This window comes from Balaenoptera physalus (genome assembly GCF_965194825.1).
Source record: "Balaenoptera physalus genome assembly, chromosome: 20".
Lineage (NCBI taxonomy): Eukaryota > Metazoa > Chordata > Mammalia > Artiodactyla > Balaenopteridae > Balaenoptera > Balaenoptera physalus.
In genome coordinates, this window is record NC_138901.1 from 19,376,289 (window position 1) to 19,498,184 (window position 121,896).

Here is a 121,896-nt window from a genome sequence, read left to right on the forward strand (position 1 = left end):
GATGATATGGGGGTATTCAAAGGGGCCATGTTTCATGTTCACCTGCCACACATTGTCCACCGTATAGTACAAGGTTTGACTGCTGGTGGGCAGAAGAATGGACACGAGTGAGGTCATGTTACTCTACTCCTGCAACTCCTACCAAGGGTGATTTTATCTGGACAAGAATGGAGACATACGAACTGTTCCTGCAATGAATAGGTAGTAACTCCACTTTGAAATAGGAAGTGAATTTCAATACACATACTCATTCTCTAGGATACCTCCAGGACACCACCCAAAGCTGAAATCCTTTCTCGGTGCTCCAAGTAATCCCCTTAGACCCATCATTACACAGTGGGTACCTGCTGCCCCCACCAAACTAGGAGCTCCTTGAAGACAAGGGTGCTTAGGGAGGGTGGGAGGGAGACGCAAGAGAGAGGAGATATGGGGATATATGTATACATATAGCTGATTCACTTTGTTATATGGCAGAAACTAACACAACGTTGTAAAGCAATTATACTCCAATAAAGATGCTAAAAAAAAAAAAAGACAAGGGTGCTTTTACTCAGTGACCACCATCAACTTGTTAATGTTTGTAGAATGAATAAGTAAAACACACCCTTAGATCAATATTTCTCAAAGTAGCTTCCAAAGCTGCAATGTCCAATAGGGAAGCCACTAGCCACGTATGGCTGTTTAAATTAAAGTTAAATAACATTAAAAATTCAGTTCCTTAGTCATAGTAACCACATTTCAGGTGCTCAACAGCCACACGGGGCTCGTGGCTGCTGTATTGGACAGCGCAGATATAAAACATTTTTATCACTGTAGAAAGTTCTATTGGGTGATGCTGTTCCAAAGGGTCCTCAAGATGTTAAAAACTTTTACACATGCACACACATGCACAGAGCTTCTGTGTGATATGAATTTGAGAAACCCTGAAATAAACATATACAAAGAGCTTTCTTTAAAGGGTTCTTTTAGTAAAGAGCTTTCTTTACTGTAGGACTGCTCTTACCCATAATAATATACTTGTATACAATGAGACTCTCTAAGATCACTGGAGACGAAGCAAGCAATATTTTTCCAATTTATTTGACCAAGGTATCTCATTTAACTAGTATCTGCACAACACATTTTGCAAAATGCCATCTGAACAGCAAGATCCCTGAGAACAGAAATAGTGTTAAATTTATATGTTTCCCTAGAACCTAGTCTGGGACCTACCACATAGTAGGACTGCTTTGGTTTGATGAATTCTAGTAACTAGCATTCTGAAAAAATTTTACCTTAACACAAATTTCTATTAGTAAAACCTATTATCACCATTATAAGATTGGAGATGTAGTTCAAAAGAAATAATCTGTCCTGAATGAAATCAAACCTTACAGAGAGCTTTTAAGTTGTCATATTTTTAAAAAATAATTATAGCATGCTGATCAAATATGAATAATACTATAGAAAATAGTTACAACTCCATACTCAAAATCAGTGGCGAAATATACCAAAATAAAAAGCAGAATACAATGCCAGAAACTGTCAGGATAATCACCTGCCTCACAGGTTGTCTTCATTAGAGGAAAAGAAATTTCCAAAGATTTAAGAAGAAAGCTAGGGCTTCCCTGGTGGCGCAGTGGTTAAGAATCAGCCTGCCAAGGCAGGGGACACGGGTTCGAGCCCTGGTCCAGGAAGATCTCACATGCCGCGGAGCAACTAAGCCCGTGCATCACAACTACTGAGCCTACGCTCTAGAGCCCGCGAGCCAGAACTACCGAAGCCCGCGAGCCGCAACTACTGAAGCCTGTGCACCTAGAGCCCATGCTCCGCAGCAAGAGAAGCCACTGCAATGAGAAGCCCGTGCACCACAAGGAAGAGTAGCCCCCGCTCGCCGCAACTAGAGAAAGCCCGCGTGCAGCAAAGAAGACCCAACGTAGCCAAAAATAACAAATAAATTTAAAAAAAAAAAAGAAGAAAGCTAAGTCACCCTCAATGACTCAGTATGGCAAATTTTACATGCTTGGCAATGCCTTCCATGTATAATTTCTCCCTCACATGAACAGGCTGCTCTCTGTTCAGACATTTTTTAACCAGTATTCTTGGATAAAGAGGAGTAAAACACACAGAGGATTTAAATACACAATTAGTGTTTAGTGCCACTCTCAGCAGGTCATGCTGTGAAGCACTAGCTGGTGTCTGACAGGGACCAGAAAGTTGGGAGCCTGCCTGGCAGGATGACCATAACGTTCCAGGCGAGTGTTTGTTTATTTATAACTGATGTCCCCATAGCAAGAGCTTGGCAGTGAACTGAACCTTGCTGGATACCAACCTGAAGGGGGAGCTGGATGTTTCCACTAGAAGCTGACCCCAAACTACCACAAGAGAAAGCCCCAATTCTGTACGTTCTCAGGGATGTTGTTAGTTACTATGAATTTATCGTCTCCAAATTCAGAATTGTGTTCAGTGAATTTCTGCTAACAGTATCAATAAAGCCCTCTACTCTAAAGACCTAAAAATACTTTCCACATGGTGAACTGTTTTTCACAGCAGGACTTATAACTTATCTCAGTCCTACTATATCTATCAACGGAGAAGCTCTAAACTACCACCAGCCCCCGAGGCTGGAGCCCATTGACACGGCCCAGTGCACACCTGGCCAGCCCAGAGAGACCCTGCAGCTGCTCTCTAATCCCCCTTCTCTTCTTCATATTCGACGCCTTCAACTACTCCTAAGTGCCCTCTACACGCACAGCACTGGACCAAAGAGCCTCTTGACTCCGAGGGAAGAATAAATTACTAATTTTGCATAGCACTTTACAAGTCAGGGAGGTCTTGCATATATATTTATTTCTCACTCACTGGTACTTCAGGCTCTTCCTATCTCTTGCCTTTGCCACCAGTTTACACATCTCAAGATTCTTCTCTTTTTAAAAGAAACTCCCGCAGACCCTATACTTCCAATTAACCACCACGCTCTCTTCACAGTCATAGGAGTTCTCTACACTCTACCTCCCCACCTTCCATTCACAATGCAACCCACTCCAATCACTTCTGTCCTTCCCACCACATGAAATCTCTCATTAAGCTCATCAACAAACTTGTTAAACCCCATGGATACTTCTCAGTTATGATCTCACTGACCTCTCAGCAGCATCTCACACCAGGAAACACCTCCTCATCCTTTGGTCCTCTCCTCCCTGGGCTTTTCTTTTTTGGCCACGCCTTGAGGCATGCTGAAACTTAGTTCCCCAACCAGGGATCGAACCCCCGCCCCCTGCATTGGAAGCACGGAGTCTTAACCACTGGACTGCCAGGGAAGTCCCCCCTGGGCTTTTCTTGATACCACACTCCCTTGTTTCCCTTCTCTCCTCACTGGTCCCTTCTTTTCAGTCTCCTATGAGGAATTCTTTTCCTATGTGTGTTCCTTAAATGTGACTGGTTCCTTAGAAATATGGCTTGGGTCACTTCTTTGCTCCCTCTGCACGCTCTCTCTGGGTAAATCTCATCCATGCCCGTAGCTTCAATTACCACCTGCGGCTGACAACTCCTAAACCGTAGCTCCAGCCCTGACCTCTCCCCCTGAGTCCCAGACATCGATGTTCTACTGCCTACTGAGTGTCTTCTCTTTGACAGCCCACACAGGCGCTTTCTACGAAAGGAGGCCAGAATCAAACAAGGCATCTCCACCCCTCATCTGCAACGCGAACAACAGTCCTGCTCTTCTCCCACCGTCTCCTTACGATCCCATCAGCCATCCAGATGTCCAAACCAGAAACCTAGACACTGGCCTTGACTTCTTCCTCTCCCTCACACCTTTCATCCAGTTAATCACCAAGTCCTCACAATGCCACTTCCTAATTTGTTCTTGAATTCATCTTTTTTTTTCTGCTGCCACTTCTCAAGTTTATGCTAGTATCATCTCTTACCTGAATCACTGCAACAGCCGAAATCAGGGGCTGGAAAACAACAGCTCGCAAGCTAAATCTGGCTCATCACCTTTTTTGTAAATAAAGCTGCATCAGGACACAGCCATGTCCACTTACTTCTATATCGCCTACACGTTACAGGCCTGCTAACAGAGACCATACAGCCTGCTAAGCTGAAAGTATTTACTATCTGGTCCTTTACAGAAAAATTGTCTCCCTGCTTGCTGTCTTACCTCCCTCCAACTCATTCTTCAAATTGCAATCAGAGTGACGTTTCTAAAACTGATCCACAAATCCCCCAAATCCACAAAGTCAAGGAAACCCCAATCAAAATGCAAAAGGCCTTTTTAAGGAACTTAAGTTGAGTCTAAAATCTGTCTGGAAAAGAAAATGCCTGAAAACAGCCAAGAAATTTTTGAAAAATCAAACAACTAAGGGAACACTTCCCTAACAAGATATCAAACATACTATAAAGGTATAGTAATTAAAACAGTGAAGTACTGGTACAAGAATACAAATATGTCAATGAAATATACTAGAATGTCAAGAAATAGACCCTAGTCTGTAAGAGAATTTAAGATATGACAAAGAATGGCCTGTTCAATAAAGGCAATTGAGCCAATTGTCCATCTATTTGGAAAAATAAATAAATTTGGATCTCTTCCTCACACCAGAATAAGTTTTAAATGGATAAAACAAAGTGAAGTGTTGGCAGAAATTAAGGACTATATTTTGATCCTTGGAGCAGGGAAGCCCTTATGCAAGACAAAAGCCATATAGAGGAAAAAGTGGTTAAATCTGACAACAAATACATATTTAAAATTCTGGGGAGGGACCTCCCTGGTGGTCCAATGGTCAAGAATCCACCTTCCGATGCAGGGGACGCGGGTTCGATCCCTGGTCGGGGAACTAAGATCCCACATACCATGGGGCAACTAAGGCTGTGCGTTCTAGAGCCCGTGAGCCAGAACTAGAGAGAAGTCCGCGCCCACAACGAAGATCCTGTGTGCCGCAACTAAGACCCGATGCAGCCAAATAAATAAATATTTTTAAAATTAATAATAAAATAAAATTCTGGGGAATTCCCTGGTAGTCCAGTGGTTAGGACTCCATGCTTTCACTGCCGAGGGCCTGGGTTCAATGCCTGCTTGGGTAACTAAGATCCTGCAAGGCACACGGTGCAGCCAAAATAAATAAATAAATAAATAAAATTCTGCATGCTAAAAAAAATAAAATGATAAAGTAAAAAAGTGATAGAAAATTTAAAACATAAAAAACAGACAATGATTACAAGATAGAATATACTAAAAGACTTAAACATCAGTAAGAATTATTGGAGTGATGAAAATGTTCTAAATTGACTGTGGTGATGTTTGCACAATTCTAAATATACTAAAAACCAGTGAATTGTACACCTTAAATGGGTAAACTGTATGGTATGTGATTTATATCTCAAATAAAGCTGTTACTAAAAAATTTAAGAAAACAAACTAATGACAGAAAAATGGGCAAATGATATTCACAAGTAATTCACAGAATATACACAGAGAGCCAATAAACATATGAAAAAATATGCTCAATATCACAATCATGGAAATACGTCTTATAACATGTTGTAATTTTTTGCTCTCTAGAAAATAATCTTAAAAGATTCAACCTTGGCAAAGGTGTGGGGAAATACTATCAAGCACTATGGGGCAGGTGTAAACTGATACAATCCTTTTTTTGAGGGCAATCTGCAGGATCTACTATAATTTAATATGTGTGCACTCTTCAAATCAGCAATTCCATTTCTAGGTATCTATCCTAGGGAAACAGTCCCAGATATGCAGAGAGGCAAGTACAAGAATGTTCAGTGAAACATTGACTATAACGGTAAAAAATTTAAAACAACTTAAATTACACTACATATGGAACATTAGGCAGCAGTTAAAAAGAAAAAAGTAGGGACTTCCCTGGTGGCGCAGGGGTTAATAATCTGCCTGCCAATGCAGGGGACACTGGTTTGATCCCTGGTCCAGGAAGATTCCACATGCCACAGAGCAACTAAGCCCATGTGCCACAACTACTGAGCCTGTGCTCTAGAGCCCACGCACCACAACTACTGAAGCCCGTGCACCTAGAGCCCGTGCTCCACAACGAGAAGCCACCACAGTTGAGAAGCCCGTGCACCGCAACAAAGAGTAGCCTCCACTCGCCACAACTAGAGAAAGCCTGCACACAGCAATGAAGACCCAACGCAGCCAAAAATAAATAAATAAAAAATAAATAAATTTATTAAAAAAGAGAACAAGGTAGATGAATATGTGCCAACACAGAAAGCAGACTTGATGCCAAGAGGAAAAAGGAAGCATAAGAACCATGAGCCAGCTGAGGAATACTACTCAGCAATTTTTTTTTTTAAGATTTATTATTTATTTACTTTTATTTATTTTTGGCTGCGTCGGGTCTTAGTTGCGGCACATGGGATCTCTGTTGAGGCATGCAGGATCTTTTGTTGCGGGTGCACGGGCTTCTCTCTAGTTGCGGCGTGTGGGTTTTCTCTTTGGTTGTGGCGCACAGGCTCCAGGGCTCGTGGGCTCCGTAGTTGTGGCATGCGGGTTCCAGAGCGCGTGGACTCTGTAGTTTGCAGCACACAGGCTCTCTAGTTGAGGCGTGCGAGCTCAGTAGTTGTGGCATGCGGGCTTAGTTGCCCCGCAGCTTGTGGGATCTTAGTTCCCTGACCAGGGATCAAACCCATGTCCCCTGCATTGTAAGGTGGATTCTTTACCACCGGACCACCAAGGAAGTCCCTACTCAGCAATTTAAAAAAAGAATGAAGGGCTTCCCTGGTGGCGCAGTGGTTAAGAATCCGCCTGCCAATGCAAGATCCCACATGCCACGGAGCAACTAAGCCCATGCGCCACAACTACTGAGCCTGTGCTCTAGAGCCCGCAAGCCGCAACTACTGAGCCCACGTGCCACAACTACTGAAGCCCGTGCACCTAGAGCCCACGTTCTGCAACAAGAGAAGCCACCGCACCACAACCAAGAGTAGCTCCCACTCGCCCCAACTAAAGCCCACGCGCAGCAACGAAGACCCAATGCAGCCAAAAATAAATAAATAAATAAATGTATTTAAAAAAAGAATGAACTACTGACATACACAACAACATAAAGCTCAACAACATTTATGTTAAATAAAAAAAGACAGCATTAAGAGTTTATACTATATGAGTCCATTTCTATGAAATCCAAATATAGGCAACAGTAATCTACGGTGATAGAAAACATTTAGTGGACTAGAAAAGGAAGATGGACTAGAAAAGGGTACAAGGAAACTTTCTGGGAGAATGGAAACATTCTGTATCTTATTTCGGAAGTTAGGGACATGGGTATACACAATAACTAAAACTCAATGAATTAATCTTAAGAGTTATACGTTTTATTGCACGTTAAATATATACCTATCACACTATTCCTCCACTTAAAACCCTTTAAATGATTATTCATCACCCTAAGATAAAGTCCAAACCCCTTAGTATCATCCACAGGTCACTTATGACCTAACCTCTGTCTTTCTCTCTAAACCATTCTCCTCCTTGAAGTGCTAACCCAGCAGTTATCAAAATATGGTCCAGGAGCCCCTGGGGATCTGTGAGGTCAAAACTGTTTTTAAAATACTAAGATGTCATTTGCCTTTTTTACTTTTTTTTTTTTTTTTAAAGCAATGGGATGCTTTGTGTGTGCGTTTTTATATAAATTTATTTATTTATTTATTTTTGGCTGTGTTGGGTCTTTGTAGTTGTGCTCAGGCTTTCTCTAGTTGCAGCGAGTGGGGGTTACTCTTCATTGTGGTGCGCAGGCTTCTCATTGCGGTGGCTTCTCTTGTGGCGGAGCACGGGCTCTAGGCGCGCGAGCTTCAGTAGTTGTGGCACATGGGCTCAGCAGTTGTGGCTCATGGGCTCTAGAGCGCAGGCTCAGTAGTTGTGGTTCACGGGCTTAGCTGCTCCACGGCATGTGGGATCTTCCTGGACCAGGGGTTGAACCCGTGTCCTCTGCACTGGCAGGCGGATTCTTAACCACTGTACCACCAGGGAAGCCCCCCTTTTTTACTCTTATTCTCTCACAATTGTACAGTGGAATGTCCCAGAGGCTCCATGACATGTGATGACATTATGTAATTAAATGTGTCAACAATTAGAATATCTATATAACTTAGTAATGGATATTTACCAAATGACCAATTCACAATTTATAAAATCAGGCATGGGTAAAAGATCTATTCAAAGTGCAAGAGAGAGACCAATGGATTTTAATGTAACAGAGTATTAAAAGTTCATTGATGTGATTTCACATCACCTATTGAACTTTAGCGTAATGTCAAAGAATATCCACATTTATCTGAAAGGCTTATTAAAATGTTCTTCCGTTTTCAAACTAAATACCCGATGTGTGAGGCCAGATTTCCTTCATATACTTCAGCTGAAACAGCCTACTGCAACGACTGAATGCAGAAGCAGCTATGAGAATTCAGCTGTATTCTATTAAGCCAAAATTACAGAGATTTGCAAAAATGTAAAACAATGCCACTTTCCTCACTAATTTTTTTTGTTTGTTTTGGAAAATATGGTTATTTTTCATTAAAATCTTACTTATATTAACATATAATGGGTTTACTTTTTATTACTTTTAAATACATAGTTTTTACATTTCTCAGCTTTCATTTTTAAAGTGGTAAATATGAATAGATATAATACATCTAAACAAAAGCTCTGTAGGAGACTCAATTTTTAAGAATACAAAATGTCCTGAAACCAAAACTGCTACTCTAGCCATACCACATTATTTTCAGTTCCTAAACATCATGTGATGTTTGTCTCCCAGCCGCTGCCTATGCTTTTCTCTCTGCTTTGTACACGCTCATCAATCTGTCTGGCTAACTCCCACTCAACACTCACGTCTTGGTTTAAACATCACTCCCTACCTGGTTGCTCAGACTGGATTAGGTATCCCTCCTATGTACTCCCATAGTACTCTGTCTGAGCCTATATCATAATCCCATCCTGTGATTGACTGCTTATTTACATGCCCGTATTACCCACTATATTCCTTGTGTGCTTGGATTAGACCTTGTTCACAGCTAAATCCCCAGAGCCTATGGCACCGTCTGGCACATACAAGCATCTGTGAATATTTATTGAGAGAATAAGTTAATGTAACAGTCATCATAACCAATGAAGTATTATTATTTTCACAAGAAAACTGAGGCTCAGAGAAATGATGTGTTCAAACAAATTCACCTAGAAAGTGTGAGCTGACAACTGTATTCCAAGTCTTTTACCTTCAAACCCTCATTCTCTGGCATAGGTGGAAGAGTTTACCTGGGAACTAATGGCATACTTCAGGTAGGACAGGATGAGAGGATTGGGGGAAGGTCCAATCATGGCCTGCTCCAGTAGTGCTTCTGCAAGGGGAATAACAAAGGAAGACTGAGTGGTTACAACATTTCTGGGTTTAACCCTCCCACCCTTCCTTCCTACTTCACTTGAGACCTGCTAGGTTGAGAATGTCCCAGGTGGCTCCTTTGGGAAAGAATTTCTTCATGTTGATTGCCCACTGGTAGTCACTCCACCGCTCCTTCCAAGCTTGCAAAATGGCTTGCTTCAGGTTCACCACCTTCATGATTTTACTCTGAGGAGGCGGGGCCGGTGGCGGTCAGCCTTGAGGTGGGAGAAGTCGAGCTAGAGAAGGGGCGAGGGGATTCTGAGGAAAAGAACGGGGGACGGGGGGGGTGCAGCACAGAGTTAAATGGAATGGAGAAGATACAGGAAGATTTAAGGGAGGCAAAACTAGAATGGGAAAAAGGAGAAAGGGGCAAAGTAGGGATCCTGTCAGGTTTTTCCCTCCTGAATCAACTTTCTCTAAACTGGAGCACTAAGAAGAGGGTGTCAAAGGGGCTTAATACGAAGAATAAATGCGTAGCAAGGGGTTAAGCCAGTTCCGGTTGCCTAAATACTCCCTTAGCTCTGGCTGCGTCCCTCAGCCACTACCACCCCAAATCCCGATTACCTCCCCCCCCCACGCACCCATTCCCTCCACCTTCCCCAACCCTGAAACTATAATTCCCCCTTTCCTTTTCATCCACCACCTCACCAAATTTAAGCCTACCGGACAATCTAGTTCTAGATCCTAGGTACCGCCATTTTGGCACTTATCAAAGAGCTAATTTTCTATTGGCTGGGAGTAACAAATATGAACCAATAGGAATGCAGCAAGAGATCGCTCATGCCACGATGTCTTCTGGGAATTGTAGTTCCTTGGACTCCGCTAGCGAGGACGCTAAGCGAGGAACCCAAGAGACGAAGCTGGTCAGCTCGCATTGTTTCTCTCCTTTAGGGAAAGACTACTAGGAGCTGAGGCATCGCAAAGACTCGGGGGGCTTAGGGAGAAAGGCTCTCGAAAGGTCTCCCGCTATCAGGCATCGTCCAGTGACGTCACTATCGACCGAGCATTTAAATCACTTTCCGACACCCTTTCATTACCCGTAGTTAGTAGGCACACCAAAGGTGTGGCGTTCAGCAATAGGTTTTCTCTTTCCTGGCCTCTTTTTGTTCTCCTAAACCCCTGGGTCTACCTGAGTTCTTCTCATTTCCACACCTGTATTCCAGAAGTGACATTGAGTCTCTGTCGGTTGTACACACCTCACCCACTACTTCACCCCCAAATCTGGAAGTCCTCTCAGAATCTCTTGGCCCAGAATACTGCTTGACTACAGGGAGACGTAAGGAGGAAATTGAGGTTTAGGATATAGAAAATAAGGAAAGTTTGAGAAACTGTTACAGTCAAGAGGGCCTAAGGAGACACGATGACTAAATGTAACTTGGTATCCTGGATGTGATCCTGAAACATAAGAACATTAGGTGAAAACTAAGCAATCTGAATAAAGCATGGACTTTCGTTAATAAAAATGTATCAATATTGGTTCATTAATTGTAACATGTACCATACTAATGTAAGAGGTTAAAGGCAGGGGGTTGGGTGTGGGGTACATAAGGACCCTCTACTATCTTCAAATGTTTTCCTATAAATCTAAAACTATTCTTTAAAGAAACGTTTATTAAAAACAATATGATGTCTCGCTTTATCCTGTGGAACCATATTGTAGATAATTATGTCCAGTGTTTGGGGTATTAGCCCTTCTTCCTCTGTTCCCCAGAGTGAGAAGCCAAAAGCAAATGCTACCCACCTCTGACTCCAACATCTGGGCCTCATCTGAGCTTCCCTATACACAGCCCTCATCCCTGTCCTGTCCCGTGGACAGGTCATCGCTAACATTTACAATCAGAACATGGAAGCCTCCAGCCAGTGTCCTGCCACCCCTATTTTCAGCCCCCCATCCCATACCGTGAGGAGCCTCATATCCCCGTCCATGAGTCCAAGCTCCATCCATATTTTCCAATAACCACTCTTTGGTCATACTTTCAGTGGCAAAATCAGTTCTCAGAGGGATGACTCTGGAAGAGCAGTCCACTAAGGCCCTGGAAGCAAACATGAGGCCCTCAGGGAAGAGAATAACAGGATCCTGGGTATCTGGAGCATAGTCTAAACAGGGAGACAAGAACTCCTATTCTGAAGAGGAGAGTGCACCTGGAGGAGAGCCAGATCACATCCCTCTAAGGTCATGACTGCCTATGGCCTTCCTCCATCCCCATAACCCACCCACAACCCCTTCCATTCTGCTCCCTTTAGTGCCTGCCCAAGTGACACCACGGGGAAATAATGTTTATACAAAACAGCTGCCAAATATGTGTAGCCAAAGCTTCCAAAGCAGGAAGGAGGGAGAACCCAGACTCCTCACACTTAACCTCCAAAATCCCCCCAGCCACACACACACACACACACACACACACACACAAACATACTGGAGACAGCCACAGACCCTTTTTCTCAGCAGTCCCTCACATATCTGGCTTCCCTTCTTCTCCCAGGCCCCTCACTCTACCTTTGCCTGCTTCCCTCCTCTCATCTCTTTGCTGTTACTGCAGCTTAGGGCTCCCCACCTTGACCCATCCCTGGATCCTGCAGCTCCTTTCCCATCCCTCAGAGCCCAAACTGCCCTCTTGGAGAAAAACTGTCAACTTTGTTACTCCTCCTGACTTAGTAGGTATTTGGTCCAATACACATGGGAGTGGAGAATGTTTGGGCCCTGAGGATAGTGAGAGTCTGAACTCAAATCATCCCCTTCTGTCAGGAAGCTGGCAGATCTCCAGGGGGGCACCTCCTCCCCACTTTACAGTGGCAGGGAGGTGGCTTCTGTAGTGAGACCGTCTGCCTTCCCTATCCCCCACCTGTCACCAGCAGCCCTTTCTCTAGGCTTGGCAGGGTTTCCCCAAGGACTGGACTCCTAAGGGTGTAAAAGGACTCCATTATTATTATTATTATTATTATTATTATTATTATTATTATTATTATTATTATTATTATTATTATTTTGGCCATGCCGCATGGTTTGTGGGATCTTAGTTCCCCAACCAGGGATTGAACCTGGGCCCTTGGCAGTGAAAGCGTGGAGTCCTAACCACTGGACCACCAGGGAATTCCCTAAAAGGGCTTCCTTAGTTCTGGGCAAGGGCTATTTCCAATTTCTCTACTTTGTCCTGACTCTCCAGTCTGTCAATTTCAGAGACAGCCTTTCTGTACACCACCACTTCCCTTCAGACCAGAATAGCTTCCTAGGACCCACAAGCTCTTGGCTTGCCCTCCACAAGGACAGGACTCCATGATAATACTCCTGTGGGTGGGAGAAGAGATGCCAACATCCCCTTTGGGTGTAGAAGGAAACCTGCCCCACACACAGCCCCTCTCACATATCCCTCTTACTTATTCCACTTTCCTTGGCTGTCCTTTTCTTCTCCCCCAGCACTGATACAGACTGGGCTCCCACTTCTGCTCTCTTAGCCCTGAGCCCCAAGCTCTTCATCTTGTTGGCTGGTCTGGCTGGGGAAGGGGTCTGGCTGGAGAAGAGGGGCAGATAGAAGCCAGCCAGGCAGAGTGATATGGCGACACTGGAGCAGTAACAGAAAAGGAACTAGGTCAGAGTGAGGACTTGGGGTGGGGTAAGAGGCTGTGAGGAATTGGGGTTTTGGTAACCGAGGACATGGAATCATTCCTCACCTAGGCTGGAAAGAAGTATAAGGAAAAGTGGCAAGTCTAGACCCAGAAACACTGAAATACTTGGTAAGCATACAACGCACAAAGGGTTTCATCTTCCCTTCTCTCTCTAGGGTAACTGACTCGTTTCCCTCCTCTAACTGGAACATTTTCCTTTAGATGCTTGCCTGGGTCCCCCCACTACGGGGAGTTAATTGGCAGCAGGTGGGTGGGAAAGAAAGAGAGTTGTTCCCACACACTCATACACAGCTGGCTCCAAACCAGTTACCTCCCCCCACCAGTCCCCACCTCAGAATCCCTGCTCTCTGTCTATTTGGGGAAGAGGAGGATGGGGGAGAAGCCTACAAGGTGGTTCCAGGGACACCTCCTGGATGCCCACAGTTCCATCTCTGTCTTCCCACTGCCCCCAGGAAAGGTCCAGAAAGAGACCAGCCAGGACAGTGAAAGGCAGAATTTGAACCAATCCTTGGAGTTGTTTCCTCTCTAACACCCTGAAGGATGCCTTCCCTCCCCGCACCCTCCAGCGCGGAGGAAAGAGTGCTGTGATCCTGAATCCTGGACAGGCCAGCTGCTCCTTCCTCCGGGCCCTGAAAGCCACTCTGTCCTCTTGGCCTCCACATCAACCTGTCCCATCTTTCCTTTAACTGAAGGGGGAGGGCTGCAGTGTGGTAGGTAAAGGAGACTGCCCCCTCCCCCTCCCCTCCTCTCTCCTCCTGGCAAAGCAGGACTAAGGGGTTCCACACGGCAGAGAAACCAGAAGCTGGGCAAGTTCAGGGGATCCAATACCTGGCATGTATTAAATGTTCAAAACAAAGTGTCAAATGAATGAATAAAAGTAGGAGAAACTCTGAAAGACAACCTGGAGAAGGTGTCAGCTTCTTTTTCCACTTCTATCCTCAGATACCAAAAGCAAGGCTCAGCCAGGCCCGAGTCCCTTCGCTGATTCTTTTTTTGTGACCCATAACCAGGGCACGTGATGGGACAAATGTGGTCGATAGGGGGACATTAAGTGGCCACTTTACTCTCAGCAGGACAATTGTTTGCTAATTTCCCAGTCTCTCATCTCTGCCAGACACTTGATCCCCAATTCCCATAAACTGACCCCCCTTTCTTTCCTCCATTTCCACCATCTTTTCTTGATTAAAAAATTGGTAAGAGGGAGAAATACCTGGGTTTTAAGTTCTCTTAGTTGGTGATACCTCAGTTTCCTCTGCTTTCCAGAGTCTTTCCAGAACTCCCCAATAAGTGGGGCTGTGTCTGCAGAGTCAAGGGGTATCTGCTGGACACCTCATCACTTGCTGACATCACCCAGAGCCCAGGAGGTCAAGATGAGATGGGGAGAGGAATTACTGAGGCCCAGGCCACTGAGCTAGTTCCAGGGCAGGCTGGCAGAGGGCTTGTCCCCTGTTCCCCCAAACTGTTTGGGGCTTCTTGGCAGGGGTGGAGAATGCTGTGTGGGGTCTTGGCTTCCAGGCTTTTGGGGAAGCTATTCAGAAAGCAATCTGGATCCCCTGGTTTCTAGGGGTGGGACCCTTGAGAAATCTTGGGGTGCTTCCTAGCAACAGTCTGGGAGGGAGAGAAGGAAAGGGAAGGAAGAGAGGGAGGGGCCTGGGCATAGCTGTTCCAATGGGAGCCCAGAGAACAGGCTGTTCTTGCTGCCTCCTTGGCAACCAAAATCTAAGAGGGAGGGGGCCGTCAGATGTATCCCCTTGCGGGGTCTCTATCCATCCTCAGTCATGCCCCACCATTCTGTTCTCCCCTTGGACTCAGCACTGAAGCAGGGGTGGCGGGGATGGGAGGAGCAGCCCGGTAGAGGTTTCATGGCAAGGAGGGAACATGAATTGGGGATGAAATGACTATGAGGCGAGCTATAAGCTTCAAGAAATGGGGGTAGGCAGGGTGAGTGCGGTGGGAAGGGGAGTGATGCAACACAGGGCCAGGGGCTATAAGCACAGACTTGGGCTGGATCCTGGAATCTGGCAAGATGCCTGCTTTGGAGGCAGTATGCCCTTCACTTTGCCCTTGCCCAGGTCTGTTACCAGCCCACATCTGGAGGCAAGGAAAGGGAGAGAGGTAAGGAGAAGATAAGAATGGTGAACTTTCATCTTTGAGTTCAAGGTGCTCGCTCTGGCCCTGGGGGAAAAAGATGGACCAGGAGGCACTTCATTTTCTATGGCTCTGGGTCTAGGATTTCAAAAAGTCTCCCTCATCCAATAACTTTAGGGCCTGTCATCAAAGAGATGTGGTGGGGAAGCCAGAATGGAGGGGAGACAAAAACCATAGCACTTTCACCTTCTTGCTCTGGACTCCACCACCCTGCCCTACCTAATCCAGATTGCTGCTAGACCTCTCCACTGCCTCCTGGTTCTGGCTGATGGATGCAGAGGATACATGCACCTCATCTCATAAATGTATCTTATGCACTGAGATTCTCTCCTAACTCCTTGGGCAGCCCAATCCCAAGGGACAATTTCCAAACATGGTACAGCCTGCACCCTAAGCACTTCACACCGCAGCCCTGCCCCGCGCCCCGCCCCCCCAATCAGCCAAACCCGATCACTGAGGAGGTGGCATTGATTGGCAGACAGCCACCATCACTGCACCTCCCCCTGCATGCTGCCCTGACCCTGTGTGATCAGCTTCCTGCCCCACACTGCAGCTATTGCATGTCCACCGTGAGCCCAGGCTGGACCCACAGGTTCATTTACTGCATGCTGACACTGCACGCTGCAGCCCCAATTCCCCACTGCAGGCTCCCTTCCCCCACTGCAAACCCCTCATCACCACCACTCCACTCTGCATCCCATGCATTTCATCCCAACTGCCTTTGTCATCCCCTTGATTCCAGGGGGTCCCAAGAGAGTCACCCTCCCCTCCCCCATGCATTGCAAACCCCAATACCCCCTAAAAGAAGTGGCTCCAACAGAGCTGAGGATGCAGGTGGCTGAGACTAACAAGAGCAAGGGCAGCCCAGTTCAGATAGGCTGTTGGTCAGAACCCCACATTTGACAAGTGATTCAGTACAAACTGGGCGACTGGTAGAACAGCTCCCCTTAACACACACACACACACACACACACACACACACACACACACACACACACACACCTCTCCAAGAGCAGACCATGGAGACAGGGCCCCGCCCTGGGAGCCGTGGGAAGGCTATGGCCCCCGCTGGTAAAAACTGAGCTAATGACAGCAGGTGAACCGGCGGGGTCAGGGGGGGTGCTGGGGTAATGAGGGCTCTGCCTGGCGCTGGGACATCCTGAAATGAAAGGATCTGGCATCACTGGGTTGGTTTTATGTCCATGAATGCACGTGTGTGTGTGTGTGTGTGTGTGTGTGTGCATGAGGGGTGGGGCTGGCATGATGGAGACCTCTCCTTTGGGGAAGGGGATCCGTTTTTACACAGCCCACCCTCCTCCCTAGACTGGCGCTGTACATTTGGATTGGGTTGGGGGGGGCAAACATGGGAGGAAAACCCACCTCTGTGAAGCTGAGAGTTGACGGGGTAGGGCAAGCCTTACCCCCTCCCCAGCTCAGCAAGAGGACCAGATTGTTGAGGAAATGACTGGTGACAGTGAATAGAAAAAGCCTATACTGGAGGAGGGTGACATTTGAAAGAGGAGGCAGTGGATCAGGTAATGATGTTAGAAATGAGCCTGCAAGGGAGGTAATGGGGAAGCATACCTCCAAAAGGGTTAAAAACATAGGATGATTGAAGTTAAAAGGACCTCAGGGGTAACCGTGCACAATCCTCGAATTTTAAGGTTGAGGAAGCTCTGCCACCTAGAGCGGTGGTGATTTGTTCAAGGTCACACAGTGAGTTACTGGCAGAGAAGGGACCCGAACTCAAAACAAACTCTAAACCTCCTGGGGTTTGGTATTTAGACTTTCCCCCCGACTTCTAAGGTGCAGGCGGCTCGCTGATAAGCCCTTCTCCATCCCCGTGGTGCATCTCCCCCAACCCTGCAATTCTTCCAGCAAGGGAAGGCTATTTTCTAAATGACATCTCTTCCAAAATATGTCACCAAGTACCACTCCCGCCGGAGACGCCTGGAGTGGGGCGGGCAAGTGCGGGCGGGGCGGGGGCAGAGGCGGCCGAGGGGCTGCCGGGCGGCTGGCCGGGGTCCCGGGGCGCGGCGGGCGGCGGGGGGCGGGGGGCGGGGGCCGGCGGCGGCGGCGGCTAGGCGGCCTGCAGGGAGCAGCCGAGAGCCGGCCGGGCGCGCAGAGCCCGAGCCCCAGCCAGAGCGGGGCGGGGGAGGGAGGAGCCAAGAGCGGCCGCCGCCTCTGCCGGAGGAGCCGCGGGGCCGCCACACTCGCCCCCCGCCCCCCCGCGCTCACTCGCACTCACACCCGGGCGCAGGAGGCGGGCGGCCCGGGCCCCACCGGCCCCCCATGGACGCCCCCGGCACGGGGCGCTGAGACCCCCGCGTCGCTGCCCAGCCCGGTCCAGCGCGCCACGCCGAGGTAAGGGGGAGGGAGCGAGGGGGCATTAATATGCAAATGTCTCGCGATTGATTATGCAAAGCCGCGGGGCTCTCTGGCCAGCTCCCAGGCGGGCTGGGGCGCCCGAGGGGTACCCGCTGCCAGCCTCAGCTTTCCCGGACGCCCCGGTGACCCTGTCACTGGCCGGGAGCTTGCAACTTACGCCCTGGGGAAGAGAGGCGTTGCTGGGAGGTCGGTGGGCCCCGGGGTTCGCCGGCGGAGATGGCGTCCGGGCCTCCCCCTCGAGGGCCCGCCCGGCCTCTGTCCGGCCCGTCCGCTGCGCATTCCCGGGCCCGGCCCCGCTGCCGGCCGCCGGAGCTCCCCCGCCCGCCGCGCCGCGGTTTGTTTACGGTGCGCCGGAGGCCTGCCCCCCCAGCTCCCACCCCTAGCCTCCCAGGCCGAGGCCGAGTGGCCTTTGCAAAGCTGCCTCCAGCTGCGGAGGGCGGTAGGAGTGGGGTGGGGGGTGGGCTTGCACTGGCCCCGGGAGGAGGAAGTCCCCCCCCTTCACCCGCCTCCCCAATTGAACATGGCTCTCTGGTTGCAACACTCTTAATTGCAAAAACGCGGCTGGTGGGGGGGTGTGTGTGCGGGGCGGGGGGTGTATCTGAGGGTTCCTAGGTGATTAGGGGAGTTGCAAGCTTGGGTGGTTAGGGAAGAGAGGGAGGAATGGACCCGTGTTGTGTGTGCCACCCGTTTCCCTCCCCTTGCAACGTGTCTCTGGTGCCCCTTCTCTGCCTGGGGCCCTCCCTAGTCCAGTGTGAAGGAAAAGCCTGCGGGGTGGGGGATGATAGGGGCAGTGGAGAGAACCACGCGTTTCCAGGGGTGGAGGTCGCAGAAGGAAAGTCAGTGAGATGGGAGCCCACCTCTCAGTGCTGGCTCTGGCCCCAGGAGGGGGAAGGGATGAAGGGGGCTGTTGTCCAAGATGAGGGGGGAAGCAAACGTGACATGCAGACACACAGATATGCTCACATAGACAGCCACATGCACACCCAGGGACACCCAGGCGGATTCAAGGACAGGAGCTGCTGGACACACCCACATGGGGACAAGGGAAGAGGCTGGCTGCCGCTGCACAGGGGAGCTCAGAGGGGTGGGACACACCCACGGGAGACCAAGAGTAGGGAGACCAACCCATGCACATACCCATGCACAGGGTCACACGGAGATGCTGTCACACACAACAAGGAGGAGTCGCTGTCACCCACACAGAAAAAGTCACTATCGCACGCTTGCATGAACACAGAGCAATTGCACACAGCCGCACATTACAAAAGACCCTGTCACTCACAGGCACACACGTGCTCGCATGAGCCCAGTCACACAGGCATCATCTCCTTGCCGTAACAGTCGCTGTCACTCAGTCAAACGCAAATGCTGTTACACATCAACACACGGATACACTGCTTAGCAACAAGTATTTTCCTGGACTCTTACTGTGGCTCTCTGAGGTTCTGTATACCACAAAACCCCTGCTCCCATAATGGTGTAAGGCATGCATTCACGATAACATTTTCCGTCTCTTTCGCTTGTCGTCCCCCCCCCCTCCCCCAGATGGTGAGCTCCTTGAGACCTGGGAGAATCTCTGGAATTGCTCTGGATCCCACCCAGAGCCTAGCATAGGAAGTGCTCTGTAAATATTTGTTAATTGATTGACTGTGGGAACTCCGGACACAGGTACACTCATTTGCACACAGTCCCAGGGACTCAGGTGCAGAAGGCATTTACAAGGCTCAGGACCACACAGTCACAGGTCTACAACTCTGGATGCACACAGTGTAGTTGTGCAGTCAGGCACACCCCTAGATGCACATACAGTCATAGACTTTTCCCCTCAAGCTTCCTCCTGTCTTCTTTTTTGAGGTTCTTTTTTTTTGAGGGACAGAGAAATTAGAGCAAAGAGAGTAGTGGGTAGGGGAGTTCTAGAGGGCCGTGTCATGGACCTGAAGCAGTGTTCAGTGACTTCAGGAGCTGGGATGATCCTGGCTGCTGGGGGGACGGGGGTCTTGGGGAGACCTGGCTCCTAGGAAGCAGCCTCTATCCCTACCCCAAAAGCAAATAAGGAACCTAGCTGCCCCTGCTGGGGTTGTTTGTCTGAGCCATTCCTGGGGATGCTCACGGGCCCCCAGCTGAGTTCCTGCCTCCCACCGTGAGTCTGGCCCCTTTTCCCACCTCTGCCCTCCTGTCTAAACTTGGAAGTCTCCCGTAGGAGGCAGTATGCTGGTGAGTGTCTGGGTGAGTGATGTGTATTTTTGACTTGGAATTTCGCTCCAATGCTCTGTCTCCGCTGTGTCTCCTCCCTCCTCGTTTCTCTGCTAGTCTGTAACTCTCACCTGTCCCTGCCCCCGTCGACCCCTGTTCTGGTCTCCGTTTCTGCCACAGCCTCCTTTCTCAGAGCTGGGAACTGGTGGTGATGTTCTTCATTCTTCTCCAGTTGTTAATACTCAAACCCCGCCCCTCGGCCCGCCTGCCCTGCCTCTGGGGTCAGCGGGAGGTTGGGGTGGGGGGCAGGGGGCTCAGCTGGCTGCTCAGGACATCCTGCGCTTCCTCAGTACTGCAGCTGCGGCCAGCGAGTTTGGGGGGCTGGGAGTGGGGGGGGAGAAGGAAAGGGGGTCAGCCACTGCCCATGCTGACCTCTCAGGCTGGCAGGCTCAGCCAGGGCACACCAGCTGGGTGGAAGGCCTGGGTGTGCAGGCCATGGCTAGCTAGCTCCCAAACAAGCCGGTGAGGGGGCTCCCTCCACACTGACCCGCTGGAAAATAATCGCCCCCCAGGGGCAGTGGCAGGAGCTGGCAGGACCCGGCTGAGCTGGGTCTTTGGCAGGACTCACAATGGCCTTTCTCCACACCCCTGGCAGCTGAGACCCACCTCAGAGATGCCCAACAGCTGTGTCTGCTTTGTCCAGCCTCAGAGCCTGGTTCTGAGGGTACAGCTGCCCAGACTTTGTGTGGGGCTGTGTGAGGCCCTCTCCCATGGGCTGGCCCTCCAGCCCAGAGTGGCAGAATGGGCAAGTCTTCCAGAGAGGGAGTTTGAGCAGGGGACATCTACCATTTCTGGCCATGCTCCCCTCTAGCTATGGCCTAGACCTTGGATGAGGAGGCACTGGTAGGGATTCTACCGTAGAGAATCCATGGCTGCTACTGAAAGGGAAACTGAGGCTGGGTCACAGGGAACACATAGCTGGATGAAAGAACAAGATGTTGTTCCTCTAGCAGGTGATATGCTGTAATGGTTAAAAGCAGGGACATGTATATATATATATATATATATATTTTTTTTTTTTTTTTTGTAGCTAGATTGCCTGGATTTGAATCCCAGCTCTGCCACTTGTGGATTGTATAATCCTGGGCAAGCGATTTAACCTCTCCCTTGCCTTGTCTGTGAATTGAGGATGATAATACCTACCTCATTCAGCTTTTTGAGGATTAGAGGAGTCAGAATATATAAAATGCTTTAAAAAGTGCCTGGTGCATAATAAGCACTGTATGTGTTAGCTGTTACAACGAGGAAGTCTGTAGGTCACTTCTTGGAGAAGCTTGGTGGAGAATTGGATCTCCTAGACATCACAGGGATGGGATGGGGATGGGGGGGTGGTAGGGATAATGGGTCCCTAATCTCCAGCCTCCTCATCCTCCATGTCCCCTCTCTCTCCCCCGTGAGTTTATGCAGCCTGGAGCCCCTCTGCCTTGCCCTCCTCTGATCCTCACCTTTTAGCTGCTTCTTAAAAGGAGCTCTTGACATCTCAGCCTGGGACACGCCTGCCCACTTAGGGGCAAATGCATGAATATTTGGGCATCACTGCATCTCTGGTTAGGACAAGTCTGAGAGCACTGGGAATGGGGGAGAGAAAAAACAAGGAAAGCAGGCTCTCTCCACAACCCCGCTCCTTTCTTATGAGTAGAGTACGGCACCCTTCCTCTCTCCTGGGGACCCAGCATCTCAGCTACCTACCATTGATCAATCAACCAGGACCCAGCCCTGGCTGACAGATTCCCCACCCCTGCATGGAGGGGGCATTAGTGTGGAGGATGGTGGCAGTGAATAAGGAGGGTGTTAGGCGTGGCACCTCGAGATCCAGGGTCTGTCCTGGGTTGCCACCTTTCCTCTGTGCATCTGGTGATAAGACTCCTCTCTCCCCCAAATCCCTTTTATGCAGCTCCCCCAGGACGGTGGTGGGGATATGCCTTGTGGTGGGCCAGTGGGGAGCCTCTGGGGTAGGGGGCTAATCTCAACCCTGGTTCTCATGGCTGTAAAGGTGCTTGGGGGACTTTTGTGCCTCTTGGGGAGGGAGGCAAGCGTGACCATGGTGGGAAGAGCACTGGCTGGGAGTTGGAGGCTGGGTTTTCACCATTTGCCAGTTGCTGACTCTGGGCCTAGGTTTTCATAATCTGGAGGCAATGGTGCCCACCTCACTCAGAGTGAGGGTAAATAACATAATGTGGGATGACACCTGTGGTCAGTCGGTATTGCATCCTGGCACGGCAAACAACGCCTGTGGATTCTCCTCTCTTCCCAAGGCCTGGAACGCTCCAGGGTGCGGATACACGCGCTGCTTGGAACCAGAGACAGTTCTCAGTCTCTCACAGAGGCATCTGGGGCTGGTGGAGGGAGGGGAGCATGTGGTTTTCAGGCATATGGTGTTGCCTGCCTTCCTCCCTGGCAGGCCAAGGCTGGGGCACCAAAGGGGACCTCCCGCTTGCATGCCATTGTGTGAGGTGGTCCAGAGGGAGGGGTCAGAAGTTCTCTGGGTAGACAAGGGGAGCAAGATGGAACTTACTGGTGCCCAGAAAATGCTATCCTTGGTCCCCTGCTTTGGAGGTGGGCACCCAGCACTGGGGACTGGGGTTAAAGGTTAGGGCCAAAGGCACAGCCACACCTCCAGCAGTGGCAAAGAGCAGTGTGATTGGACCCAGCCCCCAGCCCTCTTCTTCCTCCTCTCTTCCTCTTGTAAGGAAGAGATGAGCTCTTGGCTCCTAGAGCCTTAGCTGCCTGTTTCATTTTCTCTTTTACCCAGGCGCGTGGGGCGTGGGCGAGGGAAGGGGACCGGGACCTGAGGCTTTGGTGGCTATCAGCGCCTTTGTACACATCAGTGAGTGGGTGTGTTGTGCGCGCAATCCATGTATGCGTGTTTTGTGCATGTGTGGGCTGGGGAGGGCTCTGAATATCTGCTGGAATGGGGTACCCGGAGCCCGAGGCTCTGCGCATGCGGGGTGAGTGTATGTGTCTGCACGTGTCCGTGTGTGTGCGGGAGACTCAGCTGCATTTACTTGCTCGCTCTCGCCTGCTCTCTCTCCCTTGCTCACTCGTATGCGCTCCTCTCTCTCCCTCCCTCTCTCCCTCTCTCTCTCTCTCTCACACTCTCTCACTCTCTCACTCTCTCTCTCTCTCTCTCTCTCTCTCTCTCTCACTCACACACACACACACACACACACACACACACACACACAATTTTCAATCTCTCGCTCTCTCCCCCCCTCCTCCTCCCTCTCTCTCTCCCCATTCCCTCCCTCCCTCTCCCGGCTTCTCTCTCCCCCCTTCTCTCTTCGTCCCTCTCCCCCGCCTCCCCGCCTCGGCCAGTTCTGCTTGGGTGGGGGCTATCTCCCGCCTCTCTGGGGTGCCTGGGAGAACATCCCTGCTTTTCTTTTCCCCTCCACCATTCCCTTCCCTCCTGGGCGTGCTCCCCAGGGCTTGCAGACTCCTCTCTGCAGCCTCCTCCTGGGAAGAGGGGAGTGGGGAAGGGAGGACCCCAAGCCCTGTGCCCCTGATGCCATCTGCGGCGATCGCCTTGGCCCTGGGACATTCATGCCTCCAGCCTTCAGCTGCCCCACCTCCCAGCTCCGGTTACCCGCTGGCTGCGGGGGGAGGGCGGGGAGAGTACGTCCAGCTTGGGGGTGCTCCTAACTCTGCCTTCGTGGCTATTTGGATCTCCCCCTCCATTTCTGGGGGGAAACGGGGGCAGGGGGCACGAAGTTCTGTCGGTTGACAGGGAAGGGGCTGAGCTCTTGAGCATGGATGTGGGCACAACCATCGTCAGTAGGCGTGGGGGGGATGGAGGTGAGCCCTAGACTTGGGTGCCCACCTTAATGCCTGACTGGAGCTGGCCTGGGGTGGGAGGAGGGACAGGAGAGCAGCAGGTGGGTGAGGTTATGGTGGGGTTGGGCGGGAAGCGCAGTCTTTGATGTTAATACTGGGCATCTGGCCCAAGTCAAGGCTACTGTTTATGTCTTTCTGTCTGTGACCTGCAGGGGGGAATTTCCTGTTATATTCTTTTGGAGGAGAGGATCCTTTTGTTTAAGTAACCTATCTCCCCCTTATATTATATCCCCCAACCCCATCTCCCATTCTCTAGCCTCCAAGGCCCCGCAGTGGCTAGGAGATCAGACTTAAGGGTCACTGCCCTTAAGCTCCAGAATCCCATCTCATGCGGGCCCCGCGAGAGCCCACCAAAGAGTGCTGCCTCGCCCCCTGCCCACCCACGCCCCGCCCCCCCCCACCCCACCCCGCCGCGCTTGCCAAGCTGGTGCCTGTGTCTGTGTACTCCTCTGCCATGTCACACCTGCCAAATAGTACCTCCCTTCCCGCCTTCACTCCTCCTCTCTCTCCTGGCACTAGGATAACAGGGAGTTGGGTGGGGCAGTCCCCTTCAGTCCATACCTGAGAATAGAACGGGGGGGGGGGGGGATCTGGGAGAGGAGGAAGAGGCCCCAGCCCTGAGAGGCATCTGCCCCTCAACCTGGGTGCCTGTGTTCATGCCGCAGCCTCCACCATCTCCAGACTCCCGGGGCTGTTGGTGTTTGTGGCTGTCCATGGGAGCCCATGCTGGCACGGCAGCAGCGTCTGCACACAGATGCCTGTGTTTGCCTGTGCATGCCCGCGCGCGTGTGTGTGTGTGTGTGTGTGTGTGTGTGTGTGTTTGGGCTACAGTGGCCACCTGGCCACCCTTCTTGGCCCCCATGGTGTGGAGTCAGGGCATCAGTGCCAGATAATTGGGAGTGGGGGAGAAATACCTCCCCCCACCCTAGCAGCAGGCAAAGGGGAAGGGGAGAGGGAGGTGTGAATCTCCCCACAGCACTATTAATAGCCCACATGCCAGGCCACCAAGAACCAGCTGTCACCGTGGAAACCATTTCTCTTCTCCCCTCCCCCCAGCCTCCATGAGGTGGGACTTAGGCGGGGCATGAAGCACCCCCCCACCCATCTTTCTTTGTTACCTTTCTGCCTTTGTCTCTCCTTCCCTCCTCTGTCCTCCTCTCTCCCTCACCCTTCTCTCTCCACTCCCATCTCCTTGCTGCCTTTCTTCCTCTCCCTTGACTTCGTTGTCATCCCTGCCTCTACCCCCACCCCTGCCCATCTCTTTGTTCTTGCCCCTCCTCATCCTTCTTCCCCTCTTCCCCCATCGTCCCTTTCACCCCTCTGCTTCTTCTCTTTCTCCCATTTTCTCAGCCCCCCTCTCTATATGTGAGTCTTTCCCTCTGTGGTTGGCAAGGAGGAGGGCTGGGCTTTCCTTAGAGCATTAAGGACAAAGTTCACGGGCCCTGACAGGTGGGGCCAAAGCCAAGAGCAGACACTCAGGAGAGTGGTGGGCACAGAATTTGGGGCTGGATTCTGGGGCAGAGGGTCCCCTCTGGCAGCCCTAGGAGTCCTTCCGGGGAGTCCCTTGGGTCCACAGGACTGCGGAGTGGGACAGTCCAGCAGCGGGAACATGGCATGGTGCCCATGGATGCCGCATTGGCCTCTCGTCTCAGTCCCCCCATTGCAGAAGCACTTAAGCTTAATGAAATGCTTCCCCCTCCGCGGGCACCTTGCCCACACTGCCACCAGGCATCTCTTATCTGACAAAGAGGGAGTGGGTGGCCAGGCCAGCCAACAGGTGGGCCTTGCCTGCCGGCTGTCCAGCCTGGTCTCAGAGCCCCATAGCTCCAGCCCTCTGCCTCCTGGGGGGATACTGAGCCTCTTCCTCTGCAGGGGATGTGCCAGGCAGGCACTGGGGGAATTGAGCAGGACTCCAGGAGGAGGGGAGAGAGGCTGCCCTTCAGCATGGGTATCTCTGCCCCGCCCCCCTGCCCTACTGACTTTTTTCTGCCCACAGCTAACACAGGCTCATGTGCTATGTGCCTCCCCGCATGCTGGGCCCTCTGCCTGCTCTGTCGCCTCAGAGGCCCAGGTATGTCCCCAGAGAGATGACAAGGACTCCCCAGGGGTTCCAACCTCTTGCTAGGTGCCAGGCAAGGGTGCCCTAAGCAGTGAGGGCAGGACCTTGCTCCTCTGCCCACTACCAGGGGCTCAGTGGGCCCTGGGCGGCATCAGGCACCGTTCGGCTCAGCATAGAGGTGGGGCAGAGTGGGGGCCTCCTCCCTCCACCCCCCGCAGCAGGCACGTGCAAGCCCTTGGCAGTGCCCAGCCACATTTGGAGTTAAGGCCAGTCTGGGTCGGGGGAAGGGAAAATAAACATGGTGGCTTAGGTTGGCACTGCCCCAGGTGTGCCCTGTAGCAACTGGCAGTGGCAGAAGTCGGGGGGAGGGGTCCTCCAGAGCTATGGCCTGGGGCAGGAGCTGCGCATGCCATGCGCTGCCACCGGTGCTCCCTGCCTTGTCTGGCCCATAGCCGCTGATACCCATTCCCACACACCCCGGTTCCCTTCACCTGCCTCCAGGGCCTGCTCGCAGGGCTGCCCCTCTCTCAGCATTCCCACTCCTGTGCCTGCCTCCTCCCCTCCCCGGGGGCACTCGGGCCTCAGGCTGGCGAGTGGATTTTTCCAGCTTCTGTAAACAAGTGGTGGCAGTATGCCAGGTGGGCAGGAGACGGGCGGGGGCAGCACCGCAGCCAGGGTGTGCCAAGCACCGAGGCAGAGTCTTGGGGGGAGGGGGAGACAGGGAGACACCCAGACCCAGAGAGAGAGAGAGAGACATTCAGATGCAGACAGACAGACAGACCAAAGGAAGCTTCACTGGGCACAGATAGAAGTGGAAACAGAGGCGACAGAAAGTAGCCCTCTATTGTCCAGCCCAAGGCCCACGCCTGCCTCGGCCCCCAGCGCCTCACTGCTCTGGCTGAGCGCAGCAGGCCCCTATGCCCAGGCCCTGGGCATCCCCACCCACTCCTTCTCCCCCCATCTCCACCCCTTAGGGCTGGCTACGCCATTATAAATTTATAACAGGAATTTCTCCGCAAGCCAAGAAAAACTTGACCTACTTTCTTGACGGCTCCCTGGGCTAAGGCTCCCTGCTCGCACCCCTCCACCCCATGTCTCCTGTCCAGCCCCCAGTGCCCAGTTCTGGTCTGCAGGGGCATCGAAAGCAGAGTAGGCCACCCTTCTGTACTACTGCCCTGCTCCCCAGGATTGGGACTTGCCTGAGTGCAGAGGCCGTGTCCCATGGTCCAGCCCTGTCCTACCCTGCCCAATGGCCTGACTTATCTATCTCTCCTTTCCCCTCCCACCCTGGCTCCTTATCAGTTCCTGGGGGTGGGGCCGGGGGGCCCAGGGGCAAGGACTCTGGTGCAGCAGCCCCTCGATGGAGGTTGTGTGCGGAGAGCTGCACCTTTTGTCCCCTCTCACGTGCCCACACCTGCCTTGTGTGTGCAGACACGGAGCCTCGGGTCTGCAGTCTGGGGTCAGCGGAGCAGCGTGGGGGGAATGGTTGGCCCAGGTTGGCACTGCCCTGGACCCCAGGTCGCAGGACAAGGCGAGCATTGGAGGCAGGCTGCTTACTAGCTGTGCCAACTCAAGTGAATGGTCAAGCTTTCTGAGGCTTTGTTTCCTCACCTGTGAAGTTCTGATACCAGAGGGCCTATATTCTCTATTCCATTAACACGGGTTAGTTTCCTTTCCCCTCCTCTTGCCATCCTGGTGGGTGGCAGCTCAGCTAAACCAACTGGGAAGTCTGGTCCTCAGACTGGGAAGTGTGATTTGGGACCTTGTATGGGAAGCTCCTTGGGGGGCCGGGACTGGGGAGTCATAAATGCGCCAGCAGCTGGGGAGGTGGGTTCCCTACTATTTTCAATGTCCCTCTCCATGAAGGCACCCATGTCCCTGCATGCTGCCCCCACAAACCACACTTCCTTCACCAGTACCCCCCATGCCTGGGCTGAAGCTGCTCATCTCTGGTGGCCTCTTGCCCTGTAATACTGATGAGTTTTAGGGAAACTGGGGGGTGGTAACAACAGCTGATGTTTAATAGATGCATATTAAGGGCCAGGCACTTGATTGAATGTGAGGACTGAGACGAGGTACATGGATGACCTCATTCTTTCCCTCCATCCCTTTCCATGTCTGGGGATCAGGATGTGGATCTCCAGTCTTGGCTGCTGTCTGTTGATCTGAAGGGTTGTCCTTGTCCTCTCCCTGTGCCTGCCCTCCATGACTACCACCACCTCGTTATGAGCCCCAAAATGTTGGCACCAAAGGAATCCTATTCACCTAGCCCCACCATGGCGCCGCCTTATCCCTGCCTCTTTCCTCTCTCTGCAGGGACCTCCGGACAGGACAAGATTCCGAAGCTACTCCCCCAGCCCAGGACCCCCCCACAGACCCGGCTTCCCCCCCAACCCCACTACCTGCCACTCCCTGGCCCCTCTCACCGCCCGCCCCCCTTGGGGCGCAGGGCATGGTGTGAAAGGCCAAGTGCTGAGACAGGCACCATGGGTGCTGGGCCCTAGGGCCTGGGTGGCGGGGGGTGGGCGGCCTGTGGGCGTGCCGGGGGGGCCATTGTGCCCACCCCAGTCTCTTGGCGTGCTGGAGGGCATCCTGGATGGAATTAAAGTGAATGGAACAGAAGCCAAGCAAGGTGGAGTGTGGGTCAGACCCAGAGGAGAACAGGTAATGGGTCTGGCAACTAGGTCGTGCCAACGCCTAGGCAACAGGAAGGGTCACCTGGCTGGGCCCGAGAGAGTGGAGCTTGGGCCTTTTAAGCACCTCTGGGGGGATGGGCATGAGGCCAGCAAGCCTGCTGCCTACCTTTGCCCAGGAGATGAGGTCATGTTCCCATACGGCAGGGAATTAGGCACCTCAATGGAAAGATGCCCATTTTGAAGGCGGGAGGTGATGCAGAGCAGAGTAATTACAGGCAGCAGACACGTGGCCCCTCCCTTGACAGTGCTGGGAGTCTCAAATGCCCCCCAGTGTCCCCTCAGCCACCCTCACCTGAGCATGTGGAATCCAAGCCTTGCCATTTCCCTCCTCTCCCTACCAGCTTGTTCACTTCTGACCACCAGCGTGTGGTCCAGAAGCCGTGGTGCATGTGACATGACATTTCAGGGCACATGCACCAGTAGCTGTTGGTCACAGCTCACGCTTATATTTGGAACCTATTGGGAGCCTCACAAGCTCTTCCTTGTTCATGGGCAAGGGCGGGCATTGCCATGGGGCTCCTCCCAGGAAGTGAGAGTGAATGCCAGCTACGAAGGTTTTGCTCCACGTGGAGGAGGCATCAGCCCTGCACACACAACGAGGGATGGGTTACCTATGATCTGCATTGTGCTTCAGGAGCCCAGAGGGTCTCTGCCTCTCCCATCGGCTCCAAGTGGCACAGAGCTCAGTCTCAGTTGGCGTGGTGCCCTGGGAGCTGGGTACAGCCTGTGCCTACGGCCAGGGAGAGGGTGGGGGAGGGGTGCTCTGGGGAGTAGTGTGGCCGTTGCCTAGGAGACCAGATCCTGAGCCAGGAGGCCGGAGGCCTGGCCCAGCAAAGCCCTGGGGCCCAAGACTGGGTCCCTGGAGGGGTAGAGGAAGTGGATGGGGCTGGCAGCTGGGTAGGGCAATGGGGGTATCCACCCCCCCCGCCGCAATCCCCACCCCAGGGGGCTCTGAAAAAGATTTAGCCTGTCATTGCGTAGCTCTCACTTACAGCCTCTGTACTTCCCTGCCCAGACTTCTGTGGGTCTGGGAAAGTCTGCTGCTAACTCTGAGAAAGGCGGGAATGCCAGTTCCTGGTCCCCCAGGACTGCAGCCCCTCCCCTGTCTGCCTCCCCTCCCCCATGTCCCTGCGCCACCTCGTGGCTGTCCCTGGGACTGCACCCAGAGGCTGTGAGTCTAGTTAATTGCTGAAGACTGCCAGCTCGACTGGGGCCTAGGTGGCCGGGGAGTTCCCCCCACACCCACCCCTCCAGAGGCAGGAGGGAGATCCGACCCTCGAACTGTTGTAGACATCAGACAGGGGTAATCCCCAGGGCGTGTGGAACACAGAGTTGTCTGTGGCTGTGACCCTGGCCAAGGTCACTGTGTCAGTGTGTTGGGAGCCGCATCAGGCCCCAGGCGGGTGGGGGTGGGGGGGGAGGACCCTGCAACATGCCACGCCCGGGGTGGGTGTGGGAGGTTATACAATCCGTGCACGCATGTAGAAAGCTTATGTACCCTGTGTGTGCCGAGGTTATGTAACATGTATGTGGAGAGGTTGGCAACATATGTGTGCAGTGGCTGAGGGTTGCTAATACCTTACTTGGAGGGGCCCAGGGTCCTTGTCCTGGCTCTGACTCCAGCCACAGTGTCACCAGGCACAAGTGGGGCCTAGGTTTGCTGCTCTGCTAAAGGGAGGTCATGGACTGGGCAGCTCTGGGAGTCCCATCCTTTTCTCATATTCTTGGGTCTAGGTTCTAGTGGTCCACTGTGGTTACTTATTTTTATTTTTATTTTTCAATTTTTGGCTGGTGTTGGGTCTTCTTTGCTGCGCGTGGGCTTTCTCTAGTTGTGGCGAGCGGGGGCTACTCTTCGTCGCGGTGCGTGGACTTCTCATTGCGGTGGCTTCTCTTGTTGCAGAGCACGGGCTCTAGGCGCGCGGGCTTCAGTAGTTGTAGCACGCGGGCTCAGTATTTGCAGTGTGCGGGCTTCATTAGTTGCGGCATGTGGGCTCAGTAGCTGTGGCGGGCACGCGGGCTTCCGTAGTTGTGGCTCGCGGGCTCTAGAGCGCAGGCTCAGTAGTTGTGGTGCACGGGCTTAGTTGCTCAACGGCATGTGGGATCTTCCCGGACCAGGGCTCGAACCCATGTCCCCTGCGTTGGCAGGCAGACTCCTAACCACTGCGCCACCAGGAAAGTCCCACTGTGGTTATTTAGCATGTGTGCATGACCTGGAAATCAAGTCACATGTTCACTTGGGGGAGGGGCATGGTATTATTAGGTGCCCGTCTAGAGGGTTGTATAACATGTGGGCATATCCTAGAGGTCATATAACACATTTGAGAAAGCCTTGCAAGTTGCATAGATATAGATAGTAGAGCCTGCTGCTTATTTACCGTGCTTGGGTTTATACTGAAGGCAGCATAGTTGTTCGTGTGTGCTGGTCTTATGTTGCACATATTTGTGTGTATTCTAAAGGTTATATAGCTTTAAGCATGTCCTGAAGATTCTTTCTGCATACGTGTCATGTACTGAAGGCTTAAATATGTGGCTATCTTATAGATTATGAGCGTGCTTGAGTGTGTGTGTGTGTGTGTGTGTGTGTGTGTGTGTATGTTGGGGCCCTAGAATATGCTTGTGCCCCAGCCAAGCCCTTTATCTCTCGCCCCAAAGCTTCCAGATAGCTAGACCCTTCTCAGTTTTGTCAGTTGACCTGGGGGTGGGAGGTAGGATGAGGACACAAGACGGAGGGCGTCAGGCCTGGGGGATGACTTCAGCCTATTGGATGAGAAGGGGGGCTGCCCAAGGACGGCTCTCTGATTCGGCCCACTTTGCCCCCATCCAGTGCCAGGTCACCAGATGGAAAGCGAAAAAGAAAGAACGGCCAATGTTCCCTGAAAACCAGCATGTCAGGTGAGCCTGGCTGCGTGTGCCCTTCCTTCCCACCCTCAACCCGACAGAACCAGGCCAGGGCACTTCCAGGGCCTGGGCCTATACCAGCAGTTCCTGTGTCGCATGGGGAGAGCCTCCTGGAGAGTGTGGGATGGACTTGTCTGGGGTGAGAGGGGTGATGTGGGGTACGCTCCAGCCTTTGAGGATGGATTAGGTCAGGAAGGGCCTCTTCCCTTCCCCCATAGCCCCCTTGCCCGAGGTCCCCAAGATGAGCCGCTCTGACATTTGCTTCTCCTTCTCCCGTATCCCCTGCCCCTGGCATGCAGCAAGAGAAAAGCCCTGAATGGGGCAGTCAGAAGAACTGGATTCTCCATATTCTTAGGGAAGGGGATGGACAAGGTGACCTCTGATGTGTCTCCAGGATTATACCTGGAGACAGAGAACCCTTCAGGGAGGCTGGGCTAGGGGATGGGCCAGGAAGGAAAAGCTGGGGGATGGAGAAAGTGTAGGAGCCTCTCTGCTGGGGACCCAAGCCATGCCTGCCTGCCTGCCTCCCTTCCTCCCTCCCAGGGTATATCCCTAGTTACCTGGACAAAGACGAGCAGTGTGTCGTGTGTGGGGACAAGGCAACCGGGTATCACTACCGCTGCATCACTTGTGAGGGCTGCAAGGTATGGACCAGCCAGCTCCTGCCCCTCCCCCACCACCTGAACGCCACCCCCCCCATCACATTCCCTTTAAGTCCCTCAGCACCTGGCACAACAGACAGCTCTATAAACATGTAACCTAAAGCCCACCTGTTACATCATCATTTCTCTTCTCTTATTCATTCATTCATTCATTCATTTGTTCATGCATAATCCCTGCTCTGCCACTCATAGGTAAGATGCCTAATCTCTCTGAGCCTCAGTTTCTTCATCTATAAAATGGGGATAAACATACTACCTACTTCATAGAGTTGCTAGAAGAATAAAATGAGATAATGCACATAGAGTACTTAAAACAGTGCCAAGTACAAAAGAAGCACTCAATAAATGTCTGCTTTCATCCATCCATTCAATGTATTAAGTGTGACATGTGCAGTATATGCCCTTCCCTCAAGTTGCTCACAGCCTACCAGAGAAAGACTGACATCAGTTAAAAGCAACATCAGTGTTTCTCAAAATGTAGTTCCTGGACCACCTGCAGTACTTGTTAAGTGCAGATCCCAAGGCCTCATCCCAACCCTACTGAATCAGAATCTTTTGTGGTGGAATCTGCCTTGGATTGCTTCCACTGCACCTGAAAGGGTGAGAACCAGTGCTGGGGGGCATGGCGGAGCCCAGAGAAGAGGATGGCAGAGTCTCCCTGGGCAGAGGGGGTCTATGACTTGGGGAGGCTTAATTAGATCTCACTTTGGACATTTCAGCCTACATGGTTTTTCCAGGATCATCACTTCCTGACAATGTAAGACATTTTAAGAAACAAAGCTTTAAGAATATGTCAAGGCTTCAAGTTCCTCTCTTTCCTGGTGTCAATCAGACCAAGACCACCAGGGATATAGAGTCCCCTAGCATTGTTCCTGCAAGCAATGCCAGCAGTGTAATATAGAACAAGGAACCTCACCCTCAAGGACATCTGAGTCCCAGCGGGGCATCCCGAAAGGACAGAGATGCCTTCCCACTCCTAGAGAGCCTGATGTTGTAGGTCTAGCGTGAGGCCCAAGAGTCTGTATTTTTGATGGCTACCCAAGGTGATTTTAATTGCACCCCAGAATCTGAGAGCTCAGACCTTGTGTCGTATACCTCAGGTCCAGTTCTGAGTCTCTGCTGCCCATTTAGCCATATGACTTTGAGCAAAGTGCTTAATCTCGCCAAGCTGCAGTTTCTTAGTCAGCAAAATGGAGATAATAACAGTTCCTACCTCGTGGGGTTGACATGAGCGTTAAATGTGATGATACAGGAAAGAAAAGGCTTATAAGTGCCCGACACATAGTAAGTATGCAACAGACATTAGCTCTTCATATTATTACTGCCATCTTGAGTCTTGAGGTTTTTCCTTTAAAGCAAAGACTAAACTCTCTGTATAAAATTGAAAATATTATCTTCATGCTAGTAGAGTTCATACCCAATGCCTTTTCTTGACTTTTTGACCCCCCGCCCCCATTTCATGAATTCTACCTGCATGGGCAACAGGCAGCATGTATGAGAATGGTTTTGGGGCCAGTGTTGTTTTTAGAGTCGTTTAACAAGATGGAAAATCAGGTATTCATTGGTGTCCAAAGCGGCTATTCCTTCAGGCCTCTTAGCACCTCACACCATCCCAGGCTCAAATCTCCTAACTGCGGTCACCATCCTTAACTCTGCCACCACCACTACCCATGTACCCCGGCCCATAGGCAGCTGGGGAAGCTGAGGATGTGTATTTCTAAGTCCTGGCAGAGCCCAGTGATGCGGGGCTTGCTGTGTCGAGAGGATGCCAGGTTCCCTCACTAGTTCCCCAGCCCGCCCCCCCCCACCCCAGAGAACTGCACGGTTGATTCAGGAAGGGAAGATTGTGATCACAACATGCTCCGTCTCCCTGCCCTCCCCCAACTCCAGGGCTTCTTTCGCCGCACAATCCAGAAGAACCTCCACCCCACCTACTCGTGCAAATATGACAGCTGTTGTGTCATTGACAAGATCACCCGCAATCAGTGCCAGCTGTGCCGCTTCAAGAAGTGCATCGCTGTGGGCATGGCCATGGACTGTAAGGGGATGGGTGGGGGAAGCGGGCCAGGCAGCTGTGAGGGGGGGGGGTGCATTCAGACATGGCAGCTCCCTTCCAGGTACCCACAGGGCAGAGAGACAGTCTGGGTCAGGCTGGTGGCAGAATGAATGTTCAGAATCTTGGTCCCTGCTGACCTCATCCCTGAAGAAAAGGAAACAGGATCCCTCTCTGGGCTCTGGGCATGGGCCTCAGTGCCTACCTGCCTTTCACCACTCCAGGGCCTTAGAGTTGTTGGGTCGAAATAAGTCCTGAGTACCACCCCCGCCATAGTACAGTGTCTCTGACTACTAGAGAAGGCACCCCACTTCTGGGTGAGAGAGGGCATTTTTCATTAGCTAGGGATTGGATGGCAGTCTTCTAGTAACTACTGTCACCATAAGCCTTTAGATCAGAACATGGTATTCCTCTGGGTCAGCCCAAATTGGAGTTGATGTGGTCCCAGTGATCATTCATGATCCAGGTTGTGCCACCCGACTGCTAGGTGATTTGGGAAGTCACTTAGCCTCTCTTGGCCTACTGGGAAGAGTAGTTTCTGAGTGGGTTACGGAGTGTGCCATGCAAAGGGCATCGTGTCTGTCTGTTGTTGACAGTGGTTCTAGATGACTCGAAGCGGGTGGCCAAACGCAAGCTGATTGAGCAGAACCGGGAGCGGCGGCGGAAGGAGGAGATGATCCGATCACTGCAGCAGCGACCAGAGCCCACTCCCGAAGAGTGGGACCTGATCCACGTTGCCACGGAGGCCCATCGCAGCACAAATGCCCAGGGCAGCCACTGGAAACAGAGGCGGAAATTCCTGGTAAGGAGAGAGGGAGCCCGGGGGAGCGGGAGCCAGGTAGCCAGGAGAGGAGAGTGAACTCAGAGTCCTGCCTCCTCTAGAAAGCCTTCTTAGTTTAGTCTGACCCAAGGCTGATAGTCTCTGCAACTCGACAGTGCTGATTCATACACCTGTGTAAATGTCGCTGCTATCAGGGTCCTGCCTTTTCCATCTGACTGGGAGCTCCATGAGGGCAGGGCCTTGCCCTCCTCATCGAATTTCCAGTGAACGGAGGTGAGCTCTCCTCTTTTTCCTGCCCACAGTGACTGGGAGGAAGGGTGAGGACGCAGTCATGTAACAGTATTTTGGGGGACCTCTTGGGTGCTGGGCATTGTTTTAGGCCCCGGCAAAACGGAGCGCCAAGTAAATGGTCAGCTTGGGAGGAGATGGATAGTTGGTTGTGTATGGTGGGGAAGGCAGAAAACTCCTGGTGGAGTGTGTCAGCGGGTGGAACAGTATGCTCTTAGGAGCACTGGCTCTGATACCAAGCACGTGTGTGTGTAACTGTCGGGGATCAGACTGCCCGGGTTCCAATCCTGCTTCTACCACTTACTAGTCACATGACCTTGGGCTTATTACTTAGCTGCAGTCTGTCTCAGTTTCCTCATCTGTGAAATGATGATACGTATAACATCAACTAATGGTGATAAGTCGTGGTGAGGATTAAATGAGATAGTATGTGTAAAACACATGGCTTAATGCCTAGTTACATGTTAAATATTCAATAGATCTAGCTTCTATTGTTATGACATTACCTCTACTGCTATTATGATCCTTGTGATTATTAGCCAACTTGGAGCTCTGGCGCTGGTGTATTCTCTGCCCCAAGATGGGAGAAGCCTTAGCCCTGGGTTGGGACACAGCTGCCCCCAGGTGCTAGTGGCCCCGCTTCCCCAAGCTGCCTTGGAGCTCCCCCTGGTGGGCAGGGAGCCTCGGTGAGAGGTTGAAAGGGGTCTGCAGCCCCAGCTGACCCCCATCTCTCCCTCTAGCCGGATGACATTGGCCAGTCACCCATCGTCTCCATGCCGGACGGAGACAAGGTGGACCTTGAGGCCTTCAGCGAGTTTACCAAGATCATCACCCCGGCCATCACCCGTGTGGTGGACTTTGCCAAAAAACTGCCCATGTTCTCTGAGGTGAGTGGCAGATGGGAGGAGAGACACGGTGCCACGCTGGAGGGAAACCTCGGGCTGCTCCCCATGTCACCCTGTCCCAGCTCGTGCTCATCTGAAGCTGTCTGGATGGGGAGCAATTCCTGTAGGTCAACACACCCAACACACACACACGCACGCACGCACGCACACGCACAGGGTGAGCTGATCCCTAAAGAACCAACAGGCTTCACGGGCCTAGCCTCCCCAGCCCGTCCCTTCCTGTCTCCCCCGAAGTCTACGCAGCCATCCTGACTCTGGAAGTTCTCCTTGGCCATGTGGCCTAACTCCGTATACCTCCCTTCGCTCATCTGCGGTGGGCATGGAGGCACTGACGGGACCTAACTCAGAGGCATAGTTGGGAGGCTTAATGAAACAGGGCAGATCCATCGCTTATTGCAAGGGAGCTGTTCAGAGCACACGTTCCTGGCTGGTGGTGGCCTTGCGGCTCCCAGGGGGCACCCGCGGGGGATGTTCATGCGGAGGGGCCTGCTGAGTGTCCCTGTGGTTCTGCAGCTGCCTTGCGAAGACCAGATCATCCTCCTGAAGGGGTGCTGCATGGAGATCATGTCCCTGCGGGCGGCTGTCCGCTATGACCCTGAGAGCGACACCCTGACACTGAGCGGGGAGATGGCTGTCAAGCGGGAGCAGCTCAAGAATGGAGGCCTGGGTGTCGTCTCCGATGCCATCTTTGAACTGGGCAAGTCACTCTCTGCCTTTAACTTGGATGACACGGAAGTGGCTCTGCTGCAGGCTGTGCTGCTAATGTCAACAGGTACCGAGGCCTGGCTGGGAGGGCTCGGGAGCTTCCAGGGGCCCAGAGTTTGGCTGGGCCCTGGGCCTGTCATGCTCCTTCTTTAACCCCATGGTCTCTCTGCTCCACAAAGCTGCCTCTCTGTCCCCAGGCCCATCCTCTGTCCCCGGTCCCCTGCTCTGTCACCCATCCCCCCTCTGTTCTGATATCCAGGCCCATCTCTTACCTCCGAGTCCCTCCTCTACTCCTATCCTGGCTTCATTTGTTCTGTCTGCCCCCACCTGCTCTCTGTCTCCCCCAGACCCCTTTGTTCCCCATCCCCCACTCTGTTCCCATCCACCTTCTCTCCCCAATCCCCCCTCTGTTCTCAGTACCCCTTTCTTGCCCCTAATGCCCTCTGTATTGCTCTTCCCCCCTCCATCTCTCTGCCCATTAGTTCTGCCCTGTCTCCAGGTCTCCTCTCTTTCCAGGCCTACCTCTTGCCCTCTGTCCTCTTTACCTGCCCCTCCACCCCCTGGTCCCCTCCCTCTGCCCTGCGGTTGCCCCTACACTTGCCCAGAACGTGTTTTTCTTCCCTCTCCCCCAGCCTCTCCGCCTCTGCCCCCCTCCGCCCACTCACCCGCCTGCCCCTCCTTCCCCCAGACCGCTCGGGCCTGCTGTGTGTGGACAAGATCGAGAAGAGTCAGGAGGCGTACCTGCTGGCGTTCGAGCACTACGTCAACCACCGCAAACACAACATTCCGCACTTCTGGCCCAAGCTGCTGATGAAGGTGACTGACCTCCGCATGATCGGGGCCTGCCACGCCAGCCGCTTCCTCCACATGAAAGTCGAGTGCCCCACCGAACTCTTCCCCCCACTCTTCCTCGAGGTCTTTGAGGATCAGGAAGTCTAAAGCCTCAGGCGGCCAGAGGGTGTGCGGAGCTGGTGGGGAGGAGCCTGGAGAGAAGGGGCAGAGCTGGGGGCTGAGGGAGACCCCCACACCTCTTCTCTCCTCCCTCTCGTCCTCGGATAGATTCAGCTCCCCACACACCCCCCCGCATTGCCCCGTCCCTCCTCAGAACCTCCAGCCCTGGGGCAGGGCAAACAAATGAACTTGCTATGAAAAGGACAGTGTGGGAGGCGGGGGGGTCGGGGGGCGGGGGGGACCGTGTCCTGCAGTTCCCAGGACCCCGTCCTCCGAGAAGGTAGGAGAAGGGAGGGAGAGCTAAGAGGGGACAAGCCATCTTGACCGTAGGGGATGGAGGAATGTGGGATGGGGGAAGATGCCCTCAACTCACCCCCCCTACACACACGCAAGAGAGAGCCCCCCGCCCAGTCTCTTGGCCTAGGTTCCCCCTCCAGGCTAAGGGCCTCTCTGCTTCCCCAGATGCCTGGGTGCAAAGAAAGGCTTGGCTTGGCTCCTCCCCTGGAGGTTAAAAATTACAGTCATTCTAACTGCACTTTGGAAACCAGGCACGGAGAGAAGATAAATGAAGAAGTACTAGACAGAGGAAAAAAAGAGAAAAAAGAGAGAGCGAGCGATTGCTAGAGAGATGATATTAAGTTATTAACTGAGGCTGGCCAGAGGGGAGGACCCCCCCCACCCCCAAGCACTTTGAGAGCTGCCCCTCCTCCCCCCAAATCAGAGAGAACTGCCCCCCACACCAGGTCCCCAGGGGTAGGGCTGCCGATCAGAGCTGTGAGTTAATACAACAGGGTCCTGGCCACCCCCCCTTGCCTTGCCCCTCCCTCTGTGCCCCTTTGGCACCCCCCGCGCCAGTACTCCCTCTGCTCTCTGCCACTCGTGCCCGCTGAGTTCCATCTACCTCTCACGCTGGATGCCAACTGGCCCCTCACCAGCCTGCCCTGCTGCCCGCACAGCTCCCCTTTCAAGTGCCCAGCCCCAGGGGCCTCTCCCTGTGCCCCCCCCCCACCAACTCCTTCCGCATCGTGGCACCCACACAGGAAAAACTGTGGCTCAAGGTCCCGCCCTCCTCACATCCTGCAGTATTAGCTACGATCCAGATGCTGCTGCCCTGGGGGCGTGGGGGGGGGGTGTGCGTGAGCTTCTCCCAGAGCCTCCACCCCCTTAGGCCCCTGTTTCCATCTGTCTGCTGGGCTCTCTCTAACCCCTGCCCTCCTCCTTTCCACTCCCACTCGATGCACTATCCCAGACTCTGGGCAGGCAGGCACCGGAATGGGGGTGCTTAGATAAATGGCACTTAGTCGAAGCCCTGGGGGAGGGGGCGGCTGGTGCGCCTCCTTTTTTCTTTGAAGCTCTTTAGGCCAGCCGCCCCTGCGCCCCTGGAGCCCCTTTCCCCTCTTCTCTTCTCTAATTCAGGGACTTTGGCTTGAGCCACCTCCCACCCTCCTGGTGAGGAGTGCTCTGTTGGTCTGCACTTGGGTGAGCTGCCCTCCTCCTCCTCCCTTTGGCTATCGCCCACTCCGCAGGGGAGAGAGGGAGGGAGGAGGTAGCCCTCTGAGGGTGGGGGGAGGGGAGGGTGGGAGAGGGACGGAGCAGACCAGAGGGCCCTGGGCTCAGGGCTGCATGTCGGCAGGGATGGATGGGTGGACACAGATGCCCCCGGAAGCCATGGGGAATGGGGCAGGGGGCGGGGGGAGGGGTGCCAGGGCTTCCTGCGCTTTGCACTATTGGGGCAAAAATGTCTTAAGCAGTGGGGAACCTGCCACCCCACCCTGACCCTCAGCCTGCCACAGCCCCCTTCACACACACACACACACAGACACACACACACACACACACACACACACACACACACACACACGGGAAGGCAGTGCTATGCTGCCCATCAGGGCATGTCCTTCCCCCACTGTTCAGGTGTTCCGACAGGGCTGGAGGGCCTAGAAGAGCATCTGCTATCACCTGTGCATGTGCCTGCCCCGCCCCCCTTGGGCTCGTGGGCTGCCCGTGCTGTCCTTGTCCGTCTCTACCCTCTCTCTCTCCTGGGGTACTGATTCCTGTATTACTCCAGTCCCATGGATAAGCCCTCTTGTACCCTCCTCCCACCCCCTGGGGGCCCAGTGGAATTCCTGACCTGTCTGCCGTCTCCCCACCCCTCCATCCCCACCTCCACCCCTCCGTTCCCATTCTCAGCCATGCCCATGGTGGAGAAAAGGCCTTCAAGAGGCTTGGCCTCTTACCGGCACTTGGGAAATCCCCCCGCCCCCTCCCCAATCATATGAGCTGTGATCCCCCACTCTTCCCCGTAACCCCCGACCCCTCCCCCCACTCTCAGTGACGTGGGGTGTATGTGTGCGTTTCTCTGCGTGAATGTGTGAGCAAGTACACGTGGTGGGGGAGGAGCCGGGGGGACTCAGGAGCGCCACGCACCTGCTCTAGAGAGGCAGCTGTCCCAGTCCCTGCTTTGGAAGTGAGGGACAGGGCCCTCTCCTGGGGGCCATTGGTGCTAATGAGGGGGATGGCCTTGATGTGGGTGCTTAGCGTGCCTCCCCTAGTATTGGCCCGGGGCACTAGGGCAGGCAGAGTGGGGCAGCAGGTGCAGTGTTGGTGGGAGGAGGGGCTGCTGGGACTAGGAGGAGGGTGCCAGGCCAGGACAAGGGGGTGCCAGAGCCATGACCACTACCCCGCCCCCACCACCCGCCTCTCCATCTCAGTATTCCCCCTCCCATCACTCATAACACACATACCTCATCCAGCCTCCTCCCTGCTCAGACTTGGGGAGGGTGGGGGAGGAGGAGCCCCTACCCCTTCCCCTGGTGGCGGGTCTACAGGGCTGGGAGAGGGCAGGGCGTGTGACACAGACACCGTCCATAAGGGGGACAGTAATTCCTGCCCTGGGAACTCCTGGGTGGGAGGAGGGGGACATTTCCTTGCAGGCGCTACTGAATGTATGAGAAGCTGGTGCTGGGGTGGGGGGAGGGGGGCTGTGGCCAGAAACAGGGAAGGAGGTAGGTCCCTTCCCCAGGGAGGGGTGGGGCCAGTAGGGGTGACTTGGGGGGCTCCTACTCCTGCCCCACGTTGACAATCAGTATGTCTGTTATGTGCGATTTTTCACCCCGTTGTGTTTTGGGTCAGGATTTTAAAGAAAGATATTTTTATGGTAATTGTTGCTCGTCTATTTTACTATATATTTATGTAATAAATATATGATGAAAATAACCCCCTTGGGCACCCCCCCCCTTAGACTTGTGTGCTGTTTCCCTGTACCCTCCCATCTGCTGGCCAGAGGACCCACCCCACAAACTGACCAGATGGAGAGGTGTGCCCCCAGCCTTGGCCGCGTTTCCGCCCCACCCCCCAGAACGAGCACACGCCACAGAAGCCAGCTCAGCTGTGAACTATCGGATTTGAGACAGGAATAGAACAAATCGGGGGGCTAGAGAGTAAGAGGGGGGAGAGAGTGGTTTAAATAGGGGAGGCCGGGGGGGTTCAGTGATGGGGGAGGGAGGCAGGTATTTACAAGAAGGCTCGGGGGGCCAGAGGCTCCTCTTGGAATATTTTATAACAATATAAATAAGATTCTGGTTTGCTTTTCCTTTTCGTCTCGTAAAGGAGAGAGAAGTGCAGAGTTCGATTCTGTACAAGGGGGCAGCGGCAGAAGGCCGGCCGGGCGGGTCACTGGGCGTCCACCCGGAAGGACAGCAGCTTCTCGGAATGCATGTTGTTCAGGGTCCGCAGGTCCGGCAGCTTGAGCAGCAGCTTGGTGAAGCGGGAAGTCTCCGAGGGCCGGTTCTTCAGCACCAGAGCCCGAAGAGCCCGCAGCAGCGTCTCCTGGAGCTGCTCCACCGAAGCGGAATTCTCCATGCCCGAGCGGTCTGTGGGGAAGACGACGGCAGTGAGGCAGGCTCCCTGAGCTCCTCTGACGAGGAGGACCCGGAGGCCTGCGAGGACGCGGCGGCGGCGGCCATGCGGCCTCTCCCCGAAGCCCCCCAGAGGGCCGATGGGGAAGGAGGAGGAGGGGGGACATGACTCCCTCTCCAAGAGCAGGAGGTGCCTGCGATCTGGGAGCCCAGGCTCAGCAGGGCTGGCCCCCTCCCACCCCACCAGGCCGCTCTCCTTCCCTGAACAGGCCAAACACGCCCAGGCTCCCTTGCTTTTTGTTCTGTAGTTCCCTCTGCCTGGGATGCCCTTCCCCCTCTCTCTGCCTGGCAGTATCTTTACTTGTCCTCTGAGGCCCCACTCAAGTGTCACCTCCTTCCCCAGCTCCCCAGGCAGAAATAGTTGTGTGTGCTTCCAAAGCCCTTGGTTCATGCTTCTACTGTGACACTTATCTCACTGTTTTATAATTAGTCGGGCATGAGTCTGTCTCCTGAGCTAGACTGTGTCTGAATCATGTCTGTATCCCCAGTGCCCGGGTGCAGGGCCTGGCCTAGAGTAGGTACTCCATAAAAGGTGTGTTGAATCGAACTGCGTCCGCCTCCTCCCGGGGTCAGGCTCAGGCGAGAGCCTGACCTACCTGCAGAGACGAGCACCACCGCGGTGAAGAGGCCCAGCTCCTCCTCGGTAAGCGCCAGGGAGTTGAGCTTCTCGCTGAAATCGAACATGGCATTGAGCAGGTCTCCCATGCCCATAGCGCCGAGCTCCTGCAGGCTGTAGGTGGTGCGGCTCAGAAACATCACTGTCTGGTCCTTCACGTTGAACAGCGACGCAAAGCGTACCATCAGCACCTAAAGCGGGGACAGTCATCCTGGGTGGAGTGGGAGGAGCAATTGCCAAGTTGCCCCTAAAGTTCCGTGAAAGGGTTACTGGTGCTGCCTTAGATTTCCCAGTCAAGACCGGGGCTAGTTTCTGAGTGAGCAATGAGGCGGCGGGGGGTGGGGGTGGGGGTGCCAGGTGTTAGGATGGGGAACATCCCACTGGCTTTGGAATCCAGCCTGAATCTGAGTCTCAACCCTGTCACTCCCTGTGACCTTGGGCAAGGCACTTCACCAAAGTGAATTTACTCATGCCTAGAACGGGAATAGCGCTGTACCCTAAAGTGTTATTTTAGGGTAGTAGGATGTAATTAGACCCCAGTTGAGATGACAGAAGTCCCAGCCATCCATAGGCAGGACTGGGGGGGGATTCTGCCCCTTCCTTCATCCGTCACGAGTAAGGTTTCAGAGCCCCTGCCCACCCCAGACACCCTTTCTGCTGGATCCTTCCCAAGGTCAAGAGCAGGGAGCACAAAGGGTCACTCACCTCAAAGGTGCCAGCCTTAAGCAGGGTGACCTGGTCGTGCTGAGAAAGATCACGGAAGCCAGGGATGTGCTTGGCAAACTCTACCACCTCCCTCACAGCGGGCGTGAAGCTCATGGAGAAATCCTCCCAGATCTCCTGCACAGTTCGCCCACTGCGTCCGTGCGGGTACATGTTCATGGGACATGCCTGGAAGAGGAAAGAATTTGGGGAGGGGAGTATCAGTCAGGCTGCCTCAGATAGGCTTCCCCCGCAGTGCTGGGCCCCAGATTCTGCTTGGGTTAGAGTTGTGGCCTTGGAGGATGGGTCTTTCAGGTAACGTAGCAATCAGGTGCCCGGTGGAGATCAGGGATTCCCAGGCAGAGCCCTTCCTACAGGGCTGAACATCCTCCCTGCACCTAGCCTTCAGGCACACCCAGCGGCCCTGTGCTAAATCCAGTCTCCCCAGTCCCCTGCCCACTTCACCCCCAATGCCCTCACCAGCAGAACGTTCTTGGAGTTGCCCTGCCGCAGACTGTTGGCAGGTGCTTCGCCTTCTGGGGCTGGGTACACGTGGGTGGGGCACAGATGGTGCCCATTGCTGTTTGGCTGGTGGCAGCTGTGATGGGCAGGGCCAGGGGGCCAGGTGGGAGGGTAAGAGGAGGGAGCCTGGCGTAAACTGTTCAGGGCCTCATTATGACGCTGGGCGGCCATGATGTTGTTGTCATTGGGGGCAGGCGGGCAGCCCTGACTTTCCCAGTGATGTGGGGTGCTGGCTGGAGGGTTGCCCGAGGCATGGTTGGCATTTAAGTTGCCAGGTGAGGTGCCCAGCTTGTCATGGGCGTAGGTGAAGATCTCTCGGTGGGCCCGGGCTACCTGGGATATCACATCCTCCACTGTGGGCTCGGGACTTGGGGATCGGGGAGGCGTCAGCTGTTGTGGGAACTGGGAGAAGCCCACCAAGGGTGAGGGGGCAGGGGCTGGGGGTGGTGAGGGGCCCATGGGGCTTGAGGTGGGGTGCTGGGTGGGTGGGGTCTCCAGCGGGCACTGGCTGCTTAGCTGGTTGTTGGCCAGGTTCATGGCACTCTGCATCTCAGCCAGCATCCGCTGCTTCTCTCGTTTGGGGATGCGCCCAAAACGCACAGCTGTGACAGGATGAGAGCAGTGTCAGGAAGTTCTCATACACACTCACATGCTTCTCTTCCTTCCTCCTGAATGGGCAAGCCCCTTAGGGCTTGGGGTTCCACATAAAACCCACAAGGCCACACCCATCGAGGGGGTTTTCCAAGTAGGAATTACGGTAAGAGGTGACCAGAGGGACTAATGGGAAAGATGTGTGTGTTTACCTGAGACCCGATGAAATGTGGGCATCCCCTATGCAAATGAGATGCCTAGTATTGGGCCTTTTTAAGGGAGGGATTAATTCAGAAACTTCCGAGTGGAAGAAAGGGGGAGGGCGAGGGGAAGCTCGTGGGCACGGTGCTGCCTCACCATCTCGAGACATGCCCACGGAGAGACACTTCTTGAAGCGACACTGCTGGCAGCGGTTACGATTGATGCGGACGATGGAGCAGTTCTCATTTTTCAGACACCTTTTGTACTGGATGTTCTGCTGGATGCTCCGACGGAAAAAGCCCTGTGGAGCAGGGGCAGCTAGTGAGCACCTCCGTCTAGGCCAGGCCTATGTGTCCTGTGGGAGAGGGTCACCTGCCCTTACCCACACCCTGCCTCACCTTGCAGCCCTCACAGGCATGCACGCCATAGTGGAAGCCCGAGGCCACGTCCCCACACACCTTACACAGTAGCACCATGCCATTCAGCTCTGCAGGAAGAGAGGGGCAGTGGGTGAACAGGGCAGGTTTCTGAGTGGCCAGAGAGCTGGAGGTTTTCTGAGCTGGAGATTGGGCGGGGTGGGGGGCGGGGTGGGGGGGGAAACTGAGGAGGAGCTTCAGTATCTAGGGGGCACTCGAATGAGCAGACAGGGCTGACAGCAGCTGGTGCAACTCTAGGAGAAATCCCTGAGGCCAGCGTAGGTCCTGGGAATAACTGTGTCACATGAATGTCAACTCCCCACCTCAGCCGGGACACCTTCCCTTCCCCCCAAATCGGCTGGAAATTTACTCACTGGTGATGTTGCTGGTGCTCTTGCTGGGGGACACTCGGTTGCTGTCTTCCAGGGCCACTTGTAGACCCCTGGGGGGGCTCCCGTTATAGAAGGAGGAGGAGGAGGACAACGAGGAAGATGAAGAAGAAGGGGAACCATCGTCACCCAAGCTGGTTGGAGTGCTCCCAAAGGAGCGAGCTGGGTCCTGGGTGAGGGAGCCAGTGGGTGATGGTGGGAAGTAGGTGGGACAGCCTTGGGTCAGGGACTGGAAGCTGCCATTCGAGCTGTCACTGTAGAGGGACTCGGGACTGGTGCGGTTTGGGGAGGAGCCGCTGGAGCCGATGTAGGTGATGACGCCACCTGGCAGGAGAACCCAAGGGAAAGGCGTGTCAACCGCCATATATCTTTGGTCCTAGGTCACCACTCTGCCCATCCCTCACCTGCCTCCCAAAACACTGTTGGATACCCAGAAGTTAACCATGTGAAACACCTAATCTTGGAGTCCCCAGAAGAGCCACAATAAGCAACTCCCCAACACATACCAGACATGGCCAACCAACCACCGTAACTCTTGGCAGGTACATTCAGCTTCTGCCTGGCGTGTGAGGTACCTCTCTAGAGGCATGACCTCTGCGATGCTCTGTGAGTATTTCACATATGTACCAACCCCCCACCCCCGCCCTGGATGCCTTCCTTTAGAATATCAACCGCAGCTAATGACTTAATTGTCAGCAGCTGACCTCGGGATGGGATGAGCAGCTGAAAACCATTCATAATGCCCAGGCTTCAAAAAAAAAAAAAAAAAACCAGCTGCTGATTTTCATACCAAGACCATTCCAGGGATGAGACCATGGAGGGGCAGCTAGCCAACATTGAGGAGAGTGGGGGTCTTACAAGAGTAAAACAATCACATTCCCTCAAAACTGGAAGACGTATTCTCCAAAGGTACTGTTCCCCTGGCCTCCAAGATCAAGAGTCAGAGTGGGCTCTATCCCTGAATCCAGGAAGGGCTTAACAGTATGAGTTGCAGGGGTTGGAAGTGAAGGACAAACTGTCCAGCCTAAGGCTTTGGAATTCCCCCTTCTAGATCTCTCTGCCTGATGACAATGACCTTGGCTCTCTGGCCATTCAGAGACTTTGGCCCTCTAGTTATATTGCCAACCAGGTGGCTGTGTTCCCATTGCATTAGCAGGAGAAAAAGGTGACCTGCCTGCCACACCTTTGCCAAGTACCTCGCATGGCCTGCCATGGATGGGGTGGGAGGAGGGAGGATCCCAGGACACGTGTGAGCCGACACAGGGCATGCCACCGTGTCTACAGAGGCACATGTCTTGCTCACCCACTGACACACACTAAGCTGGGCAGAGCAACCCTAAAATAGCTCAAGGTTGGTCAGGGTGAACCGAGTTCCCTGTAAAATAATTGCACAATAGATCAGCTCCTACAGTTTCAGGGCTGAGGTGGGGGAATGGGATATTTATTTGGTGGTAAATGAACCTGACCCAGTTCAGCCATCCCCCAAAGAGAAGTAAGACTCATCCGAAGAGACTTCCACCTGGAAGTGTGGGGCACACTCAAAAGAGTCTAGTTTTAGATCTGGATCTATCACCAGCAACTTGATTTGTGACCCAGAGGAAATCAACTCCCCTCTCTGGGTCCCAGTTTTCCTTTCTGTGAAAAAAAAAAGATGAAAGAGACTTAATATCCTTTCAGCTATGTTTCTGGGATGTAGTTGTTTTGAGGGAAGTCCTTAGGAGACAAACTGCTTCTTGTGTGGTGGGAGTAGGCGTAAGACAGTGTTTGCAGGACTAAGAAACGAGATGCTTGGGGAACAGAAAGAATTTGTAATGGGGAGAAGCTGAGTCTAAAGACAGTACGGTGAGGTAGGTGCAAAGAGAATAAAGAGGAAAAGAGTGAGGAGAAGGGTGGCTAGATGTGAGGTCCCCTTGAGGAGTGTAAACATGAGGCCACGAGAGGTCAGGGATGGCTCTGTCTTACTCTGCATCGGTTATGGGGAAGGAGGAGGGGGCCGGGCAGGCGGACAGGAAAAGGAGGCAGGCGGGGGCGGTGAGTCAGCCCAGCTTCACCCAGATCTCGGCGGGGCGGGGCGGGAGCCGGGCCCTCAGCCGGCCTCACGTCCCGGCTCCACGTGTGCCTCTTGCACGTGGCTCCCCAACGAGGAACCCCAGAACCCGAGGTTCCGCCCTCTCCGCTTCCCGTCAATTGGGAGCAGCAGCCCCGCCCCCCGTCCCGCCCCTCCTCGGCGTCCGGGGTCCCAGTCTAGGGCTGGGCCCCTCACGCCAGCTGGGTCAGGACTACTAAGGGGAGGAGAGAAGGGTACACGCGTTGCCGGGGCAACGGGGGGCGGAGCTCATTATGTAACGGGGCCGGGAGGCAACCACCAATGGGGTGGCGGCCACGGCTTCTGCAGAATGAAAACAAACGCAGCACGTGGGCCCGGCTCCGCAGCCATGTGAGCGCTCCGGGCTGCCGGGGCGCTCTGGGTGTCCTTCCTGGGGCAGAGCACCACTCGTGGGGCTCCTCAAGTGCCGCTCCCTACTGAGGATTCACCAGTGAGATCCGACCCATTCCCCCAGCCCCTCCTGCCTGGAACCCAGATCGCCCCACTGCTTCTCGAGTTCCCTCGAGCCTGCAGGAACTAAGGGAAGAGGAAGATTGGAAGGAGGGGGTCCTCCTTCCGAGAAGTCCAGGCATGCCACAGCTGCAGGGGGTGGACAGATGGGGGCGTTTCGGGGCACTGCTCCAAAACTCCCAGTTCCTGTAAACTGTTCATCTCACCACACGTACCCGCTCTCCATTTCCTCCTTCCCCGCGATCCGAGTCCTTCAGGCTAAAGAGAGGGGCTCTGAGGGGTGATGGTGGGGCGCCTCCGGGCGCATTCCCAGGCCGAACAACACGCTCTGGAAATCCCAGCCTATGGCCCCCATCACGCTAGCAAATCCCCAGGCCGAGGGAGTCTCCAGTCCCTTACAAAGTTCCTTACAAAGGCGTAGATGGAGGAGAGGAGACAGTGACAGAGAAAGAATGATGGTAGCAAAGGAATCTTAGTACCTGTGTTGTTGTTGGAGTCCAGGGTCGTCATGTCTTCACCAGCTGACAGCGGTCATTCAAACTGGACCTTGACACAAACTGGAGATTACAATTGCCGCTGTCGCCCCCTGGGAACTGACCGAGGACGGGGAGTGGACCCCGCGGCTCACGATAAGGATCCTAGGCACCCTGCAGCAAGGTCTTGGGGTGGCCGACTGCAGCCCTGCAGAAGGGTAGGACGCTGAGGCAACGGAGGTCTGCTTTGCATGGGAAAAGCAAGAGAGTGTGGGGGAAGGGGGCGGAGGGAATCAGCCTGCAGTAGTTCTGGCTAGAAGGTAGCAAGGAGGGTCGGGTCTCTGCAGTGCCCGGGGTGCCACTGCCTGAAGGCTCCGCAGCGCTGCAGGGTAGCGAATCTGGAGCTCCCGGTGCAAAAGTCCCAGAGGGAGAGAGGTTGCAGTCAGGAAGTAAGTACGTGATGGGAGAAACGGGGCACCCAGGCGCAAAGAAGCGAGACGTGTGCCCTGCTACGTTCCCTCGGCAGCAGTATTTCACTCTGCCAATCTCAACGGCCTTTTGCCCCAGCCTTTTTCTCTGGGACAGAGGGCTCTGCGCAGGCGCCAGCAACCCAGGGTTCCCGGGCCGCACGCGGCACTGGAGCAGGTACCATGTGATCCCAGGGAGCGCCTCGTGCCCCAGTGACACACTTTTCCAGCAGCAGGCACGTTGAGTTCCGTGCGCCTGCGTAAAGCCAAGCCTGTCGGGATATGTAGTCCATTGGCAAAGTGGGCGGACTGCGTATATTTCCCCGTTTCTGCCTCGCAAAACCTCTTGCTGGAACCGGGGAGGAGCTGAGAGCCTTGTGGGGTGGAGTGCGCTGAGAGTCAGGGTGGCGTGTTTGGAAAGCCTGTATGGCAGAGGCATGTGAATTCCTGGGGAGGGGCTGGCAAGCTTGGCCGCTCCCTGGGAGATCAAAGCTAACAGCCGCTTTCTGCAAACCTTGCAAACGTGAGGGCTTCACGTGATTGCAGGACTGACTTCGCCTTGAGGTTACTGGTGACACGAGAGAGATGACAAGTAGGAATATCCCCTCGGTCAGGAGCTTAAGCTGAACTTCTGCTGCAGAGCCAAGTCCTGAGATGGAAAGGAAATGTGGCCCCTGTTCCATTCTACTCCCCTAGGGAAGGGAGTTGCCATGGGTGGGGGGGGGGGGGCGTGGTGAGGATGTCCCTGGGGACTCCCTGTTTTTGTGTATGACACCACCCCACCCACTGAAGGTGACTTTGGGGTGAGTCATTTCCCTTTGTCTAGGAAATAAAAAGGACAAGCGAGGAGAACTTTGTGGTGAAAGTGCTTTGAAGTCCTAAAGGGGCCAGAGGTGAGGCAGGGCTTGGGGGCAGAGTGACACCCCCATCCCCACCCTCAGTGCTTCAGGGTAGCGTGGATTCCACGGAAGGGAACACAAAGACCATCTTAACCCTCCCTCCTTTACTGACGAGGAAAATGAGTCTTAGAAGAAGTGATTGGCCCAAGGTCAGACATCCATTGCTAGTTTCATTTGACCACCATCAAGGAGGTGGGCCGACATGGAAGTGAAATGCTGAACAGGGGTTAGAAACAGCCGGCATCTCCCTTCAGAGGAGCAACTCTGCCCCATTGGCGAAAAAGGGTCTCCAGTCGAGGTCTATCCTGTTGGGGGGGGGGGTGGTTTGGTCTGGCTGTGCGGCTTGTGGGATTCCCCAACCAGGGATTGAACCCGGGCCTTCGGCAGTGAGAGCTGGGAGTCCTAACCACTGGGCTGCCAGGTATTTCCCGAGGTCTATCCTGTTTGAGGACTTGGGTTGCGGGGAGAGCTGCGAGCCTCTTCCTGAAGCAGCCAAGTGAACCTGGGCCACCTGCTTCTTCCTGCTAGTCCCTTCTCAGCCCCACAGCTCCTAGGGAGGGTTTTTTTGTTGTCTTTTTTTTTTTCCATACAGGAAGCCCTTCTCCACTTGTTCACAGATAGCTCCTGGGACAGCATTGATGGATGCCTGGAAACAGCTACCGAAAAGGTAAAGAAACAGAGGCGTGTGGACACCAAAGAAGGAGTAAGCTGGGTGGTGAGGAAGTAAGCAGAGAGGGCTGTGAGGGTGACTGAAGGGGAGGCGGTTGGGCCCCTGGCCTGACCACTCGCTGACCCTCTGACTCCCAGGGGAAGACAGATGGGCTCCCTAGAATGGCCTGGGCTTTAGCTTTGTTCCCTTGCCCCCAAGAACAGTGGGAGAGAGAGGGCAGTGGGCTCTTCCCTGGCCTGCCCTGGCCCCTTGGCCCAGAGCTGGGAAGCTGCAGCAGAGCGTGGGAGGACCTGGGAGGGGCTAGGACAAACAAGGAAAGAGGCTTTTCAGGAAAACTTGGTTCTGAACTCAGCCTCCACCCCCTCTCCCTCCTCCTGCTGGGCTCTGGAGGGAAAACTGGGAGGTGAGCTGCCATGTCCTGCAATGCATGCTCTCTGCGCCCTTCCTGAGTCTCCATCAGAGCCAGGGCCAGGGCCAGAGCCCAGGGACCTGCCAGGGCTAGACTCAAAATCAGGGACCTTGGTATGACCTCTAGCTCCCCACCAGCCCAGCAGCCCTGTCAGCACACTCCCTTTAGTTGCCCTGTTTGGCAACTACGGTTCTGCTTGCTGCTGTGGTCACCCTGCCCACCCCTTGTTCTACTTGCTGGTGTTTATCCCTATTCGGGGAGGGCAGGGGTCAAGACTCCCTCCCTGAGTTTACAGCCAGTGAGAGGGAGGAGGAAGCAGAGGCAGCCAGAGCTGAAATGCAGTCAGCCTGACTCTTGGCAAGAAGCTGGGTTGTTTTGCAGTCTGTGTGAGGTATGAAGGCGGAGGCAGGGAGGGAGGAGGCAAAGGAGGGGGGTTACTTCTGGGCCCTCCTTCCTCTGCACTTCTTATAGGGCCCCTCCTTTGCTCCCTGACAAAGAAGTAACTTTGGGATCTTCCTTCTACAACTGGAGAGAAGGATACAGAAAAATGACGAGGCAGGACTCTCCCTTGGCTCCAGAAGCTTCTGTCTATCCATCCTGCTCGTCTCTCTGTCAACAGCTGCTGGGAGAAGGACAGAGACTATGGGACTCAGAGCCACCAAATGGAGGGAGAAAAGCCTGGGTCGTCTGGCCTTTGGGAACCTGGAATAGAATCTAGCTTTGGCCTCTCTATGACCTCAACCTTGACCTAAGACAACAGGTGTATCTCAACACGGCCTCCCACCCCTCCTGCCAGCTGGACATTCCAGTTCACTTCTATACACACACACTCTCTCTCTCTCTCTCTCTCTCTCACACACACACACACACACACACACACACACACACACACCTGTGCGTGCTCACGCACCATATCTCCCATAGCGAAATTCAGCCCAAGAACAACATGGACCCTTAATAAACAGTGCCCAGATAGAACCATGGGGAACGGATGCATATCCAAGACCCAGCACAGCAAAGCACACCTGGCTCCATGTTGCCCACACTTCTGCTCAGATTCCTCAGAGTCTGGGATTCTAGACTGACCTCACCATTTAGGGGCCGGGTGGAATCCTGTGTGTGTGTATATGTTTCCAACTATGTCTTAAATTCTCTTGAATTTCTTTGGTCTGGGGAGGACAGCAGAAATAGAGGAAGAGAAGAGAGTGAGAGCTCCAAGCTCTGGCCAGAGTGTGTGTGTGATCATAGGATTATGAACGAGAGACTGCACGTGTGAGTGTGTAAGTGTGAATGGCAAGAATGTGTGTGGATGTGTGTGTTTGATCCAAGAGCTATTTTCCTCATCAGTAGGATGCTCTGGGTAACAAGGCAACACCCTGTGCAAATCCTGGGTGGCCTAAATCTTGGGCTGACTGCTTGACTGACTGACTGACTGGCGTGGGTCCTTGCTGGAAACCAGGTCAGCCTTCAGTAGGTGCCTTCCTTCCCCGCTCCTTTCTCATGGAACGAACCACTGCCCCAGGAAAATAACCTGCCTGCCCAGGTGATGCAGACCCAGGACAGAAACGCTGGGAATGCCCCAGACCCAGGCAGCAAGCCCTGTGCCTGGGAGAGACTCATTCCCGGCCCTACTAGATCCTTTTTCTGTTCTCTGAAAGACCAGCCAGCTTTCCCTAACCTACCAAAAGCTTTGATGTCTTGGGGAGAATTTCAGGAGAATTAAGTAGGAAGGTTAAAGTCCGAATTAATGTTTTCTCTGGGGGTGATAGAAAAAGGGAGGGTGAGGTATGATCCAAGGCTGGGTTCCATGGATGTGTTTTGCCTCAGATTCTATCTTTACCTCACTACTCCTTTTTCCAAGGAAAGGAAATAATAAATATGTATTAAGTACCAACTGTATGCCAGGTACTGGGCTAAGTGTGTTACACACATTATTTCATTGAATGTCCACGACAGCCCTATGCTGTAGGTCTCATTCTTAGTTTATTTATTTTTAAAATTTATTTATTTAGTTCTGGCTGCATTGGGTCTTTGTTACTGCACGCGGGTTTTCTCTAATTGCGGCAAGTGGGGGCTACTCTTCGTTGCGGTGCGTGGGCTTCTCATGTGGTGGCTTCTCTTGTTGCAGAGCATTGGCTCTAGGCGCGCGGGCTTCAGTAGTTGTGGCTCGCAGGCTCAGTAGTTGTGGCCTGCGGGCTCTAGAGCACAGGCTCAGTAGTTGTGGTGCATGGGCTTAGTTGCTCCGCGGCGTGTGGAATCTTCCCGGGCCAGGAATCAAACCCTTGTCCCCTGCATTGGCGGGCGGATTCTTAACCACTTGCGCCACCAGGGAAGTCCTCATTCTCCATTTAGAGATGGGGAATCTGAGACTTAGAAACATTTATTAACTTGCCCAGGACGCTCCAGAGACAAGGCAACTTGTCTTGAAGCTGTATTTGAAGTGAAGCGCTTAAGATTGAGAAGATGTCACATTAAAGAATGGTGGAGTTAATGGAGACTTATGGAGGAGCTCAAGCTCCCCCAGTTGTCTCTTGGAACTACCACTATCAATGGCGCAATGAAAATGGCAATGTTGGGAATTCAACCCCAGGCCTGAGGATAAAACTCTTTCCACTAGCAAGACTGCCCTTCCTTGGGAGAATGATTACTCTGGGTGAAATGTCTGAGCTGCAAGCTCATCCTGGTGTTTCCTAAGCAACGATGGTGCTGGAAATGAGGTGTGTCACCAAGAAGGGGAAGCCTGAAGTACCCCTTGCTCCTGTCTCCACAAGTACCTTAGTTTCCCAGAACCTCTAACTCCACCCTCATTTCTTCTTCCCTTAAACTCCTCCCTCTCTCACTCCTACATTCCCCTCCTCTGGTTAAGTAGAAGGGGGCCAGATTAGGTTGCAAACAAACACACAAAAAACCAAACTTCCACATACATTGCTACAGAAGTGAATAACTTAAGCAGGCATCCAAATTCTCTTCTCTGACCCCGTGACTCTGGGATATGTAGCTGGTGATGAAGAGAGAGGGACACATAGGTCTGGGCCCCTTAAAGGGCCACGGTGTATCAAGAATGGAGTGGTTGGGGAAAAAAATGGGAATTCCCTGGCGGTCCAGTGGTTAGGACTTGGCGCTTTCACTGCCAGGGCCCTGGTCGGGGAACTAAGATTCCACAAGCTGTGTGGTGCAGCCAAAAAAAAAAAAAAAAGGATTGGTTGGGTGGTGTGGTCTCCATCTTGCTGGAAGTCACCCTCGGTGGGGGCCACATGAATGGGGGCTGCAGGATGTCCCCCTCTCATGGGAGCCTTGTGCATGCAGACCCTTTGGTGAGAACCATATCTACATGGACCCCTTGGTAGGAACCAATCAATATGGGTCCATTGCCAGTTAGGACCTGTTACATACTTGCTTACCTTTATAATTCATTTAGTCGATTGACTTTTCCAGTGAACCAAAGTTCTCCTTTCTTGTTAACACTTCAAATACAAGTTTCAATTAAAAAAATTAAAAATAAAAAAGAATGGGTTGGTTAAATGAGAGTACGGAGGACCACCAAGGACAGACACAAGTTGTATAAAAAGCCAAAAGGAGGGACTTCCCTGGTGGCTCAGTGGTTAAGAATCCGCCTGCCAATGCAGGGGACACGGGTTTGAGCCCTGGTCCGGGAAGATCCCACATGCCACAGATCAACTAAACCCGTGCGCCACAACTACTGAGCCTGTGCCCTAGAGCCTGCGCGCCTAGAGCCCGTGCTCCGCAACAAGAGAAGCCACCGCAGTGAGAAGCACGCGCACCGCAACGAAGAGTAGCCCCTGCTCTCTGCAACTAGAGAAAGCCAGCCTGCAGCAACGAAGACCCAATGCAACCAAAAATAAATAATAAAGTAAATTTATTAAAAAAAAAAAAAAAAGCCATAAGGAAACAACATCCTTCTTCCGCATTTACCTGCTTGAGAGATGAGCGTTTCTGAAAACAGCCCTCTGAAAGCCACCCACCATCCTGGGTCAGTGCTTCTTCAGCAGATGCTCTGGGGAATCCTCCTTTGGGTTCCCCTCTCTGAGCCCAGGATCCCAGCAAAATCACAGGATAAAGGAGGTGACATGGACTGTCCTTGGCAGGAGAAAACTAAGCCCCAAAGTGCCCTCTTTCTGGCACGGGGTTCCTCCTCCCGGATTGGGGGGCAGTGACATCCAGCACATGCTATGCCAAGGCCATCCTGTCCAACCTTTGCTGTGCTGCTGCTGGAGCCCACGGGTGGTGTCATCTTCCAGGTCCCTGCACCTGCCCCTTGGCTGTCCTTGAGCCTCTGTAGGACTAAGATGCAGGGGAATGTATGGGGAGTGGTGGGGCTGGGATACCTGTGTGCCTGCTCCCATCGCCATCCCTTACCCCAAGCTCCATCTCAAACCCCCTCCGTGTCCAGCATCTCCTCATTCCTTGGGCCTCTGCAGATCTCCATGCAGCTGCCTGGGGAGGCCGGAGGCTCATGACAGTCCTCGTGAGCAGGATGGACCTTGGAGGAGCTGCGGCCTGGGCAGGCATTAGGGGCTGTGTGTAGCTTCTGGGAGGCTTACATAAACACTGGCTGGGATGGGGAGGGAAAGAGGGATGCAACGGGTTGCCCAGGAAAAAAAAAGCAACCCCGCCCCCCGCCAGCTCAGTCTGAGTGGAAAGAAGGAACAAGGCTGATTTTTCCCACCTCCCATCCCTCTCCCCTGGTCTGCAGCTGTTAGTTGGGCTGGAAAGACTGCAGTATGTTGGGGGAGGGGAGCAGGGGAAAGAGAGAGGGAGGATGCGACTTCACAAATTTGGGATCCCTCCCCTTTTTCTAAATTGGGGGTGGGGGTGGGGAGAAGCAATTTGCCAAAGAGATTTTCAATGCCGCGGGAAGGAGCTTTGGCTCATTAGAATGCGCAGTTTGCACCCTGAAAAAAAAAAATCTGTACTGGTTGCAAAAATGCAGACGCGTGTAGGGGCCCAGTGGAGAATTAAAAAAAAAAAAAAAAAAAAGCGCTAGCTCTGCAATGCAGGATCTGCGAAGTTTTGGTGCGGTGAGGAAATGTGGGTCGTGCTCCTTTCATTTGCTTGTTCCTGCTAACCTACTGTCCGCCTGACTCCAGCACAGTCTCACATCCCAGCAAGAGGCACTGCTGCTCAGAAACAGGGTCACAGGTGGGGGGCCCGGAGCAGAGGGCTGGGAGCGGGGGTCTGGGGTTAGAGTGCTGACAGAGGTCTCTAAGGGGCTGGGAGGGCCAGATGGATGAGAGGGGACACTTCCACGAGGGATGGAGGCTGAGCTTGTCTCTCGTGTCGCAAGGAAGAGTTTGTTCTCCAGCTGGACGGAGTTTGTGTTCTTCCAGGTCTCACCCCCCCCATCCCCACCCCATCCCTCAGCTCTTCCCTATCCCCAGTTGGCAGAGGGATTTTGCCCTTCCTGCCCACTAACCCCACAGACCACTGCTGCAGAAAGAATCCTTGGTTCCAGTCCCTGACCCCACAAATCCCTGAACACTCCCGGTTCTGATCCTGGACTGGGCACTCACTGCATCTCTGTGCAGCATCCTCCTTCCTAGAAAGAGGGGACCAGGCGGCCAGATTTGGGGAGCCCATGCTGCGGGGAAACCAAGTCTTGGCTCTGGGCTGCCATTAGCACATCAGTTGGAGGACTGGGGCTGGCATTCTGCGCTCTTGGCTTGGGGAGGCCCTTTGTTCACTTGGGGCCTAGGGCTCTGGGTAGTGTAAATGCCAAGGGGCTGCCTGGGAGGAGAATATGCCTGGGGAAACCATGTTCCTTTCCTGGGTGTTTCCTCCCCTGGTGGCTTGGGAGAGACAGAGGAGACAGAAGCAGGATAAAAAGCCAGGAGACAGGGGGAAGGGAGCCCAGTGCCCTTTCACTCCTTCCCCATCTTTCCTCCTTTTTCTCCAGCCGGTGGAGGACAGGGCCGAGTGTGTCTGTGCCGGCTCGAGGCTCACGCGGGCTGCTGGGGTCACATGGCCCGGGCATGTGCAGCCTGCTCCATTTCTACCACAACAACTCGCTCATAAACAGCCCGGCTGCTGCGGCGGTGGCGGCGCAGACATGTGCAAGCGAGGGGGTGGGGCACGTGGCCCTGCCTGAGCCAAGGGAAGGCGCTCGCTCAGCACGGCCTCTCCCCTCCCCATGCTGGCGCTGCCTCGCCACAGGAAATTCCTAGTGCTCCGTTGCTGCTGCAAAACATGTTTTGGGAAGTGACTTTCAATAAGGATGGAGTCGATGGACTATTTAAAAAGAGAACGTCTAATCAATCGGAGACCGACTTCTGCTCACCCTTGCCCTATCTTTCTGGGATCCCTGTAGGCGTTGGGGTGGAGGACTGAGCAGGAGTCACGTGTTCCCCATTCTCACCTGTTTCTTCCTCCTAAACTATATGACATTGGAACGAACCAGGTCCCCATGGTGAGCACTGGGGTGAAGGGCTGTGGTTCCCTAAGACAGTGATTTTCAGGATCCACTGGTGGTCCCAGGATTAGTGGAGGGGTCAGCATCACCCAGGCACCTGTTAGAAATGCAAATTTTCAGGCTCCATCCCAGACCCATTGAATGAGAAACTCTGGCGGTAGAGCCCAGCAATCTGAGTTTCACCCAGCTCTGCAGGCGATTCTGATGCAGGAGAACCACTGCTCTGGGTCTCTGTTCCCTAGCAATCAGTCCTGTAGGAGAATCTAGCCCAGGATCTGAAGAGGGTCCACCTTCTCGTTTTGTGCTTTTTCATCTCAAAGTTTAGCCAGAGAGCATAACCGGATTCAGTTTGACTCAGTGTAAAAAGCATTTATTGAGTGCCTACTGTGTGCAGGGATTCTGGGAATGAGAGCAAACGAGTAGTGAGAGGATAAGAGGATAAGTAGCTGAGCTGTGAAAGGGGAGGGTAAGGTTTGAGGGGAAGAATGAGGGGAAGAGAATGCTAAGACTGATTATTTATCCTTTCTCCATCTTCCCTACTTTTCTTCCTGTCCTGAGACTCCTACAGAACAATTGATTGTGGTTTAAATTGTTTTGAGTCTGGAGGTAGAAATTGGTCCCTTGTCTATTTTTCCTGGCCATGAGGACCCCAAGCTCCTTACAGCCATAGGTCCTTGACACCCCATGCAAAACCAAGACAGTATGAGTACCATGCATGCACACAAAAACACACACTCCTTGGGATCTTGGGGGATAGGGGTAGGGAGAGCCAAGAAAAGAAATGAGGTCCCAGAGGGTTGGAAGTACCCTGGGCAAAATGAGTTTAACAGATAACAAGCAGGAAGAGTCTTTCAATGGGGCGGGTGGGGACAACCCTGGCCTACTCTAGCTTCCTGAGACACAGAAACTGTGACCAGAGGAAGCAGAGGGTCTCTGAGGCAAGTCACAAAGGCCCCAGAAAATGAAATCTAAGCCTTGAAAGCAAGGCGACTGGAGAATGGGGGATGGACAGTAGATCAGAAGGGTTCCCTTACACAGGCAAACAGAGCAAGGGTGGGGCATGGGAGGGAAAGCCAGGGAGGGGGCCATGCTCAGCCCCTCTCCTCTCCCTTTCCCTCCTCCATCACATGCAGCCTCTTAGGAGCAAAGCTCCCATCGCTGTCTCAGGTGTGACCAGTTGACTCCTGGCCTCTCCATGCTTCATTTTTTGAGGAATGCTTTCCTCTGTTTCTCACAGAGCCCTTTCTCTCACTTTTCTGCAAGGTTTCCTCTCTGTGCCTGAAAGGCTCTGCGCTCAAGGAGCAGACAGCCCTGCAGGCTCAGCTGCAGTGACCTACATCGGCTCTCCTCTAGGCCCTGGGTGTGGGGGGCTGAGATTTCAAGATAGGAACTTGGGAATCTGGCACAGGTTACAGATGATGACTTCAGGGAGACAGTCTGCAAAATCTGCACCGAGGGACCGCGAGGCAGGGGATGCCACAGGACTGAGTTCTCACTTTGTCATTTGTGGACAATATCAGAAGACTCTCCAACCCCCGCAATGCAAAAACATTTCTGAGCAGTGACCCCTTGGAGAGGAGGCAGAGGCCTCTGACAGGCCTGGTCTCTATTCATTAGATTTGGGAGTAGTTTCTGCCCGTTCCCCATTCTCGCTGAACCCATCCCAGTCGGCTACAGCTGGGTGGAAAGATTTCCTTGGCCGTGATGTAGACCAACAAGTTCAGATTTCAGCTGATTTATTTCAGGAACATGGAAGGTGAGTAGAGGTAGTCAGATATGCAGAAATTCACTCCCAAGCTTTACTACAGAGAGACGTACTTCCTTAGACCCAAGGGTTCTGAGGAGGATCCAGAAGGAGCCCCAGGGCCAAATGACCATTTACAAAACCCTTACCTTCAGGACCCTGGCAGCTGAACCTCTCCTTCCAGCTACATGCCTCCTGGAACAGGGAAGGCAGGTTCTGTAATAGATTTTTTCCCCCTCTCTCACTATAAACCAGTGTTTAGGATGCCCACCGTCTCCATATTGTGGATGTTTTGCCCTGGCAAGGAAATCCTATTGTGGGGGTAGGAAATTAGGTGATGGTAACAGAGAATGATAGATGAGCCTTTTGCTTGGGGTGCGGGGTGGGGGGTGGAGAGAGAGAGGGAGGGAGAGAGAGACACGGAGAGAGCGCGCGAAAGCAGGCTATGCAGGATTGGGTGGCTCTCCTGTCCAAAGGGCTTCCCCTTGGCCAAGCCCCACCCCAAAGCCCAGGAAGTCCAGAGCTTGGCACCCAGCCAGGGTGAGAGCATTCCTCAGGACTCTGACAGGCTGTGGGGGATGGTGGTGGTGTTCCTACCACAAGGATGGGGGAGGGGAAGGAAACGCGCAGGGGAGGAAATGACCTCGGAGGGTAAGAGGTGGGAAACTAGTCCCAGTCCCACGAGAGAAGGGCTGAGGCTGGATGTCTTCCCAACGGCCATGCGAAGGGTCTGCAGCTTCAGAGCAAATGACCCCTAAGTCACCTCTCTGCTCAGGGTCACCACTGACGTCCCAAACTGTCCTCTGGAGGCTCTCTCTCTCTCTCTCCCCGCCCCCATCCCTCGCCCCCGTCCCCGTCCCCGTCCCCGTCCAACTCTGGGACTGTGGTTGAGCTCGGGAGCCCCCGAGTGGCGAGAATCTAGAACTGCAGCTGGGCTGGGGGAGGAGCCCATCGGGTCTCCCTCTGTCTCTCCACCAAGGCCCCTCCCTTTTCCTCCACTAGACCCAGGACTCTGGAAATAGCACCTGGTAATGGGAGCGCTGACAGATGCTGAGTTATAGGAGAGCAAGTGTCCCTAGTCCTTAACGTTCTAGCTTGATTGCTTTGGAGCTGTTTCCCTTGAAAATAGGTGCCTTAGGACTCCTCCCATTCCCTTTGACACATCTCTCTTTAACATGCCCCTGGGTAGTGTGCTTCTTGGCTACAATGCAAGTCCCCTTGTTTGTGCCCCAAGATTTGTACTTCTTGGGCTATCTACTATTCATGACCTCTGTGACTTTGGAGGGGCAAATGGCACCCAACTATTCTGATTTTAAATTTACCCTTCCCTACCCTTCCTTCTCTGATCACTACCTGATGTACAACCCTTTCTCCTAGTCAGCCTCCAACTACGTAACTTCTGTCACTCCAATTCCCTACCCAATCTCTCAACACCACATCTCATGTGGGGAAAAGGAGTGGGGCGGAAAATGGACAAAGCCCCGGTCAGAATTTTTCCCAAGGAAAACAGTTCCTCTGTTTAGCTTCACTTAACCTATTTTCTAGCTTTTCCTCTTTAGTCCCCTTGCTCTGCATCAAGCCTTCCCACTGGACTAATTTTTGCTGTCCTGCCCTCTCCGCCTTCCTCCACCATTGATCTCCCAGGGCTCTTCCCATCCAGGACAAATGTTCCCGACGTTGAGAGAGGAGTATTCTCCATTCTAGAAGTAATTTGCAGCTTGAGGAAACTGAGCCCAGAGAGGAAAAACTGTTTCCAGTGTCGTTGGGGAAGGGGAGGTGATGGAGGAGGCAAGAAGCAGAACGCTCACCCTAGGAGAGGCCACGTTCCCATTATGCCGCCCGTAATTAAAGAACTCGGGTGGTATTCGGGGATCTCAGAGAGCTCTGCCAGCATCATGAAGAACTCTAGGGGAAATGGAGTAGAGGCAACCAACTTTGCAGCTAGGGATTAAAACTCTACCCAACTCCACCTCCAAAGCAGTTTTCTTTTTTTTCTAATTAATTAAATTAAATTAAATAATTAATTTATTTATTTTTGGGTGTGTTGGGTCTTCATTGCTGCACGGGGGCTTTCTCTAGTTGGGGTGAGCGGGGGTTACTCTTTGTTGCAGTGCACGGGCTTCTCACCGTGGTGGCTTCTGTTTTTGCAGAGCACGGCCTCTAGGCACACGGGCTTCAGTAGTTGTGGCACGCAGGCTCAGTGGTTGTGGCGCACAGGCTTAGTTGCTCTGCGGCATGTGGGATCTTCCTGGAACAAGGCTCGAACCCGTGTCCCCTGCATTGGCAGGTGGATCCTTAACCACTGAGCCACCAGGGAAGCCCCCAAAGCAGTTTTTTTAAATGATATCCTTCCTCTTGAATTTGCCTCATCTTTTTTTTTTTTGCAAAACAGCATGTTTATGAAAACTCATTTGATCCATTTTGTGATGACACTTGAAATAGATTTACTAATTAAAACAACCAACACTCTGCTTTTACTTTTATTTGCATTTATTTTTTGCAGCATTTATTCCCGGGCCATAAGTTTTTGTTTCTTCAATTTCTTCTGGGATATCTTTTTCTTCTGGGCAACCTCCTCTTCTGGTTTAGGAGCAATCTGTTCTTCTTCAGTAAGGATCATCTCAATGTGGCAGGGAGAGCTCATGTATGGGTTGATCCGACCATGAGCTCTGTAAGTCCTGCGCCGCATCTTGGGGGCTTTGTTCACCTGGATATGCTCAATGACCAGGGAATCTACATCTAAGCCCTTAAGTTCAGCATTACTCTCTGCATTTTTGAGCATGTGCAGTAAAAATTCAGCACTCTTTTTGGGCCACCGACCCCGCGTCCAGCCCCACTGTTTGGCCTGGGCACACCTACCAACTCCACCATTGTAAGGACGGAATGGCACACATTGCTTCTTTAAAGTGACATCCTTCAGATATTTGGTGGCTTTTCGGATATGCATACCCTTAATGGCCTGGGCAGTTTCACGAGTGTTCTTAAAGTGAACACGAAGATTTGAACCTCTTGACTTGCATGATTTTGTGGGGTTTTCTGGGTCAAGTAAATAGCGAACCATTTTTAGAGGTCACCTCAGGCCGCTTACCGCAAAAGCTGCCTCATCTTTTAATTGTATTATCCTTAAAGTTATTAACCAGGGAGTTACGGTTTTGAAATCATTTTAAGCAGAGGCAATCACGTTCCCCTATTGTACTCCAGTCCTCAGTCAACTTTCCTCTCCTCCCCAGGCTGCGGCTCCACATTCACCCTGAAGGGGGCACTTTTGTTCAGTCGTTAGTTGGTGCCAGCGAAAAAGGACCCCAAGAAGGAAATATAACAATTGGTCACGTGTTGGGGGTGGGGTCCTCGCAGAGGTTGCTGGGCCAGGGAAGGGAGGTCCACGTGGAGTGGGCGGAACTCGCTGAAAGTTTTGGCGGGGCTGGCAAAACGAGAAAAATAGCCGAATTTGAGTTGTGATTTTATTAAAAAAAAAAAAGAAAGAAAGGCAGCAGGGAGGGTGTGTCCTGCGGAGAGGCCCCCGCGGAGGGGAGAAGGGGAGCGGCACATGAGCATCCTGCTCGCGGAGGCCTGGAACGCAGAACAGGGTTTTTGCCAGAAAGCTCTGAGCCGGGGCAGGGCTTCAGAGCCGGAAACCTTTGTGGCTCCATGCTGGTTCCCCATCCCCCATCCTCCCAAAAAACGGAAAGGTGGCCTCTCCACCCGTGGTCTCATTTTGGTGCCATGTGGAGCTGCGTTAATGCCAGCCACGCAACCCGTCTTTATTTACCTTTCCAAGAGCCTCAGGAAGCCGCCCAGATGAGTACTCTGTCTCCGGGAAGAAGCCAAAACAAGTCTCTTTTTACTATACCTAGTTCGGCCCCACTCTTAATAGGAAAACACAGCTTCATACGGTCTTAAAGATGATCTATTTCAATTTTCTTTTTGGTCTGGGGAAACCAAGACCCAGACTGTTAAAAAGGCTTGCTACATGCTCTTTCCACACTATAGGCATTCCCTTCAAAGAATGTAGGTCATAGAAACAGAATTCTGTCATTCCAAAAAGTCTTAGAGGAATGGTGAAAGTGTTGGCTTCAACTACATCCATACACTTAGCCAGAGGGCAAATGGGAATGGTCATTATCCCATTAGGGATGAAATAGAGATTTGATTAGGGACTTGATTTATGGGTCCTATGGTTTTCCTAAGGCTCCTTCTCAGCCAGTAGGTCCACTTTCTCCCTCTTGTCCTTTACTCTTTGATATCTCACGTCCTTAGATATGTCCTAGTTCAGGGATTATCACAGTTTAGAACCTAATGGTTTGGAAGCAAGAATTCTCTTCCCTTTTTAGAGAGCTTCTCTTCCCAGGTTTCAGTTTTCTGGTGGTCTATCCACCTCATCCTGTGAATTGAGATCAAGAAGATCAGACCTCAAATCAAAAATTCCAGCCTTTTCGCTTTGGGGGAGAAAAGCATGTTTACTTAGCCTGGAGCAGTGAAATCCTAGACTTTGGATTTCAGAACTGTAAAGTTTTCAGGAAAAAAAATTGTGGGGGACTGATGTAAGCTTTTTATTTTGCCAAGTAAGGACATTAAAAAACTACCCACCACCAATTGCTGTGTACTATCACTATCATTTCACGAAAGTACATTTTAACATACACAAAATAGGAAGTATGTGATCTCTGAGTAAATGACAGTATTAAGCCACCCTGCATTAATTTACATGGGTGCATTTATTTGTAGACTTTTAAATGATGGCCATTCTTGCACTTCCCTGGTGGCGCAGTGGTTGAGAATCCGCCTGCCAATGCAGGGGACACGGGTTTGAGCCCTGGTTCGGGAAGATCCCACATACTGCGGAGCAACTAAGCCCGTGAGCTACAGCTACTGAGCCTGCGTGACACAACTACTGAAGCCTGCGCGCCTAGAGCCTGAGCTCTGCAACAAGAGAAGCCACCACAATGAGAAGCCTGCGCGCCGCAACGAAGAGTAGCCCCCGCTCGCAGCAACTAGAGAAAGCCCGCGTGCAGCAACGAAGACCCAGCAACGAAGACCCAATGCAGCCAAAAAAAAAAAAAAAGAAAAATGAGGGCCATTCTGACTGGTGTGAGGTGGTACCTCATTGTAGTTTTGATTTGCATTTCTCTATTAAGCTAAGCTAAGTGTGTGTGTGTGTGTGTGTGTGTGTGTGTGTGTGTGTGTGTTGTTTTTTATTTATTTATTTTTGGCCACGCCCAGAGGCATGAGGGATCTCAGTTCCCTGACCAGGGATTGAATCCTTCCCCCCTGCATTGGAAGCGCGGAGTCTTAACCATTGGACCGCCAGGGAAGTCCCACTAAGTATTTTTAAATAGTTGAAAATCTAAAATAATATTTCATGAAACATGAGAACATATGAAATTTAAACTTCAGTGTTCCTAAATAAAATTTTATAAAATGGTGGGAATGTGATCGCTGGTTGCAGCCTCACCCCAGAGCCTTTGCTTTCAAACAATGAGTCTGCCACCTGTCATTCCCTCTAAATCCCCGTACCACTGGTACCTTAGATTAACCACTCATCATCAGCCACCACTCATTCATTTACACATTGTCTTTTGTGCTACGGTGGCAGAGTTGAATAGTGCAAGAGACTCCACGGCTGTCAAAGCCTAAAATACTTACTATGTGGCTCTTGAAGAATAGGTCCTGGTATAGACTCCAGAGCAGTGTTTTTCAAATTTGAGGTGCATCAGAATCATCTGGAGGGCTTGTTAAAACACAGACTGCTTGAGTCCCACTGCAGAGTTTCTGATTCATTAGGTCTAGAGTGGGGCCTGAGAATGTGCATTTCTAACAAGTTCCCAGCTGATGCTGGTGATGCCAGTCCAGGACCACACTTTGTCTAGTGAGGAAGAAAACATATGCAATTTGTTCATGGAATTGCCATCTGCCTGACCTTAGAAATCTTGACCACAAAGTCCTCCTTCTCCCTCACCCCCTCCTCACACTTTCTGTCGATCAAGAAATTCTGCAAATTACTAATAATGTGAAAACTACACTCTCAAGCCTTAGATTAATCATTCATCATCTCTCACCTGGACTGACAGCCTGCAAGCTGGCCTCCTGCCTTCGGTGCAAAGATATACTGAAGTTAGCTTTCAAAAACACAAATCTGATCATTCCACACTTTGGTGGAAATCCTTCGATGTTTCACCTTGGCTGATAAATTAGTTGTCCCTCAGTATCCGAGGGGGATTGGTTCCAAGACCCTGCTCAGGATACCAAAGTCCTCAAATGCTCAAGTCCCTTACATAAAATGGCGTATATTTGCATATAGCTGACGCACATCCTCTAAATCATCTCTAGTTTACTTATAGTAACTAACACAATGTAAATGCTATGTAAATCATTGTCGGGCTTGCGGCAAATTCAAGTTTTCCTTCTTGGAACTTTCTAGAATTTTTTTTCCTGAATATTTTCTTTTTTTTTTAATGGTCAGCTTTTTAAATTAAATTTATTTATTTACTTATTTTTGGCTGCGTTGGGTCTTCGTTGCTGCGCGCAGGCTTTCTCTAGTTGCGGCGAGCGGGGGCTACTCTTTGTTGCGGTGCGCAGTCTTCTCATTGCGGTGGCTTCTCTTGTGGCAGAGCATGGGCTCTAGGTGCACGGGCTTCAGTAGTTGTGGCACGCGGGCTCAGTAGTTGTGGCTCGTGGGCTTCGTTGCTCCGTGGCGTGTGGGATCTTCCCGGACCAGGGTTCGAACCTGTGTCCCCTGCATTGGCAGGCGGATTCTTAACCACTGCGCCACCAGGGAAGTCCCTTCCTGAATATTTTCAATTTGCAGTTGGTTGAATCTGCAGATGTGGAACCTGAACATATGGAGGGTCGACTGTATCCATTTCTTAACTGGGCCTTCAGACCTTAACAATCTGGTCTCAACACACCTTGCTTGCTTTATCCCCTGTACTTCCCAGTATCCAAGCTAAAGTCCAGCCAACTTCTCCTATTTACTCCAACACATCCTTTTATCCCATGCCTAGGCAATGTTCTCACCTCTGTCTGAAATGTCCTCCTATGGCCTCAAACTTTAAGACCCACTTCAGTTGTCACTTCCTCAATTCCCTCCAGAGAGTATGTTCTATCTTCTCTGTGCTTCTAGACAACTTTATTTTCCCCTAGGTTTCACTAATTTTTACACTCTATTAATGTTATAAGACTGTCATTCTCAACCAAGCTAAAGGTCAAGGGTACATGCTTTCTCTTAATATAAACAGCTCATTTACTCATTCAATGAATATTTATTAACTGCCTACTCTGTGCCAGGTATGGTTCTAGGGGCTAAGGATACAGCAGTGAACAAAACACAAAGCTCACATTCTAGTGTGAGAGGACAATAAACAAGGTCAATTACATCTCAGATGGTAATAAGTATATGAAAAATATAAAGCAGGAAAGGCAAGGGAGGGTATTTGGAAGAGGTTGTGCATTTACACAGGGTAGCCAGAGAAGAAGGCATGATGAAAAGATGATATTTAGTAAAGAGCTGAAGGAAATGAGAGAGGAAGGTACGTGACTATCTGAAGAAAGAGTGACCCAGGTGGAGGGAACAGCAAGTGAAAGGACCTGAGCAGACACATGTTGGGTGTGTTTGAAGGACAGCAAAGAGGCAAGTGTGGCAGGAGGGGAGTGAGTAAGGGGGAGAGTAGTAGGAGCCAAAGTCAGAGAGCAGTCCCGGGGGCCAGATCCAACAAACCACAATGACTATTTTGCTTTTACTCCAAGTAAGATGGGAAGTCATGAGAGGGTTCTGAGCAGAGAAAGAACATGTTCTGCCTCATATCTTATCAGAATCACTATGGCTGCTGTGTTGAGAACAGACTTAAGTGGGGGAAAGTAAAGCTTGAAACTGAGGGACTAATTACAAGGTTACTGCAATAAAAAAGTGAGATACGATTATGGCACAGATTATGACTCAAGGTGCAAGTTGTGGAGATGTTGCAAAGGTGTGTGATTTTGGATATATATATATTGAAGAGCAATGGGATTGAAGACTGATTGGATGTGGAGTGAGAGAGAAAGAGAGGAAGGCTGTAGAAGAAGCAGGATTTGGGTGAGGGAAATTCAGGAGTGTGATTTTAGAGGTACGTTTGAAATGCCTGTTACACATCCAAGTGGATATGTCTCCTAGGCAGCTGAATATATGATTTTGGAGTGAGGGGATGATCCCAGAAGATATAAATTTAGGAGTTGCCAGTGTAGAGATAGTATGGAAAGTCTCGACACTGAAAAAGATCACCACTATTCTATATGCCTCCTGCCACACACCTCCTTCACTGGTATCCCTAACTCCAGTACTCCCCTTGCAGATCTGAGGCCATACAGTCTGGCAGAAGAGGGCTGGGGCTCCCTTGGCTTCTTAGCATATTCGCACCCATTTATTTAAAATTTCCAGTGCTCTGTGTTTTGGGGAGGTTTTCACATTAGGCCAAAGAATGTTAGTCATCTCCATCTCCACACAGACTGGAAAAAAAAAAAATCCCACCTCAACACAAAAGAAAAACAATCAATTAAAACTATTTAAAAGTTTTTCCAGGAGAAATTCTGTGAGGACTTGTTAGCTAAAGTTGCCTGTAAGTTAAGACAGACAGACACACAAAATGAACACTGAAGAGAGAGGACAAAGTGCTCAGCATAGGAGAATACCCTAAAGTATTCCTATTCCCGGTAAAGGTAAAGGTCCCTTCCGAGACTTCCTTTGCCTCAATCCTTCATGAACCCCCAGAAGATGCTAGAAGCGACTTAAGAAGGCTGGGGAGATGGCCGTTGGGAAAGAACTGTCGGTAGTAGGCAATACTTCATTCCAGGGAGGTGGGGGCAACAACTCCCTAGGCAGCAGACATCATGGATTTTCCTCCCTCGGGGAACCAGAGGTCCCCTCCGTTTCTGGCCTGGATCCCTTAGAGACAAAGAACTGCATTCTCTCCCATACCAGTGTGGGGCTGCTGGGGAGTGCTGGGGGTGGAGGGTTAGAATTCTATGCCCAGGAAACACCCGTAGGCTCAAACAGGAGCCTGCATCCTGACTGGTCCAGGAGGCGTGCGGGGCCGCTGGGCCCCTCCGGCGAGGGCCAGGCCGGTTGCCAAGGTGCCCGGGGAAGGGGTAGTCCAGCGCAGGCAGGGTACGTGGACCGCTCGGTACACTTCCACGGAGGGCGCCTCTGCCTCCCGACGACCCCTTCCTTCCTTTCAACTCCATTCTCTCACGCTCCTCTCTCCCGAGGAGCCTCCGCATTCGCCTTCTACCCGTCATGGCCCCAGCCCTTTCTTCACTCCTCCTGACCCTCCCCCGGCTCGCCCCTCCTCCGGCAGCCCACCTTCACCCCGCCGCTCCTCGGGCTTCTCGGTCCTCGCCCCTCATCCCCGGCCTCCCCTCGCCGGCCCCCCGCGCCCGGGGCCCCCGCGGCCCCCTGCCCGCCCTCCTAGAGGCGGCGGCGGCCCCTTTCACAATAGCGCGGCCCGCCTCCCTCCTCTCAGCTCCCGGTTCGCTCCCGCCCGCTTCCCTCCCGGCGCATGCGCCCTCCGGTCGGCGGCGGCTGCGGCTGTGGCGGCTCCGAGCGACTCCGTTTTTTTTAAAGGGAAACGCTGAGGCGCCGGGGGTGACTGTGGGGGAGGGGGACCCCGAGCCCGGAGACCCCCGGGGGAGGCGACAGACCCCCTCCCGGAGTAGGAGGGCTTTGGGCGGACCCATCCCTCCCACCCCCTCCTGAGGAGGAGGGGGGGGAAAATGGAGGCTCGGGGCGGCTGAGGAGAGCTCCGGGGCGGGGGGCCGGGGCGGGGAAGGGGGGGTGTGGGGTGGGGAGACGAGGCGGGCCCGGCCGGGCCAGGGGGGGCCGAAGCGAGCTCCGGGGATGAGCTCGGGGGCGGCTGGGTGCGAACTCCTGCCTCTGAGGCGAAGGCGGCGGCGGCGGCAGCAGAGGCGGCGGCGAGGCCCCCATGGGCCGGCGGCGGGCCTCAGCCGCGGCCTCCACTTCTCCGCACGCCGGCGGGATGGCGCCCGGGCCCCGGAGGAGCCGCGCTAGCCAAGGCCTGCTGCCGCGCTGCTGAGGCGAGCCCGCCAAACTCCCCTCCCCCTCCTCCGTCCTCGACCCCCCGCACCTCACCCCTTCCCCACCCCCTCCTCCGTTTCGGTCCCCGGCGCTGCTCCGGACCACTATGACCATGAGATCCGCAGTGTTCAAGGCGGCCGCGGCCCCTGCCGGCGGCAACCCTGAGCAGCGACTGGACTACGAGCGAGCTGCGGCGCTGGGCGGGCCCGAGGACGAGCCCGGGGCGGCCGAAGCCCACTTCCTCCCCCGGCACCGTAAGCTCAAGGAGCCGGGGCCTCCGCTGGCCTCCTCCCAGGGCGGGAGCCCTGCGCCCTCCCCGGCCGGCTGCGGCGGCAAGGGCCGGGGCTTGTTACTCCCGGCCGGGGCGGCCCCCGGGCAGCAGGAAGAGAGCTGGGGCGGCTCGGTGCCCTTGCCCTGTCCGCCCCCGGCCACCAAACAAGCTGGCATTGGGGGGGAGCCAGCGGCAGCCGGAGCCGGCTGCAGTCCCCGACCCAAGTATCAGGCGGTGCTGCCCATTCAGACGGGCTCTCTCGTGGCGGCGGCCAAAGAGCCTACGCCCTGGGCTGGGGACAAGGGTGGGGCGGCTCCCCCAGGTGCCACCGCCTCGGACCCAGCGGGACCCCCACCACTACCTCTGCCCGGGCCGCCACCCCTCGCGCCCACCGCCGCCGCCGGGACCCTGGCGGCCAGCGAGGGCCGATGGAAGAGTACGAGGAAGAGCCCTCTCGGGGGTGGCGGCGGCTCGGGAGCCTCCAGTCAGGCCGCCTGCCTCAAACAGATCCTTCTGCTGCAATTGGACCTCATCGAACAGCAGCAGCAGCAGCTGCAGGCCAAGGAGAAGGAGATCGAGGAGCTGAAGTCAGAGAGAGACACGGTACGGGAGGGGTTAATCTGCGTTCGGGACGAGGAGCGAGTTGTGCGCATGCTCGGGGGAAGGGGGCTGTAGGAGGTTAAGGTATCCCTGGGTTAGGGGTAAGGAGGTTGGCCACCGGCGAAGGAGTCTTCTCAGTTGCCGGGTCCTTGGGAGCCAGGCCCACAGACACGTTGGGTTGGAGGGAGGGGTTAAAGGGCAACCTCCCAGGGGGAGGGGGAGGGGAGGTTTCAGGTGCCAAAGGGTTAATTTAAAATGACAGCCCCAGACGTGTGGGAAAGACGTTTAGAGTGGGAAAAGACCTGATTTGTGAGGGGTTGAAAAATGAAAAGGTGGGATACATATGTGGTGGCTTTATGGAAGGGGTTAACTTAAAGAGCTTTGCGTTAGAAATGCATTCTGGAGGAGAGGGCCATAACAGCTGTTGCTCTAAGCACTGCTTTAGCATCTTTAGACAGAGTAGTAGGTCTTTTAATGGGCAGAGGGGTCGAGGTGATTCACGGTGGAACCCTATTACAGCTTTTTAAAATGATATTAAGAGAATCATCACCTTTGATTTCAGACAGTTTTTAATACGAATCTGAGTTATAAAACATGACCTGCTAACCAGCTCCCTTGTATAAGCATGGTGTTTAGAGGCTGGAAGGTTTTTAAGGCATCAGGGGAAATTAAGCGTATTAAATGTATTAAGTAGACCAAAATTTTTTCCCCTGTATTAGAATCTTAAGGTAGTAGGGAAGTCATTTATTATTTCTTTGTACTTCTGAGGAGCACGACTATATAGGGTTGTTTTTACTGCAGCAGTAGCTAAGGGCACCTTATGTGTTAAAACATATTCCTCCAGATATCAGGAAAGCTGTGGTGGTGGGATATTACTGTGCTAGCATACCTTACAGCTGCCTAAAAATAAACATGGTTTCTACAATTGTTGTGTTCAGGCTGCAGCAGTCTCTCTCTCTCTTCCTCTCTCTCTCTTCCTCCCTCTCTCTCTCTCTCTCTTCCTCTCTCTCTCTCTCTCCCCCTCTCCCTCTCTCTCTCCCCCTCTCCCTCTCCCTCTCCCTCTCTGGCGTTGTGTGCGCCAAGGGCTGAGCAGGAGAGCAGAGGGCTGTTCATTTTGTTTGCTTTCCAAATGAATCTCTCCAGGCAGCGACTGTTTTATTGGAGAATGCATTCTGCAAGGTGGAATGGGAGCTGGGGCCGGTCTCATTAAATTATCTCATGGTGTTGATTTGTGGAAGTTACTCAACATGGAGGTGGCACTGCTCAGCTACTGTACTGCAGTCTAGGGGTGTGATGGTACTGTAATTACAACACATCGTGTCCTTATTTGGGGGCGGGGGGAGGCGGGAAGAGAACGACCAGTGAAGGAGAAGAAGTCAAGGAAATGTCACCCACAAACCGTGTTTAAGTAATGTTAAGGCTGTGAATCAAAACAGAAGGAGATGAAATGAGAATGTGGCTGACAGAGGGGCTCTCTGCTGATTGTGGAGGTTTCTGTTCAGTTCCTGAGGTAATGGCCCCTTTGCAGACTTTCCTAGGCAGGAAAAGCGGGGTGAGTTAAGGATAGAGTGTCAGTCTGAACTTGGCATTCATTGCCTCTGTTGTGTATTGCAGTCTTAGTGATGCTTAAGCTTGTTTCTCTTATTCCAGTTGTTGTTTGGCCTCTCATGAAATCTATGCAGCTAAGTGGATGTAATGAAGTCAACATTAATATCACTGTCTAACCCAAATAAAATTGTTATTATAGAGTATAAGTAGCACATTTGGCATCTTTTCTCAGAACATTTTAAAGTGAACTTTTCAATGATAATAGACTTACATTTTCTGTTTGATTATGTGTTCCTCCCTTTAACTAGAATTAAAAGACTTTGTTTTCAATATTCAGACAAATAGGTATAATTTTTTTGTTATCTCAAATGCAAAGCAATATGTATATTTGATGATTGATGGGATTTATGGGTACTGGTTCTTTTATAATTCTTCCAAATTGAGTGTTCATTGTTTAGGTGGCACCTCCCCACCCCCACCCCACCCGCCTTCAAATAACACTGCAATCCCTAGTGGCACTGTGATTGTGTGAGCTTTTAATTCCTTCTCAATGTCCTGTGTGGACTTTGTCCTTGTGTATAGCGTTTTGGAGTGGAAGTAGAGAGGATAGTGTTTGGAGAACCTTAGGGCCTCCTAAAAGAACATTAAGGTTAATTCTGGAAACTCCCAAACTGACTTGGAGCCACATGGTTAGCAGTAGCAGAGACCGTGCCATTTAAAAGGCATGTTGTGGCCCCTCCCAGTGAAGAGGATTTTCTTTCAGAAGAATGAACTACAAATTCCCCCATGCCCCTCCCCAACTAGGTTAGCCTCTAAAATTAAGCAGTGTACCTTGTCTTCTCTATTGTGTTTAAGAAAATCTATTCAGATTAATGTCTGCCTGTTAAAAATAAGTTGAATTGCTATGGTTCATGGAAAGAGGCAGAAGACCATACTGATTCGCAAATGGGGCTAAGCACCTGTGTTTAATTTTTTTGTTTTTCAAGTCTGCATTTTGCCACTGTCTCTTTTAGCTCCTTGCTCGGATTGAACGTATGGAAAGGCGGATGCAGCTGGTAAAGAAGGATAACGAGAAGGAAAGGCACAAGCTGTTTCAGGGCTATGAAACTGAAGAGAGAGAGGAAACGGAGCTATCTGAGAAAATTAAACTGGAGTGCCAGCCGGAGCTTTCCGAGACATCCCAGACTCTGCCTCCCAAGCCTTTCTCCTGTGGGCGGAGTGGAAAGGGACACAAAAGGTGTGCTGATAACTTTGTTACACTGTCTGGACATGAGGTTACTTGTTTCCGGTGACTGAGAGTAAGGGATTAGGACTTATGAATTTGTTTTAATAGAACTATGTCTTGAATCATGAGGTCTTCTGTGCTGAGAAACTGTCTTGAAACATTCTTGCGCAGACTATGTAAGTCTGTTAGGAACATTTTGGTCACAGTAGTAACTACAGAATGCAGAGTACATCATAAAGAGAGTGGGCAACAAATGTGACAGCTGAGTTTCTTAAAGAAAACTATAGCCCTTCACTTCAAGTTAGGAAGTGTTAAATTCCTTCATTGCATCAGGCACTGGTAGACATTAAAATGTAAGCTCTAAGTGTCCTTGGACTCAAAGAGATTAGTCTAGCTATAAGGATGGCATAAGTTTTGAAAACTCAGAATTCAACTGCAATAAAATATGCAGATAGACAACAGTGATACAAACTATTCAGAGATTAAAGATTATTGTGCGTTAGAATAGTGAAACTTTAAGGAGGAGATGGATCTTGAAAAAGAAGTATAGAATTTAGATTGGTAAAAAGGAGAGGAGTTGGCATTCTAGAAGTGTGTGTGTGTGTGTGTGTGTGTGTGTGTGTGTGTAGACTGGTGGGAGAAAGAGAGTCAGAAGATAGCAAAAAAAAAAGAAATAGAGATTGTAATTAACATGGTATAGGATTGGGGGGGTAGGAGTAAGAGACTGGTCTCTGGTTGACAGGAATGAAACAGGCCACAAAGTAGAGGCCTCTAATGTTAGGTAAAGGATCTTGAATAAAATAGGAACCTTTTTAGATTTAGTAGGCAGTAGGATACTAGTAGAGGTTTTAAGCATGGAAGCTCACTTGTTCAACAAACATTTACTAAGGGCCTATTATATATACTGTTAAGCGTGAGGCTGTTCCTGCTCATGACAGCCAAATGAACCCAGATATTTAGATACTTGAATACTGATTATTTTGAAGCAAGCTAGTTCTCTTGCCCCAAAATGTAATCAAATCAGATTTTATTCAAGAGTCAATAAATTCTATAATGTTTTCTTCCCTATCTAATAGGAAATCCCCATTTGGAAGTACAGAAAGAAAGATTCCTGTTAAAAAGCTGGCTCCTGAATTTTCAAAAGTCAAAACAAAAACTCCTAAGCACTCTCCTGTTAAAGAGGAACCCTGTGGTTCCTTATCTGAAACTGTTTGTAAACGTGAATTGAGGAGCCAAGAAACTCCAGAAAAGCCCCGGTCTTCAGTGGACACCCCGCCAAGACTCTCGACTCCCCAGAAGGGACCCAGCACCCATCCCAAGGAGAAAGCCTTCTCAAGTGAGATAGAAGATTTGCCGTACCTTTCCACCACAGAAATGTATTTGTGTCGTTGGCACCAGCCTCCCCCATCACCGTTACCATTACGGGAATCCTCTCCAAAGAAGGAGGAGACTGTAGCAAGTAAGGCATAGAGAACACTTGCTCTTATACCCTAGTGGTGGCGGTCAAGCTAACAAGTGTGAAAATGCCTTTGGCATTTTTAAAAAAGTGCAATCAATAAAGCAGAGTTCTGTCAAGAATGAGTAAGTTAACAGCCAGAGACAGACACTGTGCAGGCATTGCAAATAGATGGAATTACAGCAAAATGTGCTCAATGTATTTGCCTGCTTACAACACTGGGAGATGTGTTTGCCAGTAAGTTGCTCATCACAAGAGCACCAGACTTGGGGGTGTAATCTCCGGCAACTTGCATGCCCTCTGAAAGAAGGGTTTTCTGTGCTGTGAAGTGCATAGAACTTATACTTTGCCATGCACGACTGTTCCTGCAATTGATATTGTGTGAAACCTGGGAGGGTGGTCTTTGGGTGTTCTCAGGGGCCAATGGTAATTTTTGGGTTGGGGAGCCAGCTTGGGGTGGGGAATTTCACCTGGGCCTCCGCTCTTTAACTATATAAACATTTATCTGTATCTCTATGTCCCGGTCTGGGGGGCAGGAGGAATCTGCCAAAGACCAACAGTCTTACTTTATCTTACGATACTTCACAAAGGTTCTAAATGTGAAGAGTTTACTTGGATTGCAGTAGCCCATTGGTTGTTCATATATTTAAATAAAATGGTCTACAAACTATTTTTCAAACAATAAGGACTATCTTGGGATATCTGAGCTGCTTGGGATGGGTGTGGGGTATGGGACCTTGGTCTTCATTCCCTTTTTTTTCTTCATGGCTTCCACACAGAGATGCTCCCCTATCTCCTACATCAACCAGTAACTGGAATGTGCCTTCAATCGTGTAATGTTAGTCTGTGACAGTCACAGCGGGTGCTCCGGGGTGATGGTGGGGAAGCCTTGGATAGAGTCACAGCCCTGAGTTTCTAACGCTGTGTCTTGCCCTAGTAGGGATGGGGATGGGAATCCATTCCAGTAAGACAAGAGCATTCTCCAGGCTTTGTTTGGCTGTTCTGGTGACAAAATTAAGTGGGGAAGATAGATTACTCTTCTGAATTATCTAAAATTCATTAGGCCTTACACTTGAGTACATGAGATAGACCAGGACCCTGATCTAGGTTCAGGTTTTTTGTTGGTTCAGTCAGTTGAACAGGTTCATCCTTAATGGTTAACCTTCTTGCTGCCATGGCAATGCTGTGTAACAAGAGAAACCGTGAAGCAATTTCCCATCCGGGATTGGGAAATGGCTTAGTCCGGAGCTGTTCTGTGTGACTGGCTGTTTTTGAAAACCCTTTCTGCCCTAGTACAGAAAATTCCGAACACCTCTAATATTGTGGGCCTAGCAGTACAGAAAGAGTCTGATGGGGGGAATCCCAGTCCTTTGAGGACCCTGAGTTGTGAATAAACGTGTGAATCCTTATTCTTGACGCCCCTATCTCAAGAGGAAGTCTCAATGGCTTGTTTTAAGGAAGCCAAAGTCTTTGTGCATGTTGTTCAGGCTGGACCAGCAAGGTAGTTTGTTTGGAGGGAGGAGGGAGCTGTTGAAGAAGACTACATATGTAAGTTTTGAGAACACTGATCTTTTATTTGAAAACTAGGGTCAACTTTTACTCACCTGCCATGTTCTGAGTTTAAGGTTTGATATCCTTGGCCATCAACTGTTGCAGGGAAACCACCCTAAATAATGAAGAAAAGAAGTCGTCTCAGTGTAAAAAAAAAAAGTGGTGGGCTTATTTTCTTTTCTTTTGTCTGTTGTTCCCTCTTCCCCTCCCCCAGAGAGAAATTCTCAAAAGAACAACTCAAAAAACCAAAATGGCTTCCTAGTGAGAACTTCAGTGATGATCCTTTCCTCCATTTTGGGTGACGGGCTGTTTTTCTTTTTACACTGAGGTGATTCTTCTTTCCTGCATTATTTAGGGTGTCTGATGCCATCAAGTGTTGCAGGAGAAACTTCAGTCTTGGCTGGTGAGTAGAATAGGAATTGTGCTGGCTGGGCCTGGGGTGGGGGTTGGTGGGACGGTGGATGGTTGGGAGCTGCATTCCCCATCAGTTGGATGGGGGAGAGTGAGATTCCTTGGTGTATGATTACACTATAGACTTCCAAATGACTACCAATTTCAGTTGTTTTTCAGGAACTGCAATAGCATCCATTATGTGAATTGTCAGGTATTGGTGTAGGGTTTTTTGTGATCCTGTGTTTGGCAGACTGCAATGGCATTTTAGGTTCTTTTAATACCATAGCAAGGACACTGAATATGGCTTCAGGCGAGGCCATAGAATGGCCTCCTATCACTTGGTAACTTTGTCTCATCTGGGAGAGACCTCTTGTCCTAGTGAATAGTAGGTTGTGTGACCTTGGATTTAAGGATGGTTCCACCCCTCCTCCCTTTCTTTTTCTTTTTCTTTTTTCTTTCCAGTTCCTTCTTGGAGGGACCACTCAGTAGAGCCTCTAAGGGACCCAAATCCTTCAGACCTTTTGGAGGTAGGTACCTAAGACCTGTCAGTAGAAGGGAGTGAGAGACAGATAGAAATGGGGCTGTTACTTGAATATGTCATCGTAACTGTATGGATGGGTTAAATAGAACTTTGAAGCAAGAAGGTAACTTGAGAGATTATCTAGTCCAACTCCTTTGTTGTATAGATGAGAAAACTGAGGTCCAGAGTGGCTAAGTGATTTATTAAAAAATAAATAACTAGGGAATGTTCAAAACAAAGCTAGATTTCACGCTAAGTAGAAAAGTTAGCGTGTACCACTCAGCAACAGAATTATATATTCCAACTTCATTTGACTGTTAAAAGTTTGATACTTACTTTAAACTCAGACTCTTATAAAGTATAGAGGTAGGGAGGGTTTGTGGCAGTCTCAAGGGTTGTTTCAGTTTGATGTGACTTTCACCTTGGAAAATTATAGCAATGATTTTGGAATATGGAGATTCTACAGGGTAGGGGTGGGGAAAGGAGTCTATGTTTTGTTGATTCTGTTACCAGGAGGTTCCTATGATATCCATAGAACTCACAGACTCAGGTGGGACCTGAAGGTGAAAGATTTTACATTCCTGGAAGCTGGAAATGAGTATACACGTGTCACACGGTGATAAGTAGCTTATCAGCTGCTATTCTTTACACAGAACCTGGATGACAGTGTGTTTTCGAAGCGGCATGCAAAACTGGAGCTGGATGAGAAGAGAAGGAAAAGGTGAGGCTAGAGATGTCCATTCTGGGGACAACTGAGCCCTTATAGGACCCTGACCTCTCTTATCTATGCTGAGGGGAGCTCTGGAGCTCTTAATACTTTTAAATTACTGGCTTCCCAATTGGTTGAGTATCAGAGTTTGAAGTGGTGGTTGTTATACACGTTTGGCCTCTTTTTCTTCTGGGGAACACCAACGCATGATCTAGACTGCCAGACCTACACAGCTCTTCCCTAACCAAGCAGGCAGTTCTCTTTACCCCCCTACCCCGCCCCACCCCCCTTCCCCCATCTAGAAGACTCAGCAAAGATCTCCCTAGCATCTGGATTGTGTGAGTTGCCTTTATAGAGCTGGTTTTCAGTAATGTTGGGTTTGTTTGTTTTGTTTGTCTGGTTTGTTTTTCCCAGATGGGATATTCAGAGGATCAGGGAACAAAGAATTTTACAGCGACTGCAGCTCAGAATGTATAAAAAGAAAGGAATTCAGGAATCTGAGCCCGAGGTTACCTCATTTTTCCCTGAGCCAGATGATGGTAAGTTTTGTTTATCTAAAAGAGTACAAGGCTCCAGGATACAACTTGCTCTGAATGAATGCAGTATTTTGGAACAGGTATAGTTGCTAGACATTTTCCATCTGTGTCACTAACAAGGTTCCATTTGGCTTTCTTCCGTAGTTGAAAGTTTGATGATTACCCCCTTCTTGCCTGTTGTAGCATTTGGACGACCATTACCAAAACTAACTCCACAGTAAGTATAAAGTTTTTTTCCCCTCATCTCTCAGGTAGTCTGCGCTTCACCTCCCTTCCAGACTTCATGAAAGCCTAGACATAAGGTGGAATAGCTGGCTTAGGGATAGCCATGGCTCTTTGACAGAAGTGAGGCTGCCTGGGCCACTAGTTTTTGCAGTGATAAGATTCCCAAGCCAGGAATTAGGAGGATTGCTTTTTGAATTAGAAATAGATTATTCAATCACTTTAATAGCACACCGTTGCTCTGGCTTTGAGGCAGGAAAGACACTCTAAACTTGGGACTTGGGAGTCAGGGCTAGGAGTGGTAAAAGGCATAGTGTCTTTTTTTGAGTTAGTCTCATGTCCATAGTGAGTTTCTTCTAGTCTTGCAGGTTGATTTCCGTATCCTTTTTTTGCCAGGAATTTTGAGCTGCCCTGGTTGGATGAGCGTAGCCGATGCAGGTTGGAGATCCAGAAGAAGCAAACACCTCATCGGACATGTAGGAAATAGCTGTGCTGGCAAGAACCTTCTGTCTTCAGATAGTTGTAGCATGCCATTCCCAGAGAGTGGCAGAGACCTGTATATGTGACCGATGTCCTCATGTATGTTATCATTTGCTGGTAATGCCCTTCCATACTCCCCTGATCTTGGTTTTGTTTTCATCACTCTGATTTCACAAATACTCTTTCACTGGGCTAATTGTGAATTATGGAGGGTGATTGGGATTTCTTTTCCCTTTTTGGGGAAATGAACTCTCAAGCTAAATCTATAGGATGGCAGATTTGGAAGCTTCAGGGGGCTGCTTCTCTACATTTGCCTATGTTAAAAGGGTAAAAGGGCTCTCTTCATTAGACTTTTGGAAGATGAAGCAACCCCTGCCTTTAGAGCTGTGCCTGCATGGCACTCGTCTTGCCCTGGTATACCCTTCCTTATAGTGTGAGTATAATGGTTTTTACCCCAAAACAAAACAAAACAAAACACCTCACCATGAGCTTAAGGACCAGATGAGGAATAACAAGTGACGTGATGAAGCAAGTCATCTTCACAGGGTAGAAAAGAGATTGGAGAGTTGGTAGATAAATATCTGAAAAGACAGTTCTCTTAAAACTATCCTGTGATATAGCCATGTGGGAAGGGATGTTTGGCTGTGATTATTTTCTTAGTTAATGGGTAACTGAATTTCTTCTCCCACCCCTCAAAGAATAAAATCTTCTGAAAAGAGAATGAGGATGGTAAGTTTGGGACCAGTTATGGCTCTAAACAAAAGCCGTTGGTGTTTGGGGATGGCATGCCAGATCCTGTATAGATGTCTTTGTGTCACATCACTTCTCCAGTATTCCTTAGTTGGGTTTTATCCTTTTAGCTGAGCTCTTGGTGGTGGGATAGAGATTTAGGGAGGGTGGGGGTGTGTGTGGAAATATGTGCTTCCTTTGGCTGGCAAATGTCTACATCTTGAAACAAACAGATGTACCTAATGAGCTTCTCCGTTCATTTTGTAAAAATAGATTTGTACGTGTACCATCTTAGTTCCCCCCTCCCCCCTACCCCCCACCCCACCCCCATTTTGTTAAAAGAATTTCAGGACAGCACTCCAGGCCACTTTGGTCTCAGTGTAAGATCCCTGTAACTATCTGGAAGGAAAATAGAGCCAAGACCTCTGGTCTTAAATATATAGGAATTGCCTTTCTTTAGTCTTCTGGACTATTGTATGAAAACAAGTAGGGGTCTAATCTCCTAGAAGGTAGGGGCTTTTATCCTTGAAGAGAATATGTCCCCAGATTATTAGCACTTTTAGAGGAGAAGCCAAGGTATGTAGGGTGTGTGGCCGGCCCATCAGTGGAGCATGAGAGAATGGGATACCACTGTGGGAAGGGAAGAAAAAAGTTCCTCAGGGGCCTCCCACTGCTAAAGCTTTTTGTGAGATGTTGATCTGTGCTCCCCGAGTTTGACTTTTAAAGGAATTACTCCGGCAGCACATGTAGTATTCTTGGATGATCTTGCTGCTCTTATTTCTCCTTTGTGTGTGTGTGTGTGTGTGTTTGTGTGTGTGTGTGTGTGTGTGTGTGTGTGTGTGTGTGTGTGTGACTATGGGTTTTCATTTGTAACTCCATCTGCTTAGGAGAGTGGGCTCTCCACAAGGGAACCTGCTGTGAACTTCATTGCAGCAAGAATGTAGAGAGAAATAGGACTTATTCCACTAGGGGCTCTCATCTCACACCTTAAGGAGAGGAAGGAGATTTCTAGAAAAACTGGGCCAGATTTTCTTCGTTCTCCATCATTTTAATATGGCAAGCTGTTTGGCTTTCCTACTCTGACCTATGTTATGTTCCTTTATAATGTGCCCAAGAAGAAAAAGACCAGTCAGTGTCTCTTTTATTCCTTGATTCCTCTCAGTTTCTTCTTGATTTTCAGCATTTGTCAGATTCCTAATTTGGATATGCATTAGCAAATTTAGCCTTTATGTTTGTGCCTATCCAGCAGACTCCCCAGATTTTGAACTTGAGTTAGACTAAGAGGAATCCATGGGTGCTATCTGGCCAGACTTAAGTGGATTCTATTTCCTTGGTTCTCCCTCTACCTAGGACCTCTTATTTTATTGTCCCCTCTTCTAGATCAGTTCTCCTTTGATTTGGATATGTTGAAGTTTTGTTGAGAAGGAGGTTGGAGAGTAGATTAGCAAAGTTCCAAGAGCAAAATTACAGTGTGTTGAAGTGTGGGGGGAAAATTAGTCTTATTTTTTCCCTACATGGGATACAACACTGTGAAATTCAATCTTCAACTGAAGGACCTGCAATTCTCCTAAAACACAGTTCTTTGTTTCTTTCCTTAACAAAGTTTAAGCTAGTGTTAATAAATTAAAAAGAGAAATTGCTTGTCTGTCCACTTCAGCTTTGTTTTATGCCCATTTCATATTGTTGTCTGTGTTGTAATTCATACTTTTGATACCATTTCTGATGTGTAAAATTGGTTGTCTTGTAAATATCTTATAAAGAGTTCAATTGTAAATAAACTATTGTGGCTGTTAATTTTGAACTTCTGCTTCAATTTATTAGATTTATTGGGAAGCATTAAACAATTCTGCTTGTATATTTTAAAAGACTAGGAAAAGAAATCCATTTTCACAAAATAGAAAAACACCATTTTCCCTTTTATATGAGATATCAACTTGCATTTGTGTATGAACACAATGTATGTTTCATCCCTCTTTGTCCTGTGTTCTTCCTTACACATAATTGGCAACTTTAAAAACAAGAGATGATAGGATACTTGGTGCCTGGTGTCTAAATTAGTAAAACCTCAGTTGGAAAGACCTTAGAGGTCTTCTAGTCTGACTCCAATACATGATTTCCCTTTGACAACATTCCAGACAAATGAAGTCCAGCTTCTCCTTTTTTTTTTTTTTTTTTTTAATTTTATTTATTTATTTATTTATTTATTTATGGCTGTGTTGGGTCTTCGTTTCTGTGTGAGGGCTTTCTCTAGTTGCGGCAAGTGGGGGCCACTCTTCATCGTGGTGCGCGGGCCTCTCACTATCGTGGCCTCTCCCGTTGCGGAGCACAGGCTCCAGACGCGCAGGCTCAGTAGTTGTGGCTCACGGGTCTAGTTGCTTCGCGGCATGTGGGATCTTCCCAGAACAGGGCTCGAACCCGTGTCCCCTGCATTGGCAGGCAGATTCTCAACCACTGCGCCACTAGGGAAGCCCCAGCTTCTCCTTTAACACTTTGTTTTCTCCTATACATTTTTTTCTAAATGTTAGAAAATTCTTCCTCGTTGACAAAATCTAACTTCTTGTAACTCGAGCCCACTGGTTCTTACTTTGCCTTCCAGGGTTATGAAAAAATATCAATTCCTCCTTTCCTCATAGTCCCTCAAATAGTTAAAGTTTGCTGTGGCAGTCCCAATCTTCATGGTTAACATTCAGAGATTTTACAATTGTTCCTCAAAAGAAAGGATCTTGAATGTTTCAGTTCTCTGGATGAGTGAACAATTTGCTCATGTCCATTTAAAAATTGAATCCAGGGCTTCCCTGGTGGCGCAGCGGTTGAGAATCTGCATGCCAATGCAGGGGACACGGGTTCGAGCCCTGGTCTGGGAAGATCCCACATGCCGCGGAGCAAGTGGGCCCGTGAGCCACAACCACTGAGCCTGCGCGTCTGCAGCTTGTGCTCCGCAACAAAGAGAGGCCGCGACAGTGAGAGGCCCGCGCACCGTGATGAGGAGTGGCCCCCGCTTGCCGCAACTAGAGAAAGCCCTTGCACAGAAACGAAGACCCAACACAGCCAAAAATATATATATAAATTAAAAAAAAAAAAAAATTGAATCCAGGGGCTTCCCTGGTGGTGCAGTGGTTAAGAATCTGCCTGCCAACGCAGGGGACACGGGTTCGAGCCCTGGTCCGGGAAGATCCCACATGCCACGGAGCAACTAAGCCCGTGCACCACAAATACTGAGCCTGCGCCCTAGAGCCGGCGAGCCACAACTACTGAGCCCGCGCACCTAGAGCCCGTGCTCCACAACAAGAGAAGCCACCGCAATGAGAAGCCCGCAAACCGCAATGAAGAGTAGACCCCGCTCGCCGCAACTAGAGAAAGCCCATGCACAGCAACAAAGACCCAACGCAGCCAAAAATAAATAAATAAATTTATAAAAAAAAAAAATTGAATCCAGATCAAACAACTGAAAGGCAAAGTGGCAGACTATTACTTTCCTTATTTAGACACTAAACTTGGCAGCTTTACTATATCAATTTACTTTGAGATAGGATCCTCTTGGTCTTTTTTTTTTTCTTTCTGTTAACTTATTAAATCACACATCCTCCATTTTGAACTCGGGCAGTTGGTTTCTGGAGCTGTATTTACAAGTTGTCACATTTGACCACTTGTTTAACCAGTTGAGATCTGTTTGGATCCTGATTATATCTCTGAAGGCATTCAGAATACCTTCTAGTTTCATATTGTCTATAAATTTGATAAACATCAGTATCAAACATAGCATTTGTAAAAGCATTACACAGGACAGAATCCTGTGCTATGATAGTGACCTTTCTCTGGTGTGTATTATTAAAATGTGTACTCCCGTAGGTGCACTAATAGCTTACGCTTCTTATATGTTTTTATTATGGTACAAAACAAACATACCGATTTTTTTCATTGCTGAAAAATGTGTTGCCAAAATCTCAGCATTCCCTCATTTACCCGTCTGGCATGCCCTTAACAAGAAGGAAATCATGTCAGGTTATTGAACCAAATGCCCGTTCCTATGATTATCTTTTTTTAAATCGGTTCTAAATCTTGGTAAGATTACCATCATACCAGCCTGCACTTTGGGAGAGGTGATGGCTGGGGTGGGAAGACACGTGAAGGGGGAAGAGGAAATGAGAATACAGGGAAAACACTGTAGTGCTGCAACACTAAATCCTCGGGCTTCACTACGAACAACTGGTTCCTCCTCCGCCCTTTAGCTTAAAATGGGCTGGTGTTAACAAATCTGATGCAGCACAACGGCTTCAGAGGTTTCCCTTGATTCGTGATTTTACCAAGCAAACGAATTCAGTCAAACGATCTGCTTCAAACATAGGTAGAAACGAAAAAGAAAATCATGAAACAACTCCAATGCCGCAGTGAAGCTGTGACAGGTCAAAGATATCCACTCGGAAAGCCCAAGATGGCCGAGCGTGGAGCCGAAGGAGGCTGCCCGAATGCAACTCCCCTCGCCCGGTGCCCTACCGGGGGAAGTCAGGGGCCGCGCCACGCCCCCTACGTCACCGCTTTACGCAATCCCGCTCGCCCGCAAACTTGCCGCAGCGCGCCAGCCCCGCCCCCAGCGCCTCCCGCTGAAGAGCAGGGCAACCAGCGCCGCAAGTGAAGCATGCTGGGACCAGGTCTCGAGCCTCCCGGCAGCCCCTGCGACGGGCGGGGTACGTCAGGAGGCGGCCGGCGGCGGCCGTTCTCCGTAAGATGGCGGATCGGCGGCGGCAGCGCGCTTCGCAGGACACCGAGGACGAAGAATCTGGTGCTTCCGGCTCAGACAGCGGCGGTTCCCCGGCGCGGGGCGGCGGGAGCTGCAGCGGTAGCGCTGGAGGCGGCGGCAGTGGCTCTGTGCTTTCGCAGCGCGGAGGCCGAGCCGGGGCCCTTCATCTGCGGCGGGTGGAGAGCGGGGGCGCCAAGAGCGCTGAGGAGTCGGAGTGTGTGAGTGCGCGCGGGCGGGGCGGGCCGGGGGGCGGGCGGGGTGTAGGTGAAGATGGGAGGCTGGGAGTTAATGGTAGCTGCTGAGGCGTAACGTGTTCGAGGAGAGAGCTATCCCAGTGCGGTTTGCCTCCGGAGCCCCAAGCGAGGAGGAGCGGTTTGTGGGGGGAGGGCAGAGCTGCTGCGGATGGGAAGTGGATGTTTATTCAGAAATTGGGACTGGAGGTGAATAGACGGGACCTCCTTCGGATGCTACTTGTTAAAGATGTACCTTTCCTCGTCTCCCTTTCCAACCATTTTGTGTTCAGTTTTCAGCTCTCACCCTCTGGAAGTCACAGAACTAACCCATGTCTTTTCCTTTCCTTCAGGAGAGTGAAGATGGCATCGAGGGCGATGGTGAGTAGCATCCTGACAGAGTTATTTGCCCATAAACTCAGGTCAGCCGTTTCCAGCAATTGACATCCTCTCAGACTGTTAAGGATTTGGGGGAGGGTGCCACAAAGTGGCTCTTTGTAGCATAGAGCTTAAAAGCATACGTTTTAGCAGTATGATCCTGGGAAAGTCGAAGTCACTCTTTGAACCTGTTTTCAATCTGTATATGGGGACTGTAATTTTATCTTCCTCATAGGTTGAAGTCAGAATTAAATGAGAGCTTTAGCTTGATCCGCAACAGGCAGTCAGGAGATGTAATTATAATAATTTGTGTTGAATTTTTTTTCTTTACATGTTTCCGTTTTCTTTCAGCTGTTCTCTCGGATTATGAAAGTGCAGAAGACTCAGAAGTGAGTGTGATAGTTTCTTTTTCCTATGGTGTAGGTTGGAAAATGTATTTTAAAAACTGTACACACCTGTGGTTCAAAAGTACCATCACCTACTTGTTACTCCTCTTGTGCATTCTTCATTTGTGCTTCTGAAAAACTATTATAAAGGGTCTTGTTCAGTTATAGGGAGGGAAGCTTGGTGTAAGCCTCTTCAGGCCACATGTGTTACACTGTTAATAGCTGGCTTTTCACCCTGTCTAAAGGAAATAAGGTTCTAAATAAGAGAATGAGAACATTCTGAAGCCCTTTACAGGTTGTTTGACACTCCATTTCATGATGCCTAGGTAGTGAAGCCAGCCAGTTGGATATTTTTTCTGAGTATATCTGAAGACCTTAAAAGGGTAGGATTCTGAGTGGTTTGTGTCAGAAACATTTCTCAGTTTATGGATAAGGTTTTCTGTCTTTAGCAGAAAGTTTCCCTAAGCCAAACGTTTGTGAACTTACTTGTTTTGATTGAATAAACTACTAGAGACGCTATCAGAATGGCTCTTTGTTCCCTGGAGTTGTTGAACAGAGCCCTGAGATATAAGGAGGAATTGGATTGTGGATCAAAGGTTCATTCTATAAATTTTATAGAACTGTTGCTACATATTAGACTTTCCATTAAGCCCTGGAGATGCAACAGTGAACAGTGTAACAAAGTTCCTATCTTTAGGAATCTTACAACTTAGTAAGGAAGTCAGACAAACATTGAGGCAATCATAGGACTTGGTGACAACTGCTCGGGGATAGGGTTAAGTAGGGTGTTAATGGCCCGGTACTGAGTCCATCTTAGGCAGTCAGAGGAGAATGAATTGGAGTTAGCCAGGCAAACCATGTTCTAGGCAGAGGGAACAACCGCTACAAAAGCCCAGAGACAGGAGAGAAGATTAAATATTTGGAAACTTGAAAGTAGTTTGGTGTGGCTGGAACATTGTTGGGACAGGATGGATACAAGAAATAAGGGCATATTAGTGAGTAGGGGCCAGATCATGCAGGGATTACTTGTTCCTTCTCTTTATTAAGTGCCTGCTCAGTGCCAGGAGCTGTACTAGGCACTGGAATAAAAGACAGGCATGGTTCTGCCCTCATGGAATTTAGCAGTACATTCCAGGTCAGAGGGGGAAAATATAGACAGTTAACTAAGTAATTACAATAATGTTTGGTAAATGCCATGGTATTGGAAACATAAGGTGCTTTGGGAGCACATAGCAGGGGCAACTAACTGGGTTTAGGGTGTTTGGAAATGTTTACAGGAGCGAATGTTCAAATAGAGACCTGAAGGGTGAATAGGAGTTAGCCAGGTAGAATTTTCTAAGCAGAGGGAACAGTGTGGAAAGAAGGTCTAGAAGGGATGGACTGCATGGTGAGTTGGAGGATATGAAGAGTTTAGTACGACTGGTGGTAAGGATGAATCTCAGTCCAAATTTTAAAGTACTTTATAAGCCAGGCTGAAAACTATTTGGATTTTATTCTAAGGAAGTAAAAAAGTGTACCAGGGTTTTAAACAAGAGTGTGATACAGGTTATGAATTAGACTTAAATTTTAAAGCAGTGTTTGTCAGATCCAGGGAACACCTACGTGGAAAAATCCTACTGAAACAATCTTGCAGAGGGAGGGAAGATTCAGACATTTGTATGTTAACAAGATCCCAGGTTGAGTCACAGTAATATTTTAGAATTATTATTTTTATAACCATTATTTTGTGTGCAGTGGGGAGAGTTGATCTGAAGGGAGCAAGATTAGAGACAGAAAAGCTAGTTAAGAAAGCTACTGTGGAAGTCTAGGAAAGTAGTAAGTGTGGCATGGAGTGGAGTGGTGGCAGTGAAAATAGAAGTGGACAGCACTGACAGTTATTTAGGCTATGGAATTGACAGAATGTGGTGATTGATGAGATGATTTATTTTCTTTGAAGTCAATGGTAAAGTTATCTGCAAAGAGTAAAAAGGAGATAAGAGGTTTTGGAGTGAGGAATGTTTGCTGTAGTCACTAGAGAACAGAAACATCAGAAAGACTGCCAGGCAGTATGGAGTGTTCAGTGAGGTTTGGTGATTGTGACTTTATAGGAGTGTACCATTCTGTGTATAAATGAGTTTGGATGTTACTCTAACAGCAAAGAAAGAAAGGCTGTTGGAGGCTTAAGTGTGGAGGATGAATTGTGGATGAGGCAAGACTGGAGACAGAGCTGTTAAAAGGTTATTAGGATAGTCCAAGGAGCGTGATGGTGCCCTAAAGAAAAGACATGGCAGTGGCACTGGCAAGACATAGATTTGAGAGATATTTCGGTGATACTAATAGAACTTCTTGATTGATTGAATGTGGAGCCTGAATTAAGGAGGAGTCAAAGGGATGCCCAGGTTGATGAATGGTGTTATTCACTAAGAAACGGACCACAGGGGGAGGAGATTTTAGGAAGGACAGTGTTTGGGTTAAGTTTTGGATGTTTTGAGATTGAGGAACATGTGGGACTTTGATGTGGCAATACCTAGTATATATTGTCTGAAATTTAAGAGAGAGGTGTAGTTCTGTTCTGTCAGATAGGGTAGTCACCAGCCAAATGTGGCTATTTAAATTAATTAAACTTAAAGTTTCAGCTCCTCAGTTGCAGTAACTACATTTTAAGTACTCAGTAGCCACATGTGCATAGATAAAAACATTTCCATCATCCCAGAAAGATCTGTTGGACAGCACTTGTCTAGATTAGAGAAGTAGACTTGACATCTTGCCTTTCATTGTAATCTGTTACTTGCTTGAATTTCTTGTTGATTACTAACTGTATATACCTAGATGCAACACTTTAGTCTTGCCTATTTCTTAAATTTTGATCTATCTCTTAGTCTACAGTTTAGTTTTTCATCCCTTTGTTTTCTTTACAGTGTATCCATTGAAAAGATTTTGATGGTCACTCATTCATAGTACAATTTAGCATGCTCTCTCTGTCCTTTGTATTTCTTGCAAATTGTCTTTCCATGATATCCTTGGAAAAATACCAGTGTGACCCAAAGCTTTTATCTTGCACGGAACTGACTAATGAACACCTGATTTTCTTTCCCTTATAAGTCACTTGCTATTTTTGTCTAGGTATTCCCAGTATATTTTCTTTAGGGTCCAGTAAATTTATTAGAACTTGTCCTGGAGTTGGTCATTCTGGATCAGTGTTCATAGGTATGAGATGTGCTCTACAGTATGTCATGGAACTTCTATCCCAATATTCTTTTCCTGTCTTCAGTGTTTGACCCTTTCTCTGTAATCCTTTATATCTGTTTCTTCATTTTCTGTTGATTTTTAAATATTTTCTTCCTTTTCACTTTTAATTTCTCATAAGGCATTATTGTTGTGTTTATCCACGCTTGTTTGTGTTCCTTCTAGTTTTAGACTTTGTATTTGAAATGAATTTTTTTTTTTAATTTCTGATATCTTCCTTTGAATGAATGAGTTCTTTCATTTCATTTTTGGATTTTTCTAATTCTGACTGATGTTCTTTCATGCCTTATATAATATTAATGTCTTTTTTGCTCATTTTGAAATAGAAGTTACAATTTTGATATGATATGCATGTCTTTCTGGCATGCTTTCATTGTAGGAATGCTATTCTACTTATTTTTTTTTCTCATAGCAAGTTTATGTGGGATTTGATCTCTGTATTTTTCCTTTGTTGATTTTAAAAATTAGTTTTCCTGATCTTTTCGAAGGAAGTGCGGCTCAGAGTAACTTTTTCTAACTTCATAGAGCTCCCTCTTCAGTTGTTTTTCTGTAGTGTTAAAAAAAATATATGGTGGCTTGCCTTCTGAGATTTCCTGCTTTTGTTCCCTTCTCTAATGTGTTTTGGACCTTCTCTTTCCTTCATTCCTTTTATCCCTCTTCTGCTGAATTTGATTCTCTTCTCAACAGTTTTATCTTCAGTGTGTTACTCTCCTAGAGGGGGCCCTGGCAGCCAGATTGGTTTTAAGATTTCAAAAGGGTTACACTGCTCTAACCCTTTCAGACCTTCTTACTGCAGGACCCTTAAACTCACATTCTATTGGAGACAGTAAAACCCTTTCTGGTTTCAACTGTTATTCTCAGTTTTGCTTTCTTTTGACTACCTATTGACTAGTTCAGGGTTCTCCTGTTTTCAGGTCCATTTAGTGCTCTCTGCTTTTTCCAGCACTGATACCAATCTGATGCAGGTCTTGTGGCTGTTGATGCTTTGCTCTTATGTGCTTATATTTTGGGTCCTGGGGGATAGCTTGCAACCTAGTTTTGTTGTAAATGTTATCCAGAGGGTTTTGATCTTGCTCCCGTTTCATGTGGAGATTTGAAGAGATCAAAAACTATGCTGCTGCCATTTCCCCAGAATCCTCCAAGAAAATTTTTTAAAGAAATTAGCCTATGAAGGGGAGGCTAGAGAGCTGGTAGCTGGAAAGAAGGCTCTAACGTCAAGAGAGGGTTTGGTGTTATTTTTTAAGTTGGAGAATAAAGTATGGCTAAAGGTTGAAGAAATCAGTAGAAAGGGAGAGAACAGGGAGGGGATAGGTAATGCGTGTATTGGTGTCCTTGACTGAGTACATGAGAAGAAATAGGAAACAGACAAGAAAAACGTCTTCCATTGTAATTATAGAGAAGTGGGAAGGAAAGGTATATGGGGAGGAAGCTGGTGTGCTCTTCGTTTTGTTTTCCTTGTGAAATAGAAGGAAAAACGTAAAGAATGGTTGTTGGTGGAAGGGCAGTGTAGGAATTGTGAGACTAAAGGAAGTTTGAGTAGTTGAGGTTGGAGGTGGCACTGATGGGTGAAGTTGTATGATTTTTTTTTTTTTTAAACTCCCTTTAGTGATGATCAGAAGTCTGGTTGTAAGCTTAGAAAAAGCAGACAGTTAGTTGATCCAGTCTTGGGCACATGGGAGTAGGGGACTTGAGGGAATTACTAGTAGTGATTGAAATGAAGGGGTCACAGAGGTGAGAGCAAAGTGAATGTGGGAAAGGACTGATCTGTAGGGAAAAGGTAGAAATGTCAAGGGAGTGGATGTCTTAAGAAATTGGAGACTAGAGAGTAAAGGAGTAACTGAGAAAGAACAGGAATAACAGGGTTTTTTGTTTTTGTTTTTTTTTTTAACAGCTTTATTGAGATATAATTTATGTGCCATTCAACTTACTCCTTTAAAGTGTACAGTTCTATAGTTTTTAGTATATACAGGTATGTGTGACCATTACCACAGTCAGTTTGAGAACATTTTCATCACTTCAAAAGGAAATTCTGGGGACTTCCCTGGTGGTGCAGTGGTTAAGAATCCGTCTACCAATGCAGGGGACATGGGTTCGATCCCTGGTCCGGGAAGATCCCACGTGCCACGGAGCAGCTAAGCCCGTGTGCCACAACTGCTGAGCCTGCGCGCCTCAACTACTGAAGCCCATGCACCTAGAGCCTGTGCTGACCAAGAGAAGCCACCACAATGAGAAGCCCATGCACCGCAATGAAGAGTAGCCCCTGCTCGCTGCAAACAGAGAAAGCCCGCGTGAAGCAACAGAGACCCAACACAGCCAAAAAATAAATAAACAAAATTTAAAAAAAAAAAAAAAAAGGTCCACATCAAAAAAATCTTAAAAAAAAAAAAAAAGAAATTCTGTACCCTTTAGCTGTCACTTGCCCCCCACAGTTCCTCCATCCTCATTCGCTCCAGCCCTAAGCAACCACAAATCTACTTTCTGTGTCTAGAGATTTCCCTATTCTGGCCTTCTGTATGAATGGAATCATATATTATATGGCAACATAATATAATATGACTGGCTTCTTTCACTTAGCATAATGTTTCCAAGGTTTTCATCCAAATTGTAGCATGTATCAGTACTTCATTCCTTTTTTTTTTTTTTTTTTTGGCTGCTAGTTGCGTCATGCGGGGTCTCTGTTGAGGCATGTGGGATTTTTGTTTGCGGTGTGCGGGCTTCTCTCTAGTTGTGGTGTGCGGATTTTCTCTCTAGTTGTGGCATGTGGGCTCCGTAGTTGTGGCACACAGGCGCTCTTGTTGAGGTGCATGAGCTCAGTAGTTGTGGCGTGCTGGCTTAGTTGCCCTGTGGTATGTGGGATCTTAGTTCCCTGACCAGGGATCAAACCCATGTCCCCTGCATTGGAAGTCAGATTCTTTACCACTGGACCACCAGGGAAGTCCCCTGTACTTCATTCCTTTTTATGACTGAATAATACTACATTGTATGGATATACCACATTTTGTTTATCCATTCATCCATTGATGGACCCTTGAGTTTCTGTTTTTTTATTATGAATAATGCTGCTGTAAACATTAGTGTACAAGTTTTTGTGTGGTTGTATGTTTTCATTTCTCTTGGTTATGTACCTAGGAATGGAGTTGCTGAGTCATGTGGTAACTGTTTAATTGTTTGAGGAATTGTCAAACTGTTTTCCAAAGCAGCTGCACCATTTTACATTCTCAGCAGCAATGTATGGGAATTCCAGTTTCTCCACATTCTCAACAGCACTTATTATTGTCTTGATTTTTTGATTCCAGCCATCCTAGTAGGTATGAAATGGTATCTCATTTTGATTTGTATTTCCCTGATGAGTAATGATGTTGAGCATTATTTCTTGTGTTTATTGGCTGTTCGTGTATCTTCCTAGAAGAAGTGGCTATTCAGATACCTTGTCCTTTTTTTAATTGGGTTTTTTTTTTTATCATTGAGTTGTAAGAGTTCTTTATATATTCTAGGTATAAGTTTCTTATCAGATATATGATTTACAAATACTTTTTCCCATTCTGTGTGTTGTCTTTCCACTTTCTTGATGGTGTAAGGTTTCAGTGTTGATGAAGTCCAATATATCTGTTTTTTCTCTTGTTGCTGTGTGTTTGGTGTCATATCAAAGAAGCTTTTGCTGAATCCATGCCAAATGCAAAGTCATGTTTTCTTCTAAGAATTTTATAGTTTTGGCTCTTATATTTTAGGTCTTTCATCCATTTTGAGTTAATTTTTTATAAGGGGTGAGGTGAGGGTGAGGAGTCTAACTTCATTCTTTTCCATGTGGCTTTTTTTTTTTTTAATGAATTTATTTATTTATATATATATTTTTGGCTGCGTTGGGTGTTTGTTGTTGCCCGCGGGCTTTCTCTAGTTGCGGCGAGCGGGGGCTACTCTTCATTGCGGTGCAGTGCTTCTCATTGTGGTGGCTTCTCTTGTTGCAGAGCACGGGCTCTAGGCGCACGGGCTTCAGTAGTTGTGGCTCGTGGGCTCAGTGGTTGTGGCTCGCGGGCTCTAGAGTGCAGGCTCAGTAGTTGTGGCGCACGGGCTTAGTTGCTCCAGGGCATGTGGGATCTTCCCAGACCAGGGCTCGAACCCGTGCCCCCTGCATTGGCAGGCAGATGCTTAACCACTGCGCCACCAAGGAAGTCCCCCATGTGACAGTTTTGATCAAAGTCTGGGCTGTTTAAATTTAAGATTTTTAAAAGATCAGGTTTACTTAAAAAAAAAAAAATGTATATAGCAGTTCCAGGTAAGACTGGTCTGAAGTGTGTACATGGAAGTGGATGACTAAAATGGAGGTGAAAACTGTGAGCTCCTTGCCATAGTCTTCAAATTAACGACAAGGTGGACCCAGGCAGAGGCATAGAGGTACAGGTTTCCCCCTTGGTCTGATAGAGCGTCCCTGTGAAACCTTTCGTAAGCTGAAATGGCTTAAAGCAAAGAAGCAATTACCTTAGGACACATCTTGCCAAGGGATGCAGAAAATAAATAGACATAAAGCGCGGATGCTCACAGACACAGTTCAAAGCTGTGGCAGCTTGATGCTGAGAGGCCGAGTGTAGTTCCCAGGGCAGGAGCTTGGTGGTGCCACTCTTTCTGCTTGGGGTGTGGAGCTGCCAATATGACAGCTCACTGCAAAACAAAACACTGAGTACAGTTTTCACTTTTGCCTTTTTTCTTAAAACAAAAATTCTCTTGAAGCTTCTTTCAGTTTGTGAAAACAAGTGCTACTGTAGGTCTTTCATAAAAGTGAAGTGATGTAATCTGAACTTTCGAGAAGCAGGGTATAGCTAGGTGATAGGAGCCTCAGAGAAGCAGCAGTTTAAAATGAGGTGGAGTTGGGAGTAGCAGATACAAACTGGTATATATAGAATGGATTAACAAGATCTTACTGTATAGCACAGGGAACTATATTCAGTATCCTGTGATAAACCATAATGGAAAAGAATAGGAAAAAGAATGTTTATATATGTATAACTGAGTCACTTCTCTGTACAGCAGTAATTAGCACATTATAATTCAACTATTCTTCAATAAGTAATAAAAACAATAAAAATTAAAAATTTTTTTAAATGAGGCAGAAGAGTTAGATCTGGAAGAGACATTGAGAATGAGGAAGATACCAGCTCGACCTCTTCCTCTGAAATATGTGGGGAATGGAAAAATGAGCTAAAACGTTTGCATGAGAATTCTGCCAGGGAAGCAGTTGCTTCAGTGGAGAGCTAGGCTTTAGGGTTTGGAAGCGTGTTCACTGAATGGGAGAGTCAGCACTAGGGGAAAGGGTTTTGATGTCAGCCCATAGCTGAAGAAGCTTGACTCTAGGGTAGCACCTTGGCTTCCATTATACCAGACTTTGATGCTAATTTGGAGTCTCCTCAGCACTGTGCTATTTGTATCTTTCTGTCCTGCCCTGGAAACAAAATTAGTTTCTCATTTGGAATAAAAGAGTTGCCTCATTTGACATTCCACCACAGACTAAGAGGGGATAGAGCATAAAACAAAGTTCTCTCATTAATCATGCTGATACTATTTTAAGGTGTTTGAATTCAGTCATTGTTGGGGTGGGGGGGAGTAGTGAATTAAGGTCACATACACACCAAGCAAGACTTTTTTTTTTAAAGATGAAATCTTTATTATTATTTTTATTATTATTATTATTATTTTTTTTGAATATTGATTTATTTGCTGCGCCAGGTCTTAGTTGTGGCATGTGGCATCTAGTTCCCTGACCAGGACTCGAACCTGGGCCCCCTGCATTGGGAATGTGGAGTCTTAGCCACTGGACCACCAGGGAGGTCCCCCAAGCAAGATTCTTGCAATTTCTGCTACAGAACCTGAAGGGAACATAGGACCAAGGAAAGAACTGAATGATTACCACCCACCTATTCCCAACTCAAGAGGAGAGAAAACTACTTGTGATTGAGGGGAAATGGGAAGAATCAAGGGTACTTGGTTGTTAAAAAGCTGCAGGTAAAGGCGTGGTTCTCATAGTGTGGGTGTGGTCAAGCAGTCTCCCTGAACTCTGTGGTTTCATAGCAGTGTCACCTTTCTGGGACTCCTAACCCAAAACACTTAGAGGCTGAAATACCCTGATGCTGAGCAGGGAATAAAGGGGAAAGGGAATTAATTGACTTGTCTGGGCCAGTCAGGCAATCGCAGCCCTATCTGAAAAAAGGTCAGAGACTTAGAGCTTGAGAGCTTCTTGTTTCGTCAGGAATCTCAGTGAGGATCTTTGATCAGATTCCTGAGGCCATCCTGGACCTGGAGTCAGGAGAGGGTCTGGTACAGACTGAGTGTCAGACCCAGTAGGAGAATAAGAGACCAGTGTACACGAATCTACCAGGGGGGCAGAGGTATATTGGTACCCTTACATGTTAACCCAGCAGTGGGGACTAAACCACCTTCCCTTGAATCCATTTCTTTGTGTCCTCATAGGTCTCTAAACCTACCTCCCCTGCCTATAGCCCTGCCTCCTTAGGTCCAAATCTTGGAAGGACAAGGATATGAGAGTAACTTTAGTCTAAAGCCAGCCCCTTTAGCAGGAGCCTTAGCTGCTCCCTTTCCCTACCTAGAACTAGCTACACCTCTATTGCCTAACCCTTTCTAGTGGCCCCTATTTAAAGGATGGCCTAAGGGACCCTTCTTTGTATGGACAGACCTAACACTTTCTATGTCACAAGCAGGATTATCCGGTTGTTTTTTGTTTGTTTGTTTGTTTTAATTGAAGTATAATTGATTGGATTATCCAATCTTGCTGTGCTAAGAGAGGGAAGAAAGTGGAGAGGAGAGAGAGCATTTGGGCTTTAATTTTTTTCATTTCTCAGGTGCAGTGATTGTACAAGTTCTTCTAAAGTTTTCCAAGTCAAAATTTTATAATTTTATCATTCTGGACAGAGTTGTTGGCTAAGGGGCTCTCATGCTACAGAAAATTTAGTATTTATATCATAGACATAAAAAATGTAAGCCACTGTTTCCCAACTTGAGAGTAATAGTGCCTTGGGAAATCATGGAGTTATTATAAAGGGCTGCAAATTCACTAGCTGTGTTCTCATTATCTGTACACCAAATCAACATCTCCCACCTTTATGTACTACTATTATTGAATATATATATGAATTAATAAAATATTAATGTATTTAAAAGTATTATTGAATGTATAGCAGTTGTTTGTCATTACATGTTTTCTCAATTTGTGGATACTATACTAAACTATTGTCTCATGGGGACCCATGAAAATTTTAGATCCTAAAAAGGGGTTCACATAATCTAAAAGGTTGGGAATCTCTGTTCTAAGCCATTTTGAGATGAGAGAATTAACAACTTGAGTTAGAGTGTAGTTATTAGGCACTGCATGTTTAAGAGACAGTTCATTGAGAGGGAGAGAAATTATCAACAAAGATAAAGCTCCTTCTGTGTGCTAGACACTTAGAGCCTCCCATCCGTATCCCCTGGGCTTCTTCCCCAGAGGCTGCCACTGTTTTTGGTTTTTGTTTTTTTTTTTCTCCCAGTTTTATTAAGGTATAATTGACATATAGCACTGTGTAAGTTTAAGGTGTACAGCATAATGATTTGACATACATCATGAAATGATTATCACAATAAGCTTAGTGAATGAAAGAGGCTGCTGCTGTTAACAGTTCCTTGCATTTCTTCCTGGAAAACTTACAGGAATCTATATAAACATATATATATATTTTGGCCACGCTGCACCGCTTGTGGGATCTCAGTTCCCTGACCAGGGATTGAACCCAGGCCCTTGGCAGTGAAAGCATGAGCATGGAGTCCTAACCACTGGACCGCCGGGGAATTCCCTGTATATATATTTTTTTAATGTGCTTTTAATTTGTTTAACAATGTTTCTGTTCTCTAGAAATTTTAGTAAGAATATTGATGTGTTTGCTTTTAATTCTTACATTACAGTAAAATTTGTTAGAAAATGTTTTCCTAAAGAATGGAAAATTTTTTAAAAAAATAGAAAATTTTAAAATACACCATTCAGATCTTATCTCCACAGCTGACAGGGAAACTTTTTTCAGGGTGATGAAGGGGAGTACAGTGAAGAGGAAAACTCCAAAGTGGAGCTGAAATCAGAAGCCAATGATGCTGCTAATTCTTCAGCAAAAGACGAGAAGGGAGAAGAAAAGCCTGACACCAAAGGCACTGTGACTGGAGAGAGGCAAAGTGGGGATGGACAGGTTAGTACCCACCAAAGGCCTCCATTTGGGTTCTGGAATAGGAGCTCTTAACCTTGGAGTGAGTAAGGAGTCCTTTATCTGTCCGATAGGAGAGCACAGAGCCTGTGGAGAACAAAGTTGGTAAAAAAGGCCCTAAGCATTTGGATGATGATGAAGATCGGAAGAACCCAGCATACATACCCCGGAAAGGGCTCTTTTTTGAGCATGATCTTCGAGGGCAGACTCAGGAGGAGGAAGTCAGGTAACAGCCACTTGCTACTGCTCTGTAGGATGTTAGTATGTATGTAGTGCTTACAACTGAAATATATGCCAGGCACTTTGCTAAGTGTTTTACTTGTATTATCTCATTTACTATTCACAACATTTTAAGGTAAGTACTGTGATTATCCCTCTTGTACAAATGAGGAAAGTAAGGCTTAGAATATTTAGTAACTCTTGGTGGAAGAGCTGGGATCCAGACCCACACTTCCACTGCCTTCTTTAATCTGAGGCTCAGAACCTCTGGGATTTGAAATACTTGCATAGGTGGCCTTATAGGAGAGAGATGTTTCCAGAGTGCTGAGTAGTTTGAAGTGAAGTCTCTCCTCATTTCTATTCCTGTTACATTTGAGCCCAGCAGGCCCTGAGGTGCTGTGATTCACTCTTGCCTTTGGAAGGCCTGTTTTGTATAGCCTGTCGGGGAAGATGGAGAGAATACCTGAGTTCCTACTGTTTCCCTGCCCAACCCTGTTTATTTCATGAACATCTTTACTTGGCAGAATCTGCCAACCTAAGACACTTTTCCCTGGTTTCAACCAGACCCAAGGGACGTCAGCGAAAGCTGTGGAAGGATGAGGGTCGCTGGGAGCATGACAAGTTTCGGGAAGATGAACAGGCTCCAAAGTCCCGACAGGAGCTCATTGCTCTTTATGGCTATGACATCCGCTCAGCTCACAATCCTGATGACATCAAACCCCGAAGAATCCGGAAACCCAGGTGAGGAAATTTTGGAGCCTACACTATTGATATTTACAGGAGAAAAACTCTGCTTTTTAAAATGCTATTCTGGCCCGTAATTGGGTGAGGAATATGGGAAGTCTCCCTGACCCTCAGTTTATGTCTCTAGTGGTCCCTTTTGTTATTTCTCTGTTCCGTTTGTTCAGGTTTGGGAGTCCTCCACAAAGAGATCCAAACTGGATTGGTGAGCGGCCAAATAAGTCCCATCGCCACCAGGGTCCTGGGGGCACCTTACCACCAAGGACATTTATCAACAGGAATGCTGCAGGTACTGGCCGCATGTCTGCTGCCAGGAATTACTCTCGATCTGGAGGCTTCAAGGAAGGTTGTGCTGGTTTTAGGCCTGTGGAAGCTGGTGGGCAGCATGCTGGCCGGTCTGGTGAGACTGTTAAACATGAGACTAGTTACCGGTCACGGCGCCTGGAGCAGACTCCAGTAAGGGATCCATCTCCAGAAGCAGATGCTCAAGTGCTTGGCAGTCCTGAGAAGGAGGAGGCGGCCTCAGAGATACCAAATCCTGCTCCTGACACTGCACCACCAGCTCCTGACAGGCCTATTGAGAAGAAATCCTATTCCCGGGCAAGAAGAACCAGGGTCAAAGCTGGAGATGCAGTCAAGGCTGCAGAGGAGGTGCCCCCTCCACCTGAAGGGCTGACCCCAGCACCTCCAGTCCCAGAAACTACGCCTCCTCCGCCTGCTAAGACTGGGAACTGGGAGGCTCCAGTGGATTCTACTACAGGTGGACTTGAACAAGATGTGGCACAACTAAATATAACAGAACAGAATTGGAGCCCAGGGCAGCCTTCATTCCTGCAATCACGTGAGCTTCGGGGTAGGTACCTTAGGGATAGTGACTCGCTTTTTCCCCTTTATATCATTGGACTTAGGGGCATGGGACTTATGTCTCTCAGGGATGTGGTGTCTGACAGTATCTTCATTAACTGCAAGGAACAGATGGATTCATAGGTATATTCATCCAAAAACCTCAGAGCAGTTTTATTTATTGCACAAGACTACCCCACTACTTTGCTTACTATTAACTGATCAGTCATCAATACTGAGCTCCTGAGTACAGAATCCGTTACCAGTCGCTGTAGAAAAAGTGGAAGAAGGCAGTGTTCTTATTATTTGAGCTAATGGTTAAATGTTTCAAGGCAGAAACTGCATTTGAATTTGGATGAGTATCTCCTAATCTTCTTGAAAGGAAAGCCTCTCTAATTTCCTCAGTCTTCTAGAGCCAGGCTGCCCAGTAGAACTTTCTGTACTGATGGTGCTTTTGAATACTTGTAATATGGCCAGAGTGACTGAGAAACTGAAGTTTTAATTTTAATTAATTGAAATTTAAATAACTACATGTGGCTAGTGGATATCCTGTTGGACAGCATAGTGCTAGTGACTAGGACCTGTCTACCACCCCTCTCCCCGATCCTTTTTTTCTTCCTCCAGTCAGATAGATCAGAGGATCTTTTCCTTAGTTTCTGAAATCTAATTCGAGCTCAAAGATTGGAAATCCTCATTTGGACTGGCAATTTCTGCATTCTTATGTGGTGTGCGTAATTTTTGAACACCGAAAACCAGGGTAGCCTAAACTGGACCTGGAGTTGATCTTTGGTTAGAGGAGTACACTCTCCTACCAATGCCTTATTACCATTGGAAGACAGTCTCTAGAACATTCCCTTTTGTCCTGAGTCATCTTCAGCCAGAGGGGAATCTCTTCCCATACTTCTAGCCCAGACTTCTGTGGCCAGGAATAATCAGGTAGATTTAGAACATCCTCCCCTCTCTAGTTGTTGCTCAGAGACTTCAGGGCTGAGATTTTTCAATATGTTTGATAATGTAATATGCTAATTATAACCTCCCAGGGATTCTGTGCAGGGAAATACTTGATTGGAAGATTTTGAACTTGGCATTTTCTGAATTGCATTACTGAATTTTTTTTTTTTCATGTTCAAAGGTTTTATTGCTATATTAAGGTGGCAGGCAGTGGGGGCAAATTTCCAAATGCTGGAGTTGACAGGAAGCAGAGATAGTTTAAAAGGAATTTTGTTAGTTTAAAGGAAGAAAGCCATTCCCCATGTTGGGATTCTTCAGCCTGTCACTTTCTTGATGGTATCTTGAGTCCCATTCACATCTGTCTGCTCTGCAGCAGTGACTTTTTTGGTGTATTACAGGTATGCCCAACCACATACACATGGGAGCAGGACCTCCACCTCAGTTTAACCGGATGGAAGAAATGGTACAGAAGGGGGAAAGGGGCACATGTTGGGGGTTGCATGTCACAGCTTGTTCACTGTTTAAACTAAGTCAGTTTTCGCATGTTTCCCTTTTAATTTGGGTCTCCCGAAATGTAGGGTACAGGGTTTGGGTTTAGATCTTGATGCTTTTCATTGGTTTTTCAATTCTTTTTGCAAATACTTTTTTTAACACTGCCATGTACCAGGTAAGTGTTTTGCAGTACCTAAAGGAGGGTGGGACATGATACGAGAGTCAGCCTTTTGGAAGTCTTCTTGCTCAGACCTCTTTCTTTATTTCAGGGTGTCCAGGGTGGGCGAGCCAAACGCTATTCATCTCAACGGCAAAGACCTGTGCCGGAGCCCCCTGCCCCTCCTGTGCACATCAGTATCATGGAGGGACATTACTATGATCCATGTGAGTTTATTTTTATTGTTGGAGTATCTTTCTTGGCAGGGTGAAGTGAACTAAGAGACCAGCCTCCTGCCTCCTGAATTTCCCTTCTGACCTCTCCTTGTGGTTAACAAACATTCTCTGGTTGCTGTTTTCTTCACATGGAAATGAGAACATCTTTTCAAAGGGCGTGGGGGACAAGGAGACTTGTCCATGTGATGTGAAGAGTGAGGGTTTATGAGAGTCCCAATGTGATATCTTACAGTGCAGTTCCAGGGACCAATCTATACCCATGGTGACAGCCCTGCCCCACTGCCTCCTCAGGGCATGATTGTGCAGCCAGAAATGCACCTTCCCCACCCAGGTAAGCTTTGTGCCTCTGCTTGTATGCTTCCAGTACGTGAGGATATGTGTTGGGGGCTTCACAAACCCCATCCTCCTGAGCTCTGTGCTGCTTGCTAATGAAGCTGGCCACTTTGGCTGCTTGGGCAACAAACTTCTCTTGGGTCCATCCTGAGGACTTCCACCCTGAGCAGTTTGTGGTGAGCAGTCCAGCCAGGCCATCCCATGGAAATGGTGTTACCTTTTATTTCAGTTTTTGTTTTCTTTTTGTCCAGGTTTACATCCCCACCAGACACCGGCGCCTCTGCCCAATCCAGGCCTCTATCCCCCACCAGTGTCCATGTCTCCAGGACAGCCACCGCCTCAGCAGTTGCTTGCTCCTACCTACTTTTCTGCTCCAGGCGTCATGAACTTTGGTAATCCCAGTTACCCTTATGCGCCAGGGGCACTGCCTCCCCCCCCACCGCCTCATCTATATCCTAACACGCAGGTGAGATGGCTAATGAGATTTTCCTAAGTACACATCCTTTAAATCAGACAGGAATATAGTATGAGGAGAATGCGCAAAGAATTGGAGACAACATTTCAATGCCACTGATTTGCATGTGGTGTCAGGACGCCTCTTGGTGGTCAGGAGCTAGAAATGCAGCTTATGTGATGCCCATCATCTGTTTATTCTCTTCCATTTCTTTAATGATGTTTTTCATTCAAGTGTTTTAGTATGTCTTAGGTTGGCATGTCTGCTATTTATTCAACTGCATAATGAAGCTGTATTCTACTTACCAGCCCTACCCCTCCCTGTACTGTTTAACTCCCAGAAGGTTGACACCATGTGGTATCTGGAGTGTCACCACTGAGCTCAGTCTCTTCCATTTGTCAGCTGATGGTAGGAATTAGAGAAAGCTGGGTAGTACTTTGAAGAAGTAAGAACCATATTAGGACATATTAAGGCAGAAATGAATAATTATTTTAAAGGGGGGCAGCTTAGAGATTTATAAATTCCCCGATACTCTTATTTTTTTGCCTGAATAATGTTTCCTGTTTATCATAGTTTGGATGAATTAATTCCTTTTTCTTCTCCTTGTTTATTGGGGTCCCAGGCCCCATCGCAGGTATATGGAGGGGTGACCTACTATAACCCCGCCCAGCAGCAGGTGCAGCCAAAGCCCTCCCCACCCCGGAGGACTCCCCAGCCAGTCACCATCAAGCCCCCACCACCTGAGGTATGAGAGCTCCTAGGGAAGGAGCTCTAAACAAGGGATGTTTAGGGCACATCCGACCTCAGTGGGCTTTCCTTTTCTTCAGATTTCCCTCCTTTTCTGGGTGTGTTTCTATGGAAAATGGTCTTTTTTTTTTTTTTTAAATAATAATGACCTGATAACAAATTCCAACTTTTATTTCAGGTTGTAAGCAGGGGTTCCAGTTAATATGAATTTCTGAATATTTTAAATCTAACATCGTATAAAAGTAAGTGTACAACTTCATATGACTCAGAACATTCTTAAAACTAATGCTTATGCTTACTTGCTTAACAGTCACCTAATTAATGCTCTAAGTTGTAATCATGGGATATCTCAGGGGGAGGCTTAGAGGAGTCCCAAAATTTGCCAGTTTCTTTGTTTTATGAATGCACTGAGCAGGGTTGAGTAGAAACCACTGTTAATTTGGTAGCATTTTATTTGGGAAGCTGGAAGGAAAAAATGCAGGAGGGCATTCCTTATTAAGGAAAGGGGAAATCTAAATTTGAGGTGTTACAGCAGAGCCAGTTCTAAAGGTCGTGGAGGAGAAAGACCATGGGGGTTTTGTTGTTTTGTTTTGTTTTAGGGATATTACTTTAATATACATTATTTAGAAATGTGGTTTTCTGAAAATAGCTTGTAAATGCCCAAAAGGTCCACTAACACTTTGGTGGTTCTTCCCTTTTTCTCACCCCTGTCAGGACAGCAGAGGTGAGAACCCAGGATAGAAAACAACCGGCTGTCTACTACCAGGAGGGCTTCGAAGATACAGGGTGGCTCCTACCAGCAAGCAGCTGAATGGGGGGACCCCTGCCTTCCTCAGAGGATAGGCTCTGTTGGAGAAAGGGAGAAACAAGTGGACTTCCTCCCGTTTTCAGTCTTTCTTTGAGTTGGCTGTGCTCAGAGGAGCAGAGATCCAGACAGCCCAGGCTTCTGAGTCTACATCTAGGAGCCCACATCTTTTGCTCTTCTTCACTTTCTCCTGGGAAATTCAAGCATCTGCTGCTCCCAGGGAAGCTCCATCCTGTTTTGTTTTCTAAGATGTTCGTTTTTAAAGCCTGGCTTGCTATTCTTAAATTAATATTCCTTTAAACCCCGCCCCCCCCCCCCCGCCCCTTTTCTCTCTCTCTGCCTTTAAATGAAACAAGTTCATTCTCTGGTTTGCTAGCTTCTCTGGGTTCCCTTTTGGCTCTTCCCTGCATCCCAGATAATTGAGACCTTACCAGCCAGTCTTCCCCCACCAAGTCTACAAAGAGCTGGCCTTTCATTTTTGGTTGGCCTTTGTTATTGTATACTTGGACTCTCTTAACTCTTCTAACCCTATGGAAACATAGCTGTCTGCACAGAGTGTCCCGTTGTGAAGATCTCAAAGTGTGTGGTAGGAGTCCTTCTTCTTGACTTCAGTTTTTAGAATTCTGGGCCTCCATCAGTCTCTGTACTCTGGTAGACTTCAGTTCTCTACTAAGAGCAAAGTCTCAACAGTGGGGAGAGATGGCAAACTAGATGCTTTAGTGAGAAAGGGAGGGTGGAGTGAGACTCTTTGCACCTTAGGGGTATGTCTTCACACAGTCCTCAAGGCTCAGTCTTTGAGGTAAGTGGAATTAGAGGGCTCTGCTTTTCTTTACATCCTTTCTACCACACCCCTTCCAGTTGCTATGGACCAATGCATCTCTCTAGAGGCAGATATTACCCAGCCAGCGGTCTTCCCTGTCCTTTGCAATTGCTCTTCTCCATGTCTTTCCTGCTACAAGTGTTTTAGATGTTACTACCTTGTTTTTCCTAAGTTTTACTCCTGTCCTTGCAGACAGGATACCACACCTGGGCCTAAAGCCTAAGGAAACCAGTCACTTTTCAGGGCAAGGGCTCCTCCCTCCTTTCCTTCTTATCTATGGCGCTGAACCACTCCCCTGCTGCCTCTTTGGAAGAGATTCCTGTTACTGCAGCACTTGTGACTGCCAGGGGTAACTTGGCCATTGTCCCTGTCCTTCTACAGAACCTGAGGGAGAAGGTAGCAGCTGTGTCTCTCCCCAAGTAATGTCACCAATTCTGTTCCTTCTCTTCAACAGCTGGCTTAACCACTCTGAGTCACAGGGGTGGGAGGGGAAAGAGGCACTCAAGCTGTAACCCCCAAGGAGGAAACAACTAAGAGATTCTTCCAGGGGTGGCTGATGGTTGTGCCTTTTGTAGGCTGTTCCCTTTGCCTTAAACCTGAAGATGTCTCCTCAAGCCAGTGGGCCACATGCCCAGATTCCCAGACCTTAAGACACTGTGACAGTTGTCTCTGTTGGTCCACTGTGTTTTGTTGCAAGAGTTTCTCCATGTGTATTGTTCTTGTTTGTTACTGTTTTAAAGGGTGCACATATGTGATTGGCATTGTGACTTGGAGAAAATAAAATTTAGACATGTAAACTTGGCTCATTTGCCAGTGTTTTGCATGAGTCTTGATTTGGGAGGGAGGGAGGGAAGGGGACCCCCTGATTCCCTAGAGTCACAGTCCCAGCTTGAGCCAACTCAGAATTGTGAAATGGAAGCCCAGAGAGGTGAGGACCCCCTATGAGGCCACAAATGACTGTACTCCCCATTAATTTTCTTAACCCCATTGCCACATAGACACCAGGATATGCAGTCTCTTAGATTGGAAGTGCAAGGGACAGAAAAACTAGTGAGATGTTGCTTACCCACATGAACAGCTAGTAACCCTCATGCCTGCCTTTGTGCTTGGCAAGTAAGTTTCCCAGGGTGACGCCCCACATGTCAATACAACTGTACCAGGTCTTGGATGAGGGGAAGGTGCAAATAGCTAGCTGTCCTCTTGAAAAGGAAAATTTGCGCTGGCACTGAAGTATCAAGGACCACAGTCTAAGAGAGAGGTTCCTATCAGTCTTAGTACAAGTAAAGAAGAGGGGCAATTGAAAGACCAGCTCTGGCTCGTGGTCCCAGTTACCTAGGCCACTTGGTAGCTAGCTTTGAGTTGACTGTTTCCTCCTCCAGATCCTCCAGATCCTCGGTGGTGTGGAAGTTTACTACAAAGGCTATCCCTGGTGTGGGGAAGCAGTTGAATTCAGTGTGGAGCTGGCAGCATCTGTCCTTGGGTCCCACAAGTCTTTGTACACTGGGGGCATGGGCATCATGGTGCATCTTAAAATGACAGTTGGGACTCCCTCCTTTGGTGCTGCTGCCACAGCCAGAGAACCATTGACTCTTCTGACCCTCAGCCCTAATTCCTCTTTGATTAAAGTCAGTTTACTTACCTTCTCCCCTGCGGAGTGATGGGTAACTATGGGCCTGATCTCTTGGGGTCATCCAAAGAATGCCAGCCAGCCTTGGGGGTGCATTGCTGGCAGGAGGAATGAGCATGATATTTCCCCCTCACCCCTGCCTCTGGATTCTCCAGTCCTGCAGTTAGATCCCATTGCTCTCTCTGTTGCCCTGGTAACCAGCTCAGCAAGAAGAAACTCAAGCTCAGCAAAGCCCCCAGGTTCTCTGCCCTCCCAGCCTGCCTCTCAGTGGGCAGAAAGAAGGCGAGTGTTAAGGGGCAGATGGATCAGCCTTAGGTAGCCCTGCCCTATCCCCTTCCGGAAGTCCATGGGCTGGGCTCTCACAGTTTTTTGCCTCCATTTCCTCACAGGTGTTAATCATACCACCCTCTCTCCCTCTATTTCTTCATGGAGTGTAGATGCCCTGCCAACAATCCTCCCCACAAGGTCGGCGCACAGGTTTTGTGGGAGACTCAGAAGAGCCAAGGACTTAGAATCCCCAAGTTGTCTCCCAGCATCTGCAGCCCACTTAGGTTGGGTTGTCCCTCTAGAGCAGTGATTTTCAACCCTGGCTATATGAATCACTTGGGGATCTTTTAAAAAATACCGTAAACGTTGGCCCTACCTCAGAGATCTGATTTAATTGATTTGAGGTGTGGCCTAGGGAACAATATTTTTGAAAAGTTCCCTGGATTACAGTGTGCAATTGGGGTGAGAACCACTGCTGTTCTAGGAGGACCATAACTCGATGCTGGTTTTCCTCTCTGATTCAAGGTCTTGAACTTAGTCTATGCCTGACATCCTTGAGTAGTTGGAGGGTGCTGAGGTCTTGTTTCCCCACATTCCAGTTTCCAGAAGTCTCTTTGACCCTTTTATTTGCAGCCCCTACACCCTCCACACTGCCCAATTCTTCCCCCTTCCTAGCCGACAATCCCAAATCCTGCCCAGAGAGGACGTTACCAAGGCAACCAGTTTAATCTGGTAACTGTGGCATGTGCTGGGAGTGGAGCCCTCCCCTCTCCTTACTTGGTTCATAAAATGCCTGGGGAGCTCCAAGCCACTCCAGCCAGTTTCTCCTCTTAACCCCAGGGATATTAGGGTATCCAATAAAGTGGGTCCAGGAAACTGATACTTTGATCTTTATTCTAGCTTCTTAGCCAAAATTGTTCTCTCTCCTTTTTTATTACTGTTCCTTATTGCAAATCCACAAACAGATGGGTGTGCAAAGCTTTATTTCTGTAAACACATGCTCTTGTACACATAGGACCAGATAAGCACACACAGTAACACATGTGTAATACACACCCTATTCAGTTCTACCACCACTCCCAGCCTTTAGCATTCCTGTCCCTGCCTGGTCTGTGCACAGTAAACAGAGGTGGGGCACTGTCCAAGGAGCCTCGACCCATCTGTTGCCTGGTGCCACTCTCCCACCTTGTTACCTTAACCTTGATGTGCTTATACTGTGCGTGTCTCTATATACCCCTCCTCTTGGGACAGTGTACCCTTAGGGACAGAATGCTCTGGGCATAGGATCAGGAATAAGGATTATTTGGAGTGCAAATTCGGTACCACTTTCCCCACTCCATGGTTATGTCACCTCTGGAGGGGATCTCTATGCCTGATGGTGTTGGTTGGCAGTTCTAGAGCTTGTCACCCATCTCCAGGGCTCTGCTTCCTCCTGCTGCCAGTAGGCTCAGGTGCCCTTGTGCCCCTGGTCTCCTCCTCCACCTGCCTACCGTCTCTTCTCTTCATCCTAATTAGACCTGCCACAACCTGCTGCTCCCTGCCTGGCTCCTACCTGCCTGCCAGTACCTGCCTCTCACAGGCCAGGCCCTCACCACCTATGGTGCCCTACCAGAAAGGGCAGATGGGTACCGCCCCCAGTTCCAATGCCAATCCACCCGAGGCCTTCCCATCCCTTCTTACAGAAGCAAGATAAAGACCACATATTCCAGTGAGTATGGCAACAGAGCACACAGTCGAGATCGAGAGTGATGGACACCCAATCAGCAATTTTCGTAGGCCTCACCTGAATACAGGTAGGTGAGTCAAGGTTCATCCTGGTTCTTTGCAATGATACCAGGAGTCCTCGTAAGCCTCGAGCCAGGAAGCCCCTCTCCATTGGTAAATTACTCCCTCACCCTTGTCCTTAATGTCTGCGTCTGCTCTGAACCCAATGCCGGTCAGCCCTTACTGTTTCCCTCGCGGTCAGCCCCAAGTTGAAGCCTGGCGCGGCCCAGGGGGCGGGTCTATTTAGGGTAGGGGAGGGGACTGGGCGGGGACTGGAGGAGGGGGCGCGGTCTCAGTTCTGCCACCTTCCTCCCGGCCGGGAGCGCCGCCGCCGCCGCCGCCGCCGCCGCCGCCGCCGCCGCGTCCTCTCAGCCTTGCGCTCCGCCCGCTGCCTCTGCCGCCGCAGCCCGGCCCAGGAGCGCAGAGCCTTGGGCACCGGCCCCGCAGCCTAACCACCCTTCGGGCCGCGTGCGCTGCAGCCGGCATGGGGGGCCACTAAGAGCGGGCACTCCTTCCCTCTGGTACCTCCCCCGGTCCCTGGCCACTGGACTCCGGCCAGCGAACCTCGGGCACCTCTGGCCCCCAGTCCGGCGCCTGGCACGGCCCTCTGCTCTGACCCTCCGGCTCTGAGCACCGTGTCCCCACCCCCCCCGCCCGTGCCTGGGACACCTGGGTCCCCCGGCGGCCCCGAGCAGAGGGGCGGGGGGGGGGCATGAAGCCGCTGGAGAAATTTCTGAAGAAGCAGACGTCGCAGCTGGCGGGGCGAACGGTGGCGGGAGGTCCCGGCGGGGGTCCGGGGAGCTGCGGCGGGCCTGGAGGGGGTGGGGGACCTGGCGGGGGCGGCGGTCTAGCCGGGGGACCGCGGCCGCTGCAGCGGCGTCAGAGCGTGTCTCGCCTGCTGCTCCCAGCTTTCCTCCGGGAGCCCCTCGCCGAGCCGGGTCTGGAGCCGCCCCCAGAGGAGGACGGAGGAGAGCCGGCGGGGGTCGCGGAGGATCTCGGCAGCGGGGGGCCCTGTTGGCTGCAGCTGGAGGAGGTGCCGGGGCCCGGGCCTCTCGGGGGAGGGGGGCCCCTGCGCTCCCCTTCCTCATACTCCTCAGACGAGCTGTCCCCGGGCGAGCCTCTGACTTCCCCACCCTGGGCCCCCCTGGGCGCCCCCGAGCGGCCGGAGCATCTTCTGAACCGGGTTCTGGAGCGGCTGGCCGGAGGGGCCACCAGGGACAGCGCCGCCTCAGGTAAGGGGTGGCTGGCTCATCTATCCCGGAGTAGGGGGTTGCCACCTGGTTCCTCTTCCTTTGCCCTTGGACGGTGGGTGGGGGTTGCCCTATGCCGAGCCTCGGCGTGGGGGGCGGGTGTTGAGTGGTCAGCTGGGGGCCTATGGGAGGAACAGACCTTTCTGCAGCAGAGAAGTGGCAGTGCCACCTTCCTCCCTGTAGCGGCCTCACCCACGGCTGCAGAAGAAGCTGAACCCCTTTCTCTCCTTAAGCCACCCTTCCTCTCACCTGGACATTTCATCTAGACCCTCATGGGTCCCTGATGCTGACTACCTCCTTCTGTGGCCCAAAATTAGGGCCTGACACACTAAGATGGAAGCTGCCCAGACCAGTCAGTGCAGCCCCCTAGAGGTGGCCAAGCCCCAAAAGACCTTCCAGGAGTCCCCGATTCCGTTTAGAAGCCCCAGAGCAGAGGGCTGGCCCACTCAGTGGGGCAGTGCCAGACAGGCACACGGCCCAAGCTGCCTTTTGGGCTCTGGCAAAGGGATGCATTGTCCTTAGCAGCTTGGGGGGAGGGAGGTATTCTAGTTGGGGGCTGACTCAGAAGATATTTGTTGGGGGAGAGGCAGCTAGGCAGACATCAGGGCCCTGCAGCATCCCGGGGGGTCTGAACCTCTCCGACTCCCACCCTTCCGGTGGCAGGCCTCAGCACATGGCCTCTTTAAAAAATAACCACACCCTGAGAAGCTTATTCCCTGAATGATGATGCTATTTTGCCACTCCCCACCAGCACCCCTACTAAGGGGATTTTGAGGAAACTGAGGCCTCAGATTGCTGGTTAGTGGCTGAGGTAGAAGACCGGAGGGTCTTTAGGGCTAGCTCTGGGCATTTCACTAAGCCCAGCAGGGTCTGAGGATTGGGAGCCCTGGTTGAGGGCCTAAAGATGGGGTTTCATGCTTTGCTCCCAGACCTTTGCAGGGAGTCCTAACCCAGATGTGTGGAATGGGGCTCCACTCCCCTAGATTTTTCTCAGCACCCAGGTACTCTCCTTGGCTCAGGTTGTAGTTGCCCTGGGGAGCTGACACCTTTTGGATTTAATTAGAAAAATATCAGACACACACAGCTCTCTTAACCATAACTTCCCGCCTACACCACACACCCTATGTCTCTATGACACATTCCCTGGGGAGGCTGTACATTGGACCAGAGCCTGCCTTGGAAGAGACAGACGCCAAACTGTAGCCCCCATAACAGCATCTCCCCCACTCTGCCCCCACGTTCCTCTTCCTTTGCTCTGTTTAGCTCTCCTGTGAGATAAAGTGTAGAGGAAAGATTTTGGGCATCCCTATTCCTCGTCCCCATCCCTGGAGCTGAGGGTCAGGGCTGGGGGGCTCAGACTCACTTTAAAAACTGGGCAGAGAGGAAAAGGGAAAAACTGTCTTTCCCCTTCCGCAGGGGCCTGGTGCCACAGACGCTGCTCAGTCTCCCCTGGGGAAGGACTCTTGAACTGATTGTCACCGTATTATCTGGACTGGCAGGCTGGATCCCCAGAGTAACTGCTTTGGGGAACCCCAAACCAGTCCCAGAGTGAATGAGAATCAGCTTAACCTGCCACTCTGATATTCTCCAATATAACCAATGTTCTTAAGCCATCTCGGTTCCCTCCCAGGGCGTGTGGGAGGAGGGGACTTAGAGAAGGTACCCGAAACTAGTCAAAGGCTCTCAAACGTCTAAGCAGCCCCACCTGCCCACTGTACTCTGACGCTCTGCTCGCCTCAGGCATGGTGAGAAAAGAACACAGACTCAGGAGTCTGGGTTCTTACTCCAGCTCCAGGCAAGTCCCTCCCAGCTCTGGGCCTCAGTTTCTCATTTGTGAAATGAAGTAGTTGAAGTAGAGGATCTTGTGTTGATTCTCCTGCTCCACCTTCATGGCTGGAATTGGAGGCCAGGGGGTGGTGACCCGGGGGTCATCAGAAGCCTTGGTTTTGCCCTGGGGCAGTACCTGGGGACCTGGCCCTAACCTGTCCTGGTGAGGACACCTGGGTCCCTCCCTGAACCCTGCCTGTCTGTGTGTGCCAGGCTGCCCTGCCCCACCCCAGGGCTGGCTGCAAGTCAGGGCGACCTTGTACCTGGCTGACTGGCTGAGCCAGGCCCAGATGGGGGTGTGGAGGGGGAAAGGGTGGTGTGAGGAACCACTCCCCTCCACCCTTCCATCATTAACTCTTCCATCCCTGGGCATCCGGAGGACACAGGCTTTCTGTTTCAAGGCTTTGGGATCAAAGAGATGGCAGTCGCTCCCTCTCCCTTTGAATGGGGCTGGTTCTCACCTGCCTAGTTGGAACTCAAATCTGTTAGGTAGGGAGTGAGGAGGGGCGGAGGGACACACACACACACACACACACACACACACACACACACACACACACACACACACACACGCCGACCCTAACCTCTGTGCTTAAAAGTTCTCTTTGTCTAGAGACACTTCTGGGGGCTACCTCTTCCTCTTTTTTTCAGGCAGATCTCAAGCTTGGTGTATTAACTGACCAGCTTCCCACACACACTGGAGACAAGTGGGCGTGGCCATGCAAGCATGCCCCCTCCTTCTCTCCAGCCGCCTTGGCAGCTGCCAACCCCACCCCCGCAGCGGCTGCCCAGAACCTTCACATGTGTGTGTGTGCGCGCGTGTGTGTGCAGAGCGTGACTGGGCAGGTGGCTGGGGCTCCAGCCTGGCTAAAGAGAATTTGCCCTCAGAGGCAAGAGAGGGGGTGGTGAGTGTCACACTGGGCCCTGGAAGTGCCCTCCCGACATCAGTGGTGGCAATTGCTCTCTACAGATATCCTGCTGGATGACATCGTCCTCACCCATTCTCTCTTCCTTCCCACGGAGAAGTTCCTGCAGGAGCTACACCAGTAATATCCTTTTGTGGAGCTTGCAAAAGGGGTCAGGAGGGAGCCACCCCGCCTCACCCCACATGTGATGTGAGGGTCTAAGCTCTTCCCTAGGAAACACACCTGGGTTTCAATTCCAGGTTTTTCACTCACCAGCTGTGTGACCTTGGGTAGCTCACCTAACCTCCTGGGGCCTCAGTTTCCTCTTCTGTAAAATGGGGGTAAATAGCACCTGCCCTGCCTCTCTATGGGGCTGCTGTGGAGACCATTCTGACAGCAGATGTGGGAGTGCTCTGGAGACTGCAGAGCCCTGTATAGATGTAAGGTGTTATTACTCTATTAAGAGTGCCTCTCTCCCCACTGAATTATTGCTCCAAACATCTGGTTGCCCAGTGAGTTATTACAGGGTCTGATGTAAACATCAGGTCATGGCCGTGCTTTAGTAGGGTCTACTAGAGACCAGCCACTGGCTGGGCTATTCGTAGGGCCTCTCACCAAGTTATTCTAGGACCTAATTGTCAATGTCAGGCCAGTGAGTAGAATATCATAGGCTCTCTTAGAAACACCAGGCCTTACACTGAAGTATGGTCAGGCTTGTGGTTAGCACTATTGGCCTTTATCAGCCTGCTGTAAGCTGCAGGCTGTGGGCTGATCAGGGGTCGGGTGGGTCCAGGCAGAGTAGCTTCTAGTGAATTTTCTCAGGTGAAATTCAAACAGGCAGGAGCAGGAGCTGGATGTGGTCAAGTGGGTGCCATCCCTACCTACTCTGGCAAAAACCTGGGCTGGGGCATGAGGTGGTCTTGGTTCCAAGGGCCCTTGGAGCCCCTTTCTCCATGGCCCCAAGCCTAGAGAATTTTTAGGGGTAGCCTTGCCTCCCATTGCCTCCCATACCCCTTCCCAGTGTCCTCAGGTCTGCCTGCCCAGGGCTTTTTCTTAACTTAGGGGTCAGCTTTGTTTGGGCAGGAGGCATGGAGGGCCCCGAGGGGCTTGGCCGGAAGCAGGCCTGTCTAGCCATGCTCCTTCATTTCTTGGACACCTACCAGGGGCTGCTGCAGGAGGAAGAGGGGGCTGGCCGCATCATCAAGGTGGGCCTGGGATGAGAAGGTGGGTGAGCAGGCTGTGTGCTCTGGAAGGGGGCCCCCTTTGAAGGAACCATACTTCTCAAGCTGGGTACCTGGAAGGAAATGATTGCCAGTGAGCCTTAGCATGTATGGTTCTTCTGTGCTCGAAGGCATGGAGACCCTGCCCCGCCCTTGCAGAGAGTGATGCTTGAGACCCCTGCCCTCACCTTCTCTCTCCTCATCTCTGCAGGATCTGTACCTGCTGATTATGAAGGATGAGTCCCTTTACCAGGACCTCCGAGAGGACACACTGAGGCTGCACCAGCTTGTGGAAACAGTGGAGCTAAAGTGAGGGGAATAGGCTGGGGGAGGGGACAGGAAAGAAGTCCCCCTTGTTCCTCTGTTACAGGGCTGGGTGCCTCTAGTCTTTGGGCTCAAGATGCTTTTATTTCATGCCCTTTCTCTTACTGGAGAGTAGCACAAAGCACTGTCTCCAGTCATTTTTGGGGTCCATTCTCCCATCCATTTATTTGTCAATCCAATGGTGTACTGATAAATATTGAACAGCCAGCACGTCAGGAAAAAGAGCCCTGGTTTATAGCTTTTGCTGATTCCCATGGTGTAAATTCTCTCACTGTGGTTGATTCCAAGCTACCAGTATGACATCACTGAATGTGAAGTTGGGAAGAGATGTGCAGTAGCAGGCCATTAGGTACTATCTTCACCATATAAATCCAACAGACGTAACTAACCTGAAGAGCATAGATAAGAGTAAAAGGTAGTGAAACAATTAGGAAACTACTTTTTTGGTAATAATTTGGCTGTAAGTTTATAAAACATATATATATGTGTATATATATATATATATATATATATACACACATATATATATGTTTATATATAATTATATGTTTTATATATATGTAAGTTTACATATATATGTATAATTAATTTTTGAATGGCTATGTTTAAAACCAGTTGGCAAAACTCCCCAAAATTTAACAATCTGCTCTCATGAACCAATGTGAGCTGGCTTCAGGACACTACCGCATCCATCCCTCCATCTTTTCAGCCCTTTCAGTTTCTCTCTGCTCCATCCCACCATCGTAACCCTCATTTAGGTGTCATTATCTCTCACCTGGATTATCGCCACAGCCTCCCATCCAGGGCTTCAGCTTATGGCTTTGTGTCTTTCTTATGCTGACCCCAGAGAGATCTTTCAAACTTGACAACATTGTGCTTCTGTTCCAAAAATATCCACGGCCCACCATTGCCTATAAGATGAAGTTGCAACATCCTAGACCCTCTTTCTGCCTTCTGGTCATCCTTCCCATCTCATCTCCCACATCCCCCTTCACCCGTGACACTCCCTATACACCCCACCATTCCATGAACACCTTTGTGTTCCCAGCTTCCTGCTGTCACTTATGTGGTTCACCCCAGCGTGCCCTCCTCCCACCCCCTTCTCTTCCTTGTTGTCCTTCAAGGTCCAGGTCAAATGTCATCCTCTCAGTGAAGGCATCTTTTAGCAGTAGCTGTCCCTCCCTTATACCAACATAACTGTTCTCGTACCTTTATTATATCACCTAACACCTCCTGCCTCGTGTTAGATGTAGCTGTATGCCCGTCTGTCTCCCTCCCAGACTGTGAAGTTCTTTTTTTTTTTAATTTATTTTATTTTCGGCTGCGTTGCGTCTTTGTTGCTGCGCGCAGGCTTTCTCTAGTTGCAGCGAGCGGGGGCTGCTCTTCCTTGTGGTGCATGGGCCTCTCATTGCAGTGGCTTCTCTCGTTGCGGAGCATAGGCTCTAGGCGTGTGGGCTTCAGTAGTTGTGGCACACGGGCTCAGTAGTTGTGGCTCGTAGGCTCTAGAGCGCAGCCTCAGTAGTTGTGGAGCACAGGCTTAGTTGCTCTGTGGCATGTGAGATCTTCCCGGACCAGGGCTTGAACCGTGTCCCCTGCACTGGCAGGCGGATTCTTAACCACTGCACCACCGGGGAAGTCCCCCAGACTGTGAAGTTCTTGTTGGCAAAATTCAGCAAACAGCTGATGACCTACACCTACCATGTGCCAGGCAGTGTGCTAGACCTGTAGGATGAAAATAAAATTCAGTCAGCTCTCAATCTTGTAAAAGAGATAAGACATGAACATAAACAAATATTAGCCCAATGTCCTACAGCTATTAAGACAAAATGGTGACCTCTCCTAGTGGGTGGGATGGATAGAGAAGGATTCATGGAAGAGGTGGCATTTGATTTGGGTCATTCAGACAGTTGTCCCATGCTGGCCGTTGTCCTCTCTTCTTACCCCCTTCACCACTCTCTGAACCTGATGCCGGGGCATCCTTGACCAGTTCTGATATCCCTGATTGATGTTGCCTGCCTTGCATGCAGTATGCCTGGCAGGGCTTCCTGATGCCCAGCTGTGTCCACACCAGGATCCCGGACGAGAGCCAGCTGCCCAGCAAGCAGGTGAAGCCACTCTTCCGCCACTTCCGTCGGATAGACTCCTGTCTGCAGACCCGCGTGGCCTTCCGGGGTTCCGATGAGAGTGAGTGTGGACCGTAGGAGGGGTAGGGCTTCCTTAGTGGCTCCGGGGGCCCTGAGGGGTCTCCGGATCTCGGGCACCCTCTGTGGAGTCTCCTTGTGTCATAGCACCAGTCCTTTTCACAGCATCTTTTTCAGAGGCCAACCAATTTCAGGTTGGGGTGGAGTGGGGAACAGAGGTGCCCAGGAGGGAACTGTGCTGATGCTGCCGTTCTGCCCACTGGTGACAAGCCACCTCCCGGTCTCTATCCAGTCTTCTGCCGGGTCTACATGCCTGACCACTCCTACGTGACCATACGCAGCCGCCTCTCAGCATCTGTGCAGGACATTCTGGGCTCTGTGACGGAGAAATTGCAGTATTCAGAGGAGCCTGCGGGGCGTGAGGATTCCCTCATCCTGGTAGCTGTGGCCTCCTCAGGAGGTGAGGGTCAGAAAGAGCTGGGCTGGTGGCGGGGGGTGGGGGGGCACAAGAAAAGAAACTCACAAGCCCAGTGCCTTGGGGCAGGAGTAAAGGCTGAATTCTAGGCCCTGGCTGCTACTCCAAGTGTGGTCCTGGGACCAGACACATGAGCATCACCTGGGAGCTTGCTAAAAATGCAGTATCTCAGGCCCCACTCCAGACCTGCAGAATCAGAATGTGCGTTTTAACAAGATCCCCGGGTGATTCCTATGCACATTAAAGTTGGGCAAGCAGTGGTCCAGGACACTTGCATGCTGCTCTGGGGGCCTGCCTCTTACTCACATTGGGATCTTGTCCTTTAACTTCCACGAGCATCTAAGGATGCTACGTTTATGAGGCCAAAGACACAGGGTGGGCCTCCAATCCCGGTAGGAAGGCAAAAACCCTGCAATGTAGTCATAGCCTTATTTTCCTCTAATTCAGAAAAAAAAATTCCTGCTTTCCCAGTGTCACAGGGATGATAGACTAAGAGAAGAGCTATAAAGAAGGTTGGGAGCCAAAGGAGGTTATAAATGCAAGAGAACTCATTTTTTGAAAAATGTCAGATAAATATGGCATAAACTGGTGATGATATGAGTCCTGTTAGTCTAGAACATGTCTGTGCGGGATGAGGAGTTTCTGGAGGGGACGGCGGTGGTGGCTGGGGTGTGTGAGGGTGCAGGGGCCGGGGCTGAGGCAGGGCAGCTCGTTCTCCTGCAGAGAAGGTCCTTCTCCAGCCGACCGAAGACTGTGTCTTCACCACGCTGGGCATCAACAGCCACCTGTTTGCCTGTACCCGAGACAGCTATGAGGCCCTGGTAAGAACTCCTTCACAAGCCTTGGCTGAGAGGGAAGGCTGAGAGGGGCCGGGAGCAGAAATTGAGAAGCCCAGCCCATGTCCCTGCCTGCCACCAGGTGCCCCTCCCCGAGGAGATCCAGGTCTCCCCTGGAGACACAGAGATCCACCGAGGGGAGCCTGAGGACGTCGCCAACAACCTTACTGCCTTCCACTGGGAGCTGTTCCGCTGTGTGCACGAGGTGGGGATTGAGGCTGGAGCTGGGCTGGGGGTCTGGAGGGAGGCAGCGTCTGGGCTGAAAGTTCTGGTGAGGATGCTCCCTTGCAGCATGCCCTGGGGCAGTGTGCCGCCAGAACCTCTCTAAGCCTTTGTTCCCTTTATCTTAAAAAAAAAAAAAAAAAAAGCAAAGAGAGAGGAAACACCCCGCTCTACCCGCCCCCCTCCCGGGTTGGTTCAGGATCCACGTGCTGCTTACACAGAACCCGACCCACGGTTAGAATTTGTAAAATATTCACTATTAAAGAAAATAAGGCAAGGACAATAATGTCGATCAGATGGTTCAAGCGCCTGGCACCGGGTAAGTGTTCAGTAGATTGTAGAGCATTATTAATGTTGGTTGTCTTTTCTCCCCCCTCTCTGTTGCATCCTGTCCTGTCCCGGTTTTTTTCTATTTTCCACCCCTCCCGCCCCCGCCCTCCTGCCTTACTCTGCTCACCGCCTCGCACGCACTGCCCTCTTCCCACCCGCACTCCCCACGCCCTGGCGGCCCCTCCTGCCACCGCGGGTGCAGCTGGAGTTCGTGGACTACGTGTTCCACGGGGAGCGCGGCCGCCGGGAAACGGCCAACCTGGAGCTGCTGCTGCAGCGCTGCAGCGAGGTCACGCACTGGGTGGCCACCGAGGTGCTGCTCTGCGAGGCCCCGGGCAAGCGCGCGCAGCTGCTCAAGAAGTTCATCAAGATCGCGGCCATGTGAGTGCGGCGGCCGCGGAGGGGGAGGCCACGGCCGCCCGCCCCCCCGCTGACCCCGCCTCCCGCCCCCGCAGCTGCAAGCAGAACCAGGACCTGCTGTCCTTCTTCGCCGTGGTCATGGGGCTGGACAACGCCGCGGTCAGCCGCCTGAGGCTCACCTGGGAGGTGATGAGACCTCTTCCCTTTCCTCTCCTCCCACCTGTGCTGGCCCACCTCGGGGGTCTTGGCCTCCACCCTCAGCCTTGACATCCCGGGCTCACCCCAAAGCGGCCTCCCGGGACCGCTGCTCGCCTCTAGGGAGCTTTTGTGCCGATTGGAAGGAGGCGCCCTCTTCTGGCAAATACAGCCCCGGGGCACACAGCAGGGCTGAGGGACCCGGTCCCAGGGCAGATTAGCAGAGGCGGATACCCCGGGGGGTGGGGGTGGGGTGGGAGGGAGCAGTCCTGGCCAGGTCGCGGCCTTGGCTCTTGGATTTCAGACAGCACCCAGTGAGGCCTTGTACGTGGCACGTGCATCTGCAGAGGCCTCCATTTCCCCAGAATAACTCATTCCTCTGGGCTGCTTCAAGCTCCCCAGACCTAGCCCAGGGCTGGTTTTACTTTACCGGCGGCCAGCTTCCCAGCCTCCTGGGAGACACTCAGGCCCTTTCCCCCTCTAACACCTGGGGATTAGTCAGGAGAGCCCATGAAACCCAAGGAGCTCCAGACTCTGACATCTCTTCTTCCTTCAAACTGCAGAAGCTGCCAGGGAAATTCAAGAACTTGTTCCGCAAATTTGAGAACCTGACAGTGAGTGGGTTTGGCTCTTTTATCTGCCCCTGGACTGGCACCCCAGAGAATTTCTGTGCCCATAAACCTTCTACCTCAAGCTTCCCTTTCAAGGTTTTTAGTGCCTGGGTCCCCCCACCCCTACCCGCCCTTGCCCACCACGCTGGGAGGGAAGATGGGAGGATTGCTGCTCTGTTATCCCTGGAGGAGAGGGGAGAGCAGTTGAGCCCCAAGCAAGACACCCAAACACGCCCCTATCTGATTGGAGATATTTCTAGGGTAGGGGCTGAGGGAGGGAGTGGGGCCTGACTTTGGGGTACACTGGGCCTGTCTGTCCCTTTATCCCTCTTCTATGGAATGCTAGGACCCCTGCAGGAACCACAAAAGCTACCGAGAAGTGATCTCCAAGATGAAACCCCCTGTGATTCCTTTCGTGCCTCTGATCCTCAAAGGTGAGAGTCACTTCCAAGCTACGTTCTTCTCTCCACACTCTCCATGCCCCATTCTGACCCTCCGTCCCCTCTGAACTCAGCTCTGTGTGTGCCCACCTAGAGAGGAGCGCCCCCAGATTGAGTACGGTTGGGGGGAGGGGAGGGCCCCTTTGGACCTCCTCTCTTACCCATTTGCTTCTCTCCCCATCCCTAGACCTGACTTTCCTGCACGAGGGGAGTAAGACCCTTGTAGATGGTTTGGTGAACATTGAGAAGCTGGTGAGTGGCACTGCCAACCTCAGTCCCATGAGTGGGGGAGGGCTGGCACCCTCGCCCTCTCCTGGCATCCCCCCTAAAGGCGACAGCCTTCCTCATGGCGCCCAGCTTGCCTGAAAGACTCCTGACTGTCTCCCTGGGGGTGTCACTGTGACAACCTGCCCACGGGTGGCAAAACTGACAGGCAGCTCGGGGTGGGGAGGCAACTCTGCCTCCCCCTCACCTGGCACCCTATTGTACCCCTTCTTTGGTCCTTTAGAGACCCTCCAGAGCTGGGGACTGGAGGGAGTTAAACCAAGAGAATTGGAGATTGGAGGAGGGAGAGCATTAGAAGGGGGAGCATCTTTCTGTGCCCTTTTCAGGACTCATTCCTTGTCATCTCCCAGCATTCAGTGGCCGAAAAAGTGAGGACCGTCCGCAAATACCGGAGCCGGCCCCTTTGTGAGTAACCCGAGGCGTTTTGAGAGCGTTGCAGGTAGAGCTTTGACTGAGCCGGGAGGGTTCCTGGGAGAAGTCCCCACTTGAATGTTTATTTCCTTAAATGTGTCATTTCTCCATTCTCTCCTTGGCCTGCCCGGGGGCCCTCCTGCCCAACATCTGTCCCAATCCACACCCTTCTCCTCTGGCTGGTATGTGTGTAGGGGAAGAAGGGTGGCCAGCACCCTGACCGCCTCCCTGTCCTCACACCCCCAGGCCTTGATATGGAGGCCTCCCCGCATCACCTGCAGACCAAGGCCTACGTGCGCCAGTTCCAGGTCATCGACAACCAGAACCTCCTTTTCGAGCTCTCCTACAAGCTGGAGGCCAACAGTCAGTGAGAACGGAGGCTCTGGCTGGCCCTTCACCAAGGTCCTCGGGCACCTGGCACTCAAGCACTTTGCACGACGTCCCAACCCACATCTGACCTCTGTCCCCGGGAGCAGGAAAGAGTTGGGTGGACTTAGCCCTGGACTCATAAGCCTGTTCATCCTGCTGAAGTCCTCTCCGCCTTGCTCCTTCAAGCCCAAACCACACTCTGCTGGTGCCTGCCCTCCCAGGGAAAGGGGGCGGAGAGCTCCTTCCCCAGCCCCTCCCATAGAGGTCTATTCCGGAGATGGAGCTCCCAGCCTCCTCTTCCCAAGCAGACAGGAAAGCTGCCCCCCTTCCCATCTCGCAGAGCGGAGTTACGGGAGGGATTGGTGTCCTTCCTCTCCACCACCTGCCAGGCTTCTCCATGGTCAGGGCTGGGACCCCTAGATGGACCCCCGAATATTATATTTACCTTGTGTCTGTGCGGGTGTACGCGTGCGTGTGTGTGCGCCCCCTTTGAAGGAGCAGGAGTGCATCTGGTAGTTGAGGGAGGGTGTTGTGTGTGCCGGGGAGGGGGTCCTTCTGTTTGGTGCTACCCTTGTCTACTCTGCCCCTGGGACGGTGTGGGGTGCTTTCCCCGCCCCACCGCTCCCTGCCCAGCTCCTCTGCTGCCCTGCATGTCCAGGCCTTTGGGTAAAGCTGCTCGGGAGGGCAAGGTGCAGCAGCAGACGGGAGGGTTACCCATCAGCCCTTAGGATTTCCCCCCCTCAGGCCTCCCAAAGGTCCCTGGGTGGGCTCCCATGAGAGGGTAGAAGATGCTCAGGGAAACACCGGCCTAAGCTGCCTATTGGACCCTCCGTCTGCATTGCAGGGGGGTGAGGTGTGGCAGTGTCAGGGTTGGGGTGCCTGCTGTCCATACTCCTGCTGTTGGGGTGTCTCACTGCTGAGCAGGGAGTTGTCACCTCCCTTCTGGCTCTTCTGTGGGATACCAACACATGGTCTCATCCTCCTCCCTGTCTTGACTCCCCCTTGGTCCTTCCCATCCAAGCTGGGGTGGGGGGGACCCCTGTACCTGGGGCAGGCAGCCCCCCAGCGTGGGGAAGGAAATGACAGAGACTGGAAAGGCAAAACTGGGCTCTGGCGATGCCTTTATTACCTCTCTGTCTCCCCTCCGTCTCCCATCACGGGCCTCCAGGGCTGAGGGGTGCAGGGCTCCCGGCAGCTACGGTGTGAGGTTTCCTGGTGCAGCCTCACCCTCCTTTCTGGCACCACCTCTTTCCCTTCTGAAGAGGCAGCAGCCAAAGCAGCCAAAGCAGCTGCCGTTCCTATTCTGAGAGTGTATATATTTTTTACCAAAAGCTCGGGAATTGTAAATTTATTTTTTAAAACTCAAAGAGGGAAAGAGCCTTGTATCATATGTAAACAGTGTATCATAGGTTATGTTGTACAGTCCCTTTTATACAGCGGTCTGTCTTGCTCCTGCCCCCAAAAAATGTCTGTAGACTCCCCACCCCCAGCACGTTCACAGGTGCTGTGTCCCACCCCCTCCATCCCTTACAGACAAGGACCTCTGTCTATCTACTCCTCCCTGCTCCTGCTGATGTGCCCTCCTCCCCCTGCAGCCGCGCTTCCTCCCGACCCCTCTCAGCAGCCTTGTCAGTCCAGCTCTCACCATCCTCCCCAAACCCTGGGGCCCACTGGTCCAGTCTCGGCTGCTGCCCGCCCCTAGCCTTGACGCCTGCCCTGCTGCCGCCCAGGGGCCTCCCGGACGCCTTCCTGTGCCCCACAGCTTTACCAGAGTGAAACGTGTGTACTGTACAGGCTCGGTTGTCATTGCAGAAACCTCCCGGTGGAGTAAAAGCTGATAAAAGTCTATGAATCAACCCACCTGCTGTTCTCCATTCTGTTTCTTTGAGCCTGGGGAAGGAAAGGCCGAGGGAGGAGAGAGGGAACCACCTCTCGGGGCTCTGGGCCACCTCAACCAGGCTGTTCTGGAGTGACTTTGAAAATGTGGGTGAGAGGAAAAGGTGCTAACCTTGGGAGAAATGCCACCTAGTGCCTGGGACTTGCAAGAGTGAATGTTTTCGTTCTTCCACATTCCAGGTGCCATGGATATGTGATCTCGTTTAATTCTAACACCGTGAGGTGGAAGCTGGAAGCTGGGCAGTCCCAGCATAATGTCCAAGTTACAGGGCGAGCAAGGGGGCAGAGCGGGGCCCCTAACCCAGATCGGTCTGCTATAGACAGCATACATGTTTTCTAGCCCAGGGGGCCCCAAGCCCCAGGAGGCAGACCGGTAGTGGTCCGCGGCCTGTTAGGAACTGGGCCATACAGCAAGACGTGAGCGGCAGGCGAGCGAGCAAAGCTTCATCTGCCACTCCCCATCACTTGCATTAGCACCTGAACCATATCGCCCCCCTTCTGTGGAAAAATTGTCTTCCACGAAACCGGTCCCGGGTGCCAAATAGGTTGGGGACCGCTGCTCTAGGCGCTACCCAGACAGCATGCACTCTGCACACCACCAGTACCTACCAGTTATGCTAAGATGTGGAGAATCTAGAGCCTCGTGTTAGGCTCTAATGAGAGCCTGAGCTCCAGGGGACATCATATACTCAAACAGCTACACGTGAGCCCTTGACCTTCCCTCATCCTGCATCGGTTATTCCCTCAGTCTTCTGCATCTCAGAAAATGGTCCTCTCATCCACCCAAGTTTTCCAGGCAAGAATCTAAGACTCACCCTCGATGCCTTTTCCCCTCATCCCTCACTCATCTCATCGGCCCGGCCCGGCGGCTACAATTCCAGAACACAACCTGATCAGTCCACTTCTCTACGATTTCTCTATTACCACCCAGTCCAGACACTTTCATGTCTTCCCTGGACGACTGCACTAGCCTCCTACCTGGGCTCTCGGCTTCCTCTGTCCAGCCTGCTCTTAACCCCACCAGCTGGGTCTCTGCACTGCAGCCAGGGTGCTCGTTTACAAACCTAAATCAGAAAATGTATGGCTCAGCTTAAAGAGCAGCGATACCAGGTGTCAGTGAGGATGCGGAGCAACCGGCACTTTCATACATTGCTGGCGGGAGTCTAAATTGGTACAACCAGTGTGGAAAACTGTTTGGTCGTATCTACT

The 121,896-nt window shown here is 50.6% G+C and overlaps 6 protein-coding genes, 1 long non-coding RNA gene and 1 pseudogene across 24 annotated transcripts in view; 5 read left to right on the forward strand and 3 right to left on the reverse strand.

Annotated features, from left to right (window-relative positions):
- The window catches only part of MED24 (mediator complex subunit 24), a 24,737-nt gene extending 14,202 nt beyond the window's left edge, over nucleotides 1-10,535 (reverse strand). The window contains exons 1-3 of one of the 3 annotated variants that reach the window (XM_082441136.1): nucleotides 10,059-10,535; nucleotides 9,443-9,653; nucleotides 9,272-9,354 (exon numbers count right to left, since the gene is read on the reverse strand). In XM_082441136.1, coding sequence (XP_082297262.1) covers nucleotides 9,272-9,354; nucleotides 9,443-9,572 — 213 coding nt within the window. In that variant the 5' untranslated portion in view covers nucleotides 9,573-9,653; nucleotides 10,059-10,535. Of the gene's footprint in view, nucleotides 1-9,271; nucleotides 9,355-9,442; nucleotides 9,654-10,058 lie in introns of those variants that run through there. The other 2 variants (XM_082441137.1, XM_082441138.1) reach the window with 2 other exon arrangements.
- Nucleotides 10,536-17,390: 6,855 nt separating this feature from the next.
- Nucleotides 17,391-40,853, forward strand: THRA (thyroid hormone receptor alpha). The gene is made up of 9 exons (XM_082441159.1): nucleotides 17,391-17,531; nucleotides 28,015-28,362; nucleotides 31,219-31,286; nucleotides 31,836-31,936; nucleotides 33,845-33,992; nucleotides 34,604-34,809; nucleotides 35,817-35,963; nucleotides 36,495-36,753; nucleotides 37,375-40,853. Exons 2-9 carry the CDS (start codon nucleotides 28,310-28,312, stop codon nucleotides 37,623-37,625), a joined length of 1,233 nt encoding a protein of 410 aa, XP_082297285.1. The 5' UTR covers nucleotides 17,391-17,531; nucleotides 28,015-28,309; the 3' UTR covers nucleotides 37,626-40,853.
- A 168-nt stretch (nucleotides 40,854-41,021) lies between these two features.
- On the reverse strand, nucleotides 41,022-48,936 carry NR1D1 (nuclear receptor subfamily 1 group D member 1). 2 transcript variants are annotated; one of them, XM_082441150.1, is made up of 8 exons: nucleotides 48,028-48,936; nucleotides 44,977-45,315; nucleotides 44,585-44,673; nucleotides 44,343-44,487; nucleotides 43,353-43,996; nucleotides 42,876-43,061; nucleotides 42,151-42,361; nucleotides 41,022-41,509 (listed from the first exon to the last, which is right to left on the reverse strand). In XM_082441150.1, exons 1-8 carry the CDS (start codon nucleotides 48,056-48,058, stop codon nucleotides 41,310-41,312), a joined length of 1,845 nt encoding a protein of 614 aa, XP_082297276.1. In that variant the 5' UTR covers nucleotides 48,059-48,936; the 3' UTR covers nucleotides 41,022-41,309. The 2 variants fall into 2 exon arrangements, with proteins under 2 accessions (XP_082297276.1, XP_082297277.1); XM_082441151.1 differs by lacking the exons at nucleotides 44,585-44,673; nucleotides 48,028-48,936 and having other exon boundaries at nucleotides 44,977-45,251.
- Nucleotides 48,100-61,014, forward strand: LOC309650154. 3 transcript variants are annotated; one of them, XR_014257438.1, is made up of 3 exons: nucleotides 48,100-48,239; nucleotides 49,980-50,054; nucleotides 50,938-51,615. It is a non-coding gene; the product is annotated as an uncharacterized lncRNA (long non-coding RNA). The 3 variants fall into 3 exon arrangements; XR_014257439.1 differs by lacking the exon at nucleotides 50,938-51,615 and adding an exon at nucleotides 56,381-61,014 and having other exon boundaries at nucleotides 48,101-48,239; nucleotides 50,005-50,054; XR_014257440.1 differs by having other exon boundaries at nucleotides 48,101-48,239; nucleotides 50,005-50,054.
- Nucleotides 61,015-61,104: 90 nt separating this feature from the next.
- LOC309650153 (large ribosomal subunit protein uL22 pseudogene) lies at nucleotides 61,105-68,109 on the reverse strand (annotated as a pseudogene). 2 transcript variants are annotated; one of them, XR_014268694.1, is made up of 3 exons: nucleotides 67,972-68,103; nucleotides 64,281-64,500; nucleotides 61,105-62,058 (listed from the first exon to the last, which is right to left on the reverse strand). The product of XR_014268694.1 is annotated as a large ribosomal subunit protein uL22 pseudogene (transcript). The 2 variants fall into 2 exon arrangements; XR_014268696.1 differs by lacking the exon at nucleotides 61,105-62,058 and adding an exon at nucleotides 62,085-63,018 and having other exon boundaries at nucleotides 67,972-68,109.
- A 378-nt stretch (nucleotides 68,110-68,487) lies between these two features.
- MSL1 (MSL complex subunit 1) lies at nucleotides 68,488-80,737 on the forward strand. Of its 2 annotated transcripts, XM_082441157.1 has the most exons (9): nucleotides 68,488-69,577; nucleotides 72,136-72,359; nucleotides 73,424-73,806; nucleotides 75,710-75,757; nucleotides 76,210-76,274; nucleotides 76,921-76,988; nucleotides 77,391-77,515; nucleotides 77,657-77,729; nucleotides 78,131-80,737. In XM_082441157.1, exons 1-9 carry the CDS (start codon nucleotides 68,810-68,812, stop codon nucleotides 78,219-78,221), a joined length of 1,845 nt encoding a protein of 614 aa, XP_082297283.1. In that variant the 5' UTR covers nucleotides 68,488-68,809; the 3' UTR covers nucleotides 78,222-80,737. The 2 variants fall into 2 exon arrangements, with proteins under 2 accessions (XP_082297283.1, XP_082297284.1); XM_082441158.1 differs by lacking the exon at nucleotides 75,710-75,757.
- A 2,862-nt stretch (nucleotides 80,738-83,599) lies between these two features.
- Nucleotides 83,600-103,733, forward strand: CASC3 (CASC3 exon junction complex subunit). Of its 2 annotated transcripts, XM_082441139.1 has the most exons (14): nucleotides 83,625-83,899; nucleotides 84,265-84,292; nucleotides 84,641-84,678; nucleotides 95,961-96,119; nucleotides 96,209-96,360; nucleotides 96,918-97,094; nucleotides 97,262-97,947; nucleotides 99,287-99,351; nucleotides 99,650-99,764; nucleotides 100,006-100,104; nucleotides 100,358-100,572; nucleotides 101,183-101,305; nucleotides 101,486-101,549; nucleotides 102,022-103,733. In XM_082441139.1, the coding sequence occupies exons 1-13, from the start codon at nucleotides 83,669-83,671 to the stop codon at nucleotides 101,507-101,509; spliced, it is 2,112 nt and encodes a 703-aa protein (XP_082297265.1). In that variant the 5' UTR covers nucleotides 83,625-83,668; the 3' UTR covers nucleotides 101,510-101,549; nucleotides 102,022-103,733. The 2 variants fall into 2 exon arrangements, with proteins under 2 accessions (XP_082297266.1, XP_082297265.1); XM_082441140.1 differs by lacking the exon at nucleotides 100,006-100,104 and having other exon boundaries at nucleotides 83,600-83,899.
- A 1,107-nt stretch (nucleotides 103,734-104,840) lies between these two features.
- On the forward strand, nucleotides 104,841-120,647 carry RAPGEFL1 (Rap guanine nucleotide exchange factor like 1). Of its 9 annotated transcripts, XM_082441147.1 has the most exons (16): nucleotides 104,841-106,619; nucleotides 107,499-107,822; nucleotides 110,638-110,716; nucleotides 111,642-111,777; nucleotides 112,004-112,101; nucleotides 114,188-114,300; nucleotides 114,550-114,717; nucleotides 115,456-115,553; nucleotides 115,651-115,773; nucleotides 116,323-116,501; nucleotides 116,576-116,666; nucleotides 117,239-117,289; nucleotides 117,633-117,720; nucleotides 117,914-117,978; nucleotides 118,338-118,416; nucleotides 118,669-120,647. In XM_082441147.1, exons 1-16 carry the CDS (start codon nucleotides 106,541-106,543, stop codon nucleotides 118,791-118,793), a joined length of 1,896 nt encoding a protein of 631 aa, XP_082297273.1. In that variant the 5' UTR covers nucleotides 104,841-106,540; the 3' UTR covers nucleotides 118,794-120,647. The 9 variants fall into 9 exon arrangements, with proteins under 9 accessions (XP_082297273.1, XP_082297274.1, XP_082297271.1 ...); XM_082441148.1 differs by lacking the exon at nucleotides 104,841-106,619 and having other exon boundaries at nucleotides 106,894-107,822; nucleotides 118,338-118,450; nucleotides 120,325-120,647; XM_082441145.1 differs by lacking the exon at nucleotides 104,841-106,619 and having other exon boundaries at nucleotides 106,894-107,822; nucleotides 120,325-120,647.
- Nucleotides 120,648-121,896: the final 1,249 nt, after the last annotated feature.

What these genes read in the sequence shown, in the direction of transcription:
- THRA (XM_082441159.1), top strand. Translation starts at nt 28,310, where the DNA reads ATGGAACAGAAGCCAAGCAAGGTGGAGTGTGGGTCAGACCCAGAGGAG. An exon ending in TCACTTGTGAGGGCTGCAAG is followed by an intron (nt 31,937 to 33,844) that starts GTATGGACCAGC and finishes CCCCAACTCCAG; the next exon opens with GGCTTCTTTCGCCGCACAAT. An exon ending in TGTGGGCATGGCCATGGACT is followed by an intron (nt 33,993 to 34,603) that starts GTAAGGGGATGG and finishes TGTTGTTGACAG; the next exon opens with TGGTTCTAGATGACTCGAAG.
- NR1D1 (XM_082441150.1), bottom strand. Translation starts at nt 48,058, where the DNA reads ATGACGACCCTGGACTCCAACAACAACACAG. An exon ending in ATGCCTGTGAGGGCTGCAAG is followed by an intron (nt 44,488 to 44,584) that starts GTGAGGCAGGGT and finishes CCTGCTCCACAG; the next exon opens with GGCTTTTTCCGTCGGAGCAT. An exon ending in ACTCCAAGAACGTTCTGCTG is followed by an intron (nt 43,062 to 43,352) that starts GTGAGGGCATTG and finishes TTCCTCTTCCAG; the next exon opens with GCATGTCCCATGAACATGTA.
- MSL1 (XM_082441157.1), top strand. Translation starts at nt 68,810, where the DNA reads ATGACCATGAGATCCGCAGTGTTCAAGGCGGCCGCGGCCCCTGCCGGC. An exon ending in TGAAGTCAGAGAGAGACACG is followed by an intron (nt 69,578 to 72,135) that starts GTACGGGAGGGG and finishes TGTCTCTTTTAG; the next exon opens with CTCCTTGCTCGGATTGAACG. An exon ending in ATCCTTCAGACCTTTTGGAG is followed by an intron (nt 76,275 to 76,920) that starts GTAGGTACCTAA and finishes TTCTTTACACAG; the next exon opens with AACCTGGATGACAGTGTGTT.
- CASC3 (XM_082441139.1), top strand. Translation starts at nt 83,669, where the DNA reads ATGGCGGATCGGCGGCGGCAGCGCGCTTCGCAGGACACCGAGGACGAA. An exon ending in AGATGGCATCGAGGGCGATG is followed by an intron (nt 84,293 to 84,640) that starts GTGAGTAGCATC and finishes GTTTTCTTTCAG; the next exon opens with CTGTTCTCTCGGATTATGAA. An exon ending in AATGCACCTTCCCCACCCAG is followed by an intron (nt 100,105 to 100,357) that starts GTAAGCTTTGTG and finishes CTTTTTGTCCAG; the next exon opens with GTTTACATCCCCACCAGACA.
- RAPGEFL1 (XM_082441141.1), top strand. Translation starts at nt 107,303, where the DNA reads ATGAAGCCGCTGGAGAAATTTCTGAAGAAGCAGACGTCGCAGCTGGCG. An exon ending in GGGCTGGCCGCATCATCAAG is followed by an intron (nt 111,778 to 112,003) that starts GTGGGCCTGGGA and finishes TCATCTCTGCAG; the next exon opens with GATCTGTACCTGCTGATTAT. An exon ending in TGGTGAACATTGAGAAGCTG is followed by an intron (nt 117,979 to 118,337) that starts GTGAGTGGCACT and finishes TGCCCTTTTCAG; the next exon opens with GACTCATTCCTTGTCATCTC.